Genomic DNA, 144,179 nt, shown 5'->3' on the forward strand with positions numbered 1-144,179 from the left:
AGAGATATTTGTGAATGAGGGAGTAAAAGAAATAGGCTGACAACAGGGAGCTGGTAGGGTAAGCTTTTTTCCTATAGTTTCCTTCAGCCTGGAATCCTTTCCTTTAGCCCCTAATTCATCAGCTCTACAGAAAGAATCTGCATCATTATTTTTGTTCCCCTGCTAGGATGGAATCCAGCTGAATGCAGATGCTAAAATGTAAAAGGAAGGAACAAAATCCAACATGGAAAGAAATATCGAATAGAGAATACTCCCCCGAGTGGCTACACATTTCCACTGTAAGCCGTAATCTCATTGCACAGCTATTGAGGCTTGAGTTATTTACATGCCTTTAATCCTCTTACCTTCTAATCAAGATCATTCCAATAGCTTTGCCTTTAGACTTCCAATTGCATTATGCATTCACAAGTCACTTCTTTGTCAAACGCTGTATTGGTACCATTATAATCTCCTAGGGAGATTACAAGAAAAGTATTCATTCTTCTTTATCCTAATATAGTTTATCTCTATCAAAGTTGTGTTTTCAATTTTTCCATGCTAATGCCTTCATGAAATTAATAGTGAATTTAAAATGAAATAGAAATTAAAAACAATCATCTATAGGTCCATGTGTTATCTATCACAAGCCTATCTAATTCAATTGGTTCTGACTTGACTACTTAGAAGCATGTACAGTTTGGGAGTTTTTTTCATATAAATTTTCATCTCTTCTTTTCTCTTCTTGCTCACCTCTGAGCAATTTTATCTCTTTCTAGAGGCTTCCCCGATGGCTCAGTCAGTAGAGAATCTGCCCGCGGTGCAGGAGACCCAGGTTTGATCTCTGGGTAGGGAAGATTCCCTGGAGATGGCAATCCACTCCAGTATTCTTGCCTGGGAAATCCCATCAACAGAGGAGTCCATGGGGTTGCAAAAGTCAGAGATGACTTAGCAACTAAACCACTCTACCACCAACAATGCAAGAATTAGGAGGGTTAAATAGATGGAAAGATATAAAAAAAATGGTAATAATAAGCTTTGTTTTCTTTTAGGGAAGAATGTTATCTCATCATATGGATGGTATTTTAAGAGTTTATTAAAATGAAAAAGGGCTACCAATCTAAAAATAAGATTTCAAGTAGATTTAAGGTAGTGATGTGTTTATTCATTCAAAAATATTGAACAATTGTAATGAAATACTCTGTAGGAAAGGTGACATGATGGTATCAAAGCTGCTGCTGCTGCTGCTGCTAAGTCATTTCAGTCGTGTCTGACTCTGTGCAACCCCATAGACGGCAGCCCACCAGGCTCCCCCGTCCCTGGGATTCTCCAGGCAAGAACACTGGAGTGGGTTGCCATTGCCTTCTCCAATGCATGAAAGTGAAAAGTGAAAGTGAAGTCGCTCAGTCGTGTCCGACTCTTAGTGACCCCATGGATTGCAGCCTAACAGGCTCCTCCGTCCATGGGATTTTCCAAGCAAGAGTACTGGAGTGGGTTGCCATTTCCTTCTCCAGGTATCAAAGCTATGTAAGACTAATTCTTAGTGACAAAACCTCTACACTCCCCTATTTTAACTATTTTAGATAATTAGCTACATATTTATTTTGTAATTGTCTGTCTTGATTCAAATCAATGCATACTCAATTTTGCGTGTGTGTGCATGCTAAGTCACTTCAGTCACGTCTGACTCTTTGTGACCCTGTGTACTATAGCTCCAGGCTCCTCTGTCCATGGGATTCTCCAGGCAAGAATACTGGAGTGGGTTGCTATGTCCTCCTCCAGGGGATCTTCCCAACCCAGGGGATCAAACCTGCATCTCTCATGTCTTCTGCATTGGCAGGCAGGTTCTTTACCATTAGGATCACCTGGGAAGCCCACTCAATTTTGCCTATATATATTTTTAGGGATGTGTTTACGAGGAGGAGGTAGTGAAGAGGTTGGGATGAAGTTATGTAGTGGACAGGCTCTGGGGATTAGATATCTGGGCCTGTAATGGGTATTGAATCAGTTTAAACTTCCCTACTTGACCTCAGATTTTATTCTTGTATCCCACTCTGAGTACCAGGGATGGGCCTCATTTTCCAAGAATAAATCCATGCCCTTGCAGTAAATGACTCTGGGATTTGGGTTTAAATGCTGTGTAGATTGGTTCAAGAATGAGCCAATGGGACATGGAGAAGAAGTATGCTCAGGGCTTCTGGGAAAGAACTTGCTTGCTTACAATCAATGCCTACCAGGAGCCAAAGACCCTCTTCTGGACATTGTTGGTCAAGTATCTGAGGTCTAGGGCTGTGGCAGCCAGTTTGTTGGCAGCCTAAGGATGAAGTTTGCAAACGAGAAAATCAGGTCAAAACTCAAGGCAGATAACAGAGCTGGAGACCTGACTGAAACACACCTCACCTTTGTCCCTCCTAGACTTTTATCAGTATGTTAGTCAATGAACAGCCTTGATTTTTGAGCAATTTTTACTTGAGATTTCTGTTTCTGGAAGCCAAAATAAATGTTTTAACATACAGGATCCCAACTTAAACTTTCTTAACGTTTTTATTTTTTAAACTTTGAGGTTAGGAATATTTTTCTGGTTATAAAAATAGCATTGATATGTGCTCACTGTAGAGAATATAGGGAAGATTGGAAGATAACAAAGAAGTAGATAAAAACCATCTGTAATCCCATTAGCCCTCAGATCAGATCAGTCACTCAGTCATGTCCGACTCTTTGCGACCCCATGAATCACAGCACGCCAGGCCTCCCTGTCCATCACCAACTCCCGGAGTTCACTCAGACTCATGTCCATTGAGTCAGTGATGCCATCCAGCCATCCTCTGTCGTCCCCTTCTCCTCCTACCCCCAATCCCTCCCAGCATCAGAGTCTTTTCCAATGAGTCAACTCTTCGCATCAGGTGGCCAAAGTACTGGAGTTTCAGCTTTAGCATCATTCCTTCCAAAGAAATCCCAGGGCTGATCTCTTTCAGAATGGACTGGCTGGATCTCCTTGCAGTCCAAGGGACTCTCAAGAGTCTTCTCCAACACCACAGTTCAAAAGCATCAATTCTTCAGCGCTCAGCCTTCTTCACAGTCCAATTCTCACATCCATACATGACCACAGGAGAAACCATAGCCTTGACTAGACGAACCTTTGTTGGCAAAGTGATGTCTCTGCTTTTGAATATGCTATCTAGGTTGGTCATAACTTTCCTTCCAAGGAGTAAGCGTCTTTTAATTTCATGGCTGCAGTCACCATCTGTAGTGATTTTGGAGCCCAGAAAAATAAAGTCTGACACTGTTTCCACTGTTTCCCCATCTATTTCCCATGAAGTGGTGGGACTGGATGCCATGATCTTAGCTCTCTGAATGTTGAGCTTTAAGCCAACTTTTTCACTCTCCACTTTCACTTTCAAGAGGCCTTTCAGTTCCTCTTCACTTTCTGCCATAAGGGTGGTGTCATCTGCATATCTGAGGTTATTGATATTTCTCCCGGCAATCTTGATTCCAGTTTGTGTTTCTTCCAGTCCAGCATTTCTCATGATGTACTCTGCATATAAGTTAAATAAACAGGGTGACAATATACAGCCTTGATGACTCCTTTTCCTATTTGGAACCAATCTGTTGTTCCGTGTCCAGTTCTAACTGTTGCTTCCTGACCTGCATACAAATTTCTCAAGAGGCAGATCAGGTGGTCTGGTATTCCCATCTCTTTCAGAATTTTCCACAGTTTATTGTGATCCACACAGTCAAAGGCTTTGGCATAGTCAATAAAGCAGAAATAGATGTTTTTCTGGAACTCTCTTGCTTTTTCCATGATCCAGCGGATGTTGGCAATTTGATCTCTGGTTCCTCTGCCTTTTCTAAAACCAGCTTGAACATCAGGAAGTTCACGGTTCACATATTGCTGAAGCCTGGCTTGGAGAATTTTGAGCATTACTTTCCTAGCGTGTGAGATGAGTACAATTGTGCGGTAGTTTGAGCATTCTTTGGCATTGCCTTTCTTTGGGATTGGAATGAAAACTGACCTTTTCCAGTCCTGTGGCCACTGCTGAGTTTTCCAAATTTGTGGCATATTGAGTGCAGCACTTTCACAGCATCATCTTTCAGGATTTGGACTAGTTCAACTGGAATTCCATCACCTCCACTAGCTTTGTTCATAGTGATGCTTTCTAAGGTCCACTTGACTTCACATTCCAGGATGTCTGGCTCTAGGTCAGTGATCACACCATAATGATTATCTTGGTGGTGAAGATCTTTTTTTGTACTGTTCTTCTGTGTATTCTTACCACCTCTTCTTAATATCTTCTGCTTCTGTTAGGTCCATATCATTTCTGTCCTTTATCGAGCCCATCTTTACATGAAATGTTCCCTTGGTATCTCTAATTTTCTTGAAGAGACGTCTAGTCTTTCCCATTCTGTTGTTTTCCTCTATTTCTTTGCATTGATTGCTGAGGAAGACTTTCTTATCTCTCCTTGCTATTCTTTGGAACTCTGCATTCAGATGCTTATATCTTTCCTTTTCTCCTTTGCTTTTCGCTTCTCTTCTTTTTACAGCTATTTGTAAGGCCTCCCCAGACAGCCATTTTGCTTTTTTGCGTTTCTTTTCCATGGGGATGGTCTTAATCCCTGTCTCCTGTACAATGTCACGAACCTCATTCCATAGTTCATCAGGCACTCTATCAGCTCTAGTCCCTTAAATCTATTTCTCACTTCCACTGTATAATCATAAGGGATTTGATTTAGGTCATACCTGAATGTTCTAGTGGTTTTTCCTACTTTCTTCAATTTAAGTCTGAATTTGGCAATAAGGAGTTCATGAGCTGAGCCACAGTCAGCTCCTGGTCTTGTTTTTGCTGACTGTATAGAGCTTCTCCATCTTTGCCTGCAAAGAATATATAATCAATCTGATTTCGGTGTTGACCATCTGGTGATGTCCATGTGTAGAGTCTTCTCTTGTGTTGTTGGAAGAGGGTGTTTGCTATGACCAGTGCATTCTCTTGGCAAAACTGTATTAGCCTTTGCCCCGCTTCATTCTATATTCCAAGGCCAAATTTGCCTGTTACCCCAAAAAATAAAAGACAAATCAAAAATCCAAGAAAATAGATTAATGTCTGAGACTATGGCATGTTGTAGTAATCATTAATTAACCTGTGTTCTATCTGTACAGTGTTGGGTCAATGGTTGCTAGTAATGTTATTCCCCATCTCCACATCCCAGAACAAATCACCAAAGATTTTAAGTTAATACCTATTAAAATATACCAAGCTTTAGTGAAAGTGTTAGTCACTAAGTTCTGTCCGATACTTTGCTACCCCATGGACTGTAGCCCACAAGTCTCCTCTGTCCATGCAATTCTTCAGACAAGCCTACTGGAGCAGGTAGCCACTCCCTTCTCCAGTGGATTTTCCCGACCTAAGGATTGAATCCAGGGTCTCCTACATTGCAGGCAGATTCTTTATTGTTTCAGCCACCAGGGAAGCCCCAAGTGTAATATAATAATGTCTCATGTCCATAAAATCAATGTTATCAATATGTTCATTTGTTTCCCTTCAGTAGGTGATGCTTCTTATTTATGGCAAATTGCACCCTGTCAGTAACTGCTTTGGTTCAATCATGGTTAGATTTTTCCCTAATGGTATGTTTAACCAGTTACAGCTAAGATGAATGTCTCATATTGATTATTATAGCAAAAGGGTTCTATGTTCACAAGTATGCTCAGTAAGCCTCTCTGTAGTAAGCCTTACTATTAATAGATGAAAGTTATATGCTGTGACAGTTACCATTCCCTTCAGGTCTAAATGTCTTCTTTTCATCATGATTTTCTGACCCATAAGCGGATTGGAAGACTAGAAATATGGGGGTTTACTAGCTGTCTGTTGGTAATTGATTTCTAACTGAACTATACAGTGGTCAGAGAATGTGGCTGCTATGATACCAATCCTGAGACATGTAGAGAGACTTGCTTTATGACCCAGCATGTTCAATTTTCGTAAAGTTTCACATATTCTTAAAATGAGTGTATATTCTGCAGTTGTTGAGTTATCTGTGTATACTTTAAGCCAAAACTTGGTAACTGTTTTCTTCAAATCCTCTAGTCCCTTAAAGATGTTTTGGTCCATTTGATCTATATGTTAGTTCTTGTGGCTGCTGTAACAAATTAGCAGAAATAGGGGCCTTTAAACAACAGAAAGATATTCTTTCACAGTGCTGGAAGCTAGAAGTCTGAAATCATGGTTTTGGCAGGGCTGTCTTCTCTCTGGAGACTCTAGGGGAGAACTCATTCTTTGCTTCCTCCAGCTTTGGGTAGCTGTTGGCATTTGGTGTGAGAGTGTGACTGCATCACTCCAGCCTCTGCCTCTGAGGTCACACTGCCTCCTCCTCGTCTGTTTCTGTCTCAGATCTCTCTCCTTGCTCTAACTATGACACTTGCCTCTGGTTTTATGTTCCACCTGGATAATCCTAGGGCTTCCCTGGTAGCTCAGACTGTAAAGAATCTGCCTGCAAAGCAGGAGATCTGGGTTCAATCCCTGGGTTGGGAAGATCCCCTAGAGAAAGGAATGGCAACCCACTTCCTGGATAATCCAGGAAGCTCTCATCTCAAGATCTTTAATTACCTATGCAAAGAACTTGTTTCCAAATAAAGTAACATTTACAGGTTCAGAGATATCTTTTGGGGGAGCTACTATTCAACCCATTGCAAACTGTTAAATCACCTATTTCGATGGCAGATTTCTCTTTCTTCTTGCACTTCTGTCAACTTTTGCTTTATGTATTTTGTGCCCATATTATTAGACACATATTTATGATTCTCTTATCTTGTGTACTGAGCGTTTTTTTACCTAGCCACACCCACCACCTCAAAAGTCTAGTAATGACAAACTATCCTTTGTTGCCTGAAAAAACTATAATTTCTCTTTCCTCTCACATTCTTTTCTTGCTGGGCTTATAATTCTAAGGTTACAATCCCCGCCCCCAGCGCATTTCACTGTGAAAATTGTCTTTTTTTCTTTTCCATATTCCCCAAATGTCCCAGGGCCAGGGAATCAAAATCCTGTGCTGATTCAAAAAATATATGCCCTTAATGAATATGAGCCAGCATTTTCTGAAATTAAACCATTCTAAGTGCTCACTGGGCCTCCCTGGTGGTACAGTGGTAAAGAACCTGCTTGCCAATGCAGGAGACATGAGTTCAGTCCTTGGGTCAAGAAGATCCCATGGAGAAGGAAATGGCAACCCACTTCAGTAGTCTCGCCTGGGAAATCCCATGGACAGAGGAATCTGATCGGCTACAGTCCATGGGGTTGCCAAAGGGTCAGACATGACTTAATGACTAAAAAAACAACAAGTGGTCAAAATGCTTCATTAAGTATAGTGCAGAATATGCTGGGAAAATACGTGTAGAGAAGCTGAAATAAATGTGGACACAAGTTTATCAGAGACAACTTCTCAGTGGCTGAAGTGATTTATGTAACTTCAAACTAATTACATATCTGTGGAAATAAAGATTGATTATTTGCTAGCTTAAAGTAATTAAGGGTTTTTCTAGACAACTTTTCACCAGCAGCGAGAATGAGCGCCACAATAAACAACTGTAACCACATTCTCACACAATATACTGCTATTACTATAATCTGAAAATGCAGAGGAATCGAAGAAATTATAACAGAGTTACATAATGTTTCTTCTTTGTCCCTCAAAACTCTCATAATCTCAAATTTGTAGTTAAGATTTGTGAAACAGCATACACAAAGTGTCATTTTTAAGTTTAAAGTTTCTGGCCTCAGTGTATGGAGGAATTAGGAACTTAAAAAATCCTTGATTAGCTCAAATACACTTAGTATTTTTAGTCACTGCTGCTTCGCCTGTTATTCACCAGGTTGAGGGTTTGGGACGGGTCTGCTGAGGGTCATCAGCGATTCGGCCAAGGGCCGCCCTTGGGTGGTCCCAACCCATTTATAATGTTCGACCTGGACCCTCTACTGCCCACCAAGGTTACGTGATCAAGAAAAAGTCGGAAATCCAAGGCCCTCTGTGGTCCGAAGACCCGATAAATCGGGGGAGCGGAAGAAAAACACGGCCGAAAGGGGAAGCCCGGGTCACATCGACCGCCAGGCCAGGCTCTGGACACATCTTCAGTCACAAACTCAGCTGCCCGTCGTCCTGGTAACCAACCTGAGAAAGCGCACGCGCAACTCCTCTCCCTTATCACGTGAGTCCGGGCACGGGGCGGGGCCGGAGCCGGCTACCCGGGAACTGGGTCGCCCAGCGCCTGCCTCTCTGCGCGCGACCAGTCGAGGCGGGGCGAACCTCTGTTTTCCCGCCTGGTGGTGGCTCACAGCTCCCGCCCCTTTTCGCTCCGCTTTCCGGAGGCTTGGTTCCTCGCACCACGTGCCCTCCTGGCCGCTCCTCCCCCGCTGCCCGCCCTTTCCCCAACTGCCTGTTGGAAGCTGCTGTAAAATGTCGTGAGGGGCGCTCCCGCTTTACGGCTGCCTCTCCCCAGAGTGGAACCCGGGAGCGCCCACCGCCGTCAGCCCTGTCTGCAAAGAGGCGTCCCGGCGGAGACTGAGAGACCCGAGGCGCGCCGCTGCCCCTCCCTTCCGCGCCCGCTCCGGCCCTCGGCGATGTGAGGCTCGAGGAGGCTGCGGTGCCCGCCCCCTACCCCGGCTCGGCCCGGCCCGGGGTTGATACGGGCAGCAGGTGCCTGTGAAGGCGGGCGGGTGCTGGGGGCCTACAGGATGGAGGAAAGCATGGAAGAGGAGGAGGGGGGCAGCTACGAGGCGATGATGGACGACCAGAACCACAACAACTGGGAGGCCGCCGTGGAGGGCTTCCGGCAGCCCCCGCCACCCCCGCCTTCTATCCCAGCCCCTGCCCGAGAGACTCCCGGCGGTCAGCTGCTGGCGATGCCTGCGGTCTCCGTGGACAGGAAAGGCCCCAAGGAGGGGCTTCCGATGGGGCCACCGCCGCCGCCGCCGGAGGCCAATGGGGTGATCATGATGTTGAAGAGCGGCGACGCGGCCTCCGTGGCCAAGGCGGCCCCCGCCCCCACCCCCGGCTCCACCATCAACATCAACACCTCCACCTCCAAGTTCTGTGAGTCCAGCCTTTCACCAGAAGCCTTGGCTTTTTCCTCCTCCCCACGCGGACGCCGAATCCGTCCCTCTCGGCCAGCCCTTCTTCCTTTGTTTCAGGCCCGGGTCTCCTCTTCCCCACCTCCTCGCGTCCCTCCCTCCCTCCCTTCCCGGTTTGGTGTCGGTGGGCCGGCGCCGGAGCGGCCCTGGCTTCTTGTATTACCTGGCCTATAAAAGAGCAGCCGGGGTTAAACGCACGCAGCCCCGAATTCTCCTGCAGACGCGATCCATATCACGACTGGCTCGCTCTCAACGTTAGGAAGCTCTTTTCTTCTCCGTTCCCCCTTAAGTTTTACCCTCAAACGTGAAGGAAAAGTATAAGGTTGCCCGGGTTTCGTTAGGGAGAGGCCTTCAGTCTTTTTGTTTTTTTTTGCAGCCAGGGGAAAAAAAATCTGGCCACTGTGTTTCTGCGCTTTTAGCCAGCCTGCTTTAAGCAAGTCAGGAATTAGAAAGTTGACCTGTATCTGCGCTTCGTTCTTTCCCGTCTCCAGTGCACGCCTTCTGCATCCTCATAGGGAAAATGTATGAGTTGCTTCTTGAGTTAACACCAGTACAGTGGGAGCTACGACATCCGTTTTGAAGCTAATACTGTATAAAATTATTTTTCAAAGCCTACACTCATAAGAATAAGCCATTCGGTATGTGTCCAAGTCCAAGGTTGTGTTGAATGTTGAACTTTATGTTAGTGATCCCCCTTAACGCTCAATTGCAGGGAGAAAGATTTAAAATCAAAATCTTTTCTGTACCTGAAACTGTCCCCAGCCAGGGATGTATGCTTCCACAGCTAGAAAAAAAAAAGTGCTTCTGCTTTAAGCGAGTTTTTTGGGGGGCTGGTGGTGGTGGAAATCGATCGCCACAGCCAGATTTTTTCCCCTCCTATTAATAACTACAAGTTTTGAATGGCATCTGGTAAAGCAACTGGAGATTTTATTTCTAGTTGCTAATTTTATCAAGCTGTACCAGTAATTGTCCAAGTAGCTGTGCAGAGAAAGTGCCTTGGTTCAGGTACCTAGTGGTAGCCTTACATATTTTGGGGGAACAAGCACATTACCTTATTTATTTGCCTTCAACATAGAGACATTCATATGTAGTTAGGGTTGATAAGATTTGTCTAGTTTTATTTTTATTGTGAATAGGAGAGAAAACTGTTTATAGTGTATAGTTTCTGTGTTGAAGTCTATGTAGTGAAACCAGATCTGAGACAGAGTGGCAGGGTGACTTATCTAAATGTTGAAGGAAGCTTGCCTCAGTGCTTTTACCAAGTTCATTTCAAGAGTTCCAAAAAAAAAAAAACAAAACAGCCTACAGTTAAGAGCAGAAATCAGTGAAATTAGGAAGGAAAGAAAGATTGGCCAAACTGAAAGATGTTTTGAAGGTAAATAAGCTAAACAGACCTCTGATTTTAAAAAGATGCTGATAAAATAAGTGATAAATGGGAAACGGCTACAAACGTGAGATGTTTAAAAAATAATTTTTAATTTATAATTTATAAATTTGAAAGCCTGGAGGAAATGTATAAATTCTTAGAAAACTATAAGCTATGAAGGTTGGTATCAGAAGAAATAGATAGCTTGAGCTGACTAATAAATATTTAATAAACAATGGCAAAACCTCCCCTTTCAGGAAAACCCTGTATGAAGATAATCTTACCGAGTTGCAATGAATTTTTAAATGAAAATTTCTTTTTAAAGGTTTTTCTGGAATAGGGGGGAAAAAAAAAAGATGCCAAGCTCACTTTATAAAGTTAGTAAAGTCTTGATTTCAAAACTAGTTGAGGTCAATGTGAGAAAGTTATACATATGAGAATACATATACAATATGAGAAAGTATAAACAAAAAATCCTGCATAGAATACTGGCTCATCAAATCCAACAATGTGTTGAAAGAATCTTGATCCATAGAGTTTGTTTTAAGAATGTAAATATGGTTCAACATCTGTTTAGCTGTTAATGTAATTTGTCTCATTAATAGACTGAAGGAGAAAAGTCATCAATTATTTCTATACTATAAAATCATTTGATAAGATCCAGCACCGATATATGATAAAAAATCTTAACAAGCTTTGAATACAAGATAACTAGATAATGGTCGTTACCAAAAACCTACAGCAAATAATAATAAAGAAATTTTAGATACCCTTACTTTAAGATCAGTAACAAGATGAGGATGCCGTTGTATCACTGTTGGTATTTAACATAAGGAGGTCTTGACTGACACTACAGAAGGAAAAATAAAAAGTCTAAGAACAAGAAGGAAAGCAAGAAAACTCATTATTTGCAGATAATATTACTTATCTAGAATAACCATTAGAATCAAGAGAGAAACTGTTGAAACTAGTAAGAGTTTAGCAGGCTTACTGCTTTTAAAATCAACCTACAGAAATTAGTAGTATTTAGTACACTAGCAATAAGCAATCAGTAAGGTAATCAAAGATAAATATTGTATACAATAATGGGAACAAACTAGTCTCTAGGAATGAACCTAAGAACACATAAGATCTTTAAGGAGAGAACTTGACTAAGGAGCCAGAAATGTGTTCTCAGTTGCACAGTCGAGTTTAACTATTTGCAACCCCATGGACTGTAATGTAGCCCACTGGGCTCCTCTGTCCATGGAATTTCCCAGGCAAGAATACTGGAGTGGGTTGCCATTTCCTACTCTAGAGGATATTATTCCCCACTCAGGGATCAAATCCACATCTCTTACATCTCCTTCATTGTCAGGCAGATTCCCATTTTAATCTGTAAGTTTGATTAAACTGCCGGCAAAATTCCAGTCGTTTTTTCTGACAAACTCCATAACCTAGATCTAAAATTTATATGACAGGTAGGATAAAGTCTGAATAGCTAAATCAGTCTTGAAGATTTGCTTTGGTCGGGGCTTGACTTATCAGAAGTTAAGATTCTGTTTCAAAACTATAGTAATAAAAACTAGTAGGAATGTGAGAACATAGACTGAGGGGGACAAATTAGAGAGCAGAAAGTTAACCTATAAATGTTTAGGAACTTAAGGGTGTTATCATAAATCATCGGAGAAAGTCATGTAGCTCAGAAGAGTGACTCAACTGTATGGGAAAAAAAACAATATAACACCACAGATGGGACGAATTATAGATAATTAGAGATTTAAGTGTGAAAGGAAAAGTTAGAAAATTAATGGAAGACAATGTTGAAGACACTCTTTCCCTCGGGACAGGGAAGGGCATCTTAAAGCTGCTAAGACTTAAACAGAGGTGAAAAAATGATAACTTTGTAGAAAAAAATGAAAGATTTTTCTTTCAGTGACAGAGAGATGAAAGAATTAGAGAAGATATTTGCAGTGCCTAATATTGCCAAGGGCTCTACCTTGGAATTTATTCACCTTTTGCTTGTTCACGGAAGTATTTTTTTACCTTCATTTTCTAAGGATATTTTTGCTGGAGATACAATTCTAGATTGATGGTCTTGTATTGCCTTGTTTTTCCTTTCAGTACTTTAAATATGTCTTTCCTTTGTCTTTCATCCTCTATTATTTCTCATAATAAATCTGTGAATATTCTACTTCCCTCTCTATGTAATGTGTCCTTTTTTTTTTTCTGGCTCTCTTTAAGATTTTCATTTTATCTTTCACTATATCAAATTGAGTTTGATTGTGTGTTCCTTGGGGGTAGAGTTTTCTTTAGGTTTATTCTTTTTAGTGTTCTTTGAGCTTAGGGTTCTGGAATTTGTCCAGTTTGGAACATTATCGTTCAGAATGACTGCGCAGTGCCCCTCAGTCGCACATGTTAGGTACGCTAAATCACTGAGTTTCTGTTCATTATCTTTTTCAGCTTTTTCACCCCACTTTGTGCTTCACTTCAGATAGTTTCTATTGCTGTGTTGTCTTTGCTGTTTAATTTGTTGTTAGTTCAAGTCTGCTCTTGATCAGCAGGAGTTCCAACTGTTTTTAACATAGGCTGTCATTGGATCCAGGTTTCAGTCAGTTAACTGAGCGAATTGTTATAATTATGTCTAGTTTCTTGAGATATTACAATGAATCTTCAGTTAGTGTATTCCTTTTGATAACTTAAGTCTCATCTAAAGTTATATTTCAGTCTTTAGAATTCTTAAAAAGTCTTCCGAAAGTCTACGTAGGCCTATGTAGAGGTATTATGGGTTATGTACCAAACCATTGCAATAAAGTGAACCACGTGAATATTTTAGTTTCCCCATTGCCTATAAAAGTTATATTTACAGTATAGTATAGTCTGTTAAGTGTGCAATAGCATTATGTCTAAGAAACAACAAACATAACAATTAAAAATACTTTATTGCTAAAAAAATGTTAAATATCATCTGAGCCTTTAACAAGTCATAATCTTTTTGCTGGTAGAGAGTTTGCAATATTTTGAGAATTACCACAATGCGACAGAGACGCAAAGTGAGCAAATACTGTTGGAAAAACGGCACCAGTAGACTTGGCTGACTTTTAGAGTTGCCACAAAACTTGAGCTTGTAAGACGTCCAGTATCTGCAAAGTGCAGTAAAACAAAGCACAATAAGATGAGTTACGTTTTAACTACTGTGCGTCTAGTTTTTTTGGAGTGAAAAAAAAACTGGCTCCTGTTTGTTTGGATTTGGTGCTTGTTCCCCTGGGGAAATGTAATTTAGTTGGAGGTGTATTTCCAGGTAGTATTGTGGAAGGGGCTTCTGCCAAGTGAAGATCAGCCTCATGTTGGGGAGAAGGGGTCCTCCTCTCTGTGAGTGCTTTGAGGTCAGAATTCTCAGGTTGATAAAACACCAAACTGACCCCATTTCAGGTCTCAGAGTCCTACCATTTCACAATCAGTGTCCTAACTTTTACTTAAGAGATCTGTCTAGAATTTGAATTTTTATTTGGTAATTCTGTAATTTGCAGAATCATTCTGTTTCTCATTTTTAGCTCTATCAATCCTGTGCCTTTAAGCATTAAAGGGCATTTTTTTTTTTGCAATCGTGGATGTTCTTTGGCCCTCGGTTTACTAAGCTAAATATTTTTTTAAAGCATTCACCTGTCATCAGAGTCAGCCGACTCCAGTTCTCGTCTTTCTTGTTTCCATCCTGACAGCCGCAGCAGCCTGCCATGTGTTTTCTTCAAGAAGACCTTTATCCCAGGTAGCTGCAGGTGATAGGTTTTTCTTTGCCGCTCCATGTCATCTAGTGTTAGCGTTATGTTATCTAATGGTGGCAATGCCCATCATTGCCTTTAAATCCAATTAGATTGGCAAACCAAAGTCAGCTTCCTAACTTGAGTCTGTGTCCTGTAACTCCTCTGGTACCAAATACTTCATCAACCACAGTTCAGTCCAAGAAAACAGTAGGTATCTAAAGCAACAGGAGATTTAATAGCAAAAACCAGGTCCTTTGCAAATTGTCGGATAGGTTGGAGACATGCAGTCAGTGAGGCTCTCCACTGGCCGCACTCCCCAGGGCAGGCTGCTGTTGCTGCCACCACCGGCGTTCTTGAATCATCACAGTTGCCTCCCTCGTCCTTGAAGTTGGTGACCAGATGCTGAAACTCAGAGTTTGGCTGCCACAAACTCTGACATCTCTAACCTTGTTTGCCAGAGCCACCAGCCACAATAATCTGTCCTTTGCCTCACTTTCCCCTTCCAAATCTCATTCAGATGTGTCTGACTGATGGAATGTAATTTGGGAAGTGAAATTATTTACTTCAGTTTTTCATTGCACGTTAGTCAGCTTTCTATAACACTAACCCCCGAATTTTAGAAGCTTGTGGAACAGTAAAGATTTATTTCTTGGTCATGTTATGTTCCTGGCTGACAGCTGGCTGTCACTCTTCACACGTCATCTCATTCTGAGGCACACCTCTCTTCTGGGTCTTGTCACTCTTGGCCGAGGCAAAGGGAAGAGAGTGGACGGCAGTACCCAATGGCTTTGAAAGCCTCTGCTCAGATGTAGCATATGTCACATCTGTTTATATTCCAAATGTACTAAATAGGCTAGAATGGTTCCCTGTCTGAATGGTTTGGGGCTGCGGGCAGGTGGAACTGAGTGTGAGGATAAAAGGCAGTGAAGGGGTAGATGGAAGGAGGTGGCTGGGAGGGATTTTGCATTGACTGATGATCTTGTGTCATGATCTCAGGAGAACTATGAGCACAGTACACCAGAAGCTTCTCCAGATAGATGAAATCTTCACAGTATTTTTAATTGAACTTAATGAGATCATTTTTTAAAATTAGTGATTCAGAAGTCTGTTAAAATTGACTTCTGAATTTAGTGAAAGTGTTAACCGATTTTAGTAAATCCTGAGTAAAGTTGCTCTTTATCTGATCAAGTCCTATCTGCCAGTTTCCAGGTTGATTCTTTTCCAAGTGGATCAGCTAATGTATTCAGGCCCTACAGTATGCACTGTTTGTGGCATCGGTTGTGGTGGTTTGGTGTCTTCTCACTGTCTGTCTTAGTGCAGTTGGTGGTGGTTTAGTTGTTCAGTCGTGTCTGACTCTTGCGACCCCCATGGACTATAGCTTGCCAGGCTCCTCTGTCCATGGGATTCTGCAGGCAAGAATACTGGAGTGGGTTGCCATTTCCTTCTCCAGAGCAGCAAACATCACTGTGATATCAACCGATTGTCCAAATTTCAGGATCTCATTGGGGATCTTGTCTTGCCTTTATTTATTTATTTGTAGACGCGCAGGGTTCCCATTGCTGCGTGTGGGCATTCTCTAGTTGAGGTGACCCGGGCTACTCTTCATTGCGGGGTGTGGGTTTCTCACTGTGGCGACTTCTCCTGCTGTGGAGCACGGGCTCTAGGCATGAGAGTTTCAATAGTTGCTGCCCGTGGGCTCAGGAGTTGTGGCTTGTGAATTCGCGAGCACAGGCTCAGTAGTTGTGGCCTGTAGGCTTAGTTTCTCCCAGGCATGTGCGATCCTCCCGTACCAGGGATTGAACCCATGTCTCCTGCATTGGCAGATGGATTCTTAACCACTGGGCCACCAGGGAGGTCCCTTGTCTTGCTATTTTTTGGTGTAAATTGCACAAGTGACATTGATGAAACTGTAAGAGAAATCCATTAATATTTATGTAAGGCTCAGTCCCAAATCCTTCAAGAAAATGAGTATTGTTTAGTTCCTCTTTAAAAACAGTAACTCTGTAAGCTGCAGACCATATATTGATATAATCACATTGTAAACTTAAAAGCTATATAAAAAGTTATTTTGGGTATTCTTTGGTAATATGTCTTGGCAGAGCAAACTGGCCTTTCGTATTTTTTTCATCGTTTGTAGTTATTTGGCTGTTAACCTCCACAGATAGAGGAGAAGTAATTTGTAGTTGCAGGTGTGCTGACTAGGATGGCATTTTATCTAACAGATATTTTTTGTCTTCTGTATGCCAAGGTAATATTTTAGCCTCTCTTGATGAATGAGACAGAATTTAGCATGGAGGTTGATGGACAGATGATTGTGATATGTTATAATTAAATGCTGTAGTAAAGTTATGTATGTCCATGGTAGCACAGAGGGAAAAAGAATCTTTGAAAATGAACATTTTGTTGGGAGGACTGAGGTGGCAGGGTTGGGCTCGAAAAGACTTCCTTTGCAGAGACAGAAGCCTGTGTGGAAGACTCAGTTGAAATTATTGTAGGAAGGCAATGGCACCCCACTCCAGTACTCTTGCTTGGAAAATCCCATGGACGGAGGAGCCTGTTAGGCTGCAATCCATGGGGTCGCTAAGAGTCAGACACGACTGAGCGACTTCACTTTCACTTTTCACTTTCATGCATTGGAGAAGGAATTGGCAACCCACTCCAGTGTTCTTGCCTGGAGAATCCCAGGGACGGGGGAGCCTGGTGGGCTGCCGTCTGTGGGGTTGCACAGAGTCGCACATGACTGAAGCGACTTAGCAGCAGCAGCAGCAGCAGCAGGGTGTGAGGAGGGAGTGGCACAAGTTAAACCTAGATAGAAAGGTCTAGATGCAAAGGGCATGCCAGGTTAGGGGTGGAATTCTCTTCTGTGGGAACAGGAGCCACAGGGAGTCACCTTGGTAAAATTTGTCTTAGCATGTTCGATTAGAAAAGAGAGTAAATGGAAACAGAGATTGGTTAGGGGCTTGTAATGACAAGAGATGTGACAGCCTGAGCAAATTAAGGATTGGAACAGAGGCGATTTCAGATTTTGGAAATATCTAGGGACTTGTTCAGTCTCAAAAGTTGTGTCCGACTCTTTGCGACTCTATGAACTGCAGCATGCCAAGCTTCCCTGTCCTTCATTATCTCCCTGAGTTTGCTCAAATTCATGTCCATTGAGTCAGTGATGCTGTCTAACCATCTCATCCTCTGTCATCCCCTTCTCCTTTTGCCTTCAATCTTCCCCAGCATCAGGGTCTTTTTAATGAGTTGGCTCTTCACATCAGGTGGCCAAAGTATTAGAGCTAAAGCAACCGTCCTTCCAGTGAATATTCAGGGTTGATTTTCTTTACGGTGGACTGGTTTGATCTCCTTGCTGTCCAAGGGATTCTTAAGAGTCTTCTCTAGCCCCACAGTTTGAAAGCATTTGGGGACTATCAGATCAGATCAGTTGCTCAGTCATGTCCGACTCTTTGTGACCCCATGAATCGCAGCACGCCAGGCCTCCCTGTCCATCACCAACTCCCGGAGTTCACCCAGACTCATGTCCATCGAGTCAGTGATGCCATCCAGCCATCTCATCCTTTGTCGTCCCCTTCTCCTCCTGCCCCCAATCCCTCCCAGCATCAGAGTCTTTTCCAATGAGTCAACTCTTCGAATGAGGTGGCCAAAGTACTGGAGTTTCAGCTTTAGCATCATTCCTTCCAAAGAAATCCCAGGGCTGATCTCCTTCAGAATGGAGTGGTCGGATCTCCTTACAATCCAAGGGACTCTCAAGAGTCTTCTCCAACACCTCAGTTCAAAAGCATCAATTCTTTGGCGCTCAGCCTTCTTCACAGTCTAACTCTCACATCCCTACATGACCATAGGAAAAACCATAGCCTTGACTAGACAGACCTTTGTTGGCAAAGTAATGTCTCTGCTTTTCAATATGCTATTTAGGTTGGTCATAACCTTCCTTCCAAGGAGTTAAGTGTCTTTTAATTTCATGGCTTGCAGTCACCATCTGTAGTGATTTTGGAGCCCAGAAAAATAAAGTCTGACACTGTTTCCACTGTTTCCCCATCTATTTCCCATGAAGTGGTGGGACCGGATGCCATGATCTTCGTTTTCTGAATGTTGAGCTTTAAGCCAACTTTTTCACTCTCCTCTTTCACTTTTCATCAAGAGGCTTTTTAGTTCCTTTTCACTTTCTGCCATAAGGGTGGTGTCATCTGCATATCTGTGGTTATTGATATTTCTCCTGGCAATCTTGATTCCAGCCTGTGCTTCTTCCAGTCCAGCGTTTCTCATGATGTACTCTGCATAGAAGTTAAATAAGCAGGGTGACAATATATAGCCTTAATGTACTCCTTTTCCTATTTGGAACCAGTCTGTTGTTCCATGTCCAGTTCTAACTGTTGCTTCCTGACCTGCATACAGATTTCTCAAGAGGCAGATCAGGTGGTCTGGTATTCTCATCTCTTTCAGAATTTTCCACAGTTTATTGTGATCCACACAGTCAAAGGCTTTGGCATAGTCAATAAAGCAGAAATAGATGTTTTTCTGGAACTCTCTTGCTTTTTCCATGATCCAGCGGATGTTGGCGATTTGATCTCTGGTTCCTCTGCCTTTTCTAAAACTAGCTTGAACATCAGGAAGTTCATGGTTCACATATTGCTGAAGCCTGGCTTGGAGAATTTTGAGCATTACTTTCCTAGCGTGTGAGATGAGTGCAGTTGTGCGGTAGTTTGAAAGCATTTGGGGACTATAGTCTATAAAATTTGGGGGTGAAGAAGGGAGGATATGGATAAGGAAGGAGTATGGGTAGGGGTGTATGTGTATGTGTCTCTTTTAAGTTATCTGTGGGACATTTGGGTGGAGAGATCCGTTGGCAGTGGGTTAGCTGAGCGTTCTCATTTCTTGTGCTTTAGAATATTGGAAGTACTGAAACAAAAGTTTAATTTCTGTTCAGTTTGGGTGGTTTCTATTGTCATCTTCCCGGATTACCAATCCGTTACTCTGTTTTACCTAATCTACTGTCGATTGCCTCTAGTGCATTTTTAATTTCAGTTACTGTATTCTTAGGGTCTGTTTGATTCTCAGTATTTTCTAACTATTTTAAAACCTTCGGATCAGTCGCTCAGTTGTGTCTGACTCCTCGTGACCCCATGGACTGCAGCACGCCAGGTTTCCCTGTCCATCACCAACTCCCGGAGCTTGCTCAAACTCATGTCCATGAGTTGGTGATGCCATCCAACCATCTCATCCTCTGTCATCCCTTTTTCCTCCTGCCTTCAGTCTTTCCCAGCATCAGGGTCTTTTCAAATGAGTCAGTTCTTTGCATCCGGTGGCCCAAGTATTGGAGCTTCAGGTTCAGCATCAGTCCTTCCAGTGAATATTCAGGACTGATTTCCTTTAGGATGGACTGGTTGGATCTCCTTGCAGTCCAAGGGACTCTCAAGAGTCTTCTTCAACACCACAGTTCTTTTGCCTTCAGCTTTCTTTATGGTCCAACTCTCACATCCATATATGACTACTGGAAAAATCATAGCTTTGATTAGATGGACCTTTGTTGGCAAAGTAATGTTTCTGCTTTTTAATATGCTGTCTAGGTGGTCATAGCTTTTCTTCCAAGGAGTAAGCATCTTTTAAATTCTTGGCACAGTCACCGTCTGCAGTGATTTTGGAGCCTAAGAAAATAAAGCCTCTCATTGTTTCCATTGTTTCCCCATCTATTTGCCATGAAGTGATGGGACCAGATGCCATGATATTTGTTTTTTGAACGTTGAGTTTTATTTAAGCCAACTATTTCACTCTCCTCTTTCACTTTCATCAAGAGGCTCTTTAGTTCCTCTTCACTGTCTGCCATAAGGGTGGTGTCATCTGCATATCTGAGGTTATTGATATTTCTCCCAGCAATCTGGTGGCCCAGATGGGGAAGTGTCTGCCTACAATGCAGGAGACCCAGGTTCGATCCCTGGGTTGGGAAGATCCTCTGGAGAAGGAAATGGCAACCCATTCCAGTACTCTCGCCCGGAAAATCCCATGGACGGAGGAGCATGGTAGGCTACAGTCCACAGGGTCGTAAAGAGTCGGACACCACTGAGCGACTTCACTTTCACTTTCTTTCCTGGCAGTCTTGATTCCAGCTTGTGCTTCCTCCAGCCCAGCGTTTCTCATGATGTACTCTGCCTGCATAGAAGTTAAATAAGCAGGGTGACAGTATACAGCCTTGAAATCCTCCTTTCCCAGTTTGGAATTTAAAATCTTACCATGTTTATCCATTCTTCTGAGTTAGGAAGCATCCTTATGATCATTACCCTGAACTCTGTTGGGTAGACTGTGTACCTCCACTTCATCTAGTTCTTTTTCTGAGGTTTTGTCTTGTGTCTTTGGCGCATGTTCCTCTGCTCATTTGTCCAGTTCACCGTGTTAGGTGGGTTGGTTGCATTTCCCTGTCTTGGAGCGATGGCCTCATGTGGGAGACATCCTGTGGGTCCCAGCAGCACACACTTGCTGGTCGCCGAGTCACATGTTCTGGGGCGCCCCTGTAGGTTGCCTGCGCCCTTCTCTTATGGTGGGGCTTCTGTGGTTGGTGCGCTGGTGGGTAGCACTGGCCCCCAGCCTGGCTGTGAAGCCTGCTGGAGGGTGAAGTAGGCTTCTCTGCCTGGCCTTGGGCCTGGGGCTTGCCTGCTGGTGGGCGGGTAAGCCTCAAGCAATGATAAGCTAGGGGAGAATTCCAAAGTGTCACTTGCCAGGGCTGTGTTACCTTGGTAGAAGGGGCGCCCTCAAATGGCTGCTGCCAGCATCTCCACCCCCAGGGGGAGTCCGGTTTGCCTCCTGCCTCTCCAGGGGGCTCTCCAGGATCAGCAAGTGGGTAGGCTCTCCTGGACACAAGCCCTGCTGCTTTTCAAAGCCAGAGGTTCTGGGGCTCGTCTTCCTGGTGCAGGAGCCCTGGGTAGGAGAGCCTGAGGTGGGCTCAGGAGCCTCACTCCTTGGAGAGAACGTCTGTGATTGTGATATTCCTCGCATTTGTGAATCCCTGACCTGGAATTGTGAGTCCTGAGTGTACCGTGTCTCCTCTTACTTGGGTCGTTGTGATTCCTTCTTTAGGTATGTAGCTGTGGAGTAGCTTTTCTGCTAGTTTTTGGGCCGTTCTCCTAGATAGCTTCTCTGTAAGGAGCTGTAATTTTGGTGTTTCCATGGCAGAAGGGATGAATTCAGGATTTTTCTACTCTGCTGTCTTGGCCACCCCACTTCATGTCTTCCTTTTTACCGGTATATTCCTGTGTGTGTGTGTGTGTGTGTATAAAACATATTTTCTAGCAAACTTGTGAGAAAAATGTGTATGGCTAATAGTTTCAGGTGTTGAATATATAAAAATGCTCCTTCATATTCAATTAACACTTTGGGTTGAGAATTCTTACGTAAATCATTTTTAAACTGTTGCTTCCTTTACTTATAAGTTTGCACTGTTACAGTGGAGAATTTAGGTACAATTTTTATTCTTGTTATTTTGCATGTGGCTTTTCTCCCTTGAGAAAGTTATCGGGATGCTTTTTTAGGTTAGTGAGTCAGTGTTTTTCTCCCTTTACTGTTCTCTGTTCTCTGGAATTATTTGTAGTCAAATGTTGAATTTCCTGCCTTGATCTTCTAAGTCTGTTAACTATTTTTCAGTATATTCTATTTCTCTTAAACTATTCCTCTATTTCTCTAAACTCAGGGAGAATTTCTTGATGCTTTCTGTTGGATTTTTAACAGTGGCTGTATTTTTAATCTTGAGAGTGTTTGGATTGCTTCCTTTTCATCACCATTTAAAAATTTTGTCTTCTCTGAGCATAGTAATTATAAAGTTTTTTTTTTAAGTTTTATTTTATTCTCTTAATTATCTTTGCTTTTATGTTTTTGCAATTTTTGTTTTTTTGGTCTCTCGTGTCTGAAGTGAAGTGAAGTCTCTCAGTTGTGCCCGACTCTGCGACCCCATGGATGGTAGCCTGCCCCAAGCTCCTCCGTCCATGGGATTTTCAAGGCAAGAGTACTGGAGTGGGTTGCCATTTCCTTCTCCAGTCTCGTGTTTGAAACCTTGCAAATTTTGGTGATCCTTTGCCAGCTATTCATATTTAAAAGTGAAAAGGTAATTGGTAGCTCTTTGTTTGCGAGGGACTTTGCCTCTGTAAGTGTTGGTCTTCGCTGTAGGCTAATTGGATGCAGAACTGCTGTTTTCTTGGGTGATCTGCCAAATAGGAAGTAAAAACATTACTCCTTGCCAGTGGCGGTCTAGAATTAAAGAAAAGGGGCAGGGTTGGATGTTTGAGCATTTCTTGTTTTGACTTTTGACTTCAGTTCAACTCACCAGCCCTGAGCTTCCCACCTACGCACCCACCTACCGTGTATCTCGTCCTGGAGTCCCAAGCTCTTATCTTTCAGTCTCTGTGCAGAATAACCCTTCTCTTTCTCATTGTTTAGTCTACAGATTTGTAACCAGCCTTCACCCTTCCCACTAATTCTCTGTCTCTAACCTTGCTCAGTGTCCTCCTGTGAACTTCTCAGGGTTCTGCAGGGCAAGATTAGCTCACCTGTTGGTGTTTGCGCCTCAGCGCGTCCTGCCTTCTGCTCTTACTGTAATTACTTTCCTGGTGTCAGTGCCATGGAGAGTTGACTTTAAATCTTGCAAGAAGTAACGGAATTTTAAAACTGTGGCAGACCTACAGTTAAGTTGGCATGGTTCACACCTGTGGAACCTCAATTGAGCAGATGCTTTCTATTTGAGCATGGGGAGATTTGGGATTAGTTGGAGTTGGAGCCATAAAGGATATATTGATAGCACTTGACCGTTTTCGTATATGTGCTTTCATAAATAACATGTTCATTGTGGAAACTCTTTTACAGGCTCAAGTGTGATATTGTGGAATAATGCGCAGGAATTATTCTAAAGTAATGTCAGTTTCAATCTTGCTGGTAGGCCTCAGCGCCTATTTTCTGTTTGTAACATAGTAATGATGAAGGAATTTTCTGCTGTTCTATTTTGCTGTGTGCTCAGTTCTCAGTCATGTCCGACTCCCTGCGATCCCATGGACTGTAGCCCTCCAGGTTCCTCTGTCCATGGGATTCTCCAGGCAAGAATACTGGAGTGGGTTGCCATGCCCTCCTCCAGGGGATCGTCCCAACCCAGGGATCAAACCCATGTCTCCTGCATTGCAGGGAGATTCTTTACTGTCTGAGCCACCAGGGAAGCCCAAGAATACTGGAGTGGGTAGCCTATCCCTTCTCCAGGGGAACTTCACGACCCAGGTATTGAACCACAGTCTCCTGCATTGCAGGCGGATTCTTTACCAGCTGAGCTACCAGGGAAGCCCCAACCCTTCTATTACATTTTCTCAAATTAAGTAATAGTGGAATGTATTTCTGTGTAAGTTTTATGGTGTTTGGGAAAAGAAACATGTCACTTGAAGCGAGGCAAAGCAGGTTCTATAGTTCCATATGGTTGGTGTTCAGTCACTCAGCCATGTCTGACTCTTTGTGACTCCATGGACTGCAGCACACCTGGCTTCCCTGTTCTTCACTAACTCCAGGAGTTTGCTCAAACTCATGTCCATTGAGTGGGTAATGCCATCCAACCATGTCATCCTCTATCATCACTTCTCCTGCCCTCAGTCTTCCCAGCATCAGGGTCTTTTCCAAAGAGTTGGCTGTTCTCATCATGTGACCAGAGTATTCTGCTTCAGCATCAGTCCATCAGTGAATATTCATGGTTGATTTCCTTTAGAATGGACTGGTTGGATCTCCTTGCTGTCCATAGGACTCTGAAGAGTATTTTCCAGCACCACAGTTTGAAAGCATCAGTTCTTCGGTGCTCAACCTTCTTTATGGTCCAACTCTCACATCCATACATGACTACTGGAAAAACCATAGCTTTGACTAGACGGACCTTTGTGGGCAAAGTGATGTCTCTACTTTCTAATACGCATGTCTCTACTTTTTAATATGCATGGTTTCTACTTTTTAATGCTCTAAGTTTGTCATAGCTTTTCTCCAAGGCTCCAGTGTCTTTATCTTATAATTCTTTTCTGGACCAAAATGTTAATCTAGTTATTTGTTTACATAAATGTAACTCAGTGTTTACATGGATATAACAACATTACAAAGAATGACTTCTTAATGATCACAATAGATATTTTATATTGTTCATAGTGTTTAAATTAAGTTATATAAACCATATGCCCTAAAACTTAGAAACTTCCCAGACACATGGAACTTAGAACTTAAAACTTATAAACTCCCCATAGAGCATGTAGCTCTTAAAAAGTTTTAGCTTACTTTAGAAACAATTCCTTTATTAACATTTAACATTAGCTATCATCTTTTAATGGTGAATCAAAATATACCTGAGTAGCTGGTACAGGTTTTGTTTTTTTCCTTCTAATATGGAAAAATATATTTAAAGGATTTGGTAACTTCTTTTACTGTTTTTTCCCGCAACTGGGCAGTTCTCTTGGGAGCAGCTAAACTACTGTTTTCTTTGCTTGGATCAAATTATTTTCCTATTGAGAGAAATAAGTAACAGGGATTTTTTTTTTTTTTTAAAGAAAGAGGAAAACTCCATTTATTTGCTAAACTGCACAATCTTATTCTGATTCTAATTCTCTTCCACTGTGACTGTTCTTTTTTTTTTCCAAAGGCTTCTCCCCATTCTACAGGATTTGTTCTCTCGCTCCATTGCTTGAAAGATTTCAGACTTCCCCTTATGTTGGAGGGAGAAGAATATTCTACCAGGGGGTGAAGTTTTAGACCACACAGATTTACAAGATGGTTATTGATAGATGGGCACACTGTGACCACAAGAAATCATACTTTTTCTCTTAAATCATGTACCCTAGCCAGATCTTTTTTCTCCTAGTTGACTTGTCAGATTATCTCATTGTAATTAGTTGTAATTAATCTAAAAAGTCATTATGCTTGAGACATAATTTAGCCTGTTTAATTTGGCTTAATCATTTATTTCATAATTGCCAATACTATATTCTCCTTTAGGAGCCAATTCTTAATGAAGGTGGCTTTTTTGGTGGGGAGAAGGGAATGGAAGACTAGAACTTGAAGGCTCTTTTGACTAGCTGCCCTTTAAATTGTTTTCTTTGTTACACGTGCACCTTTATTTGTTCTGCGGTTGAAGTTGTTCAGACCCAACAACCACATGCTAGCAAGTTGAGAACAGGAGCGCCTGTGACCCCCGGCTGTTCTGAGCGTAGTAGGAGCAGTGGGCAGTGCTTCTCTAAGAGGCAGGCAGAAGAATCATCTGAAGGGCTCAAAGGGATTTCTGCATCATGTGTTACACCCTCCCTCCTTTTCTGACCCCACAGGTCTGGGTTGGGCCCTGGCCGTGTTTTGCATTTACATCAAATGAACAAGTTTCCAGGTGGTGGTGATGCTGCTTCTAGTATCACATTTTCGGAGCCACTGATCGAAGGGAGTGACCAGTCTTTGCAGTAGATCTAGAATGAATTAATAATGCCTGCTATAATTTCTGAGTATATCCTCCCCTTACAAACAAATAACAAGAAAAAAAAATACTCAAAAGGAATATCTGGTAGGGTTTGCTTTAGTCTGTGAAACCAAATGCACTTTAATTCCAAAGCTACTGATAAGTAGTATGCCTTGAATTGTTTTTATATTAAACATTTATTTTGTCTTCCATTAAATTAATTTACTTCACATGCATTATTGAATACCTATCGTGTGCTAGTTTGGACTTGGGAATCTAGCATTGAATGAATTCCTTCTCCAAAGGGCTTGTGTCTGGTTTGAGGAAGATTGATATTTAACACATAATATGTCAAGTTATTTGGATAACAAAGTATGAAAGTTGAACATAATTATTCTTGCCTGGTATGAATTACATATCCCCAGTAGTTTCTCGTTTATTGGCAAACTGACTGACAGTACTTTCTGAACCTCCGATTCCAGCTATTCCATGTGTTTCAGATTGTATTTCACTTTATTTTAGTAAAGATCAGTTGTAGTACTTTCTCAGTAGGCTATGTGAGCTTGTTATCTTATGAGGTTCAAAGTTTAAGCCTTGTGGCATGATGTTTTGAGGCTGTAGGGTTTTTAAATTGTTTGAACATGAATGTCTCTTAGAGGGCATGTGCGTTCTCCACTTCATTGAAATGCTCACAGGTCTTTTATTCTTGTGCCAGGTCTGTGTTACTCATCTATGTTACTGGCCTGGGCCTTGCAGGCATTTGAGTTTAGAGTATCTTCTTTAGGCACTTTGAAAAATAGTGCATTTTTTTTCAAGCTGGGGAATCTAACCTAGATAAAATTCAGTTAGGTTTTGTTTAGGTTCCGTATTTTATATTTCTTTTGATTAGTCTGAACTTTTTTGTGGGCAGAGTTGAAAGGGATTGCTTACCTTTCTCTAACAAGAGGATCTATTTTTAGAATTCAAGGCTGTGTGGGTTCAGGCACACACAGTGTTTGAGGCTGTGTGTATCAAGTGTTAGATAAACCAAACACATGGCTAATATTATTTGGTTTGTTTTAAATCAGAGATTGGGTTGAGATTAGCAAGGAATTAAGTATTTTAAAAGTTGTCGGGATTGTTGTTTTAAGTGTTGACCGCAGAGTGATATGAAAACCCTTCTTGATCTTTGGCTGAAGGTATGAACACCAGCCGGTGCTCACCCTTCAGACTCCCTGTAGCTGGCAGATGCTGATCTGTGTTCTGCCTTCCTTTCTACTGTGGTGAAGATTGGGTGGCTCCTGAGAAACCACATGCTAGCTAGTGTTCCTGCTGCTGGGCCAGACTGTTGTAGACAGGGTGGCTTATTTATCGATCCCATTTCTGGAGATGAGAAGTCCAGGATCAAGGCCCTGGCAGACTGGGAGTCTGGTGAGGGAGCCTGCTTCCTGGTTCATAGAAGGCCACCTTCTCCCTGGGTCCTCATATTGTGGAGAGGGTGAGGGGGCTCTCTAGAGTCACTCAGTTCATTCATGAGGATCCACCCCCATGATCTGAAAACCTCCCAAAGGCTCCACCTCCTAATACCATCACCCTGGGGGTTAGGATTTCAACACATGAGTCTTGAGGGGATGTGAACATTCACTCCATAATAGGTAGCAAGTAAGTGAATTGGTTTTCTGTGGTTTTTCAAGCAAAATATATGTGGAAATAGCTATAACTTCTTTTTAGATGTGGAAATAGTAGTTAAAATTTTCTGCTGTGACTTGTGCCTTTTTCATTTTGGTTTGAAAGTCTGTTCTCAAAGATATTTAAAAGCAGAGCTTTTTTTTTTTTTTTTTTTTTTTAGTGCCACATGAAAGATATCCGAGAGGCATCAGAAATCTTTGCTTCTGTACTGGGACTTCATCCTGTCCTTACACCTGCGGGACTTCACATCTTAGGTTCTTTTTCCTCCATCAGATCTTTGCCTTGGAGATTTGTAGAAGTGTGGGACCCGTGCTTGGAAAGCAGGCAGCTCCAGTGCCGGCTCCAGTGCCAGATGGAGTTCATTGAACTGAGCTGTCCAGGAGCCTGTGGGTTGGCCTGTTCGTTCTTGGCTTTTGGGACTTGAAGTTTTCTTTCTGATCTGAACATGTTAGCGTTCTCAGCTCCCAGCTTTGGGCATGGAGCAGGTGTATGGTGTGGTTTAGATGATGAACACTGAGGTTGTATTGTTCGGTCGCTAAGTTGTGTTCAACTCTTTGTGACCCCATGGACTGCAGCATGCCAGGCTCCTCTGTCCTGCAGTCTCCCACACACTGATAGGTTCCGTAACCTAGAATCACAGAGTGAGTTCTTTGGTTTTCAGTTATTTTCAGTTTTTTCCTTCAAACTTTAAACTTTTTGTTTTGTATTGGGGTATAGCCGATTAACAACGTTGTTAGACAGCGAAGGGACTTGGCATAAGGGGAGGTGGTATTTTGGAGATAGCGTGTAATCCTTTGCAATATCTGCTGATTCCCTTTTATCGCTGGGAAAGCAAGCTTCACGCAATCTTTCAAGGCAGTAGGACCTCACTAGAATTTAACAACTGTATTTATGTTTATGGGGCATATTGCCAATATGGTACTACTTTTCTGTTTTTGATGGGTTTTGTTTGTTTGTTTTGTTTGAAGAACGGGTAGTTTTATGCCCAAGGGGGTGATTCTAGGAAGCACCTGTCAGAGTGTGGAGATGAGAGACCGAGATGGTAAGGAAGCCAGTAAAGAAGTCAGCACCGTGGCAACTGGAGTGTGTTCCCAGTGGGGGCTTGGGAGTCGGCGCAGCATTCACCCAGAGTAAAGGGAGATGCTGAGGATGTGTGCCCGAGGACTCATTAATCATTACTTGATGGTGGCTCCTGGGGGTGTTAATTCTCTTGAACTTCCAACCTGCCCCCTCTCTCAGGCAGAGGAGTGGCAGCCAGATAGCACTTTGGCAAACAGTGGTAGGTGCCCCCGCCATGGCCTTTGTGGGCAGAGTAGGTGGGCGGGGTACCAGCGGTTTCAACTCCTGAATATGTGGCTTCTCCTGCGTCCTCCACATCTTAGTCAATGGCACCCCCATCCTTTGATGCTCAGGCTAAAAACTTTAGAGTCATCCTTGACCCTTCTCTCACATCCCACATCCAAACCATCAGCAAATCCTGTTGGCTTTCCCTTAAAATACATGCGGAATCTGACCTTTCCTCTTGTCCTCACTGCTCTCACATAGTCCAGCCCCCCACCATCTCACAGCTTTCTTACATAAGGCTGCTGGAATGATACATAGAAATCAAAGATTACATAACTTGACTGCTCAAAACCCTCCTCCTCTTAACTCAGAGTGAAAGGCAGAATCTTTCGACCGCTCATAAGGCCCTCCAGGATCTGACCACCTTCTGCCTTTTGTGTGTGTGCCTATGTGTGCACACACACGTCCAGTTCTTTTTGTCTTTAGCCTTGTATAGAGTCAGAACACTACTTTTGTCTCCATTTCCCCCCGACCGCCACCCCCCCCCGCCCCCCGCCCTCACCCGCCAGCCCTTTTTTTTTAGTGGCAGCTATGTGATTCATTTGTAAATTAGATTTATTTGTCACTGTTTACATTCCATCTTTACTACTACATCCTGGTTGAATTTTTTTTTTCCATACAGTGAATCTACTTTTTATAGTGATTAGTTCTCTTGGTTTTGAGAAATGCACGGAGTGGTGTATCCGCCACCACATATCCATACAAAAGAGTCCATTGTCTTAAACATTTCCTCCTGCTTCCCCTTTGTAGACAGTCCCTCTTTCAACCTTCCAGTCTCTGGCAGCTACTGATCCGTTTTCCTCCCTACAGTTTTGCCTTTATAAATAAGAGAGTCTTACCATATATATATATAGCTTTTTTGATCTGATTCTTTCACTTAGCAGAACACATTTAAGATTATTCCATGTTGTGTAAATCACTTGTTAAATCCTCAAGTGTCCTTTAAGTATATTAAAGCCCCCCCCCAAAAGTCAATTGATTTAAAGAAAGTATTGAACAAACACAATAGATGTGACACAGAGATATGAGAAATATCTTGAACCTTAGTGAACCTAAAATTGGGAAATGGACTGGTGGCTCAGGCGATAAAGAATCTGCCTGCAATGCAGGAGACCCGGGTTTGACCCCTGGATCCGGAAGATCCCCTGGAGGAGGGGATGGCAACCCACTCCAGTATTCTTGCCTGGAGAATTCCACGGACAGAGGATGCTGGTGGGCTACAGTCCATGGGGTCACAGAGTCCCACATGACTGAGCGACTAACACTAACGTGATAGAAAGATGTCAGATCAAGACTTTGCTTTTCCTGGTACCACTGCCAGGGATTAGCTGTGTCCTCTTGGGGAAATCACCCTTCTGCTCCCAAGTTTCTGATAAACTCAATAGTAAAATGGCTGATCTAGTAGTTGTTCGCTCCTATAGAGACTCTACGATGCAAGTTACTTTAGGTGCTTCGGGTAGCTCTTCTCACTATTAGCGTTTCATTGCTGTGAAGTCCCCATCGCCCCTGGATTTCACAGTTAGAACAGGCTGTTATGTAAACGCTTTGTTAAACCCATCCTGGAGGAATAAGAGCCAGCCAGCCGTTAGGAATGAGGTAAGCCTTCAATACACGGCTGGAGTTCCTCAACACTTTTCTGTTGGGCTTATCTGAAGGGTGGGATCGCGTGAGCCTGCATCACAGCCATTGTCATGTCCAGGAGCTCCTGGTGGTGCCATAAAATCTTGGCAAGTTTCTAGCACTCTAGCATTTGGAATTTAATCTCCACAGTCATTTCCTTAGGTAGATTTTCCCAGGGGTTTCTGTAAAGATTGATTAGAAGTTAAGTTTCCTAGAACTTTATTGCGATTCCTGAATAGGCCATCTTGTCGCATCATGGACAATGTGTATTTGAAGGTCAGTGCATGTTAGGAATGCTTCAGTCATCACAGAAAACTGCAAAGGGAACCAGAGAGAATTGCTTGTTTTGTTATTTTTAATGATAGGTAGATTTATAGTAATTTTTTTTCTCTTTTGTATAGTAATTTTTAAAATCATAATTAATGGCTGCTTAAATTCCCTGATCAGACTGGGCTTTTTGAAATTGGAAGTGAAATAATAATTGAGTTATATTTAGGTGATAGATTGTCAATGTAAAATTAGAGGAATTTGAAAAACTGCTATGGTTTGTGTTTATTTTATATGTGGCACATAGTAATATTCATCTTACTTTTTACTTTTAGTAATGAATGTTATAACTATTGAAGATTATAAGAGCACATACTGGCCAAAATTGGATGGTGCCATAGATCAGCTTTTAACTCAGAGTCCTGGTGACTATATCCCCATATCCTATGAACAGATATACAGGTAAGTCAAGATTTTATTTGCTTGGATTTTAGAGGGTATATTGAGGTTCACAGCAAGTTGAATTATGGCAGTATGTATGCATATAATGTATGATACATACAGTGAGGCTCTATAAATTATTTATATTACACACTTGTGGATTGGGGGTTTTATTTGTACTTCTTACTTCAGAATTGGTTTTCAAATCAAGGTATTGTTAACCCTACCTCAGCCTGCCACCCCCACCAACACAATGCAGAAATTATAGAGGTCAGTGAAAAAGGCAAAAAAAAAAAAAAAAAATTGTCCTTTCAGTGTCATGGGGAGGTGCTAGCTTGTTCTGTTGATGTTTATGATACACAAGTTTACCTATCTTTGGTGATTTTGTTTCCCAGCTCCTGGTAGGTGAAAGTAGCCACATTAGTGAGGACTGGGGTGGGATGTCAGATCAGCCCAGTCACAAGAGGAGGCAGTGACAGCTGTGCTGTTCTACACAAGTGAATCACAAAGACATTACATTGCAAACACTTTTGTGAGTTAGAAACTTCGGCTGTGCATCACTCTCTCTCTTCCTTATTTTAACGTTCATTAATGGGACTTCCCTATTAGCTCAGACAGTAAAGCGTCTGTCTACAATTTGGGAGACCCGGGTTAGATCCTTGGATCGGGAAGATCTGCTGGAGAAGGAAATGGCAACCCACTCCAGTATTCATGCCTGGAAGATCCCATGGACCGAGGAGCCTTGTAGGCTGCAGTCCATGGGGTCGCAAAGAGTCGGACACGACTGAGCAACTTCACTTTCACTTTCAGTTTTCAGTGTCAAAGAGAGAAGCTGACTTTTAAGTAGTTCCCATAGTCAAATTCAGATTATTACCCAGTATTAGGTTATCTAGTTCTGATAAAATAGTTAATAGGATCCTCAGAAAGATTCTTTGTAGCTGGCAGTGCTGGCTCTTCCGTCTGAACACTGATTGGGGCAGGGTACATTTTTGTTTAAGAGTTGCAGTTGGTTACTTTGTTAGGCCCGAATTAATTCACCAGTGGTTATATATTGAGGGTATGCCTTTACCTTGGGCTGAGTTAAGTGCGTCATTGTTGATTTTTCTGTCTGCCCTCCTCCCCACAGTTGTGTGTATAAATGCGTGTGCCAGCAGCACTCGGAGCAGATGTACAGTGATCTGATTAAAAAGATAACTAACCACTTAGAACGAGTCTCAAAGGAGCTGCAGGTAAAGAACTGATTGTATCGATTTTTGCTTCTTCAAATTTTCTCGTCTTGGGAATAGATTAATTTGGAAATTTAACATAAACTGTGGACATTTTTAGATTATGTGTATTTCCGACCTTAATTCCATTTATTAACCATGTCAGCATTTCTTTTCTTTAAAACCTTATTTGTTCTGTTAACCTCAGTCTTTGGTGACTTTTGTATTATGAACCTGTGTATTTTAATTTTTTCTGAACTTTTTTTTTTATTGTTATCTTTGAAGTGTTATTTGCCTACCAGTTTCTAATATTTGCTAATATTAACAACTGAAGTTAGCATTTTATTGGTCAGCTCTACAGACGAACATCATCCCAGCTGTGAAATCTGGGGCAAGTTGCAGAAATATTTTGTTTAAGGAGGCACTTGGCTTCTTGATGGCTTGCTGGCCCTCCCCGCCTCAGTAAAGTTTCCAGTGCTTGAAGGTCACGTACTATCTTTATTCCAGGGCCAGCTCACATTTTAGTTGCAGTGTAGAAATTGCAGGATGTGTAGAAGAGTCACGCAGCAGTAGATCACCGAGGTCCCCCCTCAGTCAGGATGTGCTTCAGCAATTCTGAAATACCCAGTTTCCAGCAAGTGCTGGGTTGCTATTTGGATACGGTTCCTCACTTCCCTTGTGGTCTGAGGTGTCTTAGTTTTTGTTTACCCCAAACAGTTGTTGTACTAAGTAAAAGTAGCTTCTTAAAAAAAATTATAGTCAGAGTTGTATTTATCATAGCCAGATATATATTTTTCCTTTTGTCGGTATAAATTGTTTTTGTCATCTTTTTTGCCATTAAATACAAAATCTGTCTTTTTTGTCTTTTTAAACTTTTTATTTTGTATTGGGATATAGTTGATTAGCAAACAGTGTTGTGGTAATTTCGGTTGAACAGCGAAGGGCCTCAGCCATACATACACGTGTAAATACAAAATTTTTATCCATTTAACAAATATATTTAGTACTGGGCATTGTATATGAATTACAGGTAAAACTTAAGACCTGTGCATTGTGGCTTTGAATGGTTTGCTTAATAATTCTTGACTCTACCCTCTCTGAATCCCCACGTCCAGTTTATTGCCAAATCCCATTTATGTTCTACTTCTGTCTTGGCTCCTGTCCACTTTCCATCATCCAGTCCAGGCTACGTCTTTTTAGGTGTGTTCTCAAATGCTCCTCTCAGTTGGTGCTTTGCCTCTACTTTTAACACTTCTAACTAGAATCTTGCACTTTAGAGTGACTGTTTCTAAAATACAGCTCTGATAATCATATTCCTGTTAGAATAACATCTAAGCTTCTTAACGGGATTTAGAAAGCCTTTCATTGTCTTGACTCCTGCTTGTTTCTGTAGCCTAATGGCTTTTAGGATGAGATGGTTGGATAGCATCACTGACTCAATGGACATGAGTTTGAGCAAACTCCAGGAGATTGTGAAAGACAGGGAAGCCTGACATGCTGCTGTCCACGGGGTCGCAAAGAGTCATACATGACTTAGCGACTGAACAGCAATAATGGCTTTTCTGTTCCTGAACTTATTTCAGTTCCTTGAACACTTTAGGTACTCTCTCACATCTTGGCTTTTCCCATGTTAAGTTGACTGCCTGAAACATTCTTCCTTTTCCTCTTCCCTCTTATATTTTCAGTCATTGTGAACTTAATGTTCAAGCTGCAGCTCAGACATCGTTTGTTTTGGAAAACATTCTCTGATACCTTGTTCCCCAAGTCTGGGTTTGGGAACCCCTTATCTGTGCTTCTCTAGCACTGAGTATGTCATGGTAGTTCACTGTGTATTGTAATTTCTAGTTTGGCTGTTCCCTCTCCCCACACCCCCTGCCCCAGTAGTGTGTCCTGAGAGAGCAGAGGTGCATGTCTGTCTTCATCGTTGTGCGTTAGTACCTTACCCAGTGTCTGATACGCACTAGCCATCACTTACTGAATAAAATGTATAGTGAATGAATGTTTATGAATATTTATTATCTCTTGGGTAATGAAAATTTTTCTAGTAGAAATCTGAGTTTGATCTTGTTTTTAACCTGAAATCTAGGTGATCTTCTGGGTGTAGGATATACCAGAGATTTCATTAGATCAGCAAAAAACTCATCTCAAAAAGGATCGTGTTATTAGTACTCTTTTGCTATTATTGAAATAATATTAAATAGTCTTCTAAACAGAAAGCAAACCTTTCAGTTCAACTTATAAGGATAAAATATATTACTTGTCTTATAAAAGTCATCTTTGAAATGTGAATTGGAAATTTTATAATACATTTTACACTTATGCTCTGACTTCGCGTGTGTCATTAATTTGACTGATAGAGTTCTGATTTGCCAAAGCTATTTGTCGTATTGCAGTTTCTGCTTGAGTAGATTTTTCTGGTACTTAATTTTGTAAGCACTGTAAGACTTTTCATTCTTAGAATTAGAATATTACTGTAAAATACTTTTAAAGGTAGAGGGCCTTGTAGTGTAGTATCATCAAGCTCTATCTAACCGATAGTTTTGGAAGACCACTTGCTACAGTCTCTGGCATAAATTTGTTTGATCAGTTATCGGTATCCCAAAGGTAACCTGTTACTTGCCCAGGATGGACTGTACAGGGACCTAATACCTGGGAGTCACTGAGGTTTGGAGAGTGAGTTTCTGTGGTTTTGGAGAGTGATCTCTGACTGTGTGTAGAGCTCCTTTATTCTTTATCACAAATGCACCATAGTTCATTGTCCCTTGCTTTATGGATGTACCTCAGTTTATTTAACCATTTTTTAACCGGTGAATATTTAGGTTGCTTCCAGTCTTTGGCTGTTACTAACAGTGGTACAGTGAATAATCGCTCTTATAAGTTTCATTGTGCTTTGATTTATTGCAGTTAACAGGTGCTACATTTTTTACAAATTGAAGGTGTGTGGCAACCATGTACTGAGCAAGTCTACTGACGTCATTTTTCCAAGGACATCTGTTTGCGTAGTGTCTCTGTGTCACACTTTGGCAATTGTTGCAATATTTCAAGCTTTCTCATTATTATTATATTTGTTATGGTGATTTGTGATGAGTGATATTATTACTTTAGGTTGCTGAAGGTTCAGATGATTAGAATTTTTTAGCAATAAAGCATTTTTTTTAACTAAAGTATGTACATTGATTGGTTTTTTTAAACTAAAGTATGTACATGGATTGGGTTTTTTTTAGACATAATGCTATTATACACTTAATAGACTATAGCACTAGAAAACTAAAAATACGTGTGACTCTATTTATTGATAACTGCTTTATTGTGGTGGTCTGCAGTGGAACCTGTAGTATCTCTGAGGTCTGCCTGCCATCTCATGTACTTTGTGCATATTTTGTGATTCACAAAAGTTGTGCCAAGTTATGTGCCCCCACTGGTTCGGTGTGTATCAGAAGCCTGTTTTCTCTACCATTACTAATATGGCATGTTAGGTAACTAAAGAATTTTTGCTTTGTATTAATATAGGCATAATTCTTATAAAAATTGTAGTCAGGGGTGATAGCTCTTGTGAGCTAGTATTAGGTGATAGCTAAAATTTTAAAAGCTATATTGATAAATATGCAGATAGTATACTATGTAAAACCAGGGAACTTAGTTTATTTTTAGAATCAATACATATCCTACTTTGAGTTCAGCGGCATGGGACTATGAAAAATCTTGTTTCGAAATGATCTCTGTTGTAAAATTGTTAAGTCAAACCATTATTAATAGCAGGATGAAGTGGATAAAAATATGGGGACCTGGGCTCTGGTCTCAACTCTTGCCCCTCAGCAGCTATTTGCCTCTTGATTAAGCATGCTGATATCATCTTGCAAATTTTCTCATTCTTAAAATGAAGTGGCTTTACCGAAATATCTGGTTCCTTTACTCTCAGGTCTAAGATATTTTTTCTTTGCTTGCTTCTCGGCCAGTGCTGCTTCATTCTTTTCTCAGGCTTAAACTCATGAGTGTCCACCTGTGTAAAATCTTCCTCACACCCTCGCATTTCCCTCAGACAAACAGAACGCCAGTGGAACTTTTTCTTCTGTGTACCCATAGCATCTTGGCAATAACAACTCTGTATTGTTCCTGCGTCCACGTCTGGACACCTGACAGCTCCTTCCTCCTTGGAAGGCAGGGACTCTGTCTTGTTTGTCTTTTTATCCGTAGTGCCTGGCACAGTTACAGCTCACCAAATGTTTGTCAAGTAAATGTTCGGCATCAGATTTGACCAGTGGGAAGAGTAGCATAATTAGTGACCACTAATCTTTATGTCTTTGGATGCCTGTTGTTGGTCAGTCTCTTAAGTCGTGTCCAGCTCTTTGTGACCTCATGGACTATAGCCTACCAGGCTCCTCTGTCCATGAGCTTTCCCAGGCAAGAACACTGGAGTGGGTTGCCTTTTACTTCTCCAGGGGATCTTCCCAGACCAGAGATCAAACCCACGTCTCCTGCGTTGGCAGGTGGATTCTCTACCACTGAGCCATCTGGAAAGTCCTAACTAGTTGTGTAGGCATTTTATTAATTCAGTTTTCACTTAATCCAGTATATCAATTTATTCAGTGTTGCAGGTGTGTGGCATAATGGTGATGCAGTCTCTACTTTATAGAGACCTTAAGGACAGTTTTCATTTGGGACAGAACATGAGTGTATGCTCAGGTCCCTTGAGCCAGAAGAGTTCCGTTTGGGTGGAATGTTTTGTTTGCAGCTCTGAGTGTAGTAATGAAATGCTGTTATGAGCTAAAACAGGAGTGTGATATGAGGTGCATTTGGCAGATAATCAGAAATTTGGTGTTTGGATTAATATAATCAGTGAGTTGGACCTTTAGGGCATCAACCTCTTATCTTTCAAGAGCATCTTAAAATAACTACTGGTGTGTGTATGTTTACACTGTCAGAATGATTTATTTATTTCTATCAAAAGCCATATTGTATTGAAGGGACTGAAGAGTATATGAAATAATGTTTCATGTTCCCCAGTTATTGACTTAAAAACTATAGAATATTGGTTTTAGATATTTTAAAAGATTCTTTTAATTTGTCAAACCTAAATGTTTTAATATAACAGCATAATCTGACTTGCTTGTTCTTGAAAAAATGTATTTTTGAACAATGACTTGACCACTTTGGTAAGTTAAAAACTTTTTTGTTGTTAAATTTATTAAATCACTTTCATAGCTAAACCGACTTAGTGTTCTACTTACTATTGTATTTTTCTTATGTATGTATCTATACTTTTTTTTTTTTTTACTTAAACTACCAGATTGTTTGAACTGTGACCTATTTTGCATGTTTTTTTTTTTTAAAGTCGTTCTCCCGGACTTGTGCTTCACTCCTCTGTTCTTTAAATATGGGGATGAACATCTCTATTCTGTTTTTTTCCCCTATGTCTCCAAAGCCTCAAAATGTGAATTTACAGTTCTGATTTTTTGATATACCAAAATTGGTTTATTAGTTTAGTAAATGATATTCTTTCTGGTTAGTTTTAGAAAATTCTATTGAAACTTGTGGCAATCATTATACTTTAGGTGATGGCTCAAACCAGCCATCATGTCCACGCACATATGGACACCTTATCTTTGACAAAGGAGGCAAGAATATACAATGGATTAAAGACAATCTCTTTAACAAGTGGTGCTGGGAAAGCTGGTCAACCACTTGTAAAAGAATGAAACTAGAACACTTTCTAACACCATATACAAAAATAAACTCAAAATGGATTAAAGATCTCAATGTAAGACCAGAAACTATAAAACTCCTAGAGGAGAACATAGGCAAAACACTCTCTGACATACATCACAGCAGGATCCTCTATGACCCACCTCCCAGAATATTGGAAATAAAAGCAAAAATAAACAAATGGGACCTAATTAAACTTAAAAGCTTCTGCACATCAAAGGAAACTATTAGCAAGGTGAAAAGACAGCCTTCAGAATGGGAGAAAATAATAGCAAATGAAGCAACCGACAAACAACTAATCTCAAAAATATACAAACAACTCCTACAGCTCAACTCTAGAAAAATAAATGACCCAATCAAAAAATGGGCCAAAGATCTAAATAGACATTTCTCCAAAGAAGACATACAGATGGCTAACAAACACATGAAAAGATGCTCAACATCACTCATTATCAGAGAAATGCAAATCAAAACCACTATGAGATACCATTTCACACCAGTCAGAATGGCTGCGATCCAAAAGTCTACAAATAATAAATGCTGGAGAGGGTGTGGAGAAAAGGGAACCCTCTTACACTGTTGGTGGGAATGCAAACTAGTACAGCCACTATGGAGAACAGTGTGGAGATTCCTTAAAAAACTGGAAATAGAACTGCCTTATGATCCAGCAATCCCACTGCTGGGCATACACACTGAGGAAACCAGAAGGGAAAGAGACACGTGTACCCCAATGTTCATCGCAGCACTGTTTATAATAGCCAGGACATGGAAGCAACCTAGATGTCCATCAGCAGATGAATGGATAAGAAAGCTGTGGTACATACACACAATGGAGTATTACTCAGCCATTAAAAAGAATATATTTGAATCAGTTCTAATGAGGTGGATGAAACTGGAGCCTATTATACAGAGTGAAGTAATAAGCCAGAAGGACAAACACCAATACAGTATACTAACGCATATATATGGAATTTAGAAAGATGGTAACGATAACCCTGTATACGAGACAGCAAAAGAGACACTGATGTATAGAACAGGCTTATAGACTCTGTAGGAGAGGGAGAGGGTGGGAAGATTTGGGAGAATGGCATTGAAACATGTGAAATGTCATGTATGAAACGAGATGCCAGTCCAGGTTCAATGCACAATGCTGGATGCTTGGGGCTGGTGCACTGGGACGACCCAGAGGGATGGTATGGGGAGGGAGGAGGGAGGAGGGTTCAGGATGGGGAACACATGTATAATTTTTTTTAAATTAAAATTGAATAAAAAAAAAAAAAAGAAAATTCTATTGAAACTTGTGGCAATCATTATACTTTAGGTGATGGCTCAAACCAGCTTTTCCAAATGCCCATTAGACATTTCAACTTGTATTTCTCCTTTTGGATACTCCATATTCATGTATAAATTGAAATTCCTCTTCTCTCAAATCAGTTTTACTCTCAGGCTTGTTATTTCATATTCACCTTTGACTCCTTTTTTCTCCCTTATCTCTTATTTCCAGGTGCTAGTCAAGGTTGATAAGAATACAATAATTTGATTTGTTTCTGTCCCCTTTTATTCCCACTGCTGTCATCTTTTTCCTTGTCATTGCTGGCTAGTGCCTACTGTAGTGCAGGACTCTCCTAACTGGTCTTCCTTTGTTCAGTCAGTTTTTTTTTTTTTGGACTGACTAATCTTGATACTGAAGCTGAAGCTCCAATACTTTGGCCATCTGATGCAAAGAACTGACTTATTGGAAAAGACGCTGATGCTGGTAAAGATTGAAGGCAGGAGCAGAAGGGGACGACAGAGGATGAGATGGTTGGATAGCATCACCGACTTGATGGACATGAGTTTGAGCAATCTCCAGGAGTTGGTGATGGACAGGGAAACCTGGCATGCTTCAGTCCATGGGGTCACAAAGAGTCGGACACGACTGAGCATCTAAACTGAACTGAATCTTCTAAAAATGCTAATTTTTGATGGGCGTACTTTCTTATTCAAAAACATCAAAGATTCCCATTTGCTTTTCTTAATCACTGTTGATTTCTTAGCCAGTATAAAGTAACTGAGCTGGTCGGTGGGTTGTAGGGATCCCTAGTGGGGAACCTACTAGAGCTTGCTCTTTCCTATGCTAGTGTGCAGGGTGCTCTGGCAGGTGCAGCCATAGACGTATGATTGATAAGGCTGGGTCATTTAGACCAACTCTACAGCTGAGAGCAGGGATGGGGACTTCCCTGGTGTCCAGTGGTTATGACTCCACCCTTCCACTGCAGGGGCACGAGTTCGATCCCTGGTCAGGGAACTAAGATCCCACATGCTTTGTGGCATGGCCAAAAAACAAAAATGTTTAAAAAAAAAAAAGTCCAAGGAGCTAATTAAAAAGTGAAGAATTATAGGACCAAGATCTGGGAAAAGAAGGAAATCTGGAGACGGGAGACTAGCATTTGAGCCATTTCTCTGCTAGAGGCGCCTGTTTATTTGGGAAGAGTAGTGTCATATGCTATGCTAAGTCACTTCAGTCGTGTCCGACTCTGTGCGACCCCATAGACAGCAGCCCACCAGGCTCCCCCGTCCCTGGGATTCTCCAGGCAAGAACACTGGAGTGGGTTGCCATTTCCTTCTCCAATGTGTGAAAATGAAGTTGCTCAGTTGTGTCCGACTCCTCGAGACCCCATGGATTGCAGCCTACCAGGCTCCTCCATCCATGGGATTTCCAGGCTGAGATATTTTATAAAACTTTGATGGGTTTATGAGGGTAGGGTGATAAAAATTGGGGTTCAGGTCCCACCAAACCTAAAGGATCACATCCCAGGTATACTAAGAATGGTCAGTTAGAGCTGTCATGGTAGCTGGCATTTGATTCCTGATGGAATGAAGATGGTGTGGATTTGCTAGCTCCTCTAGTGGCTTACCAGAAGCAAAAGTAAATTCTGTCTGTAGCAAGATAATTATCCTAGGCATCAAATTGTTTGCATAATTTTTCATAAGCAGTGTCTGATGTTCAGTCAGAAATACCTGGTTATATTAGGAGATGAGGTGATCATGAAACGGAGAGAACCAATGAAATACGTTTTTAGCCAAGAATTGGGAGAATTCATCACCAGTAGTTTCTCCTTTTGAGGAAATACTGGAGTGTTCTTCAGATAGAAGGAAAATATCCCTAGATGAAAACTTGGAGAGTCAATAGGAGTGAAGGAAAACTGAGATATGAATTACATATCTCTGAATATATATAGGTCCCCAGTCCCTTGTCTGTAATTCCAAAATACAAAAAAAAACTTTGAAAATTGATTTTTTTCCCCCCTCTTAAATTTGGTGCCAAAACTCATTTGCAGTAAAACTTGGTTAAAACTCATGTGAGGAAGGAACTTAGTGGGAACCTACATATGTTTTCTCCCAGAAATATCAATAGGTTGATATTCCCATTCTCTACTGGATATTTTACAGAGTATATGGTTTATGTACCATCAGTTCAGTTCAGTTCAGTTCAGTTGCTCAGTCGTGTCCGACTCTTTGCGACCCCATGAATCACAGCACTCCAGGCCTCCCTGTCCATCACCAACTCCCGGAGTTCACCCAGACTCACGTCCAATGAGTCAGTGATGCGATCCAGCCATCTCATCCTCTGTCGTCCCCTTCTCCTCCTGCCCCCAATCCCTCCCAGCATCAGGGTCTTTTCCAATGAGTCAACTCTTCACATGAGGTGGCCAAAGTACTGGAGTTTCAGTTTTAACATCATTCCTTCCAAAGAAATCCCAGGGCTGGTCTCCTTCAGAATGGACTGGTTGGATCTCCTTGCAGTCCAAGGGACTCTCGAGAGTCTTCTCCAACACCACAGTTCAAAAGCATCAATTCTTAGGTGCTCAGCCTTCTTCACAGTCCAACTCTCACATCCATACATGACCACAGGAAAAACCATAGCCTTAACTAGACAGACCTTTGTTGGCAAAGTAATGTCTCTGCTTTTGAATATGCTATCTAGGTTGGTCATAACTTTCCTTCCAAGGAGTAAGTGTCTTTTAATTTCATGGCTGCAGTCACCATCTGCAGTGATTTTGGAGCCCAAAAAAATGAAGTCTGACACTGTTTCCACTGTTTCCCCATCTATTTCCCATGAAGTAATGGGACTAGATGCCATGATCTTCATTTTCTGAATGTTGAGCTTTAAGCCAACTTTTTCGCTCTCCACTTTCACTTTCATCAAGAGGCTTTTTCTAAATCTGAAAAGCTCTAAATTGTAGCACACTTCTAGTCCCAGGAATCTTGGGTGAAAAATTGTGAACCTGTTGTCAATCAAAAGGGAGAAAGAGATGTCTGGGGCACATTGCACAGATGAAAGAGGCAGGACAAATAAGACAGTAAGTTGGAAGAGATGTAGGATGAGAGCATTTGAAGGTCATTTTGGCTTCAGGGGAATTGTTAGAAGTGGGAGTGGGAGGGAAGATGAGAATGGTTTTTGAATATTTAGCTCAGCTAACATTTAGTGTCCATATGCCAGGCATTGTGCTGGATGTAAAGGATACAGTGATGAGTAAGATGGGTTTATTCTTTGTACTGTTCAGGGAAAAAGTGTGATGGTCATTTTAATATACTGGAGTGTGGTGAATAGCATGATAGAGATTTGAAATGAGTCACAAGTCTTACTGATTTTCCTCCCTTGTAAATTGTCTCAGATTTATTCCCTGCCACGTCTCTAGTTTATTTAGGTCTTCATTCATACTTGCTCAAACAATAGAAAAAGATTGCTGGTTCATATCTTGACCTTGCACCCTCCCTCTATCCATTTTGTTTATTTTTTAGACTTAGCATGTCATTCATTTTCTTAACCTTTTGCTTCTTCGTTTGCCCAAAGAACAAACACCATCCTGCTTAAAAAGAATTTCAAGGCTCCTTGCACCTGAACTCAGCAAGATAGTGTAAGAGTATTTTGCTTTTAAAATTTAGATGGTGGTGGTGGTGGGGTCAGGGGTTGTCTTTTTATCTTTGTGTGTTTTCTTAATTCCTTTAGCCGCTGTTTCTTTCCTCCTTCCCTTTCTGCAGAGGGGGCATTCTCCTTGTCCCCTTGTTAGGGTTTGCCGCCCTAGCACTTTGTGTTGCTGCTAGAGTCCTTAGTTTAGCACTTGGCATATATTTAGTTACCAGCAGGAAGTCATCTTTGCAATACTGAGAGCTTCTTAAGGGCAAGGATCCTAACTTACTTTGTTTTCCTTGGCCTGTTGTGGTCTTGAACTAAGCACTCATTAGGTAGGGTTTTCTTGGTGGCTCAGTGGTAAAGAATCTGTCTGTCAATGCAGGAGATGTGGGTTCAGTCCCTGGTCTGGAAGATCCCCTGGAGAAGGAAATGGCAACCCACTCCAGTGTTCTTGCCTGGAAAATTCCATGGAGAGAAGAGCCTGGCGGGCTACAGTCTGTGGGGTCGCACAAGAGTCAGATACAATTTACTGACTAAATAAACAGCAACAACAATTCATTAGGTAAATATGCTGGTCTTGATTCTGTTAACCAAATGTTCCCAATCAAGAGTATACTTCTCAATCCTGTTGAAGTTAGACTTGGCTAAGTGCATTGGCTTGTGAATTGTAAGAGAAAGTGTGTTCAGTGAGGTGTGCACCCCCCAAAGATCTGAAGCCTTTAAGATCGGCAGTGCAATTTTCCATGTTTCCCTTCTCTGCCCAGTGCTCTAGATGGTAAAGCCTCCTGTAACCTGGATCCCTAAGTGAGTATAGCGTGGAGCTATACTCAAGATGGGCATGAAACAAGGGAGAAATAAAAGTATGCTGTATGTACTTTTTTCCTCTTTTAAACACAATAAAAAATTATTATATTTTTATTGAGATACAATTCACATACCCTGACATTCACCTTTTTGAAAGTTATAACTCAGTGGGTTTTCATGTGGACGCAAAGTTGTGCAACATCACCACTAATGTCAGGACATTTTATTCACCCCAGAAAGAAGCTGGCGCTTATTAGTAGCCAGTCCGGCATCTCCACTCCTCTCAGCCACTGGCAGTAACTAATCTACTTTCTGTCTCTGTGGATTTGCCTATTCTTTATAGAAATGGAATTAGTCAATATGAGGCCTTCGGTATCTGTCTTAAATACCTATGTAGCATGTTTTCAAGGTTTATTTATGATTATAGCATGATGCTTCATTCTTCTTTTTGGCTGGATAGCATTCCATTGTATGGTTATACCACAGTTTGTTTATCTAAGCTCTGTTCTGTTGAGTTACTGAGGTTTGGGGAGTTGTGTTTTGACTGATAAAATCAGCACTTGAATTGATGGTATCTAGAAGATTCTGTTTTCTGTTTTGCCCTGCTACCATTTGGATAACTGAACTGCATGGGTTTGACATCCTTTACTCTTAAAACTGCTAACAAATGGAACCTGATTGTCTTTGTGTTTAAAAATCAGAGCAAGAATTGCTTTGCCATTTGTGTTTTGTCCAGTGGATGGCAGCATAATTCAACTAGTTGTCATGAGTGTCGTCCTGTGAAATTTTGTGTATTTTTTGGAGGCTATAATTTCTATAGCTGTTGAACTACAAAGTGTATACATATATTCTACAACTATGCAGAAAGGTTAACAGATTTTTAGATAATAAGAACAATGTCTGTTACCCTTTCTGCATAGATTTCAAGTAAGGTAGCTGTTACTGCCAACTGGTAAGTAACTCTTCCCAAGAAGTCTTTCCGAATAAGTTATTTGGAGATCTATTTTTAAGTACAAATAAGAACTTAAAGTAGTTTTATACTTTATATATATATATATAACTTTGTTATAGCAAAGTTTTTCTTATCTCAGGGAATTTGCCAGTGAGACGCCTTAACCCTTGTTCAGTCTATAGGCTTGCGTTCAGACCATAGTTCTAATATGCTTACCACCATCCTTTGAAGGCAAGTCTGTGTTTTCTTTTCATTTGTCCTAATAGGACCACCAGGCCCCAAAGAGATCCAGTAAAAGCGCTTACTAAGTTGATAAAGATTAAAAAAAATGTGCTTGCCTTATAGCTGAGATTTCTAGAACCGTCTGTTACAGTTAAAAGAGTTAACTTGGAAAATGGATTTGTAATGAGCAGGAGAGTCAAATCACTTAAATAATAATTATTTGCAGTTGTTTATTATCAGAGTGTACAGAGTACCTTGATGAGTTACACTCTTTTTAAAGTAAACTTTTTGTTTTAAGACAGAGTTATGTACTTAAATTGGAAAAGATAAGGAAAAAGGTTCAAAAAATAAGCAAATATGGAGAAGTGATCAGATCATTTTTGTTCATCGTTCAAAGAGATGAGGGGTATAGGACATTGAAAAGTCATCCGAGTCCATCTGACTTCTTTGAATATTTTCACTATTATGTAATCCTTGAACCTTTTGTAACTGTTTTTTGTTGTTCCCTGGTAGCTCAGTTGGTAAAAAATCCAGCTGCAACACAGGAGACCGGGGTTTGATCCCTGGCTTTGGAAGATACCCTGGAGAAGGAAAGAGCAACCCACTCCAGTATTCTGGCCTGGGAAGTCCCATGGACAGAGTAGCCTGGTGGGCTACAGTCCATGGGGTCTCAAGAGTCAGACACGACTTATTGACTAAACCACCACCTGTCAGTTAAAAAACTGAGATTAGAACCTAGGTTTATCTCACTGTTGTGTGGGTAAGCTAAAGGAATCCAGGAATACAGAGGCTTGATTTTAATTCTGTTTAGTGTTCAGATCCAAATAGTATTTGAAAAATAAAGACAGTCTTTTTTTTTTTTTTTTAGAAATAAGTGAGAAAGAAATTTCCATATAATGGTAACAGTAGTAATAGTAGCAGTTGACTTTGAAAGTTAAGAGGCCTAAACAAGAAATGTCTTCCACTGTCTGTTTGACTCAGTTTATTTTTTACTGTTGTTTTTAATTAGAAAATCATCCTTACAATTTGTATTAGGAGCATCTAATATATACATTATAATTCTTAATAGCTCCTGAGACTCATTTACCTTGTACATATCTTACAATTTTTTGCATATTTTACTGTGGAAGCAATATCTGCACGTTGGAAATGGGAATGGATGAGAATGTAATACTAGACGGATGTATTGTGTCTGTCTGGAAAGAACTTCCGTTTGTATGTAGCGTCTGTCGGTCTCAGTGTAGCCTTGCTTCTGGAGCCTTGAGAAACCCGGCTGTCGGCAGCATGGAAGTGCTCTGCAAAGTCACGGATTAAGCTAGTTAGACCAAGTATGTTACATGCTCTTCTTTTTTGCTAAAGTTATTCATAGAGAGGCAGATTTAAAAGAGAAAAATGAATTTTTGATTCAGAAAATATTAAGACAGCATTCAGGGCCCTTTGTATGGCATCCAAAATGCTGAAGTCCTGCTTGGTAATATAAGGGATAAATGTTAAAAGATGAAGGAACTACTTGAAAATTTTTAGCATTTGTTTGACTTTAAAAACCCCATCTTTTTATGCGTGTTGCCAACCTTTTCTTCTAGATCATCACGTGTATTAATCATAGTTATTTTAAAGTGCGTAAGATAGTTTCAGCTTGTGTGCATGTCTGTGTCTGGGCCTATTGGCCATTTAACTCTTGACAGTGGGTGTGTTTTCTTGCTTTTTTGGGGTGTTTCTAATTGAATGCTGGACAGTGTGTATGGAAACAATAGTAGAGACTGGCATAAATGATTTTATGCTTATTACTAGTGGGCCTGCCCCTCTTCTGTTGGGCTCTTAGTGTGAGGAATTGAGTCAGTCATGTTAGTAGTTGAGTTGGATTTGAGTTTTATTGTTTCAGTAGATAAGGCCTCAGACTCTCAAACAGTGCACTGTGACTGTTCTTAGTGTGAATCAGGAGGGGTTGGACATTGCAGTTGTAAAACATGGTGACATCAGGTCTCTGAGCTCAGAAAATTGATTTTGTAGGTTGACCAGCTTTTTCTTATCAGGGCAGGACTGATGTTCTCTGGTGGCTTTTTGCATTCTAAGTGGAGTTAGAGCTTTACTGCTAGACTTTAATAACTTCATAATCACTGAATTCGATAATCAAGAAGCTCTTAAATTAAAAAAAACAATTCACCTATAGTCTTAATGCTAATGTTAAAATGTTAGTGTACCATATTTTTACTGATTTTGGTATAGTTTGCAGCTGCAGTGTCCCTGTGTCATGCAGTAAATGCCTTGTGTCAGTGAGTGCTTACTGTTCCACCCTCCCTTGGATCCCTTAGACTTCCTTCCCGTAGAGCACCTCTCTTTCCTTTGAAGTGGTCCAAGATAGAGTTTTCTAAGTGCTTAACCGCTGCTGGGCCAGCTGTCTAAAGAATCCCCTGAAGTTCTCATTAAAAATACACACTCCTGGAGAGTTTCTGAGTCTGGACTTTGGATTGGAGTGTGGCAAAGGAATCTGCATCATTAATAAACCTTTCAGGTGCTTAGGAGAGCGGTGGCCTGGGGAAATGTGTCGTGATTCCCAAACCTGGACTTTCTTCAAGCTAGGAGTGGTGTGTCTTTTGGTTTAAATGTAAGATTGTATTGTTGCTGAAGACACACAACACATTTGCACCACTGCAGTGCCAGTCTGGAGTAGGAGTACTGTGCATACCTGGGTAATACAAATAGCAGAGCTTGGTTTAAGTGTCTAGTGAAGAGGGACTGATGAAGTAGACACTGCTAGGGCCAGATAGTCATTATAATTACATTGTAGAAATGTATTTGATCTGGGAGGTGTTAATGAGTATATATAGCACAGTGATAATACTAGATTACAAAATTCATTCCATAAAAACACATACACACAGAAGAACAGAAGAAAATGTTGATGGTAGTTATCTACCATTCTTGGTAGTGGTTATTTTTCTATAATTGCATTTTTGATTTTTAAAAATTTCAATGAATATGTATTACTTCCAACAAACATTATGTGTTAGTGGCCTTGTTAGGTTTATTACATTCTTCCTTTCCTTCCTTTCTACCTCCCTATTTCATTATAACATATGAAAGCTATTTATTTGAAGACAACTATGTTGTTTATGAACATAAAAGCAGGTACTCTTAAATTTTATTTGTGTGTATCTTTCATTTTGGTGGGATGGGAACAGGGTGTGGATAGAAGAGGAGGGATATAATTATTAAGTTCTGGAACTTGTATTTTACATTTGTAGTATCCAGTTTGGTTGCCACTAGTCACATGTAACTTACTAAATTCATTTCAAGTGCTTAGTAGTCACACGTGGCCAGTGGCTGCCATATTGGACATGACCGATACGGGACATTTCCATCATCAGGAGATTCTTTGGGGCAGTACTGACCTAGATTGTAGTATATTTGTCTGTTGGCGTCTAGTGCTAGTGTACCCGACTCTGTGTGACCCTTTGGACTGAGGCCTGCCAGGCTTCTCCGTCCATGGCATTCTCCAGGCAGGCACACTGGAGTGGATTGCCATTTTCTCCTCCATGGTATCTTCCCAACCCAGGGATTGAACCCAAGTCTGGTCGCCTGCATTGTAGGGCAGACTCTTTACCTGTTGATCCATAGGGGAAGCCCTCTATTGGCTAGTAAAATTATGAAACAAGTCATGCTGTTCTAAAAATTAATATACATCTAATTAGAGTAACTGACCAGACTTTCCTATCTAGCTTTCAAAATTAAGTTAACTGAGGAATATACTTAGTAAATATATGTGTTTATGTATATTGATATTTAGCAGCTTTGTTCTGTAAAACAAAGTGTCAAAATTATTTTGTTTTTTATGATGATATTTGATTATCTAATTCTACCTTTTTTTTAAACTTAATTTTTCTTAAGACTACTCTGCAGAATAGCATCTGTATGAAGTAATTCATTTCAACATTGTGTGGTGATAAAAGATAAACAATAAGCTATCAGTGGGGACTGTTTAAATGAATAGTACATTCAAACACCATATTTACAAGAATAGATTTCTTTAAACAGTGGTTTGAGGACCTCTGAGGGGCGCTGAAATCTTTTCAGGGGGTCTGTAAAATCACCAGTTTTTCTAATTATGCTAAGATCTCATCTTCCCTTTTCACTATGTTATTTGGTCTGGTAGTGCAGAAGCAATGGTGGGTAAAACTGCTGGAGTCTTAGCTTGAATCTTCATTTCTTGACACTCACAGCAGAAGACAAAAGCATTTCACTTAATGTCCAGGATGAAACAGTGATAAGTCTTAATTTTACTAAACTGTGACTTTGAATATACTTAAAGGAATGTTCTTTGTGCAGAAATGGGAAGCTGTGTACACTAAAGTAGCAAAGATTGTTTTGAGAAATAGTACTTGTGGTACTTACATGAGTTTTGAGCTAAACCAGCTGTTTAGGTAGTGTTTTCCCCTTTAAAAGATTATTTGAAAAAATGACAAACTGTGGTTATTTAGTGAAAGTGAAGTAAAGTGTTTGGCCCTCAGTTATGTCCAACTCTTTGTGACTCCATGGACCCTAGCCCACCAGGCTTCTCTGTCCATGGAATTCTCCAGGCAATAATACTGCAGTGGGTAGCCATTCCCTTCTCCAGGGGATCTTCTTGCCCCAGGAACTGAACCCTGGTCTCCCACTTTGCAGGCAGATTCTTTACTGTCTGAGACACCAGGAACACCTCATGGTTATTTAGACTGCTGTTTAATAGACATTTTCTGAAAAAGGAAAGATGCATGTCATTTAAAGAAAAACAACTGATGCTATTTATTTGCCAATGGTAAAATTCGAGCGTTGAAGTGAAAATCAGAATTTTGGAAAACCTGTATCTGTCACGATGACTTTGATAATATCCCAATCCTTAAAAAGACTTTTCTGATGAGATAGGTGGTGATATTAATTTATTTGATGTTATGTAGTAATACCACTCTTCTTACTAATTTTTTGGGGGAAAATATAGTTATTTACGTATTAGTTTATAAAGTATTCAGCTGTATTTTAACATTAAAATTGTTAAAATGCAATTTTTATTATTATTATGAAAAGTTATGACCAACCTAGATAGCATATTGAGAAGCAGAGACATTACTTTGCCAACAAAGGTCCGTCTAGTCAAGGCTGTGGTTTTTCCAGTGGTCATGTATGGATGTGAGAGTTGGACTGTGAAGAAAGCTGAGTGCTGAAGAATTGATGCTTTTGAACTGTGGCATTGGAGAAGACTCTTGAGAGTCCCTTGGACTGCAATACATCCAACCAGTCCATCCTAAAGGAAATCAGTCCTGGGTGTTCATTGGAAGGACTGATGCTAAAGCTGAAACTCCAATACTTTGGCCACCTCATGCGAAGAGTTGACTCATTGGAAAAGACCCTGATGCTGGGAGGGATTGGGGGCAGGAGAAGGGGACGAAAGAGGATGAGATGGCTGGATGGCATCACCGACTTGATGGACATGAGTTTGGGTAAACTCCAGGACTTGGTGATGGACAGGGATGTCTGGTGTGCTGCAGTTCATGGGGTCGCAGAGAGTTGGACACGACTGAGTGACTGAACTGCACTGAATAACCTACATTATAAATACTTTTAGAATATTCAATTACTTTTTAAGAGTATAAAAGATTCCTGACATAATCCAAATGTTTGAGAACCACTAGAAGGAAACAGTCTCCAAGATACATTGTTAAGAAAAGTACAGATCCAGTATGATTGTAAGTTAGCATTTATGTGAAAAAGAATATAAGTGGGATTTTTAAAAATTTATTTTTAATTGGAAGATAAGTGCTTTACAGTGTTGTGTTGGTTTCTGTCTTACATCAGTATGAATCAGTCATAGGTACACACATGTCCCCTCCCTCTTGAACTTCCCTCCCACCCCTCTCACCCCTCTAGGTTGTCACAGAGCACCGGGTTGAGCTCCCTGTGTTATACACTAAGTTCCCACTGGCTAGAAATAGGGCTCTTATTTACTTGTATGTAAGTAAAATTCTTCTGGAAGGTTATAAAGGAATTAAGTGTTGGTTTGTTCAGTAAGGAAGGAATAAAAGGTGAATTCCCTTTAAAACTTTTGAACTTCCTTGAGTTTAAAACCAGTTGAATGCATTACTCATTTAAAAAAGAAGAAATTAAAATATTCCTACCAGCTATATTACAAATTTCAGGGAATATATAAGTCTGTTACGATAGTTGGAACAAGTTTGGAATAATGGTTATTTTTCTGGCGACTTGCTTTTTCTTATTTTATTAGTGAAGAAAATGAAGCTTGCTTATATTTTAGAGGTAAAAAATTTCACATACAGTCCAATTCAAATACACTTAATGGTGAAATTATATAAATCAAATAGGTAGCAGTTTCCCCAGTGGGGCCCAAAGTATACTGAACTTAAGTTTTAAGGAGAAAAAAATCTGATTAGTTTTTTTACTGGCAGGTATTTTCTAGGTTTCTCATAGAGACTGGATTTATTTTAGAAGACTATTACAATTTGTAGTCTGTTATTTAAGAGGTTTTGAAAAAAGTACTACATGAAATTTGGAAGTATAAAAGCTAAGTGACTGTTTTGACATTTGATTCAGTACAAAAAGTACTTTCTAACACTTATAACCTTTGAGGCTTTGGGAATTCTTTAAAAGAATAGCTAAGGAATTCAATTTTATTTATTCTGTCTGCTGTTAAGCATGACTTTTGATCAGTGTTCATACTTTTAACTTTTGGATAGATTAAATATCCTTTTATGAAAAGAGAAAATTATTTTAATGCAAAAACTCTTCAGATTTTCTTTTTTCATATAATACTTATACATTTTATTTCTTTGAATGCTGAAATATTTCCAGAGTTCTTTGATGCAGTTTGGAGAAAGATATTACATGTGATTCTGTTGATTAGTTATAGTGAAAAGTTTGCCCATAATGTGGAACCGTTTTCCCCAATTTCTTTAGTTGACAGAGAATGCCTTTAATAATGTTAATAAGTTTTTCTGAGGTATTAGACAGTTAATTCAGAAAGGGGTTTACTATTTGCATGTACATGTGTAATAATTGACATTTTTCAGAGCACTTACACATTATTTTCTTTGATTCTCAACACATCTTGGAAGTGGCACATTAGTATTTTTCTTGTTTTTTTTTTTTTTTTTGTATGTATGGAAATCAAAATTCAAAAGGCTAAATAAGTAAATTGTCATATAACCTTGTTAAATGATAAAATAGCAATTTAGATTTAAACAAGGCTAGATTAGAGTTTTCTTTTTTTTTTTTTTTTTTTTTAATTTTTTTATTCCTTTACGACCCAGAGGGATGGTATGGGGAGGGAGGAGGGAGGAGGGTTCAGGATGGGGAACACATGAGAAATAAAGATTAGAGTTTTCTAGAGGAAGAAATGGCAACCTGCTCCCGTATTCTTGCCTGGAATATTCCATTGACAGAGGAGCCTGGTGGGCTACAGTCCGTTGGGTCACAAAGTCTAACATGACCAAGTGAGCGCATAGCACAGATTAGTTTTAAACAAGTTTAGATATAAGCAAGACTGTTCTAAATGCAAAAATAACCACACCAGAAACATTTATCTTTACCTATGATGTTCAGGTTCTGTGGTCTGCAACTGGAGATGTAAAGACAAGACACAGATCTTGCCCTCTAGGGTCTGAAAGTTTAGTGACAGAGACCACCCAGTGGAGAAGGAAGTAAGTGTGGTGGTGCCCAGTTGAAGGGCCATATATCTCAGTTAGTTTTGAGGAAGTGACACAGATCCTGAAGAATGAGTAGGAGGAGTTAGCCATGGTGAGTCTTAGGGCGTGGTGGAAGAGGTAGAACGTGTAGGCAGTTAGGCCTAAGCAGCACATGGATGTTGTTGGGGAGCTGTTAGTAGCTGCATGGTAGGATGTGAAAGCAGGTTGTGAAAGGATAGAGGTAAGATAGTGCTTTAAATTGGAATTTTGAATTTTTTTCTCTAAGTTTCGAAGTGCTAAAAATTGATTGTATTAGGTTGGTGCAAGCATAATTGCAGTTTTGGACTGTGAATCTTAAATCATTGTCAGTTCAGTTCAGTCACTCAGTCTTTGTGACCCCATGGGCTGCAGCTCGTCAGGCTTCCTGCCCACCACCAACTCTTGGAGCTTGCTCAAACTCATGTCCATTGAGTCGGTGATGCCATCCCACCATCTGACCCTCTGTCGTCCCCTTCTCCTCCTGCCCTCAGTCTTTCCCATCATCAGGGTCTTTTCCAGTGAGTCAGCTCTTCGCATCAGATGGCCAGAGTATTGGAACTTTAGCTTCAGCATCAGTCCTTCCAATGAATATTCAGGTTGATTTCCTTTAGGATGGATTGGTTGGATCTCCTTGCTGTCCAAGGGACTCTCAAGGGTCTTCTCCAACACCACAGTTCAAAAGCATCAATTCTTCGGCACTCAGCTTTCTTTGTGGTCCAACTCTCACATCCATACGTGACTACTGGAAAAACCATAGCCTTGACTGCATGCACCTCTGTCGCAAAGTCATGTCTCTGTTTTCTAATATGCTGTCTAGGTTGGTCATAGCTTTTTTTCCAAGGAGCAAGTGTCTTTAATTTCATGGGTGCAGTCACCATCTGCAGTGATTTTGGAGCCCAAGAAATATAGCTAGGCTCAGACACATCTTTATTCATCAAAATAGGAACCATTACAATCAACACACTTTTGCTAATGAGAAGTAAATTTGTTTATTCCTGTAATATAAAAACCCATGCCTTGGTATTCAGTGAACTCTGGAAAAGCATTTTCTGTGTCCTACTGGTTGTGGAAGCGTTTTCCCTGTTGTCAAGATGTTTGTCAAGAGTTGTCAAGATGTTTGAGGAAGTGGTAGTTGGTTGATGAGAGGTCAAGTGAATACGGAGGAGGAGACAAAGTTTCCTAGCCCAGTTCGTTCAACTTCTGAAGCGTGGGTTGTGTGAAGGGCGTTGTGGTGGTGAAGAGTTGGGCTCTTTTGACCAGTGCTGGCTATAGGTGTTGTAGTTTTCGATGCATCTCATCGATTTGCTGAGCATGCTTCTCAGATGTAATGGTTTTGCTGGGATTCAGAAAGCTGTAGTGGATCAGACCAACAGCAGAGCACCAAACAGTGACCGTGACCTTTTTTTGGTGCAGGTTTGGCTTTGGGAAGTGCTTTGAAGCTTCTCTTCAGTCCAGCCACTGAGCTGGTTGTTGCCTATTGTATAGAACCCACTTTTCATCGCATATCACAATCAGACTGAGAAATGGTTTGTTGTTGCATAGAAGAGAAGATGACACTTCAAAATGACAATTTTTTTGGTTTCAGTCAGCTTATGAGGCACCCACTTATTTAGCTTTTTTACCTTTCCAATTTACTTCAAATGCTGAATGACCGGAGAATAGTCAACGATGAGTTCTTTGGGAACTTCTTGTGTAGTTATAAGAGGATCAGCTTTGATGATGTTCTCAGTTGGTCATTGCCAACTTCCCATGGCTGGCCACTAACACTTCATCTTCAAGGCTCTCATCTCCTTTGCAAAACTTCCTGAACCACCGCTGCACTGTACGTTCTTTAGCAGTTCCTAGACCAAATGCGTTTGTTGTTGATGTTGAGAGTTGTCTCTGCTACTTTACAACCCAGTTTGAACTCTAATAAGAAAATCACTTGAGTTTGCTTTTCATCTAACATCATTTCCTAGTCTGAAATAAATATGAAATACACACCAAGTAGTAAGTCATTAGCCAAAAAAAATCGAGATATGCACATTAAAATGATGTATAACATAACCACATTTATTTAAGAATGTATTCCAGTATGAAACGGCAAAGTTCAACAATGCTAAACCACAGTTACTTTTGTACCTACCTAATAAATAGATGCAGGACTAAGTTTGAACAGTGTTTGAGTCTTAATTCTTGGGCTTATTAGCAGTAGAACTACAGTCAAATGATTGTTTCTGAGCCTCAGTTACGTCAGAAGTTAAATAGAAAAATGTTGGATGTATTGCAGTAGACTAAGAAAAATAAATGTTAAAACAGTGTGCACCAAACCTCTATGTAAGAACTCAGTAATGGGAGATGACTTAGAAGTAAGTACGGCTCAGATGGTAAAGCGTCTGCCTGCATTGCAGGAGACCCGGGTTCGATCCCTGGGTCAGGAAGATCCCCTGGAGAAGGAAATGGCAACCCACTCCACTACTCTTGGCTGAAAAATTCCATGGATGGAGGAGCCTCGTGGGCTACAGTCCATGGGGCCACAGAGTCAGATACGACCGAGCGACTTCACTTTCTTTCTTTCTAAGCAGAACTAAAAAAAAGAGTTAAATTTTATTTTAAAATATTATTGGACTGTTTGGAAATTTTCTAAAGCAGCTTAGCTGAAATGGTTTTATAATCTCAGTATTTAATATTTAGGAGTCTTTCAGTGTGGTGTTTCTCTGTAGCCTTGTTTGAAAGCCAGACTTTCTGTGTATGATAATGGTTATCAGCTTATCAGATGGGTACGAGTCAGCCCTTTTGTGGAATCAGCTTTGTGTGATGTTGTGTGCCATGCCTGTTATCCCAGCTCCTTGCCCAAGACTCAATTCAGAACTGGAAGACCCAGATATGTCATCTCCTAACACACTCATTTTTGGCAAATCCTTGCCCATTTGTGTGTTTCTTCAGTGTTAAAATGGTACCTAATTAATTTCGCTTCGGAGAACAAAGTGAAATAGAACCTGGGTACACTTGTGTAAAACACAGTCTATTTGGTCTGCCATGACACAGTACTGGAGACTGAGTGGTTTAAGCAGTGGAGACTTACTTCTCACCATTTTGGAGACTGGGAAGTCCAAGGTTAAGGTGCCAGCTGATTTGATTTCTGGTGAGAGCTCTTTTCCTGGCTTGTAGGCAGCCATCCTCTTGCAGTGCGCTCCTGTGGACTTTCCTCTGAGTATGCTTAGCGGGAGGGAAGGGAGAGGAAGGGTAAGAGAATGAACCCCTTGGTGCCTTTTCTTATAAGGACACTAATTCTTTAGGAGCAGGGCTCTTGTGGCCTCGTTTAGCCTCTGCTTGCAGCTTCACTGGCTAGGACTTGCGTGTGGGTTCACACATAGCTTGCAGGCATGCAGGCAGGCACACTCGACAACACGCACTGAAATTGGAAGTGTTCTCTTTTGATGGGTTTACAACATGATATTTGATAACAGTTAAGTGCCAGTCGTGTATTATTTTTATTTTAACTGCTCTCCAGAGCTGCAGATGTATATGGACCCTCTGAGTCCTGCTTTCTGCTTGATGAGGTTTATAGTTGGTTAGCTACGCGAGTGGTTTACAACCGAGTTAGTATAGAACTCAGAATATTACTGTGTCAAAGATAATTACAAAATACCAACAGCCTTTCTTATAGTATATTAAATATACAGTATATAGTACATAAGTATATAATATACTATAAGTATACTGTAAGTATACTATAAGTATACTATAAGTATATAAGTATACTATAAGTATATAGTATACCATTTCCTTGAATCCCCCCTCCTCTTTTCCAAGCCCAGATATAGTTTGGTTCCCATAGTAAATGTCTATAGTTTAGTGGTAATTTAAAAAATTGTATCATTTATCTTAATTATGAATTTACATTTTTATTTATTAACAGAGCAAGCCTTTTAAGGTGGTACAGTTACACAAATTTTAAAGACAACTAAATCAAACCTTAGTTTTATATAACAGATACTGGAATAGAGATAAAACTTTTAACTAAACTTCAGGATATAAGCCTCCTCTTTTCCTAATTGTGAATCTCAATATGAATTTTGATTGAGTTCTGTTTGCATTTTAGATTGTGCTGGAAGATCTTTATACCTGGTTTCCCAAAATGATCCCATGTATGTTGTTTTTCACAGGCCAGCCCTCCAGACCTCTATATTGAAAGATTTAATATAGCTCTTGGACAATATATGGGAGCATTGCAGAGCATTGTGCCTCTTTTCATATATATGGTAAGTTGGAGCTATTTTCCCTCTCCACATACCTTGGTTTATTGGCCTAAGTGCAAACAGATGCAGAAAATTAAGTATAGTCTATTTTTCTTTTACTATTATGTTAGAAATGCAAATTAATCTCTTTCAGCAATATTTGATAGTGTTGACATAGAAAACTTATTTAGCCTTGTGTACACTGTTTTAAAATTTCATAAGTACCATTGCTGAAATAGACAATTAGGCATTACTTAATCTCAGTCACTCAATTAGCATTTATTTTATTTCTACCATATAAAAAATACTGTGCTTAGAAAATAAAGATAAAGAAATAAAGGTAAGAAAATAAAATCTTTCCTATATACGAAGATTTGTTATCTTCAGAAAGTATAGTTAAGACATGTATCTAAAAACATGATGTATAATAAATGCCAAGGAGGTAACTCCATAAAAAGTGGAACAATAAAATTTTCTTTCATTCTAATGATCTCTTTCATTTGGAGGATTATACCATGGGTATAATTTGTAGTCTCTTGATTTTGCTGACGTGTTCTCCACTCCCACCCCACCCCACCCCACGTTTTAAATATATAAAGTTATAGGATCTTAATGTTTGTGTTCGTACTGAATGGAAGAGCCTTTAGAAACCATTGTCCCACTTTCTCGTTAATATTAGGTTGAGTTGTTAGATTGATTCTACATTCTATTGCTTAGAGGTCGCTATGTGTGTGATACCAAACTTCAAAATGATTTGTTGTCCATAAGATATGCTTTACTGGGGAGAAAAAAACCAGGTCATTGGGAGAAATCTGTGTTGTCAGTGGGAGACTACTGTTTAAATAATGGATGAAGGATGTTTACAGTGAAAACTATACAGTCAAAAATAATGATATGTCCCTATGTTATTTTTGAGAGAAATCTTTTCAAGCTACCACATTAGGCGAAAAAGCAAGATGTAAAGCAGTGTGTTGTATTTCTTCATTAGCAAGTGTTTTCTTCTTTATTTTAGGGGAAATAAAACATATCAGAGAGGAAAGAAAACATGTTAAAAATTGAGTGAATCAGTGAGCAACTTGTTAATATTCCTCTTTGTATATTCCACTCCTGTACATGGAGTTAGCATTTTTAAACACGAATGAGTTTAGTCTTTTTGACTTTCCAGTCATTCTAATTAGGATGCTTTTGGCTGTAAGAAACAGAAAACTTGATTCAAAGTGATGTAGATAAATAAAGAAAAGTATTATCTCTTGCTATAAAATTCTAGAAATGAAGTCGTTTCCAGGGTTGGTTAAATCTGTAGTTGCAGCAGTGTTACCAAAGGCTTAGCTTGTTTTTGTCTCTTTGCTTTACATATCTGTTTCATCTTGTTTTCCACATGGTTGTAAGATGACTGTAAGGTACTCTTCACTCAAGCCTCAGTTTCCCTTGGTCTGCTTGGGTTACCTTGGGTCACTTGTCTGCCTTTGAACCAAAGACTACCCATCCGGAAGGAATGCTGTAAACTGAATGATTCGGACTAATCATTAAAGTGGAATGTAGGGGAGTCAACCGGTGCATGCCCACTGCCTGCTTTAAGCCTGGATCTTTAAATAGCATACCTATCACTCGTGTTTCCTGGTGTTGCCTTTGGATGATGATGTAGTCATATAAAAGGGCGTATTAAGTGCTGGTCATACAGTATGGCCCATTACATCCCTGTCTAGTTAATGTTGAGTATCTTCCATGTTCTTTTATATGATTTATAGCATTTTATCTTTATGTGCTTTAAACTCCCATGTTAGGAAGACTGTAATAGTGGCAGAGCTTTTGTTTTCTGATGTTGGTTTTTTATGTTTTAATTGATGCTTTTATGAATTGTTTCCTAAAATTATTTTTTAGTGCCTGTGTTCATTAGACTAATTATTTCCCTCTAATTGATGCCCTGAAAAATAACTTGTTTTCCATTTCAGAATAAGTTTTACATCGAAACCAAGCTTAACAGAGACTTAAAAGATGACCTTATAAAGCTGTTTACCGAACATGTTGCAGAAAAGCACATTTACAGCCTAATGCGTAAGTGTTCCATCTTGGAGGGATGACATGACACTAGCAGGTTTTCCTTTTTGACTCAGAGAGCGTTGGCATCTGAACCCCAATGTTGACATCTTGCGAATCATATCTCAAGAAGTGTTAAAGCCTCATTCTATAGCGGGACACTGAGGAATTGAAATGTGACTTGAAGGTCACCCAGTGAGCTGGGAGAAGCCAGGCTCTGAACAGTGCCTGCATAGCTGGAGTGATACTTGCCTCTTTTGTTTTCCTCTGACATTGGGGGAAATATTATTAATGTTAAGGAGTTCATTTGCCTGTAATTTTGTTACCGATAATTCTAGAAGGATAATGTTAGTATTTTGAAATAGCACAGTATCCTCTCAGTTTCCTTATTTTTATTAAAAAAGTTAAAGCTTATGAGAATTGAACATACATTTGTCCCTTCTCTCATGTATGGCTCCCTCAAATTCCCATTTTGTTTTACTTAAAAGGGGAGTTCAACTAGAAAATTTTACTTTTTAATTAAAGACTTTCTATAAACAATTTTAAGTGGAGAGGATTTTATTGAAATGTTATATCTTTTTGTAACTGAATGTGATTATTTTCAATTAATTCATCCTAAATTTGTATTCATTTTATGTTTAATCTGTGAATTTATCATTTCCTTATGTAGCTATCAAGTTTGACATAGGTGGTTATAGTTATGTAGAGGTTATTTGCACATGTATGTATTTGATGACATAATGACTATATGATTGAACCTGTAGAGTTAGTTGGGAATAAGACGATAGCTCAGTTGGTAAAGAATGCACCTGCAATGCAGGAGCTGCTGCTGCTAAGTCACTTTAGTCGTGTCCGACTCTGTGTGACCCCATAGACGGCAGCACACCAGGCTCTCGCATCCCTGGGATTCTCCAGGCAAAAACACTGGAGTGGGTTGCCACTTCCTTCTCCAATGCATGAAAGTGAAAGGTGAAAGTGAAGTTGCTCAGTCGTGTCCGACTCTTTGCGACCCCGTGGACTGCAGCCTACAATGCAGGAGACCCTGGTTCAATTCCTGGGTTGGGAAGATACCTTGGAGAAAGGCTAGGCTACCCACTCCTATTCTTGGGCTTTCCTTGTGACTCAGCTGGTAAAGAATCTGCCTGCAATGCGGGAGACCTGGGTTTGATCCCTGGATTGGAAGGTCCCTTGGAGAAGGGAAAAGCTACCCACTGCAGTGTTCTGGCCTGGAGAATTCCTTGGACTGTATAGTCCATGTGGTCGCAAAGAATCGGACATGACTAAGCAACTTTCACTTTCAAGACTTACTGAAAGCCAAATGATTGGTCCAAAAGTAGGAAGATGAATTAACAGAGACAGAGTCTGGGTTTGGGGTCATGTTGAAATTAGTAGAGTAGAAGAGACTCCAAGAAACTAAAATTTAGAATTTCAGTTTTTAAACATTCCTTTTTAAGATGTGATTTTTCTGCAATGCCTAGCATTTGTTAGCCTTTAAATTTATATATGCCATTCAAAATTATAACTATCTACTGATGATAAAATCAGAAGGAAAAACTTGAACCAGTGACCCTGTGGCCTTTAGTACATGAATTCAAATGTAACACACATTGCATGTTTGAAACTACAGAAATGTTGAACAAGTGAGATGGCATTTCCATTTTTAAAAAGGTGTGAATAGAAAAAACAATAATTTGACAAGCCTGGCTTAGACTAAAATTACCCCAAGTTTCATGAGTATTTGTTAGTTAATATATGGTGATTTGGGGGAAAGGGAAATGATTGAAGGAGTTAGAGATGAGGGAGTTAGAGAACTTTCATTCCCCAAATGTAAGTGTTTTAAATCATGAACTTAATGTGAAGTATTTAAAGCTCACTCAATTAAGTACCTGGAGAAGGCAATGGCAACCCACTCCAGTATTCTTGCCTGGAAAACGCCATGGACGGAGGAGCCTGGTAGGTTGCAGTCCATGGGGTCACTAAGAGTCAGACACGACTGAGCGACTTCACTTTCACTTTTCACTTTCATGCATTGGAGAAGGAAATGGCAACTCACTCCAGTATTCTTGCCTGGAGAATCCCAGGGACAGAGGAACCTAGTGGGCTGCTGTCTATGGGGTCGCACAGAGTCGGACACGACTGAAGCGACTTAGCAGCAGCAGCAGCACTTAAGTACCGTGAGTACTGTTGCTTTAATAAAGCTTTGCTTATTTTCAGAACCTCCATCAATCGAATCATTTCCATCAGTGTTTCAACAGACAAGCACATATTTACTTGGTAGATGGAACTCGACTGTGGTGGATTAATTTTTAAAAAGAAGAAATTTAGTGTATAAATACTTGTTTTACCCTCTTAAGCTGTTCTTTTCTTATCCTTGTTTATCCTTCAGTCTTTGGGCGAAATGGTGATAGAAAACGAAACCTTGACAATCAATAAGAGTTGCATCATTTTTGTAACCCGTTTTCTCTTTATTTCAGCTTTACTTTTAGAAGCCCAGTCAACACCATTTCAGGTCACACCTTCAACTATGGCAAATATTGTGAAAGGCCTGTATACTCTCAGACCAGGTAAACATTCACCATTTGTTTAGGGGTTAGATTTGTTTGTTTATGGCAATTCCAGCCTGATTCGTGAGAGGATAGTGTTTCTCCATGTTTTCTGAGGCTTAATGGTATTTGGGTTTGTTACAGAAGAAAGTTGAGTAGATACTCATTATTGTGAAATGTAAACTCAGGATCTCACTTGGAAATCTTTCTATACTAGTGAAAAGCAGATAGTTTAGGGAATACAAGAAATAGTTTGTAGGAGACACTTTAGATACAGTTGAATCTTGTGTCTGGCATGAATCTCTTTTTTTGTTAGGTTCTCCTTTACTTCTACCTCATACTGCAAATATGCCCAGGCATACATATTCACAGCTCCATCTTGTAAGGCCTGTTATATATCTTGCAAGGAATCTAGAAGTTCTGATAAAATTATACAAGGGTATTTTGAGGAGGGAGATAGAATAGCAGAACCAAAAATCAAAGATCACTGTGTTCAAGGCATGGTTTGTAAGTTATCTTAATATATGTCTTATAATAAAAACACTGAATTTAAAGGATTCTCCAGATGCTTTTATACATAGATTTCTGTTTATAACCCAGCACCTCAAATTTATCCCAGTGGTCTAGCCAATTAAAAAATGTCCATAGGACAGAGATTGCCGAAATTCAGGGTAGAAAATTGTTTTCTGACTGCTTGTGGTTTTCAGAGTCTCCTCTCATATTTTCTTGGGAGTGTACTTTCTCTCTGCTACTTAAGAAAGAAAGAGAAAAGAAAAATACTTGCCAGTCTAGAAACTTAAAGGATGCCTTTTGGACAGTAATTATCTTTTTGTGAAATTCTGTCACTTGAGGATTGAATGAAATAAAACAGGATCTAAGGAACTTAGCACAGTACCTGATAATGTAATAAGCATGCTAATATTAGCTGTTGTTACTGTTTTCATTTGGGTCCAGTGGTTATTTTAATGGACTGATATCTGAATATTTTACTTACTTAATTTAAAAGATATAGCAAAATTTAGCTTACCAAATTGGAAACCAAGTAAAAACTGTGATACTAGGGTTAGACTGTGATCTACCAGAAGCACCTTCTTTCTCAGGCTACTTTAAACAATTAATGATATCTAGAATATTCAAATGTAATGTGACTTAGATTGGAATAAGTTCTTGCTCTAATCTTCATAATTTTTAGACATATTCCTACAGAATAATTATTTATATAAAATTAAAAGTATTGCCTGTGTCCAATAAACTGATGAATTTCTAGTTTCTTAGAATTTTAAATTTCGTTTTGCTAAGTGTGGTGAAAGTAACTCATGAATTTTTCTTTTAGTGCTAGATTATGAATGATTTTTTTCTTTTATTTTGGAAGACATCCAAGTACAGTATGACAGATTTCTAAATTCTGCCTCCATAGTTGAGCAGCTTTATCAGCTCTGGCTTTTATCGTTAGTAACAAAATTATAGAATAAAACTAGTCACTAATGGTAGAAAAACTTGTAGATCCATGTTTATCCAAATGCTATTTTTATCCAGGTTTGAGCTCTTGTAATAGGATCGTAATACTTCTGAGGAGAATTCTGTGTTTGAGACTTGTCCTTTTGGAAAGGTGAATTTTATCACAGACGAACCTTTTGCTCTCCTAACTATTTTCTGAGATACTCTTAAACTTATTTTGACATTTATTCGTCTTGCCAGTATCCATTGTCTTCCTAGTTTGTTAAAGCAGTTTTATTCACCTGACAGATTAAGGTTAAAATATTTTAAAAATTGAATTTTAAATGTAAAGGTTCCTTTCATTACAGTAGTGCTGATTTTTATATAATGGATGCATCTGAATCACCCAAAAAGGTTTGTTAAACTGTAGATTCCTGGGCCCTAGTCTTTGGAGATTCTGATGACATCTGCTATTTAAAAGTGTTTCCATCTAGTCTTTAGAAGCTCACTAGGAATAGTTCCCATGATCCCATCTTGCTCTTCTTCATTTAATACAAACACTTTTCATTGTTTCTTTATCTTCATTTTAATGATTGCCTGGAGTATGTAAGACTGGTTTGACTCCTTGCCTTCTCTGACATATGGGTTAGTGGTTCCCCAGGGCACTGACCTGAGACTCTTTAAAGCCATTTGAACTGAGCTAGAAAAAGGGACACTGTTGAGAACATTTTGATACAAAGGGTGATTGGATCACCTTGAGAGTGTTTGTGGTGCTTGGTTTTTTTGTTGTTTGTTTTTCACCATCTCTAGTTTAACTCTTCTCTTATTAGGCTTTTTTTTTTTTTTAACTTGCCAGTGATCCAGCATTGCATAGCATTAAATGTGTTTTGCTTTGTTTTTCTGATTTAGAGTTGTTTACTTAGATTACAGTTTTTAAAGTGAGCATGCTGGATTAAATAGAGCATTGAAATTTTATGGGTTTTGATATATACAGCCAGAACACACACACACATGCACACGCGTGCGCACGCTAAGTCATTTCAGTTATGTTCTGCTCTGTGCGACCCTATGAACTGTAGCTCACCAGGCTCTTCTGTCCATGGGATTCTCCAGGCAAGGATACTTGGAGTGGGTTACCATGCTCTCCTCCAGGGGACCTTCCTGACCCAGGGATTGAACACATGTCTCTTAGGTCCCCTCATTGGCAGTTGGGTTCTTTACCACTAGTGCCGCCTGGGAAGCCTATATATATATCCAAAAGGAAAAATTTGAAAGGACTAGATTAATCCAAGAGGACACAGAAGTGGCAGTATTTATATTTCGTGTTCACTGAGTAAGGGGAAGAGTATCTGATTTGAGAAAATGCTTTACAGTAAAGATACTAATTTATCTTTCTCATGTCTAATGCAGATATTTTCCTTAGACTTCTTTTTGTCTGTTTATTTTGATGAATGAATTTTTTTCTATAGATTATTCTCTTGATCTTTCATCTTTTCCTTAATAGTTTGATTACCAGTTAGTTCTCTTTCTTTCACCATTATATATGTTTCATTTGCTGTAATTTAATGTGAGTCAAAGTTGGTTTATATTTTAAAAGTACTTACCCGTCATCTCTCCCACCTCCCTCCCCATTTTTATGGTACTTTAAAAATATGTCTGCTTATTACTTCATGTACTGTTATTCTTAGGCCAGTGTATTTTTTAAATTAATGTTCCACAGGGCTAAGTATTTCCACCAAATCTTTTCCTTCCAAGTCCCTCCTGCTCAGAATTCTTTGCTTATTTCCCTCGTGTTTTCTTCCACATTTAGAATTTTTGAGATGGTTCATTCAAAAATTCTCTAGGGATTTTTTTGTTAAATTTGGTTAAATCAGTAAAATGTATAATATCCTCTTTCGGTAAATTCCATTTAGAAAAGAAACTTAACCTCTTTATCAGAAGGGGCTGCACTACTTTTTTTCCCCATTTTAAGTTTGGTTTAATTTATAATCTTGTTGTTTGGGAAGAAAGTTCTTCCTTTTCTACTTAAATTGTATGATTTCCTTAATGAATCTCTTCCTTCCCTCACAGAGTGGGTTCAGATGGCTCCGACTCTGTTTTCTAAATTTATTCCAAACATTCTCCCTCGTGCGGTGGAGTCTGAACTGTCTGAATATGCTGCTCAAGATCAGAAGCTTCAAAGAGAACTTATACAGAATGGTTTCATGAGGCAAGTTTTCCTTTTCCTTTCATGATAAAATGTGTCCATTTCCTTAGGCCAGTTTGGCTTGGTGGGGGAGGGACGCCAGGCTCTTAGAATGGGAGACATCTACCTGCTGATAGGGCCGGTGCTGAGGTGGTGAGCTCCTTGTCTGTGAAAGTGTTGAAGCTGGGTTTTGACTTTATGAGAGCTGCTCTTAAGTAGATTTTGAAGAAGGAATTTCTCATCGGGTGGGCAGTTAGTCTGGGCAGCCTCCGAAGAGCTCTTCCAGCTTTGATCCTCTTATACTCGTTTTGAATATTTGGAAAAACTTTGTCAAAATTTTATGATCAGTTATAAGGTACATTTATGACTAAACTAGCAAAGGATTAGTTTTATGACTAAACTGGTAAGCAGGCTTTAGATTGTGTTTTTCATATTTCCATTTTTTTCCACTAAATTCTAGTCATTTCTTCTTAAAAAGTAGGATATCACTTGTATGTGTCCACAAAATTCACCTCCCTTGATTTTGATATAAACTCTTTGCTAATGTTTCTGAAAGTTGCAATTCAGTATCCTGGCTTTATCCCAGAAAATCTTTCAAAGTGTGTATTTTCAGCAAAAATTGTGTGATTTCTCATGGGAAAGCACCCTGTTCTGTAATCAGATCGTTGGGGGGTATAGTAGAACTTTATAATTTTCATAATCCTTGCCCTCTCCTTAGCATGGTTGCATGTCTTTTCTTATTTGAATCCCTCACATTAAAGGGAGAAAGTTGTGGCAAGAAAGACACCTGGGTTCCTCCCTGAGGCATAGTTGTGACCACAAACAGTGGTTGAGTATTGACTCACTTCTCTGGCTTGGGCAGGGGATGGCCACGCTCTTTCACAGTTTCTGAGGCCACATTCAGTCTCAGAACACCAGCCTTGATCAAGATCACTGTTTCTAAGTTTCTCATTTCAGCACCAGTAAGAAAAGAAAGCAGGTCCTTTGTTCTTTGCTGGCCCATGGATTGGCATTTATTCCCTTTGTGTCCCGGCATTGGAAGGCATCTGTATTCATGTGGTAGAGGGGCCACTGAGTAACCCACCGATCATTATCCACCTCGTGGGCAGCTGACGCTGGAAGGGCTCGGTCAGATGTCAGAAGGAAGCTATGTAGACAGGCTCACGAGCCCGCCTTCTCTGTGGCAAGTGAGAGAGGAACAAAAGGCCGTGGGAGAGGAACAAAAGGCCTTGGGAGAGTCTGCATGCCAACAGCTGGCTTTTCTCCCTCATGTCCAGTGGTTGGGTGTCTTCTGACATCAACTGTAGTATTTCTAACAGTGATACTATTTTCATACACAGAATGAGGCCATTTAATGCTATAGTAATTTTACTTACTCAGTTTTGAAGAGCTAATATAGGTTTGTTTTTTTTTTTAAATAAAGATATTAAAAAGCATACACTGAGAAGTTTTACTCCCGCCTGTCTCCCTGTCTGCTCTCAGACATTAGGTAACCATTTTTTATTAGTTTCTTATGAGCCCCTCCAGCATTTATATCATATACAAACAAGCACAATATATATTCTTAGTTTTATTCCTTTCTTACACATTCTGTTGTGTAGACGTACTATAACTTATTTAACCAGTCCCCTATAGATGGCAAATTGAATCATTTCCAGTCTTTTTGCTGTTACAGAGAATGCTGCATGCATAATTTTCATACTGGTTGTCAGTATGTTTGCAGAGTAAATTCCCTTAAGTTAGATTGCTGAGTCAAGAGCAAATGCAGTGGTAATTTTGATTAATGTTGCCTGTAGCCCTCCATAGGGGACCGTGCCGGTTTGCGCGTTCACTAGGCAGAGCGCCTGTTCTTCACGTCCTTGCCTGTGGAGTGTGTTGTTACACTGCCAGTCTGGAAGGTGAAAATAATTACTCAGAGTTAGTTTCATTTGTGTTTCTCTTATTATGAGTGAGGCTGAGCATATTTTCCTGTGTTTTTATTTCTTTTCCTATAAACGGTTTCTGCTTTTTTGCTCATTTTTCTATTTGATTGTTAGTCTTTTTTTCTTGGTTTCTAGGAGCTCTTTCTATAGTGAAGAGGTTGTTTGCCCAAAATGACAGTTGTTTTCTATTTCTTTTGACTTTGCTTATGATGGGTTTTTTTTGTTTGTTTTATTTGAAGTCATGTGCAAGTTTTTTTTATTTTATGTAACTAACTTTATCAAGTTTTTTCTTTATGGCTTATGCATTCTGAATTATAGTTAAAAGTTTTTTCTTGAAATGTTTTAAAAATTAATGCAGAATGAACTGAGTATAGCTCTTACGTTTTTTCCTAGGCTCACCATAATTTTGAATTATTTTATGCTTTTTTCCCATATATATATATATATATATATTTGAATGTTTGCTTTTAATTTTAGAGATGAGCTTATCGATGCTTTTAACAAACAGCCCTTGAAAGGCTTTTATTTCTGTGAAGCAGTGTAGGAAGATAGCTCTTGTAGATTTCTCTGAACACCTGAATTCACCTTACAGAAGAGTGTGGAACATATCCAGAGACATTTTCCTAATCCTGATTTTTGAGCTGGAGTAGAACAGGGCGCAGGACTGTTTGGTGTGTAGCCAGCCGCTCTTAGATAACATTTGGGACCTGGAATGAGAGAGCAGGGCGCAGGACTGTTTGGTGTGTCCTCGCTCTTAGGCAAAATCTGCTTGTGATGAGTTGAGGCACTGACTCGATAAATAATCTCAGGTAACATTGCCTTTGAACATGAAGGACTAGCCTGCTGCTGCTGCTGCTAAGTCGCCTCAGTCGTGTCCGACTCTGTGCAATCCCATAGACGGCAGCCCACCAGGCTCCCCCATCCCTGGGATTCTCCAGGCAAGAACACTGGAGTGGGTTGCCATTTCCCCTGGCACTGTTCTGATAAGGTCAGGATGGTCAGGTGCTTTCATTCATATGAAATTTAAACTCTCGTATTCCAAAAGATGATAAAAATGTTTTATTTTACAAACTGAGTTGAGCTATTTCTGTTAACAAATTATTATACATTTATTCTGAAGATTAAAGGCTGCCTCGTGACTTACTCTGTTGGGTGATATGCACAGAGTAGGACCTCCTTTCAGCAAACATTCTGAACTGCTGGGCTGGCTCAGACCAGTCAGAAAGGGTGTGCACACACCATGTACTTAGCAGCTGACGGCAGTCACCTGTGCTTCCAGCACTTGTGTCTGGACCTTCCGTACTCTGCTCTTGCCAAACTTGGTGCTGCCTTTGATCATTATTTGGCTAGAATTGCTTTGAAGAAATGGTGTCCACTGATGCAAAAAATATCATATAAGCTGTCTAACAAAAATTCTGTTACTGGCTGCCTTCATATGAGCAATTGTTTTATGGTTTGTGTCTAGCCAGTCACATGATTCCTGTTTAGCTTTGCAAGCTATTTTTTCATTTAAGGCTGTATTCCATTTACATGATGTAGGGTATGACAGTGCATTGCTTTTAATGTGGATGGCACAGTCTTTGAAGTGTTTTAAAATAGTAAGTGAATATTGTCAAATATATTGTCTTTGTAGTTAATGGACAGATTCTTATTTGAGTTGGAGTTTATGTGAAGCATCTTTAGGTGTAAAGAAATACAGTGTGGACTTATTTCAAAGCTAGAAGTAACATACCAGCTAAAAGCAGGGTTTTTTTGTTGTTGTTTTTGTTTTTAGCATGTTACCTGCATAGTTGAATTGCTTATTGGGGGAAGGGCAGGTTGTTGTCTGCTGTTGTCAAAGATTACGTTATGGAAGATAAGCTCACTAGGGAATTTCTAACACGCAGGCCCTCAGATGGAGCATCCTCATTCAAACCCATCTATGGGCCTCTTCAAAGCATGTGCCAAGTAGCTTTTAAAGGCAAGTAAACCATTCTTGCTGAGTGATTGTTACCTGGATTTCTAGAACAAAGTAGAACCTTGTTAGGGGTATTGTTCTTTTAGCTGAGACGGTCACTCCAGGATCAGGGCTTTTTCAGTAGTAGCCTGGGTCTGGTGTTGTGGGCAGCTGACTTAATAGTGTTATCAGATAGTGGTTTAACAGCCTCACATACATCACACTGACATTCTTTGTGCCTCCTGTTGTTTTCATATCCGTATTTTTCTCCTGTTATTTTAACATGTTTCATTTTTTAAAAAATTTTGCAGGGGTGGGAGTGAAGTTTGTTTATAGAAGTCTAAGTTCCAAATTCAAGATCCATGCTGTGTCTTCCTTTTTGATCAGCATTAATTTACTTGTTTCAGAGTATTTGGTGAATGCTGCTGTGATGATGTTATGTACCTCTCTTCATAGTTCTTCAGGCACTCTGTCTACCAGCTCTAATCCCTTGAATCTATTTTGTCACCTCCACTGTATTATCATAAGGGATTAGATTTAGGTCATACCTGAATGGCCTAGTGATTTCCCCTATTTTCTTCAATTTAAGCCTGAATTTTGTTATCAGGAGCTCATGATCCGATTTCATTTCAGTCCCAAAGAAGGGCAGTGCCAAAGAATGTTCACACTACTGTACAATTGCGTTCATTTCACATGCTAGCAAAGTAATGCTCAAAATCCTTCAAACTAGGTTTCAGCCATACATGAACTGAGAACTTCCAGATGTACAAGCTGGGTTTAGAAGAGGCAGAGGAACCAGAGATCAAATTGCCAACATGTGTTGATCATAGAGAAAGCGAGGGCTTGCCTGGTAGCTCAGCTGGTAAAGAATCCACCTGCAATGCAGGAGACTTGGGTCTGATGCCTGGGTTGGGAAGATCCCCTGGAGGAGGGCATGGCGACCCACTCCAGTATTGCCTGGAGAATCCCCATGGACAGAGGAGCCTGAGAGTCGGACATGACTGAGAGACCAAGCACAGAACAGAGAAAGCAAGGGAATTCCAGGAAAACATCTACTTCTGCTTCACTGATTACACTAAAGCCTTTGATTGTGTGGATCACAACAAACTGGAAAATTCTTAAAAAGATGGGAATACCAGACCACCTTACTTATCGTCTGAGAAACCTGTATGCAGGTCAAGAAGCAACAGTTAGAACCAGACATGGAACAACGGACTGTTTCAAAATTGGCAAAGGAGTACATCTAGGTTATATATTATCACTCTGCTTATGCAGAGTACATCATGTGAAATGCCAGGCTGGATGAATCACAAGCTGTAATCACAATTGCTGGAAGAAATGTCAATAACCTCAAATATGCCAATGATACCACTCTAATGGCAAAAATTGAAGAATAACTAAAAAGCTTCTTGATGAAGGTGAAAGGGGAGAGTGAAAAAGCTGGCTTAAAAAACTCAGCCTTCAAAAAACTAAGATCGTGGCATACAGTCCTATCACTTCATGGCAAATAGAACGGGAAAAAGTGAAAACAGTGACAGATTTTTTTTGTCTTGGGCTCCTAAATCATGGTGACTGCAGCCGTGAAATTAAAAGATGCTTACTCCTTGGAAGGAAAGCTGTGACAAACCAGAACAGCATAATAAAAAGCAGAGACATCACTTTGCCAACAAAGATCTGTATAGTTAAACCTATGGTTTTTGCAGTAATCATATGTGGATGTGAGAGTTGAACCATAAAGAGGGTTGAGCACCAAAGAATGGATGCTTTTGAAATTGTGGTGCTGGAGAAGACTCTTGAGAGTCCCTTGGAGAGCAAGGAGACCCAACCAGTGCATCTTAAAGGAAATCAGTCCTGAATATTCATTGGAAGGACTGATGCTGAAACTCCAATACTTTGGCCACCTGATACAAAGGGCTGACTCTTTGGAAAATACCCTGATACTGGGAAAGATTGAAGGCAAAAGGAGAAAGGGGGCAACAGAGGATGAGATGGTAATATAGCATCACCATTTCAGTGGACAATAAATTTGAACACACTTTGGTAAAGATTGAAGGACAGGGAGGCCTGCTGTGCTGCAGTCCATGGGGTCGCAAAGAGTCGGACACGACTTAGTGACTGGACAGCAACAAAACTGTGATGATACTACTGTAAGATTCTCAGCCGGCTTTGGCCAAATAGTGTATTAACAATAGAGGTGTTCAAAAGCAGCAGTAGGGTGGATCTGTTTAGAATTTGTTAGGCTGTCTAAACCTGGTTCATGCTAAGTTTTTCTCTTAAATGCTCAGCCGAGAGAAAAATCCTTCAGAGACCATTTGGTGTGTTCTCTTTCTTCTGGTCCTTGAGACCCCTCATCCAGCTTAGCAAGAGGTTTCTGTCCTGGTCTTGATCGTAACCAGAGAAAGTGGGAAACATTGGTAATCTGGAACATTACACAAAAGCATGAAATAAATACTTGGGCTAGCATTTTAATCCATCTGTGGAGGCTATTTATCAGTTATGCACTAATTTGTTAATTCAGCAAATATTTCGTTTTTCTACTCTGCGCTTAGATACTGCTTCTAGATACTGGGTGAACAAGACAGGCAGAGTTCCTATTTTTATTGAGCTTATACTCTGCTGTTGGGAGATAAATAGCAAACGTGTAAACAAATTATTTCGAATAATAATGAGTGCTACACAGAAAATGAGATGGAGCATAGGATGGAGAGTAGCTGACTAGGGCATGCACGAGGGGCTGTCCCCTCACTTAGTGATGTAATGCCCCCGAGGAGAATCCCAGCTAAACAGTAAGGAGATAGCCATGCGGCTAACTTGGGAGGAGAGTGTTGCAGGTACAGAAAAAAGTGCAGAAGTGCTAACATGCCCAAGGGACAGAAAGAAAGCCAGAGTGACTGAAGTATAGTGAACAGAGGGAGAAAATGGGTGTGGAGAGGCACATAAGAGCTGTAATTCACAGGGCTGGGAAAATAAATTTGAATTAGAGTTGGTTTTTTTTTTAACTGTCATAGAAAGCCACCGAAGGGCTTTTAATCAGAGACATGAAGTCATCTTATACATGCTTTTAACATAAGGTAGCTGTGGCTCTTGCCTGGACTAATTCTAAGATCTTGCAGTGGAGTAGGGGAGAGGTAATAGTGGATTGGGATTGGCATTGTAGCTGTGGGATCGAGCAGTGGTTGATTTGGGGTTATGTGTTGAGACAGAATGCTCCAGAGTAGGGCAAAGAGAGGAATCAAGGATGAGCTAGGATTTGGGGCCTGAGTAGTTGGGCGGATGGTGGTGCAATTTACTGAGGAAGCCGTGGGGGTGGAATGCATTCTGGCCGTGGTAAATTTGCAGAACGTGGAAGTCATCCAGGTGACAGTGGCAATGAGAAATCTGGACCTTACAAGACCGAAAGGTCAGGAGGGAATCAGAGCTGGAGATAGAAATCTGGGAGCCATTGGCATAAGGATCATATTTTAAGTCACAGGACTGGTATGACCACTCTCCTAGACTAAGGAGAACATACGTGGAGAAGAAGAGAAAGTGGCCAAGGACAGAGCATTGGGCAGAACTTGGAGTGTTTCAGGAAGGAGGAGGTCAACCGAGTAAATGCTGCTGAGACTGAGGAAAAAGCTAGTGGACTGGTTATTATTACTCATTATTTAGGCATTTTAGTCGTTTGTCTGGACTGTTGTCTAAGAAATCTCGGAGACTAACGGAGGATTTACAAATAGCATAGAATTCTTATTTTCCTATCTCTTAAGTGGAACTCGAACTTCTGTAGGTATTTAGGTGTTACTGTAAGTATTTAAGGTGAACTGGTTACTGTATGTAAAGGTTCATGTTCTGTCTGCAAGAAGGGTATTCATTAAGATTTCTGAGATTTTCTTCAAAAGCTTTAAGCAGTTTTCAATCCCATAATAGGGCTCTTAGGGGAAGATTTTGGTATATTCTATTTCATAGTTGAAATTTGCCCTGTTATATGCAGTTCACCAGGGATGTTGTTAATAGAGCCTAGATTTGTCTTCAAAGACAGTTTAGTCTGAACCAGTTTCTGGGACCCATCTTTATAGATAATCCTTCCTTCATTTAATGGCTTTCTATATTTAAAAGGTAGCACCTTTTAGCTAAGAATATTCAGGTTATAAGTGACTCAGCTGCTGTTTACAAGTTTAACGTCAATTTTAAAGTCAGTTTTAAAATAGGTTGTTAAAATTGAAAGACTTACTCCACTTCCATCATCAGTGATGTCAATTCATTTCTCCTCTACTTTGGTGTGTGACGATGTCAGTCAGTTCTGTTGACTCCTCCTTTTCTTATCCCCAGAGGTGACCAGTCCCGGAAGAGAGCTGGGGATGAGTTGACTTATAGTAAGTAATGATGCTCCTTACCATTTTTGATGGTTTTGTGATATAAAGCAGCCACTGGCCATAATGATGTCCACAGAGTTCCTGATGGTGGTCTCCAAGGGCACTGTATATGGGCAGGGTCAGACTGTTCTGTAAGCCGTGGCAGCTCTGAAGCCCAGTTGCTGGTGGTAGTGCTCAGGCAGTTGTCAAGAGGCTGCCAGTTCTTTCGTCTCCACTAGAATGAGATAAGTGTCCAGACTCAGTGCCAGGTGATATGGTCCCCTTTCTCATCATTCACAGCCACGGGGTTTTGAGGTGTTTTTTTTTCCTGATCTACTTTTGGGAGAAGGATGAGAAATATGTGTCACATAAGCAGATTTCTACCATTATCAGATAGATGTTGGCTGCTGTTGATACTTCTTCCCCTTCCAATTTTTTTTTTTTTTTTTGCAGACAGCTCATCAGCCTGTGCAAGTTCCAGAGGGTACAGATAGTGAATGTATTGAATGTACTTTACTTCCTGAAAAGAGGACACTGGAGCTGCAGAGACTGTGTTCAGAGCACAGCGGGGGTCCCGCAGACACTCAGGAGCCGTGTCACCAAGCTGTTCTTGGAAGAGGATGCTGGACTTCTTGCTTTGGTTTGTAATTTAAAAACAAAACAAAACAAAACTAACAAAAACAAAACAGTTGCTGCTAGACTTGGGGATGGTTTTGAAATGGGACAATCTTTTAACGAGTTTATCCACAGATTCCGTGAGGAACACACATCATGAAGAGTGACCATTGCTAAGTGAGATCCGCAGCCAAAATCAGCAGCTTCCTCCAAAAAATATAAGAGCAGAAGGATTTTTTTAAAGCACTTGTTTTGTTCATTTGTGGACTTAGCACTTTGGCAGATTGGATTCACACATCAAGATGTCTTTTGCTTTAAAATCAAGCAGATCATTACAAAATCAGTATTTTTCACCCGTAACCAAAACGACCCCCTTTAAAAACAAAAAAGAGTTGGTCTTTGTTTAGCATTAGAAAGTCTCGTTACAGGAAAATGCTAACTCTGCTTTCAATATAACTTCTCCCCTCCCCCCACCCCCATCAGTTCATAACTCTTTTCTACTCTGTGCCTTGAGCTTTGTGCACTTTGCAGCTCTGTGACCATGTTGTCAAACTCACAAATGCTTCCTGAAAAAGCTGATAGCATTACAGTCTGACCGCCAAGATGTCGGGTATGACCTCATAGCAGGAGGCTGAAATCAGTGGGGAAAGAGGGACATGCTGCACACGGGTCAGATTTCCCCCTGCCTCGCAGTGGTGTTTTCTTGTTAAATGTTGGGGACCAACTCTTTAGAACATTTCCATTCCTCTGTCATTTAACAGGCTCTCCCCAGCTGCTGTAGTGTTGGCATTATGCTAGTTTAGGGTTGGGCAGTACTTTAGCACTAAAGCTACCTTTTTAATACTGTTGAGAATTGCCCAGCGGTCAAAGCTGGTTTCTATGATGCTCTAGGAAGCAGATACGGTTATTAAATCCAAACATAATCAATAGTGTGGTTTTCCTGATCAGTCTCATTTTAAATGGGTGAGATAAGTACTTAAAAAAGTCTGCAGTCTATATCTTTTAAAAGATTATATTCAAGTGTCATAGAGAAGAAGTAGCACTGCTGTTTTAAGGCTCCCTTCTGGCTCTGGCCAAGCTAGATTTTCTGTTTCCATACACTCACAGTGCTCTTTAGTTCCTTAGTGCTCTTTAGTCCTATAAAAGACTCTGAAGCTTACCCTATTGATTTTGAAAGGCAAAGGAAAATAGATGCAACAAGGGAAAAATGATTTTCTTCTCAGTTTTGCTTAAATCTAAATCAAGCATATGCTTGACTCTTTTTGGCTTTGTTGGCTATGTCAGACTAATTTGTCTCTTTAGAGGACTAGAGGCAAAAAAAGAAGACATACCAGGGATACTGACTATCACACTTGTGATTTCCAGGTTGTTCATAGAATTGCCTCTGCCAGTTCACTTGGTGCTTTTGCAGAGAGCAGGCTCGGGGTGAGTTCGAAGTGTAGTGTTAGGAGCAAGTCAAGTCATTGCATAGAAATCCTCTTATTTGTAAAATTAGTATTCAGAGAAGCAAAAGTTAAAGGTTGTCAGATTTATTTTTTTAAGTACTTATCAACCAGAGTTGGTAGATTTTGAGGAGGACTTTCACGTGTGCTCCTTTAATGCCGTGAGCATCTTGGATTGTATTGATAAACACTGAATTACTGTTAAGACTATTAACAGGCCCTCATTGTGCCCTGTACGATTTGATTTGCCACATCATAACATTCTAATGTCAAGGAAGAATTCTCTTTTATCATGAAGTTCAAATTTTATTTTACTCAGTGGAATGCTTGCTGCAGGCTTATAACACCTGCAACCAAATTCTCTCAAGTAGTTTTAATAATAATATTTCTGAAAAGGAATGAAGTTGGAATGTTTCATTAAATGTGGATGAACTCTTCATTATCCTAGTAATGTACCCAAATGCTTTTTCTGGGAAGGAAGTATTCTTTGGCCAACAATGGAACCTTCCCTATAAAAGCATCACATTAGGATATGAATTGGCATTAAAATCTTTGGATGCTTTTTGCATTGTTCAGTTAATGGGGGAATATTTTGTATTGTCTCCTTGTTATTATTATGTGTGTGTTAACACAGTGGGCAGAGTAAAGTTTGCAGAATTTAGTCTCTCTGTAAATTTTTGCACAGTGGCTGCAGCTCGCTGTGGGTGAGGGCTTAGTGGTGCAAAGCTTTGATTGGAAGGCACTGGAGGAACACCTCCCAGTACATTCAGCCTGGTTCTTACTCATCTTAGCCTTGTGAGGTATACTGCAGTATGAAGGATTTATTTCTTTAACTCAATAGTGACCTTGCTTATTTAATTGGGATTCTTAACAAAATTCTTAGTCTGCAGTGAAGAAGTAAGAAATGCCTCCATTTTGTGTTGACTAACACTGTCTGCCTAAAAGTATTTCCTTCACGTGTTCACTTGTGTTCTTGCCAGTACAGTATGTAGTTTACACACCATAGTTAAACACTGGCTTTTTATGGGGCCCAAATCATCAAAGGCAGAAAATTGTAAAGCAGGTTGATCGTCTCATGAGTCAGCACAAGTAGTTGGTTTGCCAAATGGGCTAGTGTATACATACATGCAGCCTGAAACTGGACCCTCCAGAGAAAGCCATTTCACTCACTTTGGAATGGTGACACTTAACATCAATAGATGATCGTTGTTTGGAGAGATGGTACTTATTTTAAAGCTGGCATTAGGCTTCAGTATGTGTTGTCTCATATCCTTCTCTAGTCACAGCTGCACCCTAACCTGACTGCTGTGCTTTCTGTGGGGCAGAGAGCAAAACCTGGTGTTGTGACTCTTCACATACTACGTCTTAGATAAGAGTTAGTGAAAAGAGACGAGACTAATACCTGGGCACATGAGTTGTGCGTTATTAAATTTTGTGGAGAAGTGACTTTTTTCCCTGTCCCTTTTATGAGTTGGAGGCGGTTCCCCTCCCCGCCTTCGGGGTGCGGGATGAAAGTCACCGTGTGAGTAAGTGAGCTTGCAGAAGAGTGGGCTGTGGCAGTAACGCTGCACGCACATGTATCCCAGTGCCACAGCCCGTGACACTGTCACGCCTCTTGCTGCACACCATGCTTTCTGTCAGGTTGCAAATTTGCACACACAAAGAATTCCTCAGGAAGAGTTTGCACACGCATCACCTCGCTATAATATTCTGTACCGGCCAGACGAGGGGTTTGAAAGTTTTTCAGCACAAAAGAACTTCAGAGTGGTGGTCTGTGCACACGTACAAACAAAGGTAATGGTGATCTCGCAAACACAGTTGGTTTCCGGAGCTAAGTGAGCAGGAGCGCTTGTGTCGTAGTATTTAAAGAAGCTGTTTACTCTCCCAGGGTCACCCTTCAGATCTCGTCTTCTCACTGAGACTGGCTCTGTTTTCTTCTCTGTGTTTTTTATTGCAGTTTATTATTTCCATGATTATTACACGAGGCATTACCCTTGAGCTAAAATTCAATTTTCCAATAAGCAGCTAGAATTAGATAACATTGTTCTATGAATATACACTAATCTGGGTTATTAAAAAACTTCACAATTAAAAAACAAAATAGAACCCTTGCATTAGTTATCCAGTCATTGTTTGGATGTTTGGGGTTTTTTTTTTTTAATGGTATCTCATTGAGCTTCAGAGTATTACTTTGACTTTAATTCACTTTAGACCACTTAACGGGACTTTAAAATTTAAGATCAGAGTATGAATCACTTGACATACACCCAGAAGAGATTTATAAGGACCTTTTTAGTTGTGATTACTCTTTTCAATAAGATTGCACAAGGTGAAATTTATGTTTATCAGAAGTTAAAACAGAGGTCATAGTTATTCATAGAGAAATGGCTTTCCTGTTATTTTCCTTACCAAGTTGAAATTTGTCCCAGTTTTTGGCCACCAGGATCTATGAAAGGACCTTTGTTCTTTTCAAGGGAAATGATTCCTCTTCTATTCCCACTGTTGATTAAATAAATCATTGACACTTTCCCATGTCCACTGGCCAAGACCTCATTTCGAACCTCTTTCCAGAGCCAAGTGGCCACGTACCTATACTGTTTCTGCTTATGTTGGTGGAGTGGCTGTGGGAGCATTAAAGAAAATGCTAATCAGAGGTACATTCTTACAGGACCGTAGGGTATATTGTACCCCTGCTGATTGGAAATTATCTTCATTTCTAGTTGGATTGCATTGTTCAGAAATGCAGTGTGTTATTGGCTTATAATTCTGGGAAATTGATAGTGTGGCTCCGAGGTGAATTCTGTGGTTTGAAAAAAATAAATATTTTGTATTCTCAGATGTCATTTCAATGTTGTGACTATGTACTAAATGCAATAAGACTATGGCTGTTCTCTTCAAAGGGTATGTCTTGTTCAACAGTTGGCAGTTTCATTGCCCTCATTGGCCCTGTTTGTCAATATTACAGCCATGCAATTCAGGAGTTGTTGTTCAGATGTGATGTTGTGGGGAGCTATGACTGGAGACAGGAATGCTTGCGAGTAAATGGGAGGCCAAATGCAGACAAAACGCTTCTGCCACCCACCAGCATAGCCAGAACAAGGGTGAAGCGGTGAGTCTAGTTCCTGGTGGTCCTTTTCTGTCAGAAAGCGTGGTGGGGCTTAGAACAGGGTGTTCTGTACATTAGCTCTTTTATGAATCCAAGAAGAACAAAATGGTGGATGAAGCTCTTATTGACTGGGGATTCAGAGCCACTGACTTTGGCTCTGACCTTTAACTCTTGTTGGATTTTGAATCACTCCTTCTGTATTAGGGTGTATACCATCACTCTAAAACATTGTGGTTAATGAAATAAATCTTGTACAGATGTCCTTGGCCTTGTTATGTTAATACCTGGTTTACTGGAAGTTTGTTTTAATACAGAATATATGGTTTTGCTTATAGTACATTCATGATGCTTCCTTTAAATGATAATGACACTCCGTATTCTACCACATTCATTAGCCTGCAGCATGAGTGGCCATCCTGACCTCTACAACCAATGTGAGTGTGTGTGTGTGTGTGATGATGGTGATCAGTGATGACCAAATTGGATTTATCTCAGGAATGCAAATTGGTTAATGTTAGGAAATCAATTAATGTGACAGACCCATCTATCAACAGATTAACATGTGATCAGATTGTCTGTGAAAATCCAAAATATCTACAAGGCAGATTAGTAGCCTTGTGAGTTTATCAGGGTTGCTAGAACACAATCCATATGCAAATGTTGATTACCTTTAAATGCAGCAACCACAAGCAGTAATGTCTGTAAATTTTTAAAATATTGTTAAGAAATAGAATTTATACTAGGAACAGAAAAGTCATAAAGTACCTAAAAATCTTAATAAAAGATACATAAGCCTTTTAATGAGAAATTGAGAATTTTTAAAAAGCACCTTTGTTGACATAAATAGACAGTGGTTGGTAAGATCATCTCAGTCTCAACTCTTTCTCCGAATCTGTTAGTAGATTAAAGAAATTCCAACAAAAAATCCCAGCTGATCCTAATATCTAAATGGAAAAACAAAGGACCATGGATATCCAAGATACTTGTAAAAGAAGGTGAGGTGTGAGGAGAGCTAGGATTACCAGAGTATGACCCTTACTGTGAAATACAGTGAGTGCTTAAAACACTGTGGAGTTGGCACAGAGATGATAAGTAGATGAATGGACAGGAATAAAGAGCTCAGAAACTGACCCACTCATGTTCCAGAACCAAATTTTGTTAAAAGATAGTCACTGCAGATCAGTGAGGAGGAGGAGGACGGATTATTTCTTAAATGAGGCTTCAGTAATTTTTCAAAAAGGAAAAAAAGTGAATTGGACTTCAGCCTTGCACCAGACACAAAAGTCAGTCCCAAGTGGATTAAAGATTTACTGGATTAAAGTTAAAACTGTAAAACTTATAAGATGATATAGAAGAATATTTTTTATGACTTTAGGGGGAAGGGAAAAAGGTACAAACCATTAGTTAAGAGAGAAATAATTTGGCTGCACTAATAGTAACTACTTTTGTTTACCAAACATGCCACAGAATGAAAAAGTAAGGCCAGACTGGAACAAGATACAGATAACCATGATATATACATAATTGTTAAAAAGCACCTGAATGTATATCAATAAGAAAGCAACAACTCAGGAGAGAATTGGGCAAAAAGCACAAGTAGGCATTTTACAGAAGAAAGAAATGGCCCATAGGCATGAAAAAATGTCCAGCCTTATCAGTAATCAGGAAACACACCTGAAACCATAAATAGCAGTTTCTAGTCCCCATATTCAATTCAGTTCAGTCGCTCAGTCGTGTCTGACTCTTGGCGACCCCGTGAATCGCAGCACACCAGGCCTCCCTGTCCATCACCAACTCCCGGAGTTCACTCACACTCATGTCCATCGAGTTGGTGATGCCATCCAGCTGTCTCATCCTCTGTCGTCCCCTTCTCCTCCTGCCCCCAATCCCTCCCAGCATCAGGGTCTTTTCCAGTGAGTCAACTCTTCTCATGAGGTGGCCAAAGTATTGGAGTTTCAGCTTTCTCATCAGTCCTTCCAATGAACACCCAGGAGTAATCTCCTTTAGAATGGACTGGTTGGATTTCCTTGCAGTTCAAGGGACTTTCAAGAGTCTTCTCCAGCACCACAGTTCAAAAGCATCAGTTCCCATATTGGCAACAATTAAAAAGTCAGGAAGCAGGGGAGGGATAAATTAGAAGCTTGGGATTAGCAAATGCAAACTACTACATATAAAATAGATAAACAACAAGGCACTACTGTGTAGCACATGGAACTTTATTCAGTGTCCTGGGGTTAACCGTAGTGGAAACGTATGTATGTATAACTGAGTCACTTTGCTGCACAGCAGAAATTAATGCAACATTGTAAGTCAACTGCAATTTTAAAAGGGGGGGATGGGTCAGAAAATACTAAAAATTGCAGAGGTTGTGACAACAGGAACTTCATCTGGTACTCTGCGTGTAAGTCAGTACTACCACTTTGGAAAATAGTATTAGCTAGTGAAGTTGAACGTCAGGTATATCTTCCAGTTTTAGAGAAAATCACGTCAGATGTGAATACCCAGGACCCATGTACAGGAATGGTCACAACAGCAGTGTTTGTAGTAACCAAAAAGGAAAAGAGCCAGCGACCCATCTACAGGGAAATGAAGAGATGAAATGTGTGTGTGCATGGCATCTGTGTCGAGTCCTGAGTGCAGTGCACAGCTTTGTGCGTCAACCTGGGTAAGTCTCAGAAACCACATTGAGTTAAAAAGAAGCAAATCAGAAAAGTATAGTCAGCCTAATTACCCTTATATAAAGTTCATAACCAGGAAAAACAGTATATTGTATAGGGATTCATAAGTAGTAAAACTGTAAAGAGATTTATTAACATTTAAGACCATGGGGCTTCCCTGATAGCTCCTGGTTCAATTCCTGGGTTGGGAAAATGTGCCAAAGAAAGGGATAGGCTACCCACTCCAGTATCTTGGGCTTCCCTGGTGGCTCAGCTGGTAAAGAACCCGCCTGCAATGTGGGAGACCTGGGTTTGATCCCTGGGTTGGAAAGATCCCCTGGAGGAGGGAAAGGCTACCCACTCCAGTATTGTGGCCTGGAGAATTCCATGGATTGTATAGTCCATGGGGTCTCAAAGAGTCGGACACAACTGAACGACTTTGACTTTTCAAGACCATGGTCTCCTTGAAGGTGGGGTAAAGGGGAAGTGAGAACAGAGAGAAACACTGGCTTATAAGCAGTTGAGAATTAGGAACATTCTGATATTAGTAAACATGTCAGTTCTTGAATTAACATCTAAATTCGGTGCAAAGCCAATCCAAACACCAAAAAGTATTGTAAGTATAAATAAAAAATTTGTGTGAAAGTATGAACAGATGAAAATAAAATCTTCATCAAAAGGGGGAAAAGAAGAGGAACTTGCTGTACCAAAAAATACTTTTTTTTACAATGGTAAATTTTTACACTGTTGTCAAAAGACAAGTTAATGGAAGATGGTTTAAAATAGACTCAAATGCTTTTAAGCGTGGTAAAGGTGGGTATTTTAAGTGGTTCTGATCATGACATATTATTCAGTGGAAGGTGCTGATACAGCTGGCAAAAATTCAGTCATACCGTACATCAAAAACAAATTCCAGATGGACTAAAAGTGAACAAGGTTAAAGTTATAAAAACTAGAAGACAATACCATTTATATTTTCTTGAGGTGGGAGACGTTTGTTCTATGAATGTAAGCAATGGTCTGAAAACAGAGCCCTGTGTAAATCAATCACCCGCCTCACTATGTAGAGCTCTGACCCAGCATTTGTACATACATATATATTTTTAAATTGTCTGTGTACTATACTAATACACGTAAGACAAAAAATAGATGAGAAAAAAAGATGAGGTAAAAATGTTTTAAAATACTTTTTGTGTGTATTGTGGTTAAAAAAAAAACCCTTTACTCTTTCTGAAAAGTTTAGTAAGAGCCATATTATTAAAAATGCTTCATTATTTTTGAAACTTCTAGTTTTAACACTTCACAATAAAAGCAATGTGTGATTCTAAGGTAAGTTTATTTTAATGCTAAGTTCTTATGGCTATTGTAGCTGGAAAAAAAAAAAAAAACCCACTTCATTAAGACGTGGGTCCAGATGACTTGGCTTTCTGAGAAACAATACTGTTTTCAGTTCCATCTCCTAGTCTTAAAGTGTTTGTTGAAATCTTTGTAATAAATTTCCATCCGTCTCACTGTTCCTAACTTGTTCTTGCTCAATAATTGAGTGTGGTATTTTTATTATTAACAAATGGGTTCAAGACCTACTGAAACTCACTTTTGAATTTTAGTTCCCAAGTTTGAGTGTGCTCTTACAAGAGGTTTTATAGGTGACCGATTTTGGACAACACATTTTTGTAAAGCTGGAATCATGTCTATCCATTTTTGAGATGCTCTTAACATGAATTTCTTCAGAAAATAGCAACTTTCTTTCTCATTATTAGTATAGCATCTTTACTTTGAAGAGTTGGATAAAGTCTGTCTTTTTTGTTTTTAAAGTACCTTTGTGATTGCATTATTGACAGGCACTTGTCACCACAAAAAAGGTGGCAAATTGCAAACGTGTTTTTATCACTAAAAAATAAAGAACATATTTAATACCGACAATACTTTATCAAATGTTACTGTGAGATAACCAACAAACCTCTTCTGGGATTTAAATTTCTCCATCTCAGAAAATGGGGCTACTCAGGTGGCTCAGTGGTAAAGCATCAGCCTGCCAATCCAGGAGCCACAGGATGGCTTAGATTCCTGGGTCCGGAAGATCCTCTGGAGAAAGAAATGGCAGCCCACTCCAGTATTCTTGCTGCAATAGCGATAATCCCATGGACAGAGGAGCCTGGCAGGCTACAGTCCATGGGGTCGCAAAGAGTCAGACACAACTAAAGAGTCAGACACAACTGGGCATGCACGTGCACACACACACATCTCGTAAAACATTGTAAAGATGCTCTCATGTAAGATCACGTCTAAGTCCGGTTGCCTTGTGGGGGCGCTCAGACCACAGTTTTCAAGAAGAGAACGATGGTGGTGTCCCCGCACTGTGGAATCCCACTGCTCCTTTCAGAATACATCCCTTTTAACCAGTACTGGGGGAGTGAGGCCTCGCAGGTGCTGCAGTGGCTAAGAACTCACCTGCCAACGCAGGAAATGCAGGCTTTGCAGATTCAGTCCCTGGATCAGGAAGATCCCCCGGACAAGGAAATGCCAGCCCACTCCAGTGTTTTTGACTGAAAAGTTCCATGGACAGAGGAGCCTGGCAGGCTATAGTCACAAAGTCGGACACTACTGAGCTGAGCATGCATGCACGTGTGCATGGGGAAATAGAAAACCATTAGAAAACCACAGTAATAATTGCTGTAGACAAGATCTACTGATGAATGCTAAATTGGTATGTGGAAGTTGTTGAAGGAGAAATAGGATAGTTGGATAAACTCAAAAGTTGTCTCTCCAAATATTAGTGTGGTTTAACATATGTATAGAAATTCTTTGATATTTCTGCCTTCAGGAAGTGGAGCTTAATTACGCTCCCGCTGGATATGGGCTGTACTCAGTGACTGGCTTCTGAGTATGGAAAAGGTTTCATCACAGAGAAACCTAGGGTAGCCCCTTAACCAAGTGGTCACGGTTCACAGTCCAACCATGAGTCACGTCGTATCCTACCCCTGAGGAGGACACTTCACCTCTGTGGTGTCAGACAAGAGGGAGACTTTCTCCAGGACACCCGACTGCCCCTCTTAAAGGTCAGGGAAAACCAAAAACCTGTGACATGTGAAGGTAAGTACAGAGTCATAGTCGCAAAATGCCATTTGGCATCCTGGGATTGAAAAAAGATACAAGTGGAGTAACTGGAGAAATCTGGATAAAATCCCAGGCATAGTGCTGCTCTTGGTGACTTCTTTGTTTCGAGAAATGTCACGGTTGTCAAATCAAATTGTGTGCTTAGTTTGTGTCCAACCCTTTGTGACCCTGTGGACTAGTCCACCAGGCTCCTCTTGCTTGGGATTTTCAGACAAGAATCCTGGAATGGGTTGCCATTTCCTCTTCCAGGGATCAAACCCATGTCTCCTATGTTTGCTGCATTCCTTTACCTGCTGAGCCATTGGGGAAGCTCGTACCATGGTTACCTGGAGTTTAAACCCTAGGGGGAACTGGGGGAAGGATTTATAGAAACACTGTCCTGTCTTTGCAACTCTTGGTATGTAAATCTAAAACTGTTTCCCCAAGAAAGCTGCTTTTTTAAATCCCATGGGTTTCTCAGAATTATAAGGGGATATGATTCCTCTGTAGAGAACCACAGTGATTCCAGTGAACACATAGCTATTTGGGGCTGGTGGCTCCTCAAAAGTCTGTTTTGAGATGGATAAAAATGTCCATCCTCAAATTGGAGGGTCTGAGCTTAACAAACTCTCATGTGAATCACATGTTTCATTCATAGCTCCTCTTGCTGTAGTTGATTGTACATGTTGGCTTCCAATCAGGGTTAGAGAATTGGATTGACATTTGGAGAAAATGTCATTGCAACCCATCAGAGGAAGCTTTGGTGGAGGAGCAGTTAAAGTCCTTGGCATGCAGTCAACCAGTGGGGTTGTTCCTGGGCACTAAAGGAGCCCTCTCTTCTGGGTTCTGCACTCTCTGCTCTCAGGCTTTCCTAAGGATAACCTGGTTAGTCAGACCCTCCCAAGTTACACAGACCTGGAGTTCTCCAGTCTACTGAAAGTCATGCTAAATCAAGCTATTCCAAGGCGGCAGTGTGAAGGGGGGAACCGTGTCAGAGCTACAAGGACAGCAAGAAAATTAAAGGTACCAGACCCATCTCCTAGTACAGGAAAGGTCAAAGAGAAGAAGCAGGCATGGATGGGCTTTCTGACTATGGGGTGTCATCTTAGCAGCGGTGTAAGGGGGTCTTGGGAGGAGAAGTGGGAAATTTCAGGTGCAAGGCAGAGCTCGGGGGTGGGTTGATGTGAAAGCATTTGTAAGAGCCAAGACTTGCCAGTCTCATCAGGCCATCTGAGGCCAGGGCCCAGGGTGAGCCCTCACAGGCAGCAAACATGGGGACCTGCAGACCCAGAGGCTAGCGGGCAAGTACAGATGTGGACCAGGCCTTCTGAGAGGCCATGTGGGGCCATACAGATAACATAAGCTCTTCACTCAGATGCATTTGGGGTCAGTAACTCCTGGTCCTACGTGTCATGTGTCCCCATTCAGGTCACTTCAGCTCTCTGAGCCTTGGTTTGCTCTGCTATAAAACCCATCTCCTGCACATGATTTAGAGAATTTGCTCTTCCCTATTCAACAACAGTTTGGACAGGGCTGGTGAAACTGTCCTGCCTTCCTCAGCCTTTGTTTGGATGGGCGTGTTATCTGAGCCAATCTGCTTTCTCCCCTGGAAATGGAGTTTTGAGCAGAGCCGTTTGAAGCCTGAAAGAGGCCCCAGGGACTGGGCTGGGATCTGCCTGCTGAAATCCTGACGCCACCAGGCTCTCGTTCCCACAAAGGCTAGCTCTGCTGTCCACTTGGTGACCACACTTCCTTCACCGTAAGGGGTGAAGGTCAGTGCTTGCTGTTTGCAGCCCAAGTGTCCTAAGGCCCCCAGGAGATCTGGGTGATCTGTGCGATCCCTTTTCAATAAACGGGGTCTTTGTTATCTACTTTGGAGCTTTTCTGAAACAAAGTGGTGAACAAATAATATGAAATGGAGCAGGACCCTGTGGTCCTTGTCCTGCCCCCACCATGTCGTCCGTCTGCCTTTTGTGGAAAATGTTAGTCAAGGAATAATCAGAGAAGTGAGATGCAGAACCGAAAACAGTCAGAGGAGACCCAAAATAATGATGTAGTCATTAAGCACAGTCAAGGACCTTTAGTTCCTTCTCAAGTTAGTTCAGTCGCTCAGTCATGTCTGACTCTTTGCAACCCTGTGGACTGCAGCATGCTAGGCCTCCCTGTCCATCACCAACTTCTGGAGTTCACTCAAACTCATGTCCATTGAGTCACTGATGTCATCCAACCATCTCATCCTCTGTCATCCCCTTCTCCTCCCACCTTCCATCTTTCCCAGCATCAGGGTCTTTTCCAACGAGTCAGTTCTTCGCATCAGGTAGCCAAAGTATTGGAATTGCAGCTTCAGCATCAGTCCTTCCAATAAATATTCAGGACTGATTTCCTTTAGGATGGACTGGTTGGATCTGGACTATAGAAAATATTCTGAACCATATCCTGTGAGCTGTCTTATAGATACTGAAACCCCAGGTGGGAGAAGTTAACTACACGGTGACCAGACTGTACCCACGGCCTAAGCTGCTACAATTCCAAAAACAAGCCTCAAAGAAATGGGAATGAATGGACGCTGGAACTGAAGGTTAACTGTACCTAAAACAACCGGGATAGTGCTGGTCAGACCACTGATGACCAATCTGAAGATGACTGTCAGAGTAGACTGAGCTGTTTCTTCATGTAGCCCCTTCTGTCTGTAAAAGCTCTTGTCCTACTGGTGCCAGTGCGGTGGTAGAGTGGGGTGGGGGTGGGGCGGTGGAGTGGGGTGGGGGAGGCGACCTTTGAACAGATGTCTGCCATCCCACCACCACCCCTTCCGTTGCAGGCACCTAAAATAAAGCGAACTTCCCTTTCCACCAACCTGCCCTGTTTATTGGCTTTTGAACGGCACTCACCGAACCCCCCACACACTTTCAGTACCAAATACATTTAAAAGATGGAGTCTACAATTTCTTCGTCCTCTGCATTTTCTCTCTGGGTAGAAATGGGGGATGCTCAGTTGATCCCAAAGCCAAGGTCCCCAGCATGGAGTAACCAGGCACGCCGTTCCTAAGAGCCCGCATCCTTGGTCACCCCCCTGCAGAGAAACCCAGTTGCACGCTCACCCCAGCCCTGTCCGGGCACTGCATGTCTTGTAGCCCTGGTCAGCACTGTTTGATAAACCACCAAACACTTCCAGCCGCAGCTCTCCTGCGGCTGACCATTTGTAAATTGCTTTTGCCCTACTGCCTGATAGCGTGAAAAACACATTTTCAATCTCCAGGTAGCAGTAGGTGTATTTCTATCACAGCATTTCTGAGCTCCCAGGGACAACCTGACATGCTGTGCTGGGGTGGCATCTGGGCCTAGAGAGGACAGGTGATGTTCTGGGCCGGTGGGAGCCAGATTGGTGGGGGCGGGAGGAGACAGGCGACGGGCACGTGTCCCCACACACAGCGGCTCTAAGGCCCTCTCATTCTGTGCCTGGAGGGATCTGGAGGGGGCCCTCAAAGGCCCCCCAACCTCACCGTGTCCTGAGCAGGACGGACGGTGAATTGAAGACCTCAGTGTCTGTTTTCGAAATGAGGCCATTTAAGAATAAGCCTTCCTTAGTGAGCCTTGATTTGAGCCAAGCACTGTGTCAGGCACTTGCACACTTTGTGCCGCGTGTCCTCACCCTGCTACTGTACCCCTGCCGTCAGCCTGAGGCCCAGACATCATCCGGACCAGGGCTGTCTGGCTCCAGAGCTGCTTCTGTTAGGCAGTGGCCCAGGGGAACCAGCTGGTGATAAACCCAGGTTCCCTCGTCTTTAGCCCAGGGCCATCCCCTCCTGACACTGCACACCCCCACAGCTGGACTCAGCCGGCACCTGGCATGGCAGTACTGTGGCGTCCACTCCCTGGGCAGGTGACGTTGGGGGGCTGCTTGGGGCCACATCATCTGTCCCTTTTCCCACAGAGCTGCAAGAACTGGTGCTGTGTCAGCTGCCACTGAGTTTTCCTGCTGATGCTCAGAACGGGGTGTTTGTTAGGAAGGAGCCTGGTTCCAGGGAGGCAGACAGTTCAGCTCAGCCCCTTAGAGATGTGACTGTCGTTTCCCCATCTACAGGTACACTGGGCTTGTATTAGAAGTGGGGCTAGTAATCCTATTGGGAAAACGGATAGCAGCTATAATTGTAGTCAATTTAAATGACTTTTTTCCTTTAAGGGAAAGCAGTTACCATGTAGTAAATGCTGGAAACATCATCAGTTACTATCAAGCTGTCTAGCCAGAGCCCATTACTCTAGTTGTCATATAGCTTTCTCTTCTTTGGGCTAAAATTAGATTCCTATTTTCTTTTAACTCAATAAACAGCCACAGAGCAGCCTCTACAGATTAGATTAGACAACCTCCATGGTAGTCTGAGATGTCTCCATCTTATTAGCTTTGTGCCTCGGCGTCCAAGGCTGCGGGTGAGGGAAGGAAGGCCTTGGGCAGAATCAGTAGCTTTCAATTATTGAACTTGAGCATTGTCAGGCCATGGGTGAAAAATGTTATATACACTGGCATTTAATCCCCAAGACTCTTCAGGAGGGAGCTATGAGCATTTTCAGCCCCATTTTACAGATGGGGTAAGTGGTGTTCAGAGATAACCAGTAACTTATTTAAAGTCCCTCAGCTACTAGGGCTTCCCTGGTGGCCCAGACAGTAAAGAATCCACCTGCAGTGCAGGAGACCAGGGTTCGATCCTAGAGTTGGGAAGATCCCCTGGAGGAGGGCATGGCAACCCATTCCAGTACTCTTGCCTGGAGAATCCCCATGGACAGAGGAGCCTGGCGGGCTACAGACCATGGGGTCACAAAGAGTTGACACGACTGAGGGACTAAGCACGACTAAGCACAACACCTACTAGGGGATAGAGCTGTGGTCCGATCTGGGTCTGTCCCCAAGGGCTGTGATTTCAGTCCCGGGTCATGCTGTAGACCCCAGCTCGAGAATGAGGCTCTGAGCCACCTCAGCATTTTAGGACCCTCACTAGAAACCGATCATTTACCTCTGAAATGCTGTTCAGATTGGGTTATTTGGTAGCTGGAAAGCTATTAACTCTCCATGACCACTTTGGCAGTTTCATTCTGGCCTAACCGGTCCTGATGGGCAGTTAAAGATGTAATGAATAACACAGGGGGTGAGTTAACCATATGGTGGGCAGGCAGCCTCTTTCCAAGCAAGGAGTCTGGTGGGGCCAGGAGTAGGGGAGGAAGTGAACTGCGCTCTGCCCCTAGGAGGGAGAGTTGGGAGGCTTAGGGCGGGAGCAGAGTTGGGGTTCTCGTTTCCCCCTCCATCTGCTCAGAAACACGGAGAGATGAGGGTGGGCGTTGGGGAAGCAGCAAGAACTGAGAGGCAAGTGCAATTGAGCAGCTGCACCATGTCTCACCACCCCACCCTGTCCCGCCACCCCAACTTACCCAGGGAGCAGGAACCCTGGTTAGTCCCAATTTTCAGATGAGCTGAGACCCAGAGAAGTGCCCAGGGTCACACAGCCATTGGGTGGCAGGGCCGAGGTGGTCAGATGCAGGGCAGACCCCCCCGAACCATTCCCTGCACTGTCCACTCTGCTGGTTGGTGGCTGCCACAGGAGTGGACCCTGGCCCAGTGGATTTGCTCCCTCCTGAAGACCCCACCCTGGGCTGAGACTCCACCTGCCAGGCTGAAATAGCCGCCAAAGCCCAAATCCCCTTAAGTCCAGAAGCTTCCATCTACCTGCCTCCCAACCAATCGAGGCCTGGCTACCACCCCTCTCCATGTCAGCAAAGATGGCATTTCTGTGAATTGTTCCCAGGCCTCTTCCTGACCTTACCTTTCTGGGGGCTCCTGGCCAACAGGCTGCCTGTCTTCTTCTCACTGGTGAAAAGAGGGGGGTTCCTGAACTTTGGCCTGCAGAGCCAGTGGGGATCGTTACCCCTCTCCAACCTGCTGAGATTCTGATTCTCTAGGTCCCGAGCAGGGCCCAGAAACATGCACTTCATCCTCATGCCCCAGGTGACTTACATACACCTGGGGCCCACCCCGAGTGGGGACACAGGCTGGACCAAGTCTAAGATTCTCACGTCTGTGGAGTCTGTGCGTGCTAAGTTTCCTCAGTCGTGTCCAACTCTGTGACCCTATGGACTGTAGCTTTCCAGGCTCCTCTGTCCATGGGATTCTCAGGGCGAAAATGCTGGAGTGGGTTGCCATGCCCTCCTCCAGGGGATCTTCCTGACCCTGGGGATTGAACCCATGTCTCTTATGTCTCCTGCATTGGCAGGTGGAGTCTTGACCACTAGCACCACCTGGGAAGCCCTCTATGGAGGGTCTGAATTGAAGACTAATTCTTAAATCATCTTTCAATTTTTATCATCTGGGGCTGAAATTAGAATCCCCAATTCGGTGGATGTTTTTATGCAGTTCTGTCACCGTGCCCTGGGGCTGATGGGGCACCTCCTGCTGTAGGTTCACACCCAGAGCCCTTGGTGGCAGCTGGGAGGAGCCCAGCAACCGCTTCAGTGGGGGCCCAGCATGCGGGGCACATTTTCTGGAATTCACGACGGCTTTCTCCCTGAGCAAAGCTTTCAGCCTCCGCGGATGGAGGTCCTGAGAGAGACCTGGCTGAAGCTTCTCTCTCGAGCAAGCCCCCTGAGCCCTGCTGCAGCCCAGCCCCGGGGAGCCCATTGTCTGCTGGCCCAGTTAGGGTGGCGTGATTACCCCGGCAGCTGGGGCGGATTGAGAGGGAGCGTGAGGAAGCTTTGATTTGGAACCCCTCCTCCAGAGCCCTCTGCAGTCAAAGATTTTATTAATATTGATTAATGGGCATAAACAGGATTCTTGATTTCCTTAAATAAATGGATTTTGAATGGTTACTCTGGCAACCAGGCCTGACTCCATTCATTACCCAGGGGCAGGAGAGAGGGCCTGGCAGGATCTCTGTTCTTGCTCTCAGACTTTGCAGTCAGTGAGTTTGGGGTGGCAGAGCCTTCAGACCAGCCTGGATGAGGTAATACATAATCATGTAACCACTAAACGTGTTAAGATCAAGAAACACAGTGCGTTCTCTCTGCGATGCCTGAGACAGCCAGGAGACTGCTCCCTCCCCTGCCAGGGACAAAGGACGTGCCTCTTGGATGTGGCAGATCCAAAGCCATTAACCAGGGGATGTTTAAATTCTCATCCCTGGATGACACACACATGGCCTTGGTGAATAAATATTGGGGTGGCGAGAGGAGGGTTGTTGTTTAAGGGTCTCCATCGGCCTCTCGGGGTGAGGCCAGGCCCTGAGGGGGAAATAGGCAGGTCTGGTGTGGCTCTCTGGCCTCCAAGTTCTGGTCCAGTGGGCTCATCACCAGAGGCCTTGAATGCCAGCAGCAGTGGTTCTGATATGTGAAGGTAACATGGGGACTGACCCTGTAGCACTGACGCAGAACGCATCCTGCCAAGAGGATTTGAGGTCACCTGGGGCAGGGGGTTCACCTGGAGCAGGGGGTGTGCCTGGACAGAGCCTCCTCCTGCTGCCTTCCACCCCTGGGGGCCCCTGTAGTGAAGCCCTCTAGAGGTACGTAGAGATAGCATCTGAGGACAAGCCAGGCAGGACCCCTGGAGCACTGGGAAGGGGACCTGGCAAGTGGAGCCTGGATGGGCGCCAAGCCACAGTACCAGCTGCTAGAATTCTCTCTGCGGACACACTGCTGACCCAACATGGACCAGGAGACCAGACTGAAGTCAAGGGCCCATCAGGTAGAAACTGGTCTCCAGGGGCCAGTGGACTTTCACTCTCATCGCAGCTGCCAACATTTCTTGAGCACCTTGTTACACCAGCTCTCTGCCTATGTGATCTCAGCGTATCTCCCCAGTAGCTCTGTGAGGCTCAGACAGGTTAGGCACTGGTCCTAGGTGGCACAGCCAGCAAGCCGGGTGCAAACCCAGGTGGTCTAACCTGAAACCTGTACCCATCAATTTAGTTGCTCATTAGCAATTCTTTGGTGAGTGTCTATTTTGTGCCATGTGCTATCCTTGAAACCTCGAAGCTCAGAGCTTCTGAGCTGGGTCTGGGACTCAGCATCAGTCCCATCCCGCACTCTCACCCCAGTCCCCGGGAAAGTTAGCAGTGTCTGCCTTAGGCCTGCATCACTCACGCACTGCACAGAGAGGCAAATGACCCCGCTGTGGTTTATGGAACACCGCTGAGGAATGGTCTTCAAAGGCCTCCTGTCAGGCTCAGATAGAGAAATTTCTGGGGAAGAGCTAACTGCCAACCCCAGCTGCCCTCTGACCCAGGCTGCCAGACAGGGACAAAAGCCAGCAGAGAGGGCTCTAGCCCCTGCAGAGGTCAGTGGATCTCTGTTCTGGTGGAGATTCCAAGTCTCCCCCCGGCAGTATTTGGACTCTTGCTAGTGTGGCTGTTAAGACTCTCATTGTCTTTGACTCTTATTTAACCTTCCCCAGAAATGGGCTCCTGCTCGCCTGTCTCAAAAGGAGACACAGAAAGACCTGATCTGCAGGTTTCATGGGGAGACAGGTGACCTCCAGAGTGATTACTTAAGTTAATTCATGCCTCTCCCCTTCTCTACGCCTCCCTCCCTACCCCTTCCACCCCTCTCTTCCTTCCTTCCTCCCTCTTTTTCTCTTTTTATTTAGAAAACAATACAGGAAAGTACAGAGAATAAGTGTATCAAAGTTCTAGAGAAACACTGGCCAATAGAACTTTATGTGGAGGTGGGAAAGTTCTAGATCTACGCTGCCCAGTAGAGTAGCCACTAATCATGGGTGGCTACTGAGTCTTTGAAATGCGGTGAGCGCAAATGAAGAACTGAAGTTTTTAATTTAATTTTAATGAATCTAACGTCAAATGTCAGTAGCCCAGTGTGGCTAGCGGGTACTGTATTGAACAGCACAGCTCTAGAAGCAAAGAAACTGTGGATAACTGGAGGGTCCTGTGTTCCAGGAGATTCTGAACCACCCTGTTGGACACAAGTTGTGTGTACCCAGCATGGCTGCACAGGCTGAAGTCACATCAGTTCAGTGCCTTTAAATAAAAGATAGGAGGGCAAGGGAGTCAGTAGCCAGGGTTGAAATACAGACCCCGCTACTTCTTAGCTGTATAAACTTGGACTCATTCCTTGGACTCGCTGAGCAGATTTTTCTCATCTGTAAATTGAGGGCTCAGGGAGGGTAATACAAGCATCTGTTCCCAAGTGTTGTTTTGAAGATGGAAAGAGATAATTTGGTAAAGTACACTTGAACCCCGGAAGGAGCCCGGTCCACAGGAGGTATGCGCACGCTTCTCCAGACACATCCTGGCCACAGTTCAGGTAAGGAGTGCTAAGAGGTACCAGTACTCCAGACATCTCGCAGGTATTCCTTCTCTTACTCGTCCCCACAGCCCTAAGGCATAGTTACTGTCCTTGCCTCCTCTTGCAAATGGGCATAAGGGAAAAATAGGCACAGAGAGGTTAAGTAACTTGCCCTAGGTCACACAGCGGGGAAGTGGTAGAGCTGGGCTTCCAACTCAGGTGTGGTTGCCCCCTGAGACTGCTCCACTAACCATAATGCTGAGCATCCTGTGACCGAGGGGTTGCTTCAAAGTATAGTCTCAAAGGCATTTGGTTCTCAAAGTGTGGTTCCTGGACCAGCAGCATCAGCAGCATCTCAGAATTTTGTGTCTGAGATGCAACCTCTTGGCCTTTCCCTAGAACAACAGGATCAGAGACTCTGGGGGTGAGGCCAGCCTTCCAGGTGAAGCTGGGGTGCTAGAGCTTGAAAAAGGTAGTAGCTCAAGGAGCCTTCAACATCTTGGCTTTGAACTCCACCATAACTCACAGCTCTGGCTCCCTCCCCTGGCCCCACACGACTCCCTCTCCCAGCCCAGCAGTCTCCCTCTGGCCCTGGTGGCTCCCTGATCTATGTCCTTTCCAAACCTACTCATGGGCTTGAGAGCAGGCCAGGAAGTTAGTGGTCAGTGAGCGCTGGCGTCCTGCCTCTGTCCCCACCGCTGCTGGCCTTGCTCCTGGTTGGGTCTCATTGATCTGCAGTCTGCAGGGCTGCTTGCATCTTGCACTGTCATCCTGCCAGAAATTAGTCCCATGGAAGGCGTGGATGGGGAGGCTGCTCACGGCTTGTTCTGCAAGGGACGCATCTCCCTGGCTGATGGCTTGTTGTGACTGTCAGCTACAGATGATAGAAATCAGGTTCCCCGCTGAGCGTGTCAGAACCAGCTTGGAGCTCCCAGGTCCCCAGGAGGATGAGAGGGGAGGGAGGAGACAGAGAAAAGTAGGCACCAGGCACCTATGGAGCTTGAAAACAGGGAGCCCAGACCTCACCCTTGGCCAGGGAAATCAGACCCTCTGGGTCTGGGACCTGGGCACTGACAGGTTTCAAAAGCTCCTCACATGATTCTTTTTTCCCCCGCTTAGCTTTATTTAGACATGATTGACATATGATATTGCGTAAGTTTAAGGTGTACAGTGTGATGGCTTGATGCATGTATATATTGCAAAGTAATTACCATGATAAGGATAGTTAACACGTCCATCATCACACACTTGCTAGTTTTTGTTGTGGTGGTGAGAACGTTTGAGATCTCCTTTCTTAGCCCCTCAAGGGTTCACTGCAGCACTGTCAACTGCTGCTGCTAAGTCGCTTCAGTCGTGTCCGACTCTGTGCGACCCCATAGACGGCAGCCCACCAGGCTCCCCCGTCCCTGGGATTCTCCAGGCAAGAACACTGGAGTGGGTTGCCATTTCCTTCTCCAATGCATGAAAGTGAAAAGTGAAAGTGAAGTTGCTCAGTCGTGTCCGACTCTTAGCGACCCCATGGACTGCAGCCTACCAGGCTCCTCCATCCATGGGGTTTTCCAGGCAAGAGTACTGGAGTGAGGTGCCATCGCCTTCTCTGCTGTCAACTGTAGCCACCATCTGTACCCCAGATCCCCAGAACATATTCATCTTACAACTCGAAGTTTGTACCTTTGATCGACATCTGTTCTCCACCTCCTGACCCTTGGTATCTACCAATATATACTCTCAGTTTCTAGAGTTCACCTTTTTAAGATTCCACATATAAATGTCATACAGTATTTGTCACACTCTGGCTGGCTTATCTGACTTATTTTACTTAGCAAAATGCCCAACAGTGTTGTTACAAATGGTTGAAATTCCTGCCTTTTTATGGCAGAATATATTACGTACATTATATAGGTATACGCATATATCTCACATTTTCTTTATCTGTTCATCTGTCAATGATGGAGACCTAAGTTGTTTCCATGTCTTGGCTATTGTGAATAATGCTGCAGTGAACAGGCAGATGCAGGTATTTCTTCAAGAGTGTGATTCCCTGTTTCTAATGTGAAACTACTCTAAATTAGCATTTCTCAAACTTGAAAAGCAGTCGAACTATCTGGAGACCTTGTTTAAAATGCAGACCCGGATTCCGAGAGTCTGCATCAGGGTCCAAGAATCTGCCTTCTAGGAAAACTCACCAATCAATTTGCCGAATAACCAGTTTGTCTACTTCATCAGATTTCCTGTTTGATTTGGTAAAGTCAATATTTAGTAGCTTATTAAAGGAGAGTTTCATTTTGCTTAAGATATTTCATCGGGTTTCCCTGGTGGCTCAGACAGTAGAGTCCACCTGCAATGCAGGAGACTGGGGTTTGATCCTTGGGTCAGAAAGATCCTCCTAGAGAAGGGAATGGCAACCCACTCCAGTATTCTTGCCTGGAGAATGCCACGGACAGAGGAGCCTGGCAGGCTATAGCCCATAGGGTCACAAAGAGATGGACACGAATAAGTGACTAACACACACACACACAAGATATTTCATCAACAGAAAGACTATCACCAGCATTGCATTTGAGAATTTTAGCATTTATGTAAGAAGGGGAGTATTTCCTGCCATATCAACAGACAAGGATATGTCTTATCAACATACATATCATACAACAACATCAGTTCAGTTCAGTTCAGTCGCCCAGTCATGTCCGACTCTTTGCGACCCCATGAACCACAGCACGCCAGGCCTCCCTGTCCATCACCAATTCCCGGAGTCCACCCAAACCCATGTCCATTTCGGTGATGCCATCCAACCGTCTCATCCTATGTCGTCCCCTTCTCCTCCTGCCCTCAATCTTTCCCAGCATCAGGGGCTTTTCCAATGAGTCAGCTCTTCGCATCAGGTGGCCAAAGTACTGGAGTTTCAGCTTTAGCATTATTCCTTCCAAAGAAATTCCAGGGCTGATCTCCTTTAGGATGGACTGGTTGGATCTCCTTGTAGTCCAAGGGACTCTCAAGAGTCTTCTCCAACACCACAGTTCAAAAGCATCAATTCTTCGGTGCTCAGCCTTCTTCATAGTTCAACTCTTACATCCATACATGACCACTGGAAAAACCATAGCCTTGACTAGACAGATCTTTGTTGGCAAAGTAATGTCTCTGCTTTTGAATATGCTGTCTAGGTTGGTTATAACTTTCCTTCCAAGGAGTAAGTGTCTTTTAATTTTATGGCTGCAATCACCATCTGCAGTGATTTTGGAGCCCAGAAAAATAAAATCAGCCACTGTTTCCACTGTTTCCCCATCTATTTGCCATGAAGTGATGGGACCAGATGCCATGATCTTAGTTTTCTGAATGTTGAGCTTTAAGCCAACTTTTTCACTCTCCTCTTTCACTTTCATCAAGAGGCTCTTTAGTTCTTCTTCACTTTCTGCCATAAGGGTGGTGTCATCTGCATATCTGAGGTTGTTGATATTTCTCCCAGCAATCTTGATTCCAGCTTGTACTTCCTCCGGCCCAGCGTTTCTCATGATGTACTCTGCATATAAGTTAAATACAACAACATAACACACAATGACATAGCAGACAAGGATCCAAATGTGAGTTTCTGAGCCCTGAGGGAGCCCAGGAAGGAGGCCAATACCTGCTATCTGGCAGCCACCTAATTGCAGCCATTCCCGACAGTGAGCTCTGAGGAGCTGGAGAAGGTGGATGTGAAAGAAACATAAGCTATTGCCCCAGATAACTGAGATACATATGAAAGGAATGATTTTAGTGAACCCAGACTCTTGCATCTTCCCATACATAGAAAAGTGCTAAATTCTTCAACTTGAGATATCTGGTTTTCCTTAATTAACAATAATTAAGGTGTTTTCGATGTTCAGACTACCTGCCCCTTGTGGCAAGCTTCTCTATAACCTGACTCTTCCCCCGCACTCCAACCCCCCACCCCTCCAGAACAGTTCTCTCAGGGTTACTTGAGATGCTGTCTCCTGGGCTTTAAATCCTAAAAATTTCTGCAGAATAAAACACAACTTTCCACTTTTTGGTTGTGACTATATTTAAGTTGACATATGCTAATTTTTCATGTAAGATATTTTCTTTGGTATTTAGCAAAATGGTTCTTGGTGAATAGGGTGCTTTTAGTGTCCATGGAGAAGTCACTAAGCCAGCCTTGGGGGGAGGAACCACACAGATACGGTCTTAGGGGTGAGCTCCCCGACTGTTCCAAACCCCCCAAATTTATCAAGCTCTGCCTTTGCTTCTTGCGTGTTTGAGGGCTCTGCTGCTGAAGGTTTTTGGAAACAAAATCTTTTTAATCTGAAACCTGCATTTGACAGTTGAGAAGTATGAGGCTCAGAGAAATTAGGCAACTTTGCCTGAGGTTGCACAGTCAAGGCCATCAGACCACAGAGAGGCTGAAGGCCATATATTGTCAACTCAGGGGCAGAGCCTGGTCCATGGCTGAGTAGAGACTGCCCAGACAGAAGATGGGGGCTGCAAGGAGTTTGGATACATCACCCTCACTTACCCCTCTCTCCTCGTGGCATTGACTGCCTCTGAGGGTTCCCTTGCTCCATCTCCCTCTGTGGCAGTGGCAAAAAAGGGGAATCAAAGGCTTTTTCTTAAATTTGGCCCCAACAAGGCCTTTGGAGGCTCTCAGCATCTTCTTTCCATCATCCCTGGAGGAGGAGAGCCTTAGGACATGCCACACTTCGAGCTAAACAGGGCATTAAGTGAGACGATCTGTGTAAAAGACTCAGGAGGATGCCTGGTGCACAGTAGCTGTTCAGGGAGTTGTTCTTTGTCTTCATCTTTGGGAAGGAGGAGGAAGAGGTGACCTTAGAGGCAGCCCCAGGGTGGAGGGGGCTGTCATCTCAGCCACGTCACAAGGACTAAGGGATTCAGCTAGAGGGGGGCCTGCATCCCATTTTTCCAAGCCTGCCCTTCTTCCCCCCCACCCCGCCCCAACCTCCTGGCCTCAGGCACCCCCTTGGAGGCTGCAGGGTCCCTGTTCCCAGCCGGGCCACCTGTAGGCATCAGGGCTTTCTGAGCAGATGGCCTGGGAACTCAGCATCCGGCAGATTGTTGTCAACAGCACTAGCGGACGATGCGGACGAGGCTGAGCATTTCATGCCCTCTAACTGGCGGGAGGAGGCAAGGAGGGGTGGGGTGGGGTGGCACTCCACACTGCCAGCCTGGGTGGTGTTGGGAGTGCTCTCGCAGCCCTAATTTGAAAAACTGAGCTGAAAAACAGTCAGACGGCTCGTGTGACTCAGCACCATTATCCCCAATCATGCTGAGAACCCGTACCAGCCTCTGCCTGGTGAGTTCCTGTGGCAGCAACTTCAGAGTTATGCGGGTGTGTTGAGGGAGGGGGGATGGGGGCCACAGAGCAACCGGACAGGAAGCCCCTCCCCGGCCGCCGGAAGGAGGCCGCGCCGGGATGGCGGTCTTGTCCAGGCGCATGACCGACGCCATCACTTCTCTGCCCAAGGCTGGTCCTGGCCCTTCCTGGGTCTCCCCTCAGCCAGGCTTGGGATCCTGCCCTCAGGGAGTCCCTGCCCCAAGACGTCAACAGCCAGGATTTCAGAAACGTTTAGGAGAAGCTGCATGTGGGTGTTAAAAAAATGAGGAGGGAGCCCTTAGGAGGAATGAGCCCACCAGATGTCTACGATGCACCATTAAGTGAAAAAAGCAGTTTATAAAATTGTGTGCGGTATGACTCAGTCTGCTCAGACTGCCATAACAGAACCACAGGCTGGTTGACCTCTACACCCGATGTTTATTTTCTCAGTTCTGGAGGCTGCAAGTCCACAATCAAGGAGCTGGCCCATCTGGTTGCTTTGAGGACTCTTTTCCTGGCTTAAGGACTCTTTCCTGGACTTACCGATGGCAGTCTTGTCACGTGATCCTTACATGGTCATGCTTGTGGGGTGTGGGGAGGAGAAGGGAGGGACAGACAGTCCTCTCTGGTGTCTCTTCCTAGAAGAACACTGATCCTACCAGAGCAGACCCCCTCCCATGACCTCATTCAACCTTAATTATTTCTCTGGAGGCCCCACCTTCAATACAGCCACACTGGGGGCTAAGGTTGCAACATATGAAGTTGGGGGAGGCTCAGACATTGGGTTCACAACAAGGAGCAAATCCTGGGCTCCATCCAGCTCCTGTTTGCCTGTAGGGGTCTCTTGGGTGTAGTGATGTGACTTCTTTAAGGGCCTCAGTTTCCCCTCTTGTACTCTGTGGGGGACTGTACCTCTGTCTCTCTCCTTATCTGGGACTGTTACAAAGATGAAGAAGATGACCATGAGATCATCCAAAGCTCTGAGAGAGCTGGAAATGATGAGGTGGTCTGGAATGAGAGGTGAGGAGAGCTGGGAATGTTGTTAGGGAACCTGTAACCCTCAGGACCACCTTGGGTTGGGACAGGGTGGTTTACAAAGAAACCCAGAGCTCCAAGTATCAGCTATAGCATCAGTATCAATCAGAACACATCCTCAAACACTTGCAGATGGGGCTGGTCCCATCACTCAGGGAAGTGGTAGTGAGCGTGGGCAGGATGGAGGGTTTCCATGGTGACCAGGCACCTGGAGCCCCCTCCACTTACCACCTTGCTAAGCCAGGAAAGTCAGATGTTTTCTTTTGCTTTTTGAATTCTCAGGAAGAGATAGAAATTTGACTTCTTCTGCCAGTAGGTAGCAGATTGAAGCATTAAACTCTAGCAAACCAAACAAAATCGAACCTATTTGGCCCGCAACTCAGCAATTTCTGACCTAGGTTACAAGAGTTGCTGGCAGGACCAGGCTTGGGAAGGATAAAGGAGCTGGAGAGAGGCAGGGGTGGGGAGCTAATGGTATCTAGTGGGTGGAGACCTGAGATGCGGCTGCACATCCTCCAATGCACAGGACAGTCCCCTACCATCTGCAACAAAGAATTAACCAGTCCCTTGGTGCAGTGGCTAAGACTCTACACTCCCAATGCAGGGGGCCTGGGTTCAATCCCTGGTTGGGGAACTAGATTCCTACATGCTGCACCTGAAGAGTTCATGGGCTGAAATGAAAATGGAAGATCCTATGTGCCAGTGCTATCCAATAAATAAGTAAATAAATATTTTTTAAAAAGAAAATAATTAACCAGTCACAAATGGCTTAGTGCCAAGGTGGAGAACTTTTGTTGTGTATTGGGCTGGATGATTCTTGTTCGAAGATGTCCTGTGTTATAAAACACACGCATACACAACATACTCTTAACTGGAGCCAGGCAGTAGTGGATGGTCTCTTAACATTCAGCTGATGCCAGTTCTTCATCAGAAAAACATTCAGGCCTGTGCCAAGCTGCTCGCTCTGTGTTCAGAAGGCAGTTCTCCAATGGAAGATGTTTCTGCAAATGTGTAGCCCACCCCTGCTTATTACCAGCTTCTCTGGGAGAAAAGCACAGCCTAAATGTTGGTTATTATCATGTTGGCAGGATTGTATCTAAAATGTTTTATGCTGGATATGATCAATTGGGCTCTTCAAGTTATGAGCAAACTAGCTCATTTCATTTATGCCTAAAGCTTCGCATTTGGAACCCAATTTCTTTCTCCCTCCCTGCTCCCCATCAGGACGACGGAACCTCTTCATTGAGAGAGGGGTCGGCAGGCCGAAGGGCCAGACCACAGGCCAGCTGGCTCAGCTGTCTCGGGCCCTGAGTCCCTAATAGCTTCCAGGGCTACTTCTCCATGAACCTGTGCTCTCAGAGTGTGTCTGCTATTTATTATCTGATTAGCCTCTCCAAGGGCATCTTAATTTGTCCCTCCCAGTCACGTACTCCAGCCAGATGGTCTGAGAAATTGCATCTCTGGGCCTGCTATAATAAGACAATTATTCCAGCAGCGTCCCACATCACAGCAATAAGTCCTGAGCTTGGTCACGGCCTTAATTCCCATCTGGGGTGAGAATGCACAGATGTTTTGAGAAGCTGTAGCTTTCAGATGGCTGGGGTATGGCAGTGAAACTCAGGTATGGCCTCGACTCCAGGGGTGATACTTGTTTGCTTCGAACCCCCTGTAGTCTCTGGAATCATGGAAACAGTGTGGGGAGCCATGGACTTTGGAGCCCAAAGAATGGAACTGGAACCTTAGTTCAGCTCTAAATGTGTGACCCTGGGAAAAGGATTTAACGCCTGAGTCTCAGTCTCCTCATCTGTAAATTGGGTGTGTTTACAATAAAAATCAGCTGTTTATTGGCTGCTCAACATTTATTTTCTTTCCTTTGCTAACAGTTCCTTGATTTCCTTTGGGGAATTACCTCCCCACCATGTGCGATCTCAGATGGATATGTCAAGGTGTCCTCCCCTCCCCTGGCCAGAGTGATCACGTGACTAAGTCCAGCGAAAGTGATTCTAGGTGGAGTCACCCTCAGGACTATCTGGCAGCTTAGCCCTGACAAGACTCCCACAAGAGCTGCTTCCTAGACCGCTGGATCTGCTTAGCTTCCAGGTCCTCCTTGGATCCCTTTTTTGCAGCCTTCCTGTCACTTCAGTGAGCTCACCAATCTCCTTCCATTAGATGCCTTTTGGCTGCACTCTTCAGGGTTAATTTTTCTTGTCACCCTCAGGCTTGCTGGGAGATGAGAGAGCTGATCTTTTGCATAATTAAGTGCCTACCTCTGAGCCTGGCGATGGTGGGTGCTCAGCCATGATGCTCTTGGTCTCTGCCCAGGAGAGCAGAGTTTCTTGAAGTGGAGCAGACAGCCTGAGATGTGAGGTGGGCACAGCCCCAGAGGGTGAGGCTCTGTACGCTTCAAGGGCGGTTCTGCTGCCTTGGTGCCCCTGTTCTCCTTGGGTCCTTTTCTGACTCCCTTGGACTGCTCAGGATGAGGGGCTAGCTCAGGGAGAGGTTGCGGAGGGTCCACGGATCCTGAGGTGTCCCTCCCTCTAGCTCTGGAAGGGGTGGGCAGCTCCAGATGGGCTGGGGTTCCTGCCCGCCTTCCCCCAGGCTGCTGAGCCTGCTCACTGACCCCCCCCCCCAACCCACACCCCTGCACCAGGTGGGGAGAGATGCACCAACAGTAGCAGAAGCTGTGATGATTTTAAATTGCATCTTTGTATGTGGAGATGAGTTGCCTGAAGCCCCATCAATTTCTCCTAAACCTCAGGAGAAGCAGGATTTGCTGGGCCCCTCTGAACAGCCACCACCGGATCCGAACGTGTTGGTGAGAAACAAATGTTCATTGAGTTGCATTAAATGTACAGAACCATTTCAGAATCACCCACCTCCTTTTCTTAAAAAAAAAAAAAAAAATGAAATCTATTTTTTGAGTTTTAAATTGCCCTGGAAAGTAAGTACAGAAAGAACACACCAATGACCGTATTGTCACCACTTAAATGAGCAGCTCTTAATATCTTGTCTATTTTCTTCCAGGCTTTTATAAAAAATACTAAACTTTAGCAACGGTGCTCTCTTGCGGGGTCCCGTCTCTCCCATTCCACTCCTCACACCCTTTGTCATCTCAAGCGAGTTGCTGTGCGCCCTTGTGCCCTGCAGCGAGCACACACCTGTGTGTCTATAAGCCAGGTCAGTGCTTTGTGTGTGTTCGTCTTAAAAAGGAAATAAGCGGTATTGTTCTGCATGTGTCATTTGTCTTCTTGCTCCTCTCATCCAACATTTTGTTTTTGAAACCTGTGTGGGTGTGACAGAGGTAATAGACAGGCTTTCTTTTCACCTCTGTATTCACGGAATAGACAGAGAGCTCTGTGCTGCCCCACAGACGGGACACTCAGGTGTCATTTTCCCTAGTCCCATGTCCCTGTGCCTGTACTCGTCTCTCTGAGCCTGTGTGTGAACTTCCCCGGAAGGGTTCAGGGCTTGCTTTTCCAGCTTCATGTGAAAGTGAAAGTCATTCAGTCGTGTCCAAGTCTTTGCGACCCTATGAACTGTAGAGTCTTCTCTTGTGTTGTTGGAAGAGGGTGTTTGCTGTGACCAGTGTGTTCTCTTGGCAAAACTCTATTAGCCTTTGCCCTGCTTCATTCTGTACTCCAAAGCCAAATTTGCCTGTTATTCCAGGTGTTTCTTGACTTCCTACTTTTTCATTCCAGTCTCCTATAATGAAAAGGACATCTTTTTTAGGTGCTAGTTCTAGAAGATCTTGTTGGTCTTCATAGAACCGTTCAGCTTCTTCAGCGTTACTGGTTGAGACATAGATATGTGTTACCGTGATATTGAATGGTTTGCCTTGGAAATGAACAGAGATCATTCTGTCGTTTTTGAGATTGCATCCAAGTACTGCATTTCAGACTGTTTTGTTGACTATGATGGCTACTCCATTTCTTCTAAGGGATTCCTGCCCACAGTAGTAGATATAATGGTCATCTGAGTTAAATTCACCCATTCCAGTCCATTTTAGTTTGCTGATTCCTAGAATGTTGACGTTCACTCTTGCCATCTCCTCTTTGACCACTTCCAATTTGCCTTGATTCATGGACCTAACATTCCAGGTTCCTATGCAATATTGCTCTTTACAGCATCGGACCTTGCTTCTATCACCAGTCACATCCACAACTGGGTGTTGTTTTTGCTTTGGCTCCATCTCTTCATTCTTTCTGGAGTTATTTCTCTACTGATCTCCAATAGCATACTGGGCATCTACCGACCTGGGGAGTTCATCTTTCAGTGTCCTATCTTTTTGCCTTTTCATACTGTTCATGGGATTCTCAAGGCAAGAATACTGAAGTGGTTTGCCATTCCCTTCTCCAGTGGACCACATTCTGTCAGACCTCTCCACCATGACCCGTCCGTCTTGGGTGGCCCCACGGCATGGCTTAGTTTCATTGAGTTAGACAAGGCTGTGGTCTGGCTGTGTGGATCACCATAACTGTGGAAAATTCTGAAAGAGATGGGAATACCAGACCACCTGACCTGCCTCTTGAGAAACCTGTGCAGATCAGGAAGCAACAGTTAGAACTGGACATGCAACAACACACTGGTTCCAAATAGGAAAAGGAGTATGTCAAGGCTGTATATTTAACTTATATGCAGAGTACATCATGAGAAACGCTGGGCCGGAGGAAGTACAAGCTGGAATCAAGATTGCTGAGAGAAATATCAATAACCTCAGATATGCAGATGACACCACCCTTATGGCAGAAAGTGAAGAAGAACTAAAGAGCCTCTTGATGAAAGTGAAAGAGGAGAGTGAAAAAGTTGGCTTAAAGCTCAACACTCAGAAAACTAAGGCCATGGCATCTGGCCCCATCACTTCATGGCAAATAGACAGGGAAACAGTGGAAACAGTGGCTGATTTTATTTTTCTGGGCTCCAAAATCACTGCAGATGGTGACTGCAGCCATGAAATTAAAAGACACTTACTCCTTGGAAGGAAAGTTATGATCAACCTAGACAGCATATTCAAAAGCAGAGACATTACTTTGTCAACAAAGGTGCATCTAGTCAAGGCTATGGTTTTTCCAGTGGTCATGTATGGATGTGAGAGTTGGACTATAAAGAAAGCTGAGTACTGAAGAATTGATGCTTTTGAACTGTGGTGTTGGAGAAGACTCTTGAGAATCCATTGGACTTCAAGGAGATCCAACCAGCTCATCCTAAAGGAGATCAGTCCTGAGTGTTCATTGGAAGGACTGATGTTGAAGCTGAAACTCCAGTACTTTGGCCACCTGATGCAAAGAGCTGACTCATTGGAAAAGCCCCTGATGCTGGGAAAGATTGAGGGCAGGAGGAGAAGGGGACGACATAGGATGAGATGGTTGGATGGCATCACCAACTCAATGGACATGAGTTTGGGTAAACTCCAGGAGTTAGTGATGGACAAGGAGGCCTGGCATACTGCGGTTCATGGGGTTGCAAAGAGTTGGACACGACTGAACGACTGAAATGAACTGAACTGAACTGAACTGAAATGTAGAGTCCATGGAATTCTCCAGGCCAGAATTTTGGAGTGGTAGCCTTTCCCTTCTCCAGGAGATCTCAACCCAGGGATTGAACCCAGATCTCCCGCATTGCGGGCAGATTCTTTATCATCTGAGCCACCAGGGAAGCTCAAGAATACTGGAGTGGGTAGCCTATCTGTTCTCCAGTGGATCTTCCCAACCCAAGGAATCGAACCAGGGTCTCCTGCATTGCAGGTGAATTCTTTACTAGCTGGGCTATAGCCAGTTTCACGAGATCCTGCCAAATGGTCCCCATTGTGTTATTCCCTTCCTCCCAGCTCCCCGCTGCTGCTCCCTCCTCCAATCTCAGCCACCTCCTCTCTGATCACCAACTGCACTAACCTTCCTTGTTTCTCTCCCCCACATGCCTGCTCTTGCTTTTCCTGCTTCTTTTCTTAAAATTAAGTTTTATTGAAGTGGAGTTGCTTTAAAACATTGTGTTAGTTTCTACTGTACAGCAAGATGAATCAGATATATATATATCTTCTCCCTTTTGGATTTCTGTCCCATCTAGGCCACCGCAGAGCATTAAGTAGAGTTCCCTGTGCTACACAATATGTTCTCATTTGTTATCAATTTTCTGCCTGCAATACCGGAGATCTGAGTTCAATCCCTGGGTTGGGAAGATCCCCTGGAGAAGGGCATGGCAACTCACTCCAGTATTCTTCCTGGAGAATCCCATGGACAGAGGAGCCTGGTGGGCTATAGTCCGTGGGGTCGCAAAGAGTCAGACACGACTGAGGGACCTTATACATAATAGTGTATATGTGTTGACCCGAATCTCCCAATTCCTCCCACCCCTTTTTTCCCCTTTGATATCCATACACTTGTTTCCTACCTCTGTGACTATTTCTGCTTTGCAAGTAAAATCATCTGTACCATTTTTCTAGATTTCACAAAACTGAGTCATTTGTAGAGACATGGAGAGACCTAGAGACTGTCATACAGAGTGAAATAAGTCAAAGGAGAAAAACAAATCTCATATATTAACACATACACGTGGAATCCTGCTTTCTGTACTGACTTTCCTCTCCCCTCTCCCTGGCCCAGGCTCTGCCCAGCCTCTGCAATCTTTTTTCTACCAGGACTCTCATGCTTGCAAGAGACGCAGGTGTGGCTGAGATGTGTCTTGTCTGGTTAGCACACTTTTCTTGAAAAGTTTAGAATCTGAACCCCCAGCATTCTGTTGCAACCTCCTTCTGGGATAACTTCCTTCATGGCAGAAACTGGATAGTTTGGAAAGATCTGCACTTCTCAAACTCCCTGCAGGTGTGGCACCAGAGGTGATTCAGATCGACTCTCAGATGCCCTTGCTGGGACTTGCACTCAGAAGTGAGCTAAGTGTCTGTTTGCTGCCGTGGATTCCAGCAGCACAGTGGGGCTGTGGAGCCAGCAGTGCTAGGGGCCACATCTGGCCCCTGACCACAGGTCATGTAGACCTCCAGCCAGCCATTGCCTCCTGGATCTGCAGCTTCCTGATTGTAGCAGAAGTTACAGTTCCTGTCCTTTGGTGGACCAGTTCCATGCATTTGAGGCAATCTCTTCTCAGACTAGAGATCATTCATTCTTTTGTCCCATCCAATGACTCTGTAAACACTCAGTTCCTGAAATTAAATTCATTGCTGTTTAGCTACAGTGGTTACTGTTATTTGCAACTGAACCCTGATTAATAAAGCCCTAAAGGAGCTGGGATTTTGACCCCTGATTTATTCCTTTGCTTTCCTTGAGAGCACATTCTGACTTCAGTTTCACTCTTTTATTAATTGAATCACCCCCAAAATATGTATTATGCATTTGCGTGCTAGGTTGCTTCAGTCGTGCCTGACTCTTTGTGACTCCATGGACCATAGGCCTCCAGGCTCCTCCGTCCACGGGATTCTCCAGGCGAGAATAGTGGAGTGGGTTGTCATGCCCTTCTCCAGGGTATCTTTCCGATCCAGGAATCAAACCAGCATCTCTTACATCTCCTGCTTTGGCGGGCGGGCTCTTTACCACTAGTGCCACCTGGGAAGCCCATGTTATGCATCTACTAGGCGTTTATCACTGTGATGAACTCGGAAGACACAAAATGAAAATAGTACGGTACTCACCAGCATCTGTTCCAGTCTTTGGGGTCACTGTTCCCTCATTTTTTAAACTGGAAACTACCTGTGACTTCTCTTTTACTACTCTCACACCCCCATGGCCCCTCTGTAAATTGGGGGTTTGTGGTTCATGTCCTTAAACCATTGATTTTATTCCACATGACCTGAGGCTCTACCTCATCCAGGAATATCTCCATGCCAATGAAATGAGAGACAAGCCACTGGGAAAGAGGTTGTTAGCTGAGAAGGTCACCTATATTCTTGAGGTTTTCAAAGAGCAGAATTAGCATCCGCCACCCCCCACCCCCACCCCCAAAGCCCAGTGATTTAGGTCCAAGAGAACTGATAAATTTCCGGTTTTTTCCCCCAAGACAAAAAGCCTTATCAGCCCATCTGACATAAACAGCTGCTTTCCCTGCAGCTGAATTGGTATCACATCTGGGAAGGTTTAAACCAAACAGACCATTTCTTTTAGAATAAATTTGGATGCTCTGAATGTTGTGCTCTGTCCCTAAGATTCCAAGAGGGAGTGAAAAAAACACGGACTATCTTTGACTTTAAATGAGTCAGGGCTGTGGCAGAGTCACACACACACACTTCCTTGTCTTTTTCCTTTTCTGAGTTGGAAGGGAGCTTATGAATTATTTAACCTAGACTTCAAGATAAGGAATATTGCCAGAGGTAAAGAGGGGCCTTTCATAATGATACAAAGGTCAGTTCTCAGTAGATATAGCCATCCTAAATGTATATGTACCTAATAATAGAGCTTCAAAATACAAGTAAGAATCCTGACAGAACTAAAAGGAGAAACAAATGAATCTTCTAGTCTACTTGGAAATTTTATTACCTTTTTCTCAGTAAATGAGCTTCCCTGGTGGCTCAGACAGTAAAGAATCTGCCTGCAATGAAGCATACCTGAGTTTGATCCCTGGGTCAGGAAGATCACCTGAAGAAGGGAATGGCAACCCATTCCAGTATTCTTGCCTGGAGAATCCCACAAACAGAGGAGCCTGGTGGGTGACAGTCCATGGTGTTGCAAAGAGTTGGACATGACTGAACAACTCACACACACAAAGGATATGGAAGAGCTAAACAAAACTATCAACCAACTTGACCTAGTCGATATTGCTAGAACTTGCTACCCAACAAGCAGAATACATATTCTTTTCTCCTGCAAATGGAACATTCACCCAGTTAGACCATATGCTGGGCTATAAAGCAAGTGTCAATAAATTTGGAAAGGTTAAAATCATATAGAGATTGCTCCCTAACCAAATGAAATTATACTTGAAATTAAAAAAACAAGATACTAGAAAATTTTCAAATATTGGGAAATGAAGCAACACATCTTTAAACAATACATTGGTCAAGGAAGAAATCATAAGGAGAACCAGAAAGTATCACAAGTTGAATGAAGAGTCATGTTCATTTTCATTTTCAAAAGTAAAATGACCAAGTGTCCTACGTCCTGAGAAACTCCTGAAAATGAAAGTCACTCTTTCACTCCGTCCTGAGAAACTCCTGAAAGTGAAAGTCCGACTCTTTGCGTCTCCATGGACTATATAGTTCATGTAATTCTCCAGGCCAGAATACTGGAGTGGGTAGCCTTTCCCTTCTCCAGCGGATCTTCCCACCCCAGGGATTGAACCCAGGTCTCCCTCATTGCAGGCGGATTCTTTACCAACTGAGCTATCAGGGAAGCCCTAGTCCCAGGCCCACCAGGACATTTGGTCATCCACAGAAATATTTGGGTTCAAACTCTAAGTTATGTGTCACCTTAGATATGTGGCTTTTCTCTGTCTTTTTTCTTCTTCTCAGCATTATTGAGATATAATTAACAAGTAAAAATTTTTATATTTAAGGTATATGGACTGATGCATTCATATATGAATACATTGTGAACTAATTACCACAATCAATCTACTTAACATACCCATCACCTCAAATAGTTACCTTTACTGGGAAGTGGGTGAGAACTCAAGATTTATCTAGCAAACTTTAGATATATGATACAGTATTGTTAATTACAGTCACATTGCTGTACATTAGATTCCCAGAACTTACTCATCCTATAACTGAAAGTTGGTATTCTTTGACCAACATCTCTCCATTTCTTCTATTCCCCCCGCCAACTCTTAGTAACCATCTTTCTGCTCTCAGCTTCTATGAGTTTGACTATTTTAAATTCCACATATAAATGAAATCATTCAGCGTTTGTATTTCTGCATTTGGCTTATTTCAATTAGCATAATGTCTTCCAGGTTTATCCATGTTGTCACAAATGGCAGGATTTCTTTCTTTTTTTGGCTTAATAATATTCCATATGTTATATAATATTCCATACTCTCCCTATATATCTCTCTCACATTTTCTTCATCCATTCATCTGTTGGTGAACATTCAGGTTGCTTCCATATCCTGGCTATCATGAATCACGCTACAATGAACAAAGGGGTACAGATAGCTCTTTGAGATCCCGATTTCATTTCCTTTGGATATATACCCAGAGGTGGGATTGCTTGATCATATGGTACTTCTGTTTTTAATTCTTTGAGGAACCTCCATACTGTTTTTCATAACTACTGTTGCAATTCAGTTCCCACCAACAGATGAGGATCCCCTTTTCTCCACATCCTCCCCGACACTTATCTTTTTTGCCTTTTTGAAGATAGCCATTCTAACAGGTATAGAATGATATCTCATTGTGATTTTGATTTGCATTTCCTTGATGATTAGTTATGCTGAACACATTTTCATATACCTGTTGGCCATTTGTATGACTTCTTTAGAGAAATGTCTATTCAATTATCTTTTTTTTTTTTTTTTTGCTGTGGAAGTGTTTAGATCACTTATGTATTTTGTACATTAACTCCGTATTAGGTATGGTTTGCAAGTGTCTTCTCCCAGTCCATAGGCTGCCTTTTCGTTCTATTGAACACTTCTTTCTCTGTGCTTTTTGCCTTGACACATCCCATTTGTGTTAGTCTCATGTGTACAGCAAAGTGATTCAGTTATATATACATATATGTCTATTTTTTCAGATTATTTTCCATATAGTTTACTACAAAATATTGAGTATAGCTTCAAATGCTATTTATTGTTTGTTATCTATTTTCTTTTTTCTTTTTATTTTTGTACACAGCTTTATTGATATCTACTTCACATATCTTACAATTCAACCATTTAAAGTGTGCAGTTCAGTGGTTTTTGGTACAAACATGGTTCTTAATTGCAAAGTGAGAAGAAAATGCATACTTTTATTTTAAGACACAAAAGAACTGCCAACCTTAAAAAACTGTAGAATTTGTACTTCTGCAATGTCCACGATCTTTCACGTTCCTCCTGTCTTAAAAAAAATTCATGTTATCATCCTTAACAAAATCTTAGATAACAGTCATCCTTGCTGCTGTTGCTAAGTCACTTCAGTCATGTCCAACTCTGTGTGACCCCACAGTCATCCTTAGGGAGTTCTAAATAGCAAAGAACTAACATTGCTTGTCCCCCCTCCCCTCCCCACTCTTATATTTCCTGCACTGGTAAGTACTATAGAGTGAACCTAAGTTGGTCCTCTAGGCCAGGACCTTGCAGAAGCTCATAGTCCTTCATGATGGGCATTAATTTTCAGTTTACTTGGGATGTACTTCTATAAAGTTTAGGAGCTGAGTTGAATCACATCCTGAGATATGTAGTTTAGATTAAAAAGTCCTATATCACTTCATTTTCTTGTTATTTTCCTCTTTTCATAAACTAGTCAAGAATGAGAAGTTGTATTATCTCCTGGGAGGTAGATTGAGGCTGCTTTTTACACAAAATGATTAGTTTTGAATGGAAGAAGAGAATCAACATGTGTTGATGACTTACTATGTGATCATCACATGCAATCTTCAGAACAAACCTGTAAGACTCTTGAAAGTGAAAGAGTTAGTTGCTCAGTTGTGTCTGACTCTTTGGGACCCCAAGGACTGTATCCCGCCAGGCTCCCCTGGCCATTGAATTCTTCAGGCAAAAATGGAGCGGAAGTGGGTAGCCATTTCTCCTCCAGGGATCTTCCCAACCCAGGGATTGAACCCAGGTCTCCTGCGTTGCAGGCGGATTGTTTACCATCTGAGCCACCAGAATATATTTAAATTATGTGAGGAAATCACGTTTCCCTTCCCCCCTCACCTCAAGAGATAGTAGCAGAAATTAAATGTTAATTTAGGCATGTCAGATTCCAAAGTTCAGCCTCTTCTCTTTTTATTATATTGCTTTCCAACCAAAGGCTGCAAACAGTTTCTAAAGAGATAATCCAGCACCTTCATTCACCTCTTTATTTTGTGAAATAAAGGTTCATTGGAATTCAACTTTAAAAATACTTTCACCATATCTACACTTTTACATAATATATGCAAGATTAAGGATGTCTATGTCTTCAAGTACCAAAATAATATAGTAGTTAAACAAAGAGGAACATAATATATATGTTTGATTTTTTAAGTCAAATATCAAGAGGCCTATGCCGGAGAATATCAAGGCCAATCTCTCTGCAGTTCTCCTAGATTTCCCTCATGTTTTTTGTCTTCAGGTTTACAGAACGGCTATGGTCATTTCATGCATTACTTCTCACTCAAAGCAGATGAAAGCAATGGTGAAGAGAGGGTGGGATGAGAGATGTTAGTGCAAATGATACACATTTGATACCCACCCCTTCTATCAGCAAAAGCAAAAATCTTTATGGAGTCCACAGTAGACACCTGTTTCCTTTTCTGTGTCTGGAACTGTGTTGTGTGACCAGACCAGAGTTGGAAAGTAGGACTTGACCTTGGCAGGCAAATGGCACTGTTATCCGAGCACAATCAAGGTTTTGATAGAAGGAAGCAAGAATAGATACTGGGCGGGTCACAGATGTGTCTGCTGCAGTATGCCACGTGCTGCCTTATCAGTTTCAGTCCCCATTTCTGCTTCACTTTTATTAACCTTATTAACTGCTTGTGATGAGTCAGCCTTCACTACTTCAAGGTTTATAGAGATGGGTTACTTCCAAATATAATAGGAAGGTAGGGTTTTTTCTTTAATACAACCTTTAAAGATAATTCTAAATACAGATAACATTTAAATTGCATTATGTTTTATGTTCTAAGAATGCGAAATGTCCTGGATATATGCTCAGGAAGTGTCAACACTTTCTTACCAAAAAAAAAAAAAACCCCACAAAATGTGGGAAATAGCACTTTGTTCTGGGTGAGATCTTTGAGGTGATACTAGAGGCTGGGGACTTATCTTCAGAAGACAATCTGAAAATACCGTTAAAACTTAACATGCACATTCTCTTTTCTTGTTTGTTTTCTCATTATTTTTTACATGCTATCCCCATATATGTCATTCACTTCAGTTCAGTCGCTCAGTTGTGTCCAACTCTTTGCAACCCCATGGACTGCAGCAAGACAGCCTTCCCTGTCCATCACCAACTCCCTGAGTTTACTCAAACTCGTGTCCATTGAGTCAGTGATGCCATCCAACCATCTCATCCTCTGTCACCCCCTTCTCCTCCTGCCTTCCATCTTTCCCAGCATCAGGGTCTTTTCCAATGAGTCAGTTCTTCACATCAGGTGGCCAAAGTATTGGAGTTTTAGCTTCAACATCAGTCCTTCCAATGAATATTCAGGACTGATTTCCTTTAGGATGAACTGGTTGGATCTCCTTGCAGTTCAAGGGACTATGAAGAGTCTTCTCCAATACCACAGTTCAAAAGCATCAATTCTCCAGAGCTCAGTTTTCTTTATAGTCCAACTCTCACATCTGTACATGACTACTGGAAAAACCATAGCTTTGACTAGAAGGACCTTCGTTAGCAAATAATGTCTCTGCTTTTAAATATGCTGTCTAGGTTGGTCATAGCTTTTCTTCCAAGGAGCAAGCATCTTTTAATTTCATGGCTGCAGTCAGCATCTGCAGTGATTTTGGAGCCCAATAAATTAAAGCCTGTCACTGTTTCCATTTCCCCCCATCTATTTGCCATCATTAGAGAGTACTAAACAGAGTTCTCTGTGCTATTCACTAGGTTCTCGTTACTTATCTATTCTGTGTGTAGTATCAGTTGTAGTTGTTGCTAAGTCATGTCCAACTCTTTGCAACCCTAGTGTATATATGTAAACCCCAATCTCCGAATTTATCATCCCTCCTTCTCCTGGTAACCACAAGTTTTTCTACATCTGTGACTCAGGTTCTTGTTTTTTTTTTTTTAAATTAATTAATTTTTTATTGAAGGATATTTGCTTTACAGAATTTTGCTGTTTTCGGTCAAACCTCAACATGAATCAGTCATTGGTATACATATATCCCCTCCCTTTTGAACCTTCCTCCTATCTCCCTCCCCATCCCACCCCCTAGGTTGATACAGAGCTCTTATTTGAGTTTCCTGAGTCATACAGCAAATTCCTGTTGGCTGTCTATTTTACATATGGTAATGTAAGTTTCCGTGTTACTCTTTCCATACATCTCACCCTCTCCTCCCCTTGCCCCATGTCCATATGTCTATTCTCTATGTCTGTTTCTCCACTGCTGCGCTGTAAATAAATTCTTCAGTACCATTTTTCTAGATTCCATATATATATGTGTTAGAATATGGTATTTATCTTTTTCTCTCTGACTCACTTCACTCTGTATAATAGGTTCTAAGTCCATCCACCTCATTAGAACTGACTCAAAGGGATTCCTTGTTATGGTGAGTAATATTATATTGTGTATATGTACCACAACTTCTTTATCCATTCATCTGTTGATGGACATCCTGGTTCCATGTTCCAGCTATTGTAAGTAGTGCTGCAATGAACCATGGGGTACATGTGTCTCTTTCAATTTTGGTTCCTTCAGGGGATATGCCTAGGAGTGGGACTGCTGGGTCATATGGTGGTTTTATTCCTATTTTTTAAGGAATCTCCATACCATCTTCCATAGTGGCTGTATCAATTTATATTCCCACCAACAGCATGAGAGCGTTTCCTTTTCTCCACACCCTTTTCAGTATTTATTGTTTGTAGGCTTCTTGATTAGGGCCATTCTGCCTGGTGTAAGGTGATATCTCACTGTAGTTTTGATTTGCAGTTCTCTAATAATGAGTGATACTGAACATCTTTTCATGTGTTTGTTATCAGGTTCTGTTTTGTACATAGGTTCATTTGTTCCATTTTTTTAGATTCCACATATAAACGATATCATATGATATTTGTCTTTGTCTGGCTTACTTCACTCAGTATGACAATCTCTAGGTCCATCCATGTTGAATGGCATTATTTTGTTCTTTTTTATTGCTGAGTAATATTCTAGTGTATATATGTACCACATATTCTTTATCTGTTCTTCTATCGATGTACATGTAGGCTGCTTCCGCATCTTGGCTATTGTTAATAGTGCTGCAATGAACACTGGGGTGCATGTATCTTCAAATTATGGTTTTCTCAGGTTATAAGCCCAGGAGTTGGGATTGCTGGATCCTGTGGTAGCTCTATTTTTAGTTAAAAAAAATTTTTCATTTTAGTTTTTTAAGGAATCTCCCATAGTGGCCGTACCAATTTACATTCCCATCAACATTGTAGGAGGGTTCCCATTTCTCCACACCCTATCTGACATTTATTACTTGTAAACTTTTTGGTGATGATCACTCTGACCTGTGTGAGGTGATACCTCATTGTAGTTTTGATTTCCACTTCTCAGGTAATTAGCAATGTTGAGCATCTTTTCATGTGCCTTTGGCCCTCTGTATGTCTTCTTTGGAGAAATGTCTGTTTGTGCAACCATTTCTGTCACAACCAGCCAAAGCCTGGGTGTGCTCAGGAATGACAGGGTGTGCACTGGTCACAGGAGTTGCTGTCACCAGCAGGAAACTCTTTTCTGCTTCCTGACTCAGTGCAGCTGATTTGTAAGCCAGCTCTGAGCCGCCTGCTCCCCTCTGAGCAATGGCCCTATTGCTGAGAGCCTCCTTCTCGCTAGATGGAGGGCAGAGGGCACAGGGCCTGTTGAGCTGCAGCTGGCTCTATTGTGACCTCCCTGTGTTTTCTTGCATCGGAGGCTTTCCATAGGGTTTCCACGCAGGCTGTGTGAAGGCAATTATGCTTCCATCCTTGTGGTGAAGGAGAAAAAGAAACCTGAGTGAGGCTAGTCTGACCTGGCAGTGGGGAGGTGGGGCCTCTGATTTTCTGCTCGTATTTCCTCCCTGAAAAGAGCAGCAGGGTGAGATGCAGAGCTTGTCTCCCTGGTGAAAACACGAGGACCGCCTTCCTGCTTGGCTGGATGGCAGAAAGCTCCTTCGTTTCCTTTCTTTCCCGGGAACTGGCTGATCCCCAAGACTCAGAAGTTCTAATTGCTCCCAGGGTATAAGAAGCCCCTCTAGCAGTATGGCTGGCAGATGGTCCATGCCCATGGCTTTATCTTTCATCTGCATAGGCGAGAGCTCAGCAAACCCGTTCGTAAATTGAAGTGACATCTTCACCTGGTTGGATGACACCACCTCAGACACAGCATGTCCCAAAGTGAAGCAGGCATCTTCCCCTAAGCACATTTCTCTTTCTGTGATGCAAGCCAGAGTCCCTGGAATCTGCCTCCAGTCCTTCCCCTTCCCTTGGTCATGGTCTATTTTCACAATATGACTGAGTACATATTATGTACCTGATAGGTACCAAGTAGGTATCAAGCATATGATTGTGATATAGCTGTTGATCAGGAAGATAAAGGACACTAGAAAGGCACTGACATCATCTAGTAGAAATAGGAGCTCAGCTGATAAATTCAGGAGAAATTAGGTGATCCAGCAGATCCTGAGGAGAGAAGGACCTGGGGGAGGAGAGGGAAAAGAGAAAGGATGTTTGGAAGTGGGGGTGGCAAGAAAATTGGCTGACTGGACCTCAGCCCTGAGATGCATTAGAATCTAATGTGCTCATGTTTCTGGAAATGTTTGGGTGGGTGCCACTGAGACACAACCCACTCCAGTGTTCTTGCCTTGAGAATCCCAGGGACGGGGGAGCCTGGTGGGCTGCTGTCTATGGGGTCGCACAGAGTCGGACATGACTGAAGCGACTTAGCAGCAGCAGCACTGAGACAGAGTCCAGCAATTAAGAACAAACTGTTGAGCTGCCAGGTGTCAATATGGTCAGTCAGGACAATGAACCAAACTGAAAGTAACCATTAGCGTTCATTCATGGACTGTGACAACGCAAGCCAGAACGGTGCTGGGTGAGTGTGGACCTACCACTGAGGAGTCTCTATGAGGAGTGTGGTAGAAGGCATATAAGATATGGAGGTTGTTTTGTAAACTTTCTGGTTGGAAGTTTTAAAATTATTTTAGTAGGCACATGAAGTAGACCAATACAAAAAAAAAAAAAAAGAGAAAGAGAGAGAAACCCTCAACCTCAATTACTTAATACAGCAAAATTTCATTTCTTGCTCATATTATGATCCAATGAGGTTTTGTTCCAGTTAATGGGAAGTGGGCAGAGGGTCTTAGACTGTTCTATGTATTTAGGGACTAAAGTTTCTTCCATGATGTGGGTGTTTCGTCTTCTTTGCATTCAGCTGGCAGAAAGGAAATGAATGATTGTGAAGGAGGATTTTTAGAGCTCAAACCTGGAAGTGGTATTCAACAATTCCTCCTGCATTCCATTGACCATCACTTAGTATCTTTATTTTGGTCTTCCTCCAGGGTTACTGGCACATAACCCTGAAAACCCTTGTGATTTCCTAAGTGATAAGAGCTATAAGGGCATCTTTTGTTATAATATTTCATTTTTGTTCCCAGTTCCTGAAATAGTTTCAGAGTGATGAAGATAAAAATGGGTGACTGTTGTTATTCATCACAATCCTCTTTCAACCACATGAGTTCATATTAATGAGATTACTTTTGGAAAGCCCTAAAAATGAAAGCTTGTTGCCGGCGGAAACAACCGTGAATTAGAGTGTTGAAATTTTCAGTCTCACCTTTGGGAGGGGGGGAAAGGGGCTGGAGATCAACTTAATCACCAGTAGTCAATGATTTTATCAACTGAGCCTTCAAAATGAAGTCTCCATAAAAATCCTGGGTTGGTGATGTCGACTGAAAATAGATGTACAACTTGAGAGTTGTGAGTTAAATTTTATTTGGGGCAAAATGAGGACTGCAGCCAGGAGGCAGCATCCCAGGTAGCTCTGAGCGACTGCTCCAAAGCAGCAGTGGGGGAAAGACAATACATAAGGTTTTGGTGAAGGGGGAGTTCAATACCATGAAGCATTCATTTCACAAAAGGCTTTTTGTTAGTCATGAGGATCTGATAGCACCATGAAACGATTCAGTGCTTCTCTAGATATGAGGAGATGCAAGGATTGAGATCATAAAATCTGTTCCTAAAAACATCCAACCATCTAAAGACCTGTCCCACCAGATTCCCTGGAGCACAGAGTGCCTCACTTCACCCTGAACTCCCTCAGGGGTTGTTGAAGGTCAACAGCTACGGCAGCATGGGGTTCAGTCTCCGCAGAGGCAGAGGGCAAAGGCCTTTGTTGTTCAGTCGTTGGCAATGCTCTTGGTAAGTGCCAACTTGTAGTTGACACTGAGTATGTGAAGGTGCTATGGGGATGTGTGCCTGGAGAGGGCGTGAAAGCTCCAAGCCTCCCCACTACCCCATGCCTTGCCATACTCATCTCTTCCACCTGGCTGCTCCTGAGTATAATTATTGTTGTTATTCAGTTGCTCAGTCACGTCCAACTCTTTGCGACCCCATGGACTGCAGCACGCCAGGCTCCTCTGTTCTCCACTGTCTCCTGGAGTTGGCTCAAATTCAGGTTCATTGAGTTGGTGATGCTATCTAACCATCTCATCCTCTGCTGCCATAATTTAGTAAGTAAACAGCTACCCTGAGTTTTATGAGCTTCTCTGGTAAATTATCAAACCCAAAGTGGGGGTCTTGGGGACTTATAACCAGTCAGTCTGAAGCACAGGTGATAACCTGGACTTATGATTGGCATCTGAAGTATAGGGGGCAGTCTTTTGGAACTGAGCTCCACAGAACCTGTGGAGTCTGAGGCTAACTTCAGGTAGACAGTATTAGAATGGCATTAAATTGTGGGACTAAGTAGCTGGTGTCACAGAATTGCTTGGAGAGGGAAAATGCCCACATATCTGATCACAGAAGCAGCATATGAGAGTAAGGGAGACATAGAATTTTTCCCTGTTCAAAAACAAACTCATGTATGAAACTCCAGTAGCAAAAATTAGAGAAGGATTTAAAACAACCCTTAGGAGCTAATATTTCCTGTTGTTCTCTCCTTTCACTTTTATCGATTTCTTAAAAAGTGTATAAAAATATTTTTTAAAAATGACACTGGGTACTCTGTACCCTAGGGCTGTTTGGTATTTCCCTAGAGAGAGGCTTGGCTTCCTCTATTCAGATCCACTGCTGGATTTCAAGTGATGCTCAAAGCGAGGTCACAGCCACACCTAAACACTCTGAAGTCAATTCTAGGAAGCTGAGCCAACGGTCAAAATTAAACAAAGAAATGAAAACTCATAAACCCTGTGGGAAATGCAGTTATTTCAGCACATACTCTATTTGTTTAGCTAGGAGACTAACAGTACTTACGGGGAACGTGGATTGTTTTTGACAGAGTGGTAAAAACGTAGAAAGACGCACGAAAAAGAGGAGGGTCCTTGGGAACTTTCTGGCGCTTGCTGTGAGCTTCTTGGTGGATAGTGTTGGTGGCTGGCTCTGAGGCTGGCGATGCTGCAGGGGGTCATCAGGTACATGGGTCCCCACCAGTCATCCTTGGGGACTGTCCTGGGAGAGCTGGACCACAGTGGCTGTGGGGCTGAGTCCTGCCCGGCTCTGAGCGCGCTGTAAGGACAGTCATGTCCTACATCCCTTCTGGAGAGCTAGAAGCTCATCTCACTTTTCCACTGGGAGCTGAGGCAGCAGCCTCTGGAGACAGGTCTCAAGTCCCTTATTGAGAGCACTGCAGGCACATCTCCTTGATGCTGCATGGAAACCCCTTGTTCTGGAAGGTTGGCTGGCTTGCGTTCTTTGGCCATGCCCCTCAGCACTCCCACCTGGGGGATTCCTGGAGGGGCCCAGTGGAAGGACACCAAGCACAGAGAAGAGTTTTCTGTAGAGGAGCTGATTCAGAGTCAGAGTGTCCCCACGATTGGCTGTCTCTGTTCCAACCCAAGGAACAGGTGCTCCTAAGAATAGTCCTTCTGACATCTCAGAAGGCCCTGAAGTGCAGTGGCAAAAAGGGAATCTGCCTGTCTTGTCATAGAAGAAACTTGCTTTTACAATGGGCAACACAGCACTTAACCATTGCAAAAATCAGCAGGGCTTACCAGCAGGACAGAACAAAAGGACAAAGAAGCAGGTGAAAGCCGTTCAGTGGCAGTGGGAGAAAAAGGCTCCTGGATGCAGCAATCAGGCTGGAATAGGAGGATGGTGTCCCTTTGCAGATGAAGAGGCCTAGGAATTGTTTGAAGCACAGGCTGGAATCCAGATTGCCGGGAGAAATATCAATAACCTCAGATACACAGATGACACCACCCTTATGGCAGAAAGCGAAGAAGAATTGAAGAGCCTCTTGATGAAAGTGAAAGGAGAGTGAGAAAGCTGGCTTAAAATTCAACATTCAAAAAACTAAGAAGTCCAATCACTTCATGGCAGATAGATGGGGAAACAATGGAAACAGTGAGAGACTTTATTTTCTTGGGCTCCAAAATCACCGCAGATGGTGACTGCAGCCATGAAATTAAAAGATACTTGCTCCTTGGAAGAGAAGCTATGACCAACCTAGACAGCATATTATAAAGCAGAGACATTACTTTGCCAACAAAGCCTGTCTAGTCAAAGCTATGGTTTTTCCAGTATGTATGGATGTGAGAGTTGGAGTATAAAGAAAGCTGAGGACTGAAGACTTGACGCTTTTGAACTGTGTGGTGTTGGAGAAGACTCTTGAGAGTCCCTTGGACTGCAAGGAGATCCAACCAGTCAATCCTAAAGGAAATCAGTCCTGAATATTTGTTCAAAGGACTGATGCTGAAGCTGAAACTCCAACACTTTGGCCACCTGATGCGAAGAACTGACTCATTGGAAAAGACCCTGATGCTGGGAAAGATTGAAGGCAGAAGCAGAAGGGGATGACAGAGGTGAGATGATTGGATGGCCTCACCGACTCGATGGGCATGAGTTTGAGCAAGCTCCGGGAGTTGGTGATGGACAGGGAGGCCTGGCATGCTACTTCGGGTCACAAAGCATGGGGTCGCAAAGAGTTGGATATGACTGAGGAACTAAACTGAACTGAGGAACTGGTAATATAGCATAATAAGGGGAATTACAGTAATGTGGAAGTCATTAAGTTATTGGTGTTATGTTTTCATGCAGAGCAACATGAGGGCAAAATGAAACAGAAAAGACAGATGGGAGAAAATTACCTCTGAGCCCCTCCTCCCTTTTTGGCTGCACCACCTGGCAATGTGGGATCTTGGTTCCCCAATCTGGGATCAAACTCACACTGCCTGTAGTGAAAGCGCAGAGTCTTAATCCCTGGACTACCAGGGAAGTCCCCCTAAGCACCCTTTTTTGAAAAGAAAGTTTAGAATGCCTCTTATCAAAAGGGAGGGAGTGCTGAGTGGAACATGCAGCTCTGGGTTATGAGGAGGAGTCAAGGTTTGCCGGTTGATACAGGAGCAGAATTAGCAAATGCAGGAGAAATGCATCGGTCTCAGATCTTGAGGAGAAGGACAGAGGGAATCTGGAGGAAGAAGGGGTGCAGTGAGAGGAGATGGTCCTGTGGGACCGTGGCAGTAGTTTGTATCCTGCTGAAGGCCAAGGCCATGGTGAAAATCAGAGTGAGTCCCAGAGTAAATGGGTCCAGTCAAGACTGCCCTGGGCACACGCCAAGCTCTGTTGTCCTGACAAAAGTTCTCTTGTTATCATCTGGCAGCAAAATGAGGATAAACAAAGTTCAGGAAAGTGAACTGCATTTGGGGGCAGGGGCCCATATGGGGTGGGTCCCACTTTGGGAGGACTGCCTGGATGCATGAATTTTGGATGGTTTGTGATGTAGACAAAGAGTCATCAAGGGGATTAATAGGTAGGAGCCCATGTGTCCAGAAGAGAGAGCACACCCTCTTGGGAGCTGCTGGTTTTCAGTGGATGCTGATAGAGGCTGTAGAATGAACATCGGGTCATGCAGCCTCTGTGTATTTGGAAGGAAATCTAGCATCTGAGGAACCCAGGATAGGCCGAGTGTGGGCGTGTGTGCTCTGGGTGCCTGGGGTAACAGGTGGAACAATCCAGAAGGCTGCCACATGTTCCCTTTCACTCTGACTCCCCCTCCCCTCACCTCCAGCCACAACCAGTGGTGGGAAAAGCTGAAGGGCTGGTACTGGGGGTTAGCGGTACCCCCACCCTGTTTGGGCTCTCCTCCCCTTTCACCTGCACCTCTGCAGCAACCTCCCATGGACACCCCAGCTCCTACCTGTCAGCACTTCAATCTTCTGTCCATACTCCCATGGGAGTGAACTTCATTCCCCTACATAAAACCCATCAGTGAGTCTCAGGGCCTAGAGAATAAAGCTCCAACTCCTTACATGGCTTACAGGTGCTGGTTCTTTCGGATCTGGTCCCGCCTCCCCAGCCTGCCTTCTCATTCCAACTCTGCTGAGCCACCTGCACTGCTGGCACTTCTGGGCTGGGCAGCTCTGATCTTCCAGGTCTCTGTGTTTCTTCCTTTCTCAGTGTCTCTCATCTTCCAGGTCTTCCCCCAAGCATCTCCTGATCCATCCCTTCAGGATGGAACTAGCCACCTCCTTCTGTGGGCAGAACCAGAGTGTGGCAGGGCTTCAGGAAGAGTGGGATCCGGGTGCTTGGACACTGTCAAGACCCTCTTGCTCCATGTTCCTTTCTACTCTTGGTCACTCAGCTCCACTCAGTGGGGGGCTTATTTCACTTAGTGAGAAACAAGCCTGTGCAGGATTGTCTGTGCTGGAGTTCATTCAGGACACACCACCCCAAGATACACCTCCTGGGCATATTAAATATCTGAAGCTGAAGGAATTAAAAAATGACATACGCAGGAAGGTTACTCTGACTCCTTCCCATCTTGTTCTTCTTCCCTGAAACAAATAAGTCTTCCATGTGGAAGGTACTCTCCCTGCACAAGGAGAAAAGAAGATATTCTCATCACCAGAGAAGGGAATTTGGGGCCAAGAAATCCATACAAACCTTGTTAAACCAACCTTTATCTTCCGAGTTAAACCAACCCTTGTCTTCCTCATTGCTTCATTGCCATTGATTACCCCTGAGGTGTTTGTATGTTAGTTGCTCAGTCGTATCCAACTCTTTGTGACCCCCATGGACTGTAGCCCACCATGTTCCTCTGTCCGTGGGACTTCCCAGGCCAGAATACAGGAGAGAGTTGCCATTCCCTTCTCCAGTGGATCTTCCCAATGCTGGATTGAACCTGGGTCTCCTGCATTGCAGGCAGACTCTGCCATCTGAGCCTTTATTACCCCTGCTTGTGGTCATGCCAAGTCGCTTCAGTTGTGTCGGACTCTGCGAACCTATGGACCAGAGCCCACCAGGCTCCTCTGTCCATGGGATTCTCTAGGCAAGAATACTGGAGTTGGGTTGCCATGCCCTCTTCCAGGGGATCTTCCCAACCCAGGGACTGAACTCGAATCTCTTGTTTCCTGCACTGGCTGGCAGGTTCTTCTACCACTAGCACCACCTGGGAAGCCCTTATCACCCTAGCTCAAGGCTTTTGTCTCGTCAATCCTTCAAAAATTCGTTGCTTGTCTCAGAGTATACAAGCTTCCTGCTTTGGACACTTCTTTGGGTCTTCATTCTCTTGTGAAGGCTCCCATGTACATGTAAAAATTCAATAAGATGTGTACACTTTTCTCCTGTTAATCTTTGTCACTTTAATTTTTTGACCCAATCAGGGATCCTGAAAAAGTTGAAGAAAATTTTTCTTCTTCTTGTCTTACTTCTTAGGGGCTCAGTCTTTTTTTTTTTTAATATTTTATGTATTTGGCCACCCTGGCTCTTAGTTGCACATGCAGAATCTCTAGCTGCCACATGCAAACTCTTAGCTGTGGCACGTGGGATCTATTCCCCCAACCAGGAATTAAACCCAGGCCCCCCGCATTGGAAGTACAGTCTTAACCACTGGTCCACCAGGGAAGTCTCAAGCGCTCAGTCTTAAGAGGGCTCATTCTCTTTCTCAATTTCTTTTTTTTTTTAGATATATTTTTAATTGAATGATAACTGCTTTACAGTATTGTGTTGGTCTCTGCCATACAACAATGTGAGTCATCCCTAAGTATACATATGTCCCCTCCCTCTTGAACCTCCTTCTCAACCCCTTTACTCAATTTCAATTTGAAAAATCCTAGGAAAGAATTCTGACTGCCCTTGCTTGGGTCAGCCGTCCACCTCTGACTCAATCAACCGTGGTCAATGGAAAGGGTCATTATTATTATTCATAACATTGTACAAATATATGTAGCTTTTTAATTAGTCAACTACTAGCTCATTTCTAATGACACTGATGCCAGATAACACAGTCCATGGTGAGCTTGGCTAGAACTCCTCACGTCTCTATCTTTTCACATGACCGTCAGTCTGCTGAATGGGCACTGTCGATCCACCACACTGACTGAAAAGTTACAAAGCTAATACCGAGTAGTTTTAATTGACTGATTTTCTTTCTGTCTTCACAAAAGTATTTTAAGGAATATTCAGTTTGTTTTTGCCTTCACTGCCTGTTATTGAAGCCAGAGCCTGAAGAAGAGAAGCTAATGATGAGGGCAGAAAGAGGGTAAAAAAGACGGAAAAATGAGCAACCATGCATGTATTTATAAGAACATATTCCTAAGGCTATAGCCTGAAAATGATCTATTCATTGAATGAAATGAACTAATTCAAAAATATATTTAAGAAAAACACATGCATAAAGAATATCCTCAAATATAAAGAATTCTGCTTTCTGTATTCTTATGAATAAACATATTAATGTCAAGTGAGTATTTGTCGGGATCTTTATATCCAAGATAACCTTATTAGTACATTTTCTTGGATCCCTTAGTCTCTCCCCTTCTCTGTCCCTAAGCTTACTTAATTGCTAATTTGTTTCTTTTCCTTTTTTTGATGTGGACCATTTTTTAAAGGGCTTCCCCTGTGGCTCAGTGGTAAAGAACTTTCCTGCCAATATAGGCAATGTGGGTTCCAGCCCTGGGTCAGGAAGATCTCCCGAGAAGGAAATGCCAACCCACTCCAATGTTCTTGCCTGGGAAATCCTGTTGACAGATGAACCTGGAGGGCTACAGTCCATAGTGCTGCAAAGAGTCGCACATGACTAAACAACAATTAAAAAAAAAGCTTTATGGGATTTGTTACAATGTTGCTTTATATTTTAATTTCTTTTGGCTACAAGGCATGGGGGATCTTAGCTTCCTGACCAGGGATTGAACCTAAACCTCCTGCTTTGGATGTCGAAGTCTTAACCACTGGACCACCATCGAAGTCCCACTACTTTGCTTCTTTAAGCTAAATCTCAGAGCCATCAACTTTTTTCTTAGATGTACCTTCTTCTTTCAAATATACTACTTTTCCTACTGTTTTCCTGCCAGATTGGCTCCAGCTTGCTGTGCTGTGCTTAGTCACTCAGTCGTGTCTGACCCTTTGCAACCCCATGGACTATAGCCTGCCAGGCTCCTCTATCCATGGGGATTCTCCAGGCAAGAATGCTGAAGCGGGTAGCCTATCTCTTCTCCAGGGGATTTTCCTGACCCAGGGACCACACCAGGGTCTCTTGCATTGCGGGCAGATTCTTTACCAGCTGGGCTACCAGGGAAGCCTGCTCCATCTTAGACTGTTAAATAAGTAAGAGAGAGCATGAGACAACCATCTCCTTAAATTCACACCCTATTCTTCCACTAATCATCATCATAGTTATTATTAATATTGTCTAATAGGAGTTCATTTTCTTGACAATGACCCCCTTACAGTGAGTTCAGGCTGGGCTTGCAGCCAGATAAACCCCTCCCACTGTTTCCTCTGAAATTGCCACTAGCCTGGGGAAAAGATGTTTTCCCTAGAACCGGGGCCCTTGAAAACTAAAAATACCACTCCACGTTTGTGTTCCCTTTTCTTTGAGTGGGAAGAAAAAACACCTGAGATCTGACCTCATTTGAAAATGAGAGTTTGTACTACAGGTATTTTTAAATTGTTTACGAAGCTTTGGGTCCTTCTGCATAGTTAGGCAATAGTCCTCAAATTTGCAGAATGTGCTGTGTACCGTTTTATATTAATCCCAGCAACACGGTGTCTTGATGGCTTGAATCTGCGTGAGCTTACTGTACTCACACATTTTCTTCTTTATTGAATCACATCACGGCATCACTGGAGCTCCCCAGGGCAGATTCCGTGACTTAATTAGATTTTTATTTAACCACAGAAAAGCAAAACATATCATGTTGCCAGACAGTGTTTTCACCTAAACTCAAGAGCATTTCCCATCGTGTTCTAGAATCAGAGTGTGTTTTCACCCACGCTCTCAACCTGCCTATATTATTTTGATTTCTATTGCTCAAGGCACACATCAAAATTAGCTTTTAAATACTGATTTAATCTTTGTTATAATTACATTGCTCCTCATCCCCGAGGCTTTAATTCTTTTTTTACCCCCTGTTTTCACTTCAAACTTTTTTTATTCTGTTTTGGGGTGTAGCCAATTAACAATGCTGTGGTAGGTTCGGGTGAACAGTGAAGGGACTCAGCCATACACACACACATATCCATTCGCCTCCAAATGGGCTTCCCTGATAACTCAGTTGGTAAAGAATCCACCTGCAGTGCAGGAGACCCTGCTTTGATTCCTGGGTTAGGAAGATCCATTGGAGAAGGGAAGGGATAGGCTACCCACTCCAGTGTTCTGGCTTGGAGAATTCCACGGGCTGCATAGTCCATGGGGTCACAAAGAGTCGGACACAACTGAGCGACTTTCACATTCTCCTCCAAAGCCCCCTTTAACTCTTGATTGTGTGCTAAAAAGCAACAAAGCTTCAGGATATAAAAAAAATACAATTGAGTAAATATATTTAAAAGAATCCCATGATAGTAGGAGGAATTATGGGTGGATGGAGTCAGAGGTGGCTGACTGGGCAGCTGGCTGACACTGGCACTGAGACTTTCCAGCTGAGTGGATCTGGCCTCGAGCACATGGGCCAGGCTCTTAAGGGATGATGGGGAGAGTTCTAGAAACCGAGCTTCGAGTTTCTGCACCCCTCACACTCTACATCTGTAAAATGTGGAAGGTTGCAGCTAATATTTACTGAGCGCTTACTCTATGCCAGTTGCTCTTCAATGCACTTTAGTCATTCAGGCTTCTGAGGTGGGTACACAAATTACTCTAGCTGCTTTAGAGACAGGAAAACTGAGGCCGCCTAGAGATTAAGTAACAGCCCACAGTCATGTATCTGGTCTGTTGAATCCAACAGTCTGTTTCCATAATTTACACTCTTAGCCCCAAATTGCATAGCATGAGGGCAGTTACCCTCTCATTCTATGAAAATGAATGAGAAAGGAGTACATCAAGGCTGTATATTGTCACCCTGCTTATTTAACTTCTATGCAGAGTACATCATGAGAAATTCTGGGCTGGAGGAAGCACAAACTGGACTCAAGATTGCTGGGAGAAATATCAATAACCTCAGATCACAGATGACACCACCCTTATGGCAGAAAGTGTAGAAGAACTAAAGAGCCTCTTAATGCAAGTGAAAGAGGAGAGTGAAAAAGTTGGCTTAAAACTCAACATTCAAAAAGCTAAGATCATGGCATCCAGTCCCATCACTTCATGGTGGACAGATGGGGAAACAATGGAAACAGTGAGAGACTTTATTTTCTTGGGCTCCAACATCACTGCAGATGTTGACTTTAGCCATGAAATGAAAAGACACTTGCTCCTTGGAAGAAAAGCTATGACCAATCTAGACAGCATATTAAAAAGCAGAGACATTACTTTGCTGACAAAGGTCCATCTAGTCAAAGCTATGGCTTTTCCAGTAGTCATGTATGGATGTGCTGCTGCTGCTAAGTCGCTTCAGTTGTGCCTGACTCTGTGCGACCCCATAGATGGCAGCCCACCAGGCTCCCCCATCCCTGGGATTCTCCAGGCAAGAACACTGGAGTGGGTTGCCATTGCCTTCTCCAGTGCATGAAAGTGAAAAGTGAAAGTGAAGTCACTCAGTCGTGTCTGACTCTTCACGACCCCATGGACTGCAGCCTACCAGGCTCCATCCATGGGATTTTCCTGGCAAGAGTACTGTAGTGGGGGGCCATCGCCTTCTCCATATGGATGTGAGAGTTGGACTATAAAGAAAACTGAGCACTGGAGAATTGATGCTTTTAAACTGTGGTGTTGAAGAAGACTCTTGAGAATCTCTTGGACTGCAAAGAAATCCAACCAGTCAATCCTAAAGGAAATCAGTCCTGAATATTCATTTGAAGGACTGATGCTGAAGCTGAAACTCCAACACTTTGGCCACCTGATGTGAAGAACTGACTCACTGGAAAAGACCCTGATGCTGGGAAAGATTGAAGGCAGGTGGAGAAGGGGATGACAGAGGATGAGATAGTTGGATGGGCTCACCGACTCGATGAATATGAATATGAATAACCTCTGAAAGTTGGTGATGGACAGGGAGGCCTGGCATGCTGCATTCCATGGGGTCACAAAGAGTCAGACATTACTGAGCGACTGAACTGAACTGTGCAGCATGAGGGCAGTTACCCTCTCATTCTATGAAGGTATGAAGTGAAGATTCCGTTTGTGCTGGGTGACCTGCTTTGTAAGCTCAGATGCTCCCTGACGCTCTCAGAGGCACCCACACTGCTGTCTGGTGCCCTCCAACGGAGGGGTGGGGTGAGGAGGCTGAAGGACTCCAGTGCACAGCCAGGTTCTGCACCTCCAGCCATAGCATCTTCAGGAAACCATTCAATCTCTCTGAGCCTCAGCTTCCAAGTCTGTAAAATGGGTGTAATGACTTCACCTACTTCTCAAGGCTAGTGTGAGGTGAAACAAGGCCATGAGTGTTGGGAACATGGAGAAAAACCGAGGAGGGCAGATAGAGTTGCTGACATTCACAGGGAACTAACCACATACAGGTGTTACAGGGAAGAACTGACTCCAGGATGGATCTGTTGTTTTACTTTAGCCTTTGTTCCCCCACTGCCCGCTTTTGTTCACTAAGAGGATACTGTTTATCCTCAGGGAACTCTGCCCTCCTGTTAGATTACTGAACCAACGTTCAGGACCCTGTGCACCTGTGGGTGGCTACAGGAAGAAAGAAATGAACATATCCTCTTCCCGAGGTTTGACTTTCTAGGAGATGTGTGCAACATTAATGGGCTTTTTACTTTATTTCCTCACTTCCTTCAGCTCTGTTCTATAAAAGAACCTGGCATCCAGACCCCAGATGATGGTTATTTTGAGAAATTAGTCTGCCATCTCCTTGGGCAAGCAGAGCAAGCGTGGACTCGGGTAAGGGAGACTAAACCCAGGGACCTACCCGGAGCTCATCACCTGGGTTATCTCCTTCTGACTCAGGGAGCACAGAAAGTGAGGACTCTCGTGAACCTGATCTACAGAATAGAAACATCACAAGCCAGGCGGGGTTAGAATGTTTGAGCCCATGTCCTTAAACCCTGGCCTGGAGCTCCCACCACAGACGTGCCCAGGAAGTGGTTTCAAAAGGTCTCTGCTGGCCCTTCCACAAAACCTTCTGGATGACCATCTCTGGGCGTCCATCCAGTGGCCCCTCCAACTTGTGTTTCTACCTCAGCGAGCTTGTTCTCAAGTGGAAAGTACCTCTTCAGCCATCCTCCTCCCAGGCTTGCCCCGTGTCTTCCGCGAGCCTTGAACTTTCAGAACAGCTGTTTTGGAGGTATTGGCAGTTTCCACTATTCCTGCCTCTGGACTCTGGCCCAGAACTCTGCTCACACTTCAGGGTTTGGGGTCAGTCATCCTGAGTGTCTGAGTTTAGGGAGAAAATGCAGGTCATACTATTGGAATTAATTCAGAGGGTGTGATGGATCAAAACTTTGGACCGAGTCTCAGGACTCCTGGGACGGCAGGGAGGCAGCAGGGTTGAACACAGCAGAGGTGGATCTGCCAGCCGCAGACCCTTGGCGGCTCTCAGGGACTGTCCTACCACTCTTTGCTCCGGGTTAGACTTCTCCCCCAAGGCCATTTTGAGTGGGGAAAAAAGGGTGAACAGACATTGTACAAATCAATTCTTTCTCCGGTAAAATCAATGCTGCCTTCAAGGAAAAAAAGCAAAAGTCGAATTTATTTTTAAAAATTTCTTTCTTTCTTTTTTTTTTAAACTAGAGTATAATTGCTTTGAGGCTTCCTAGGTGGCGCTAGTGGTAAAGAACCTGCCTGCCAATGCAGGGGACCTAAGAGACATGGGTTCGATTCCTGGGTGGGACGGGCATGAAACCCACTCCAATACTCTTGCCCGGAGAATCCCATGGAGCCTGGTGGGTACGGTCCATAGGACTTCAAAGAGACGGACACGACTGAAGCGACTTAGCATGTAATTATTTTACAATGTTGTTTGTTTCTGTTGTACAACAGTGTGAATCAGCTGTATGTATACATATATCCCCTCCCTCTGGAACCTCCCTCCCCTCTAGGTCATCACAGAGCACCGAGCTGAGCTCCCTGTGCTATACAGCTTCCCACTAGCTATCTATTTTGCACATGATAGAGTATATTTGTCAATGCTACTCTCTCAGTTTGTTATAAAAAGAAAGATAGCTCTAAGTCTTGTCCAACTCTTGGAATCTCATGAACTGTAGCCTGCCAGACTCCTCTGTCCTTGAGATTCTTCAGGGAAGAATACCGGAGTGTACTGCCATTTCCTTCTCCAGGGGAACTTCCTGACCCAGGAACCGCACCCAGGTCTCCTGCATTGCAGGCAGATACTTCACTGACTGGGCTACATGGGAAGCCTCAATTCATTATAAAGCAGATGTGATACTGTCTTACTCCATCTCCAGGGAAAACTTTTTTTCTTGTCTCATCCCTGTTGGCTGGAAGCAGCATCGTGTCTCACGGGTCCACTCCTGCTCATGCTGCTTCCCCTGATTTTGGAAGCTGTCAAGTCTCCTTCATCTGGATGTAACTTAACCAGAACCTACCAAATGCCTTGGGGAGCAAGAGGATAAATCATCATCCCTGACTGGTCTCACGGAGGCAGTCAGCCCAACAGATGAAACCCAGGGGAGGAGGCAGTCCCGCAGGCAAGTAAGAACAGGACCCAGGACTGGAGGGGCAGCTGGAGCTGGAGGACTTGGGACAAGGAAGAGGTCAGTGTGGGCTCCAAGTGGGGAGAAGTGGCCCATTTTTTTCTTGGTTTTATTAACTAAACAGGACTTTTAACAAATAAACATCTTTGAGGATGCCCTTACCTATGGGATGAGGGTAAGGAAGCAAAGCATGGTCTAGGCAAAGGTAATGAGTTGGAAATGAACAGACTTGGCCTCTGAACATGGCACTTTTCTCTGTTTTTATTGTTATGTCTGCACAGTCAGCATGGGTTTTCAATTTTGAATGAATAGAAGAATTAGATCAGAAAGTTCTGGGAAGCTAGATGAAATTGGTTCCTCTTTCAGGTGGTCATTAGCATCACAAGAACACCCTCCACTCGAGGAAAAAGCACAGAGTGTGCGCTCCAGGGAGCTGGGGCTACCAAGTGGCTGCGTGACCTTGGCCTGTCATTCAGCCTGGCCTCAGTCTCCTCACCTCCTTTTGCCCCAGAGTTTCACTTTTTTTTTTTTTTTTTCATGGACTCCTTGGGAAGCACCTGGGTGCCCTGGATGGGTTTTGCAGTACCCGTGCTTGGTTAAGTGGAGCTGGTGACCCAGGGACATGGTGCTCTTGGCAGAGACACAGAACGCTGAGTGCGACCTGCAGCTGGGACAAGACCTTTCCATTAGCCTGCCTTTAGAAAGACCGTTTCCATTAGAAATTTCCATTAGAAAGACCAGAACAAGGCAGGGGGAAATGCTAAACAGTTCTTTTCTGGCTGTGATTTTTGGCCTGAGCTACACAGAGGGGTTTTCCTGAATGGTTCAGGTGTGGCTACTCAGATGCAGAATGGGGTTTGTGATTCCAAGTACCCAAATGAAAGCAAGTTGGAGAAGCTTCTAGCACAGTGCTTCTTTTTCTTCCTTTTTAATGATGCTAAGTGGGCAATCAGTTTAAAAATAATAATTTATTTATTTTATGCTGCGTGGATTTTCTCTAATTGTGATGAGCTGGGGGCGACTCTTCCTTCTGCGGCACAGGCTTCTCATTGCGGTGACTTCTCTTGTGGAGCACAGGCTTCAGGCTCACAGGCTTCAGTGGTTATGTATGTGGATCCAGTAGTTGCAGCTCCCGGGCTCCAGAGCACAGGCTCAGTAGTTGCCGTGCACACGTAATGGCATGTGGTCCAGGGATTGAACCCCAGACCAGGGATCGAACCCCTGTCCCCTGCACTGCAAGCAGATTCTTATCCGTTGTGCCACCAGGAAAGTCCTAGCACAGTGTGGCTCGAAGTGGAACTTGCACACCAATCACCTGGGATCTTGTTCATATGCAGTGCTGCTTCAGGAGGTCAGGGGATGGAGCCTGAGATTCTTTTTTAAAAAAAATATTCATTCTTATCTATTTAACTGTGCTGGGTCTTAGTTGTGGTACGGGGGATCATCAATCTTTGTTGTGGTGTCTTTAGTTGCAGTATCCTGGATCTTTAGTTGTGGCGTGTGGGGTTTAGTTCCCAGACCAGGGATCGAACCCTGCATTGGGAGCATGGAGTCTTCGTTGCTGGACCACCAGGGAAGTCCCCTGAGATGCTGATTCTAACAAATCTCAAGTACTGCTGCTGGTCCACGGACTATACTTTGAGTAACAAGCCTCTAAAATATTTAAACCCATGTTTGACAGGTCATTAAATAGAACTGACAAAAATAGAACAAAGAGGTGAAAGCAAGAAGGTCTCAAGTTCTAATATTCTCCCAGGATCGTCAGCTGTTTGAGCATTTGATTGATAACAGGACAGTTTCTAGGAAAACAACTTATTGCCTTGAGTCCTGTGTGTTTTCTGTGCTTTTTTCCCCTAATGAGGAAACTCACATGAGAAACATCTCAGGGAGCTCTCTAGCTATGTTTAATTTTGAAGGTTTGATTTAAGGGGAAAGAGTCCAGCACATCCCTTAGTTGCATTTTTGAAATTTATGATATGAAAGGGAAGTGGCTGGGGGAACAGTTGATGATTTTCACTTGCATGCAAAAGCATCATCCTAACCGCCAGAGCCTTTACACAGCTGGAAAACTCCTGAAGAGTGAGAATGAATATGTTATTCTTTTGATTGTATCTGGTGAAAAATGAGAATCAAACAAAACACAACTTACTAAACTCTGAAACTTGCAGCAATTACGCAGGAGGAGTTTCCTCATGGTGCTTAAGTCTTGAGAGCTGAAACGTTGTGAGGGACACACGGGGATTAAATTATTTCCTGCAGGGAGTCTTGTCTCAAGGAAGTTCAAATCTGAGGGCCTAAGCTTATTTCCTAGATTTGTAAGAAGGCCAGACCTGTGGAGAGAAAAACTAAAGTGAAACTGTCCAAGGATGTCCGTGGACGTTGAGTAGAAGGGGGACCATCTTTCACTGAGGAAGTAGGGACGAGTGGTATCATCTGGGTGTGTGAGAGAGAATGTTATATATACTATGCTATGTATTATATAATATGATATAACATTATCTAGATGTGTGCAGAGATGAAGGCATCCAGGTGTGTACAGACAATGATGGCGACCAAGTGTGCAAATAGTTGACATGACTGTCTCAGGACCACAGTCTCGGGTTCCTGGACTGGCAGAGCTTGTAGAGACCTTTGGGATTGTCTGGTTCTCCTTTCACAACATGTTTTGTAGATAAGGACACAGAGATTCCAGAGCTGGGTAGGGCTTGCTCTGGGCGACTCCAGTAGTTACTGTCAGTCTGGGGATTTGTACACAGTGTTCCAGGCGGCTCAGTGGTAAAGAGTATGCCTGCAAAGCAGGAGCTGCAGGTTCAATCCCTGGGTCTGGAAGATCCCCCAGAGTAGGAAAGAGCAGCCCAGTAATCTTGCCTGGACATTTCCATGGACAGGCGAGCCTGGTGGGCTACAGTCCATGGGGTCGCAAAGAGTCAGATATAACTGAGCACACATGAGCATATCCCAAGCCTGGGGTCGTAAGCCTTTCCCCTTAGACATCTTTAAGCTGTCCTCTCCCCCTCATCCCAATTCACTCCTACAAGAGCCTGGCTGGTGATGGCCCCAGCATGTCCTGTTGTATGTTCCAGGGGTCCAGTGGCTTAGACATTGGCCTCAGACATTTTATTTGCCATGGGGTTATGTGCTTCAGTGATATCCCCCATGGGTGTCTTATTTAATAACATCTTAAAACACAGATCCCTCTGCTGTGCCCAGAACCTGATGGAAAGCTCTTCCTTACTTAGACTGGTGCATGCCCTTCACACAGGTCCTGCTGGCTGAGCCAGTGTCCCCCACTCACCCCAGGAGAATCTGTCCTTCCAGCAGCCACCATGAGGCCCTGGTTGTCAAGGGGCTGTAGGAAGGGGAACATGCAGGGAAAACCAAGTTGGAGGATTTAAGAATTTTTTAAGGAATTTTTCCTAATATCCATGAAAAATGCTACATTTCCTTTCCATGCTCATCTGGCCATTGTAAGAACTCATGCTGTAGTTAACTAGCTGTTACAATTCATGAAGCAGAAGAGAGTCCCATTCAGTGCTGGTGAGTCTGAATTGGGTCATATCTTGAGACTTATAAATTTCCCTTTGCTGAATGGCCCCTCAAAGAAACTTCTCCAAGAAGGCATATGGGAACATGTTTATTCTACTTTAATTTCTCTGAATTTGAATCTTGAGCTTTTATAAAATAACTAATAAATATAGAGCAGTATATGTTAGTCCGCTAGAAAACATCATTACTGAAAATATGCTTTATTCTCAACCCAAATATAACTGTTAATATGGAATCTTTTTTCCAGCTTCATTGAGATGTAACTGACATATAGTCTTATAAGTTCAAGGTGTACATCTAGTTGATTTGATACACTTGTATGTTGCAAAACGATTACCACTATAGTGTTAGTTAACACCTCCATCCATGTCACATAATTAGCCTTTCTTTTTTGTGATGAGGAAATTTAGATCAGATCAGAGCAGTTGCTCAGTCATGTCTGACTCTTTGCGACCCCATGAATCACAGCACGCCAGGCCTCCCTGTCCATCGCCAACTCCCAGAGTTCACTCAGACTCACATCCACCGAGTCAGTGATGCTATCCAGCCATCTCATCCTCTGTCATCCCCTTCTCCTCTTGCCCCAGTTCCTCCCAGCATCAGAGTCTTTTCCAATGAGTCAACTCTTCGCATGAGGTGGCCAAAGTACTGGAGTTTCAGCTTTAGCATCATTCCTTCCAAAGAAATCCCAGGGCTGATCGCCTTCAGAATGGACTGGTTGAATCTCCTTGCAGTCCAAGGGACTCTCAAGAGTCTTCTCCAACACCACAGTTCAAAAGCATCAATTCTTCGGCACTCAGCCTTCTTCATAGTCCAACTCTCACATCCATACATGACCACAGGAAAAACCATAGCCTTGACTAGACGAACCTTTGTTGGCAAAGTAATGTCTCTGCTTTTGAATATGCTATCTAGGTTGAAGACGCCTCTTAACAACTAAGTATATAATACAGTATTCAATATTATTATCTATATGCTTCCCAGGTGGTGCTAGTGGTAAAGAACCTGCCTGCCAATGCAGGAGACTTAAGATACACAGGTTCAATCCCTGGATTGGGAAGACCCCCTGGAGCAAGGCATGGCAATCCACTCCAGTATACTTGCCTGGAGAATCCCTGGGACAGAGGAGCCTGGTGGGCTACAGTCCATGGGGTCGCAAAGAGTTGGACATGACTGAAGTGACTTAGCACATTATTATCTATAATCACCAAGCTGTACATTAGACCCCCAGAATTTATTCATTTTAGAGCTGGAAGCTTGTACTCTTTGGCCAACATCTGGAACATCTTTATTATAGTGAGGTTTGCGATGACAAAAAATGTGGTCAACAACCACAATACTTTGTCCATCAATACTTTTCTCTGGGTTCAGATATATACATGTAAATGCACAGAGAAAGGACAAATATAACTTCTGAGGGATAGAGCAGGATTTTAGGCTCCTCTGTTTTATGTCTATTAAATAGGAGAATATGTTCAGATACTACTTACGTCATTAAAAATAAATTGAAAAAGATGTAAGATAAAGCACTGAGCTAGTACAATTGTCTTCCTGTATCTATTAGGTTAGGAGAGAGCTAGGGCTCTGTTAGGCTTCTGCGGCAGGAAGCCAGGCTGAATTTGGGAGCTGCTTCGTGCCCCCTGGCTTTCATCCTGATCAAGTTTGGGGAAATAAAGAACCAGGATTACTCACTGTGAAGACAGTGGTTCTCACACTTGAGTGTGCCTCAGAGTAACCCGCAGTACTTGTGATAGATTCATTTCCCCAGTTCTCACCATTGATTTTAATTTAATGGGTCTATCTTCTGGTCCACCAATCTGCATTTTTTTGTTTGTTTGTTTGGATCCTGCGAGGCTTTTGGGATCTTAGTTCTGCGACCAGGCATTGAACCGAGGCGCATAGCATCGGACGTGTTGAGTCCTAACCACTGAATCGCCAGGGAACTCCTGAAATCTGCATTTTAAATAAGCACCAGAGTTGATTTTGATGAAGATAGTCTTTGGGAGGAGTAATACATTTCTGTTATTCCTCCTTTGCTGAGACACTGCTCACGATGTCGTCACACATGAAAGCCAGGGCTGTTTCCCTGGTGACAGGGACTCGTTTGCTAAGATAAAACGCAGGGAAGACACACCCATCCTAGACCTTCTAACTGCCAGACTGCTATCCCTGAAAGCCTTGTATATGTGTGTGTGTGCATGCACACAGACACATGCACAGTGAACTTGAAAAACACCACAAGGACCATTCTAGTTCTGCACTTTGTCAAAAAGAAAACAAATAGGAAAGAGCCCATCACTTTAGACAGCAACGCCAGAATGAACTTAAATGTGTCTAGAAAATAATTTGGAGGTGGACGTAATGAGATGCAATTTGGCTCATCACTGTGTTTTGTCAGGAGACATATATTAATGGAAACTCAAACGAGAGGCTTCTGTAAGGTCATGCTTTCCATGTAAATGTGGCCACAAAGAGCCCTTCACCACTAAATGGCACCATGAGGATGCAGAATGATGTTTACCATCCATAAAAGCTATTTTTGTTGACAATGAAGGATAGAAATCAAAATGAGAAAGCAAATTGCCTTGTCCCTGCCTTTGGAAAAGAATGTCATAGAAACAAATGGCTTTCAAGTGTTTTGTTTTGGTTTCCTTGTTTGTCTATCTAGCTATCTGTCTACCTATCTGTCTAATCTGTCATCTATTTATGCATTCATATATATTTACTTCTAATACACTAAGCTGTTAGAATGGACATGAGCACTCTGGGAGATAGCGGAGGACAGAGGAGCCTGGTGTGCTACAGTCCGGGGGTCACAAGGAGTCAGACATGACTTAGCAATTGAACAACAAGAAAGACTAAGCTTAGGCATGCCATCCATGCTGCTAATATGGTTATTGGTAAGAGTCCAATCAAAAGTTAAAAAATAAAGTGGCTGATATCCTGAACTGGGCAGGCTGGCCAAGCCTTGTGTCTTTTAGGGGAGTCTTTGAACAGAATGTCACTAAAGAAGATGACCTGGCTGGGTCCTGGATCTTCAGGAATTCAGTGAGGTCCAGGGATGGCTGCAGTGAGACTGCCTGTGATGAGAGATCCTAGGTAAGTCAAGGGCAGGTACTAAAGCCATCCTCGAATGCTGTAGAGAGGTCAGGTCTCCAGCAACTCAGCCACCACGGACCTCTCCCCAGCTCTGGATAACCACATCAAATAGGCAGCCCTGTGAGCATCATTCATGGGCCACTTGGGATATTGTTAAAGACATATATTTCAAAGTTAAGCAATCAAAAGGAGGAGGAAGGAGTTGTACCAGGCAGCAACATCACCCAGGTACTCCACGGTAGTGCCTGCCAGGGGTGCAGGGAGTGTGGGAACGCCTGCTCTGGGAAGAAATAATGCTGAGCAGTGGCTGGGGAAAGAGGAGGAATGGATTCCTGACACAAAGCTTCAGCCCGAAGAACATTTCAGTCATTAGAAAGACTCAGTGAGCACTCACTTCCTGTTCATTTCCTGCCACCTGAATATTTGCAGACATTAATAATGGGCCCCAAGTTGCTGTGTGTGTTTGATGTAAACATAGGAGGGAGAACACATTTAAGCAACACATGCAACATTGACATGGTCGAGCAACAGATGTTGTGAATCCTTTAAAGACTCTTGGGCATTAAGATAAATATGATCTATAAGGGTAAATACAGTTGTAATTTACTAAAGCAATTAGCAAAATTTCCCAGTAAGCATTAATGTCCCCCTTTTATAGCAGTTGTCAGGATGGCATTTATCATCTTCGAGCACAGTGATTTTTGTAGACTTCTCTCTTATTAGGCTGCCCAATTCTAGACAATAATGTTCTTTTTTCCTGGGATCTCTGGGCTGTGTATGCCTGGTAAAAAACGATGGAGTGAAGATAAGCATTTAGACTAAAACCCAGCAAATTCTTCTCACCACAAAGACTATCTTCTGGAGTAATGTTCAAGAGGAAGCCTTGAGAATTACACCGAAGAAACCCTCTTGATGAGAGGCGGTGACATAAGGCAGGACAGAGGTTTCCCCAAAAGTTGACCCCATTGCTGTGAGCCAGCTGTGTGCCAGTGGATTCACATGTACTGGATCTTCCCAATGCCTTGCAGAGAAATGGGCATTATTATGAATTTCTCCTATTTTCCAAAACCGGGGTCCTTCTTGGATTAGGACAGCTCATACTTAGAACCGGAGCCTGGTTATACAAGCCCAAGAGCCATCTGCTCTTCCTCATATTTGGGTTTTGGGACCATTTCTCTCCTTCCTTTGGCAATCAACTTGTGCTTCTCTTAGGGTTTTCTTTTTTTCTTAAACACCTTCATCCATTTGCCCTGCTGCCATTTTAGGGAGCAGGAAGAGGACAGTCTGAGAAAATTCATTGTTTTTGAAACCCAATTCTGGAGTCTTGGTATCTGAAGAGAGCTAACTATGAAGGCTGGTAGCACTCCCAAGCAGAGTACTTGGTGAATTTAAAATTTTTATTTATTTATTTTTTTTAGTTGTGGTATGCACACAACTGAATATAGTTCCCTAACCTAGTTAACTATAGTTCCTGGTTTAGTTCCCTAACTAGGAACCGAACCCAAACCCCCTGCATTGGGAGTGTGGAGTCTTAGCCACTGGATCACCAGGGAAGTCCCTACTGTGTGAATTTTTAAGGTGCTGTGTTGGTGTAAGATACCGCTGCTCAACCGGGGGTGATTTTGTCTCCTACCCGCAAGGGTATTCGGCAATGTTGGAGACATCTTCGGTTGTCACAGCTAGGTGTGTGTCCTACTGGCATGGGGAAGGAAGAGGCCTGGGATGCTGTTAAACATCCCCTAAGGTAAAGGACAGCCTCCCATGACACAGATTTATCCTGCCCAATGTGTCACTAGCGCCGAGGGTGAAAATCCCTGCTACAAGGCATTGCTATATTTCTTACATCTTTGGAAGCTATTTTTTGGGGGAGGAGGGGGAAGGGGGTATGTCTCATAAAGTGGAGCACAGTTACTTACATGTATTAGGGTAAACAAAACTCATATACTCTAAAATACATCCTTAATTCTCTCATGTTTTTCTCTGGCATTTTCATTCAAAATGATATAGAAGCAAATTAAATTAAATGATGGCAAGCAAATTAAGAGAGCATTCAAGTCTCCTTGTAGCTGTTGGTCTTTTAAAACTGATGTTCAAGACAGATAATAGAGTGAACGCTTGTTGTAACTCATGTCTGGTTGTCATCTGTGCATATTTGGGGAAATTCCTCATCATCATTCCCAAGTTGAAGTCAGAACTCAAAGTCCCAGCATTTTTGCTATTAGAACTCAGGTATGGGATTCTGTGGCTTCCCTGGTGGCTCAGCGTTAAAGTATCTGCTTGCAATGCAGGAGACACAGGTTCAATCCCTGGGTCAGGAAGGTCCCCTGGAGGAGGGCATGGCAATCCACTCCAATATTGTTGCCTGGAGAATCCCAAGGACAGAGGAGCCTGGCGGGCTACAGTCCATAGGGTCACAAAGAGTTGGACACAAAGGAGTGAATGAGCTCACATACATGAGATCCAGGCTCTGCCACTCAGATGCACTTGACGGAAACTTTCCTTTAGAAATGAGGAACCTAAGGGCACCTGAGCAAGTGGGAGCCCCATTCTGTTGGGCGCGGTACAGAGGTGCTTGGCTTTGGGGAACAGCAATGTCTGCAAGATTGAGTTCCTGATGAAGAATGGCGTTGGCAGAGGTGACAGTGGCCATGGCAGCAGCGTTGTCACAGGCAGGGGATGTGGGTGGAGATTTCTTCATCAAGGCTGGTTTTAGAAGCTGAGTCTTCAGGCTGATCCTCCAATCCTCTCAGCAGTTACAGAAGCGAGCTGCCACTCTTTTCTACTTAAACCAGTAAGAGTGGGTTTGCTGTGTGTCAGGAAGAACTCTGACTGATGCACAAGATTTATCAGTGGTGAGCTTCTTTAAAACCTAGAGTCTTTTTTTAAAAAAATTTATGTTTTTGACATTTAGCTTTTTAAATTTTTTAATTTATTTGGCTGAGCTGGGTCTTAGTTGAGGCATGCAGGACCTTTGACCTTCATTGTGAGATCTAGTTCTCTGGTCAGGGATGGAACCTGGGTCTCCTGCAGCGGGAGGATGAAGTCTTAGCCCCTGGACCACGAGGTAAGTCCCCTTAAAGTCCTTTAAATAGCCTCCTTTGCTCTAGTAACTTTCTGTGTGTCCAGTTTAGAACCAAAGATCGAATGTCCTCCTTTTTTCCAGGCTCTAGGTGTGGGGCTTCAGAACTTTGGGGAGCAGGTAGAAGACCAGGCTGGAGTAGGAAATGGCAGCCACACCAGTATTCTTGCCTGGGAAATCCCATGGATACAGGAGCCTGGCGAGCTCCAGTCCCTGGGGTTGCAAACAGTTCAGGCATGATTGAGCAACTATCACTCACTCACTTATTGTTGACACCCTGACTGCTAACTCAAGATCCTATTTCTTGTTTCTAGTTGAGTGGGTGATTCTGAGGCAGGCTCCAGGTTAGAGCTTTCCTCCTGTTCATATTTCATGGGGCACGAAGAAGTGGGCATCAGGTTGGAGACTTATAGCTGTTAGCATTTCTTGAGATAAGGGATAGATGGGCTCCAGTTAAGGCATTTACAATCAGCCTCCTGTTTACCATCTGAAATGGAAGTGACAACAGAAACAGGGTGAATAGCCAGTGTTTGTCTCTTGTAAACACCTTAAGGTAATAGTCATGGCAATAGTCAAGGTAATAGTCATGGCAAGGACAAAGAGGGGCAAAACTCTGTTTAAGAAAAGGCTTAAGGGACTCCACTCCCCCTCTTTTGGGACACGGGAGACTCTGCATGCACAGAAAGGCTCCTTGTGGGTCAAAAGTCAGGGGATAACACCAAGCCATAATGAATCTTGCTCCTCCCAGAAACCTTCACCTCGAGATCCATCTTAGTTGAGGGGTACATGTGCACTCAGGGGAGGGTCCTAGGTAGATCAGATGTGGAAAAAGAAACCATATAATTGGCCTGAAGGAAGACAAAGACCCAGAAGAACTGATCCATATAAATGACTTAATCACCTCTTTACTTCGCTCCTCCTCACTAGGGGGAACACCCACACCCTTTCTCTCTGGGTGTGCATCTCTGCCTTGCTTTTGTCAAAACTAAACTGTTTCTCTGTGAGCTCTCCCACTTGCTGTTATGCTATGTCTCATAATAAACTTTGTACCTGCATTTACAGTTTCTGCCTCTTTAATAAATGCATTTTTCCCTAGATGCAAAGATACAGGGAAAAATAGCTTCTAGCCTTTGCTGGTCTGATGGCTAGGATTGTTAGTTCTTATCCAGAGTTTCCAGGTTCAATTCCTGGGCAGAGAATTAAGATCTTACTTCAGGCCACCTCTTACTGCTGCCTCATGGAGATCAATTAATGTAAAAACAATTATGAAAAAAGCAAAATAAAAAGAAATTATTTAAATAAGCAGCTGTGGGAATGCAAACTAGTACAGCCACTATGGAGAACAGTGTGGAGATTCCTTAAAAAACTGGAAATAGAACTGCCTTATGATCCAGCAATCCCACTGCTGGGCATACACACTGAGGAAACCAGAAGGGAAAGAGACATGTGTACCCCAATGTTCATTGCAGCACTGTTTATAATAGCCAGGACATGGAAGCAACCTAGATGTCCATCAGCAGATGAATGGATAAGAAAGCTATGGTACATATACACAATGGAGTATTACTCAGCCATTAAAAAGAATACATTTGAATCAGTTCTAATGAGGTGGATGAAACTGGAGCCTATTATACAGAGTGAAGTAAGCCAGAAGGAAAAACACCAATACAGTATACTAATGCATATATATGGAATTTAGAAAGATGGTAACAATAACCCTGTATACAAAACAGCAAAAGAGACACTGATGTATAGAACAGTCTTTTGAACTCTGTGCGAGAGGGAGAGGGTGGGATGATTTGGGAGAATGGCATTGAAACATGTATAATATCATATTTGAAACGAGTTGCCAGTCCAGGTTCGATGCACGATACTGGATGCTTGGGGCTGGTGCACTGGGACGACCCAGAGGGATGGTATGGGGAGGGAGGAGGGAGGAGGGTTCAGGATGGGGAACACATGTATACCTGTGATGGATTCATTTTGATATTTGGCAAAACTAATACAATTATGTAAAGTTTAAAAATAAAATAAAATTTAAAAATAAATAAATTAATTAATTAAGCAGCTATAAGTAGATATGTTAAGACCAAAAAGAATTCAAAATCAAGAATCCCCAGAGATTGCTAATTTACTAAATCCACAGGGCTTTTCCATTTTACCATTGGGTTTTTTAGAGTAGCTGCACCCTGAGATTATTTTCATGGGTCCCTCCACTAGCTGATTCTGTTTCTAGAAAAGTCTGCCCCAGACTGTAAACTCTTTGAGAGCAGAGACTATGTCTTATTCATCTTTCTTTCACTCAATGCACTCTGTCCAGGACTTGTCACCTAACAGATGAATCATAAATAGTTGTTGAATTTGCAGGTTTTATCGTCCCCTTTTCCTGTCATACCCCAACTCCTCATGTTACTCTGGGGTGTGAAGTTTCCTGTCACACCCCAACTCCTTGTGTTACTCTGGGGGGTTACCCACTCCTTTTCTGGGGAGCTAGCCTAACTTCAGTAAAGATAGAAAAAAGACAAGACTTTGTTAGTCTAGTTACAAGATTAGGTAATCAGCAGGAATCTACACTATAAAAGGAAGGTGTGTTTGTCTTGTAGATGTTCTACTCTGAGGCCATACCTGCAGGGATCTAGTGATTCCCTGGGTCCTGTCCAAAGCCTGCCTGAAGTAATCATGGCTTGATAGGTGACTAGAGAGAAAAGTAAAGGGTTACCTTACTCTATCTTCTGAATTCCACCTGCATGAGAGGTCATCTGATAGTAAGTTTTCTTTCTAGAAAGTTTCTGTTCCTTCTCATCCTCCCAGAGCTAAGGACCTTGTCAAGAGCTTTTGCATGAGTTTGGTTAGAGAAAACCTAGGGGTTGCCTAGGCATCCGGGCCCACGAGTGGGGACCCACAGTGAAGCTAGATTAAAATGAGACAGACATAAGATGTATGCCCCATGCATCACTTTAGAGATGACTCTGGGGTAGAGGACACAAGACCATTTGGGACTCCTTTTGATTTTTGGTGGGGTGAGAAGAAAAGGCTAACAAAAGAAAGATTTCTGGCCAGAAAAGTAGCATGTAAGCCTCCACTCTGTGCTTATGCAAAGCTAGACTGAAGAGTTAAAAAACAAGTAGTATGTGTGTGACAGAGCTAGAAGGAATAATTATTATGTCTGGAGTCGGGGATGAAAAAAAAAAACACAACATTTTCCCAAAGCACACGGGGTTTTCTTGGCCTTTGTATGTGATGCTGCGTTAGTTCTCACACTGCCTGTAACAGGCTCTTCTCACCTGTCAGTGGTCAGCCTGCCACGCTGAGTCAGCTCAGTCTGAGGAGCCCCGGGGTGCCTGGCTCTTGGAACACACACAGGACAGGCTCAGAAGACAAAACTCAAGTCTGGGGGAGCATCTCTTACGTTATTGCCTGGACTTAAGTTTCAAACACTGCTCTCTCCTCCCTGGTAATGAAAAAAATGATCTCTAGTGGCTTCTGCTAAAAAAAATTAAAACATGATCTCAAATATTTTCTTCTAAGTTTGGGCTAATTGCCATATATCAGCATGAACTCAGCTGCCATGAAATCTCCGGTGTCCTTAAGCAGGCTTCCCAGACTCTTTGCCTTTGTTGTCTCTGCCTCTGTCTTCTGTTCTCTACCTCCTATTGCCTATTGTCATCAAAAAGCATAATACCATCCTCTAAGTTCATACAGCCCAAAGTTGTGTCTCCTACATGGGATATAAGTAAGGGATATTTCAGGTGAGGCATAAAGATCTGTTTAACTCAAACATGATAGAGGTAGCATTGTAACTAAATTTGTTAGCGCTCCTTTAATAAACCACTGTGGGGGAGGGGTTCACTATTTTTATTTATTTTTTATTTTTTTTTTT

At 42.6% G+C, this 144,179-nt stretch overlaps 1 protein-coding gene across 2 annotated transcripts; it reads left to right on the forward strand.

Moving 5' to 3' along the window:
* Positions 1–8,259: 8,259 nt before the first annotated feature.
* CACUL1 (CDK2 associated cullin domain 1) lies at positions 8,260–78,512 on the forward strand. 2 transcript variants are annotated; one of them, XM_005902787.3, is made up of 9 exons: positions 8,266–9,057; positions 30,873–30,999; positions 32,105–32,207; positions 56,622–56,717; positions 58,646–58,748; positions 61,205–61,294; positions 64,781–64,919; positions 73,065–73,108; positions 73,541–73,724. In XM_005902787.3, exons 1-9 carry the CDS (start codon positions 8,700–8,702, stop codon positions 73,579–73,581), a joined length of 1,101 nt encoding a protein of 366 aa, XP_005902849.1. In that variant the 5' UTR covers positions 8,266–8,699; the 3' UTR covers positions 73,582–73,724. The 2 variants fall into 2 exon arrangements, with proteins under 2 accessions (XP_070219870.1, XP_005902849.1); XM_070363769.1 differs by lacking the exon at positions 73,065–73,108 and having other exon boundaries at positions 8,260–9,057; positions 64,781–64,923; positions 73,545–78,512.
* Positions 78,513–144,179: the final 65,667 nt, after the last annotated feature.

Source organism: Bos mutus, chromosome 26 (genome assembly GCF_027580195.1).
Source record: "Bos mutus isolate GX-2022 chromosome 26, NWIPB_WYAK_1.1, whole genome shotgun sequence".
Lineage (NCBI taxonomy): Eukaryota > Metazoa > Chordata > Mammalia > Artiodactyla > Bovidae > Bos > Bos mutus.

Bases quoted from the DNA above. Each gene is read 5' to 3' on its own strand.
- CACUL1 (XM_070363769.1), top strand. From the start codon at position 8,700: ATGGAGGAAAGCATGGAAGAGGAGGAGGGGGGCAGCTACGAGGCGATG. The intron at 32,208-56,621 runs GTAAAGAACTGA...TGTTTTTCACAG, and splicing joins GAGTCTCAAAGGAGCTGCAG to GCCAGCCCTCCAGACCTCTA. The intron at 58,749-61,204 runs GTAAGTGTTCCA...TCTTTATTTCAG, and splicing joins GCACATTTACAGCCTAATGC to CTTTACTTTTAGAAGCCCAG.